Genomic DNA, 141,305 nt, shown 5'->3' with positions numbered 1-141,305 from the left:
CTAGTTCGATTCGATTAACCGTTTGAACATCCTTAGGCAAAAGTTATACATTTTGGCATCTTTAAGTAACGATATCAACTTTATCTTGTTTAATTAAGGTTTTAGTTTGATTTCATGAAAGTTGATTACTAATATTATTAGGTTTTGGTTTTCATGATTTTGTTAATAGAATAAGATTAGTATTAAGTATAAATTTATTTAATTTGTTAAATGCAGTCGAAGGCTGTGATTTTTTCCCATGTTTTAGAGTTTATTTTATGAAAGTTAATTGCTAATATTATTAATAAATTATGAATTTTCTTCAAAATCAACTCTTAAACCCGAATTAAACACTAAAAATCAACACAATTGCTTTGAAGTACCATAATGTATAACTTTTGCCAAATTTAAATACCACGTTGAACAAAAATAAATACAGGTACCACATTAGAAAAAAATGTCGATACCAATACATTTTATAAAAATTAAAAAAAATCTAATTGTATAACACTGTTAAACCTTATTGTTAACATAAAAAAACAACAATTTAACAATTTATATCCAAAAAATTAACAAAAGTAATTATCTAAAACCATTTATATACAATAAAACAGCGAAAATCGACACTTCAAGTTGATTTATTTACCAATAATTGAACTAATTTCTCATTTTTCATAAAATAAAAATTATAAACTAAAGTAAATGGGCTAAATTTTCAAAATTGGTAAATTCGAGGGATGGATTTGAGAAATAAACCGTTTGTATTTTTTTATAAGCTGAGTGGGGCACTTTCTTTTATCCGTGCAAATTGTTGCAACTTTAAAGGAAATGAATGGGACCCACAAGGATAAATTGGTTCGGTCGGGTCCTTAAATTTTTCAACAAACAGGTTTGTGGCGGGTGTTTCTGTCCGCCAAAACTATTTGTTTGATTTTTAAGACGTTCAAATTTTTAAGTAATAAGTTTTATGATTTGATTATTCGATTTTAAAAAATTATAAAATAATTATTTGATAAATTTAAAGTTTTCATTTAAGTTATTGAGTTGCTAAAATTGTTGTCGTATGGTATTTTCTGTTCACATTGCTTGCATCAATCGAGATATCTCTTTTCGTTTTTCTTCTACAGTTCAGTTTTTTATTTCGTGAATCAACTTTGAACGTCACGAATTTGAACAATTTATTCCTTCAATTTTCATTAGTGGCTGTTGGATTGACTTTAGAAAACTTAACAACCCAATAATTTAAATAAAAACTTTCAAATAGTTCGATGACTTAAATGAAAATGTTCAAGTAGCTCGGTGACTATTTTGTGACTTTTTTAAAATTGAGTGATCAAAACGTAAGCTTGCTATTAATTTAGTGACATTGGGTGTGTAGTTTACCCTTGAAAGTATAAGGATATTGAAAATTGAAATTTTCATATTTTGAAATAAAAAATAAAATTTATTTGAATTTAGGAGAAGAATTTTGATGGCATTGATAATTGAACTTGTATTTTAAATTCGAAGTAAAATGATTAAATTTCAAATATATGAAAAGTACAGAGACTTAGAAGATGTATTAACTTGTTCTTAATTTGTTTTCACTCGTGTAAAGTACGACAATGAGTCAAATATTTGTAACTTTTCTAAAAGTTGAATTCAATTTCGTTTATCGTTCACATTAAATTTATATATTATTATCTGAATCCAATTTAATTAATTTATATGTCGATATGTGCAAAATATCTGCATTTAGTAAAAATGATTTTTTAAAATAAAATTTAAAGAGTAAAATAGACAATGAATTGAATCTAAACTCAAATTAGTTATCTGCAAAAGTAAAGTGAATTTGGGTACTAATTATATGAATTTCCTATCTATAAATGTACAGCGGATTCTAATAATGGATATATGAGTTCGCGTTTGCTATGAATCAACAAATTCTATATTCTTTTTTTTTCATGAAAGCAAATACGATGCAATACGTAATTTCCCTAGTAACCTTACATTATTTTCATAATTAGATTGAACTGGCTAGAGTATCGGTTCGAAATAAATAGTAAACTGGTTAACAGGCTAACCTGTCGAATCAAAAATTGAACCAATTTTTTTTTATTCTTTAAAACTATTTAGTTAATTGAACAGGTTGCGCCAATTATATCTACTGATGAATTAAAAACCAATGATCTGACTAGTCGGACTACATGTTCGGTTCTAAAAACCTTGCAGCCATAGCATGTATAATGGAAACAAGGTGGTCGTTGATAATTAACAAACAAATAACTACAACAAGAAAAGTCCACATTAGAGGGATTTGAAAATTGGTCCCTAATCTAGCAAGCATATCAACATATCGATTATCCTTACTGAATGTGTGCCCCGAAATTGGAAAAATTGCAATTGTAATACCTTATAAATAATCAAATTATAAATTAATATAGGGAAATTTATGCATTGCCCCTCTCTCTAGAAGAAAAATAAAATATATTTAGTCGTTTCAAAAAATCATAAATCAATACACGGTAAAATCTAATTTGACATCTCAAAATTTTATAATTTAATTTTGGCCCCTTTAAAATTTTTTTAATTTATCCCTGATTAGATTTATGTTGATAAGCCTCAACTACCGATCCTCATTTGTTATCCCGAATGGTTGCCATAGGACCCACTATTTATATTTCGTATTAAATCTGGGTATTATTATCTAAATCAAAATCAATTAAATCATATAGTATATTTAAATACACAAAATATATGCATTCAATAATAATAAACTTTTTGAAATGAATTTAAACCCGAACAAGAGTTCATTAACTATAAAAGTGAAGTCGTTTCGAATATCCATTATCTGAATTCGAATCTACTATACGAAAAAGCAAAGTAAATCATGATATTATCTAAACCTTGGATCCCTCGTATAAACTCCCTTGGGCACGATGCTTTCTTATTTCCATTCATTTCGACGCATACCAAGGTTTTACCCATGCAATTTTTAAATATTGTATTGGTTTTATATCAAATTCTATATGGTTTTATATAAATTTTGACAAATTTTATATAGTTTTACCAAAAAAAAAATTGTGTATTTTATTGTGTAATATTTAAGATGGATTTCAACATGGATAGTTCGATATTCATTATCGAATTTCGTTTTATTTTCGAATTAGTTGGTGTTGGAAATTCTATTATGTCATCAAAATTTTGTTTTATTTATGCGGCGTGAATCATCATAAGACCTGATCATGAGTTGGGTCACTTACTTAGGTCTATCCGAAAAACGAAAGAGTTTGGATAAAAAATAATACTCGTTTTTTACACGGGTCGAGTCTCGAATAGAAATTTTTAACCTAGCCCGACCTGACCTGAATACACACCTATACTTTATCTTTCTTTTTTCTCTGTTGAATCAGCCCTCTCCTCCATAAAACCAATTTCTAAATCCTTAACAAGTAACAACCCTAATTTCTAATAGCCTAGAAAACATACCTAAAATTTTGCTTTGGCTCAACCCAAACCTTACCCGACATATAATCAAGTCTAACCATCATCATCTTTAGTAGTTGTTTGTACATCTTATGACCAGGGCAGAGGCTAGATGGTAGATAGTAACCTTAGCCCCCAACGTGGTAAATTTGTTTTTTTTTTTAGTATTTTTAAAATCAATGAATTTAAAAATAAATACGATTGTAAAATTATCTGTTGGCACTCAAAGATTTATTACTAAACTTTGGTCCCTCTTAAACAATATTCTAGCTCCGTCCCTACCTATGATGTCAACCATTATCATCCTTAATGTCTCTTCATATCTCCTATGATATTATATTCTCGAAGAGAGACGACGATATTAGAAGAGACCGTCACGAACCTAGAATATAAACCGTAAAATGAACGTGAAAATTAAAAAAGAAAACCATATAAAATTGTTAAGTGAAACAATTATATAATTAAATTATTCAAAACATATACATATTATTTAATTATGTCTACTAACTTTAAATTAAATTTATCCATTATCATTTAATTATCTTTACCAACTTTAAATTTCTAGTTGAGCAAGTCAGTGTCATGAGTTAACCGAACACCAACTTGATTGGAAAAATAATTGAAATACCCTTCTATATACAATTTTTTTATTTTAAAATATATACATAAATATATACTAATTATCTCTATTAACTTTAAGTTAATGTTACGAGTTAACCGAGCATCAACTCGATTAGAGAAAGAATTAAAATACCCTTTTATATACAAAACATCAAATTTACCACTTAAGCTTTATTTTGATTTTAATATAAATTTTAAATAATTTTACAACAAAAACATTTCCACCCACATCATTATATTTTTACTGCCAGGATGTTATTATTTTTATACACAGTAATTTTACATCCTTTTGTATATTTTTGTACGATTAATATTTTAATGATCAAACTGTTGAATTTATAATATAATTATACTTGTCATGCATGTAAAATTTCGAACTTATTCGATATCTCTATCATGTATATCTAAAATATTGTATATATTAATATTTATTAAATGGTTTAAGATTTTTATATAAAATAAATAGTTAAAAAAATTAATTTATGTTAAATTTGACATGCATGATCTATAAGGATAACATTAAAGAGGTACATAGGAGTCTTGGCCGCTCTAAAATGAAAAATTATTATTTGGATTGGGATGGGCAATGGGGTGCAATGCAGTGCGTTTAACTTACTTTTTATCTCATGCTATAGTATCTAATCTAACCATCACCGCTGTTTTTTTTGTACTAATAGTAAATAAACGTATCGCCCATCCAAACCCTAAATTAATTTAATGGTAAAAATACACTATTGTTCTTAAAGATGAAAAATTTTCGATATAATCACTTTAAAATTCTAAAATAATAAAAATATACAAAGATAAAATTACAGTTTAAACCCTTTTAAAATTGTATAATTTAATTTTAACCCTTTGAAAGATAATTTTTTGGTTTTGTCGTATGATTTATATGAATAATGTATAGAAACAACAATAATAATAATTAAGCTCTATGATAAAAGTATTGTAATAAACAAAAAGGAGAGAAAAGGCTTCATCTCTCTCTTCATCAAAGCATTGGGCTCTTCACCAACGCTTCGTTTTCATTTCAGTTCCCTTTTTTAAACTTTTTTTCTCTCCACGAAACTAAAAAATCTCTTTGAAATTTTATAATTTTGGGGGAAATTTTCGTAATCTAGGGCTAGGATTTTTAAATAAAAAAGAAAAAAAAAACATGACGTCTTCGGTGGATTCAAACTCACATGGAAACCTAGACGAGCAGATTTCGCAGTTGATGCAGTGCAAGCCCTTAGCGGAGCAAGAGGTATTTTTAATTTTTTTTTTCAAATTTTTTCAATTCTTAATTAGTTGAAAACGGATCTGTTTGGAGTTTATAGATTTAAGGCTTGATCTGGGCCTTTGCTTTTTCCACCGATACAATTTTTTTTCTTGTGTATTTTTTCTGGATATTGGATCAGATCTAGTTTATTTGCTGGAGCCTTTTTAAGGACAAGGAAGATATGATATTTATGGATTCAAATTTTGATTTGCTTTAAGAAAAAAATCTGATCCATCATGTTTGTGCATTTTATTGCTTGGTTTCATTTTCATAAACGGAAGTACATGAATTTGGAGGTTTAGTAGTAGTGATAGTAAGTTGATTTTTCTTGCTCGCTTTCATTTCCCTGGGAATATATTCGTCCTGGAAATTGGAGGTTTGGACGTTTAGTAGTAGCAATGGCCATTGACAATTTGGCTAAAGATATTGATTTTGAGACTTGAGAATCGATAGCTTCAGGGCAATATTGGTAGAGTGTAGAAATGTTCTTAAATTTCTTTCTAAGCTTGGCGAAGTTAGTGGTGTTTAGCCGTCTCTTTTGATGTACTTGGTTACCACAAGTTGTGCTTCTTTTTTTAAGTATTTTACACAAAAGCCTTTGGTTATCTATCCCCAAAAGTACCCTAGGAGCAACAATTTGAATTGTTGTAAGTCTATTTATTGTTTTTAAGAGTTAAGTTGCATGTTTAGGGGCAGGGCACTGAACTGATCTAGCAAAAGCAAACCTTTCCTGACCCACATTCTTGTTCTGCCTATGCATATACCTTGACAGGCAACAGACGTATGCTTGTAGGCTTTTTTTTTTGTTTATCTTTGTGTCAGATGCATTTTCAATCAAGAAAAGAAAAAACTAATGTGTCCTTTTCAAGATCAACTTACTGTCTTTTTATAACTCCCCATGGTGATGGAAATGTAGGAAACTTCATGCTAGAGTGTAATAATGTTAATAATGCTTGGTCTTCTTAATATATTTGGCAATGAAGTGGAATTAACAATTCAAAGTTTGCTACGAGAATTATTGGTTTTGAAGTCATTAAGACTATTTCTTTGAAATCGTCATGTTTATTTATTTATTTTAGTTTATATTTTTAAAATTTTGTAGAAATTAGCAACCTTTTTTTTTGCAAGGGACAGGTGTTTTCTTTATCCCTAAGTTTGAGTGTGCCTTGCATCTTCAAGTTGCCTAATTTTGTTTACATTCTTTATACTTGTCAATGTGATTATTTATGGCTTGCTAGGACTCGTAGTTGTTCATCCCTCCTTTTAAATGATAATCAATTTTCTTTTTGATTTTTTCATAGACTTTTGAAGTTATTGTTACCTGATCTCGTTCTTTATGAATTAGGTTAGGGTATTATGTGATAAGGCTAAGGAGATACTGATGGATGAAAGCAATGTTCAGGTGTGCCTTATCATCCATTACCACCTCTGTCAACACATTTCTATTTTGTTTCCATTAGTCCATGGTTGATGGACTGATTATGACTTGAATGTTTTTGTGTTTGGTGCAACACAGCCTGTGAAAAGTCCTGTTACAATATGTGGTGATATTCATGGGCAATTTCATGATCTTGCAGAGCTTTTTCGAATTGGGGGGAAGGTAATTTTTCTTGTTCAGGTTGCAGTTTTCTGTTTCAAATGTGATGTTGACTGTGGTGAACTCTTTGAGATGCATGCAGTATTTTGTTCTCTGTCTAGTCTTCAGCAAACATTCATAAATCACAATCGGAGCTATCATGCACATCCAGTTATTATTCTGTGCAGTAGATTTTCATGTTTGTGGGATGGGGTTAGATGGAATATCACTATGTTTCTTTTTTTTTTATTTGTTTATTTTTAATATTTAGTTTTTGCTGCAAATTATCTGTTCAGTGTCCAGATACAAATTACTTGTTCATGGGAGATTATGTTGATCGTGGTTACTATTCAGTTGAAACTGTAACAGTAAGTATGCGTTTCTATCTTTCATTTTCAGCTTTTTAGATGTTTCACCTGGACTGTTTTAGTTTTTCTTTTTCCTGGTTATGTTCTTTTTACTAATAATAGTTCTATATATGAAACCTGAACATTTCAACCTTTTTCCTGGTTATGTTCATATTCACCTTAATTAGTTGCAATTATGTTCAGTTGTGGTTGCAACTCATGATTTGCTTGTGATTGACTTTTGTTCAGCTCTTGGTAGCTCTCAAAGTGCGTTACCCCCAACGGATAACTATTCTGAGGGGAAATCATGAGAGCCGTCAGGTATGCTTTGTTCCTAAATGATTCTTCATGATGTATGTTTCAGTCCTGAACTTTGCTTGTTAGAGCTTACTAAGCAGGAATAATTTGTCAGTGTTCTTGTTATAAGCTGTAATGCATATAGGAAAAACATGAATTATCGTCATCATTTTTCATTTTTCTTTGCAACTTATTTATCCAGTTGATTTTTTTTTTTCGTTTTAATTTTCCGATGATTGTTTTATGTTGAAAATGCAGATTACTCAAGTGTATGGGTTTTATGATGAGTGCCTAAGGAAGTGAGTATCTTATAATCTCTATATAAGCTTATTGCCAATGCAGAAATGCATTCATTTTGAAAGTTTAGATTGCGGTTGGACTTTCTTTATTTTGACTATAAACTATTATTGCTGGTGATCTTTCCTCCCTGTTCTATCTTTTCATCAATAATACAAGGGTTCTGAAGGTCATGTTTTGTTGTTCGTTTGCAGCTTTGATGCATGATCCTTTTCTGGCAAACAGATAGGATAGGGACAGGTTGATGTGGATTTTTTTAAATTAGTAGTTTAATTTAGATGTATGACATTTTTTCAATAGCTGCCAGATTTTTCTTTTTTAACACAAACGACTTTTCACCTAAGCTTTGTTAGGGTGGCATGTTGTGTATATTTCTTGATGACACAAATGGGCAATGAACTAGTTTAAAAACAATTACATAGTTAAAATAGCCTGGGACTACATTCTCTGTTACACTAGGGTATATATACACTGGTCCTATTACATATGTAAATTGTTTTCTATTGACTGTTTGGATTAGTAAGCTTCTATTTAGTTAATTTTTTTGGTCTTTCTTTGAGGATAAGTTTTGCTTTTCCATCTTCAGGTACGGCAGTGCCAACGTTTGGAAGATCTTCACTGATCTGTTTGATTATTTTCCACTAACAGCATTGGTTAGTATAATTTAATTATTTACTGTTTGATGTTGTTTCGAATGACCTTTCTGTAAAGTTCTATGTTGTTGGCTGCTCAAAATTAGGATATTAGGATGTGCTTTCAGTAATTATACACTCAGTACCACGTTCCATCACCGGTTGATTGTTTTACTTCCACAATGTTTTCAATGAGGTGCACAAATTTTAAACAGTGATTCTTTGTTATGCATCATTCTCGATGAAGTACCTTTGTCCGGCACGGAGGTCCGACCCTCATCGTTTTTGTTAATGGTTCTTAGCTGCTGACTTTCTGCTGTTTTGAAGGTTGAATCTGAAATTTTCTGTCTCCATGGTGGGTTATCTCCATCCATTGAAACCCTGGATAACATACGAAACTTTGACCGTGTTCAAGAAGTTCCTCATGAGGGTCCTATGTGTGATCTTTTGTGGTCCGACCCTGATGATCGGTGCGGATGGGGCATTTCACCTAGGGGTGCCGGATATACCTTTGGCCAAGTATGTATTTTTTTTTTTTTTTTGCTTTCCTTTTTTTGAGTTTTTGTTCCTCTATTTCTCGAAAATGGTCAAAGGTAACCTATATGTCATCTTCAGGACATATCCGAGCAATTTAACCATACAAACAGTTTGAAGCTGATTGCTAGGGCTCATCAGCTGGTCATGGAAGGATACAATTGGGGTCATGTAAGTACTTACCCTATTTAGATGCTTTGGCCAGAAAATCCGAGTTCTGATATGAGATTTGTGCAACTGATGTCGTTTCTTTCACAGGAACAAAAGGTCGTTACTATATTTAGTGCGCCAAATTATTGCTATCGATGTGGAAACATGGCCTCCATCTTGGAAGTAGATGATTGCCAGGGTCATACATTCATTCAGGTGAGCTATTATTAAATAGTTAAGGTTAAAGTACTATAGGGACCGGATCAAAATAGTTCCTCTATTATTAAATGGATCAAATTTGTCTCTATACCATTGAAAATAATCAAATAAGTCCAAATTGTAATAAAGTTAACCTTTTAACCTTATAAAAAATGTCTTAAATTTTTTTTTTTCAATTGCAGTTCAATTTCAAAGAAAAGATTTTATTTACACAGTAAATGATATTTTTTAAACAATAAGTGTTAATTACAATTTGTGCTTATTTGGTTTTTTTTTCTTTTAATAGTAGAGGGACTAAATTAATCCAGTTAATGGTAGGGGGACTAATTTGATTAGGTTCCTGTAATAGAGGGACCTCTCAGGTACATTACCATATATACTCTTTTACTATATACATATATAATCATTTAAGAACTATTCTGTTCATACAGTTTGAGCCGGCTCCAAGGAGAGGAGAGCCAGATGTGACCCGGAGGACACCCGACTACTTCCTATAAAAACAAACTGGCATTGAATCAACGAGTCTCCAGCGATTGGTCCCTGTCAATGGGCTTTTCCGGGCGGTTGGGTGGCAGCAAAGCCATCGTATAAGGCTGATCACACTGATGAGAATCCATGGCAGAAAAAAGGATCACCGCAAGAGCTGGTAACACAAGCATATGTACCATTTCCAGCAAACAATGAGACAATTTATTTATTTTCCATTGATTTTAATTTTTGTTTTTTTGAGGCTTGGGAAGATCTGTAGAAGAAAGATGCCGAGAACATTTGCCCTATAATTAATGCTTTTTTTTTCGACTATTGAACAGTTCGTAATATCGGACACTAATCCGAGCAATTGCATTTTATATAGATGTGTTTTTAAAAATTAGAGGGATTAGTTTTTAATAAAAAAAAATAAACTTATTTTTTAATTTTACGTACAAGGATTAATTTTTTATTTTTTAAGTAGATGGAGTAAAAAGTAATTTGTCTTTTAATACAAGGGTTTCTATGGAATTTTCTTCGGGACTCATTTTCTCTTTTCAATACTCACACGCAAGGGCTTAAATGCAGCCAAAATGACAGCCAGTTTACATGCAAGAAATCCCATCATTCCGACCAAAAGTTCTTTTGGAGTCAACACAAATGGACCTTCTCCTATGCTGTATTTGATTACTAATGAAGAAACTGCTATAGCCAGTGCAAGACTTGATACCGGACCCTTAAACCGAACCGTTTCATCTTTTGGGTTGTTGGATATTAATTCCGAAGCTGGTAAACCGTCAACGGACCGTTGTAATAGCAACAAATATAGAAAACCGATGATCCCACCAAGTAAGAATGCAAAAGCAGAACTTTCCCCGATCGAGAAAGATGCCAATGATGTACCGGAAAGTATAAGAACGGCATCATAAAGTAACAAAGAGAACTTCAAATCTGCATATTCCTTCATACTTTGTTCTTTAGATGCCTTGTCACTCAAGGGTGAAGTTAGTTGAGAAAAGTCCTCGTTTTCTGATAACTTGGAAACGAGACAAGGTCTTAGTTCTACCATGGACTCGTCACCACCCTCTCCGAGCAACATATCGTCAACTTCAAAGTCGTATTTAGCACCAATATGTTCAAAGTTTCCCCCTGAGGAAGATCGAGATGGATTAAGGATGACCAGGCTGACACCTCCTAATCTCCATTGACCTGAGAAACAAGACAGACGAGCATTTAAATTTTCCGATTGCACTTGCATGAATCAAGGTCTTAAAACTAACAATTCTTATTCAACGCTAACCTGATTCAATACCGATCCAAAGAGCTTGAACTTTCCCCAATTCCGACCCCTCGAAGACAAATTCATCAACGGAACCTCTTTGGAAATGGAGAGTCTCAGGCACCACCGTGTTCTCCAATTCCGTAGAATGTTCACTTAACAAATATGCCGGTATTCTCTTTAATATTGAGTCTCCTTTCTCATCAATCAAACACAAGAGTATTCCGGCATTTATATTACTCAAACTCGAGCCGTACATGTTACTCGTTTGCAACCTAACTTTGAACAAAGTCCGAGCTCCATCCAAGCCGGTTGATGGAAAGATATTTTCTTTCAAGGCTCCGGTAAAGGTTTTCGGTTCCGTGGACGGAAAAAGCCGTGAAGGTTTTGCAAAACCCTGAAAATCTGGTGTAGAGATATGAGTACTACATCAAACTCTCCAATAAATCTCAATCAATTTATCTTCTTATGGTAATATTCTAAGCGCCTAAAATACACACGAGGAGAGATTCGCTTACACTACTATAAGATTAACTTTAGTTTTACAAATTTACACAACTTTTTATACAATTTATATGTATTTAATTTGATCATGTTCTATTCATGTGAATCATTCATGTTTAACTATTTATTTTAAAAAACATTCAATGGTTAAATACATATGATAGAAACATTGAATCTGTTAGAGGAGGCCAGACTTTATTCGGAAAAGTCTTTCAACTGTTGTCTGCTTGGAACTGACAGACCCCTATCCTTGAGTCTGGCCGTGCCAAGTGGTAGGTGACAGGCACCCACGGCCTGATACAACAAGACATAGATAAAACCCCGGCTTGACCTAAAGACAATACGGAGCTGTTTGGAGCCCCCTCAACAGATCAAATAGCAATTTTTTCTCCCGATTACATCTATTGAACAAGCTTAAGGTGGGGGTTCAAGTGAGAGAGTCTCATCAAATCAAGTCATGTCCAAGAGGTAGGTGACCTGTCACACAAGGCCGATATCACGAGGTGCCCCTCAATGAAGATGATAGATAAAACCTCAATTCGACTTGAAGATAGTACTAACATGTTAAGGAATTTTAAATGAACGACACTTCGAAAACTTCTTCCAAAAAAATTCAGTGCAATAGAATCAATAGAAAAGTTTTAAGTACATGAAGAGTGAAATTATATGGCTAAAGCTAAAAACTGTTTTGTTAATCCTATACAAACTTATATATATATATATAAAGAGCAGATAAGTTAAAAGAAAGTACCTTGAAAATCAGATTTCTTGTAGGAAGAGATGAACCCAAAGCGAAAACGAGCAGCAGCTTGCAAGTGAAACAATCTTCTTGAATGAATTATTGGTGTAATTCTAAAAGGATTCTTTTGATTCGTTGCAGAGATTGTGTGAGTTACGGAAACCGACTCCATGGCCATTCCCCCCCCAACTTTCTTCCCAAACCAGAAAACTTTATCAGCGCATCGTATCGACCGTGGGCCTATTGCGGTTGGATTAGGCATGATTTGAACTAGGCCTAACTCCAATAATCATCAACCACCATGATTTTGCTTTGCAAGCCCAATTTGGATTTCGCAATTTCCAGCCCTATTTTACGCAAAGCTCGATCGTTGTCAAAATTATTTGATAAGTTTTAATCAATGTTTTTTAACTGAAGCCATGGTTGGATGGGTCGGGTTATTGACTTTGGGTTTGATTGATTGGTCTAATTTAATTAAATAAATTATTAAAAATTAATTATAAATTAAGAAAATAGATTGAATTAGTTTATATAGATTCGTGATTGAATTGATTCAATATCTTTCTCTCGATCATTCTGTCGACTGATTTTTGATTTGATCGGTCTGATTTGATTCTATAAATTTTAAACTTCAAAACATTTTAATTCAGTTCTCGAAGTATTCCAAAGTTTTGTTAATTTAACTTTACGATTTGGTCACTAAGCTTTAAATCTTGATACTCAATGTCATTAAATTATTAGTAAATTTATGCTTTGATAACTTAATTTTAAAAAATTATAAAATAATCACTGAGTTATTCAAAAACTTTCATTCAAGTTACAATACTATTCAAATGTTTTTATTTAAATATTGGGTCGTCAAGTTTTATTTTATTTTTATAAAAATAAGTCTGGTTTGCCAGCTCCAAATGACAATTTGACGATTGGTAAAGTAGATCAGTATCATTAATGAGTAGAGATCCAAGTCGATTTGATGGTAAGTGTTGGAGATTGGTGAAAAAAATTATTTGAATTTTGATTCGTAGACTCATAATGTTCAAAGTTCTTTCATGAAAAAGAAACTTAATTGTAGAAGAGAAAGGGAATAATAGTTTTCGATTGGTGTAGGATATGTGAACAGATAAAGTAATGCAACAATAATTTTAACATTCTAACGACTTAAATGAAAACTTTCGAATAATTCAATTACCATTTTGTAACTTTTTAAAGTTAAATGACCAAAACGTAAATTTATGAATAGTTTAGTGACTTTATTTATAGTTTACCCATATTTATTTATATCAAACTATTTAAATTTATTAAAAAGTTAGTAACATAATCAAATTTCTATAAATACTGGTTTCGCAATTCTTCTCGCTGTTTCTTTAAGGTTTTTTTTTTTTAGCTTTCTCTTAAATTCAAAACCATATTTCTTTAAATTTATAGGTTCCTGAATCCCGTCTTGCTTACTGGATTTTCAACCATTCGTCGCTAAAATTTGAGATTTCGCTTCTGGGTATTGCTCGTTTCTGTTAAATTCAGAGGCTTTTTGGGGGTTTTTTTAGAATATTAATCATATAAAAACGTTTCTCTCTTTGGGTGTTTTCATGGAACAGGTGGTGAGAAATTGCTTGTACAAGCTTCACCATTCTCTTTGATTGATTAGATATTTCTCACTTTGCTTTAATCTTTATGATTTTTGGTGCTTATAAGTTAATCATCAATTGCCTGTTGTATACTTTATTGTTCGTGTAAACTGTTTATAATTTGATATTCAAGTGGTTTCCCATAACTATTTGCCTCAATCAATTAGACAATTTGCATTGAAGAATGCAGTTTTGGTGCTTTTTTCATCATTGGAAATGCCTGATATTGTTGTGGAACTATGAGCAGAAAAATTAGAATTTTTTATTTGATTTTATGTTTGTAATCTGGTAACTAATTCATAGTTTCTCATAGAGAGGCTTATTTTTGTTGAGTAGTACCCAATATGGAATGTTTATTTTGCATTTCAGCTGATATAATTAATCCTAGTTTGGTTGTTTTAGGGTTTGTTTGTCTATGTAAAGTCTCTAGGTAGGCGGTTAAAGTACCATGGTAGCTTACAATCAGATTGCATTTTGCCCCGCTTACTCAAAAAACTAGCAAATTAGCCCCTGTACATTAGACTAAAGAGCAAACTGATCATTTCTATTAAAAATTTTATTTATTTTTACTGTTAAAAACTAGCATGGCTGACAGAAAAATCAAAAAGTTATAAGTCGCGTGCCACATGTACCTCATTCTAACGTACAAGTACTAGTTTTTAAATGTAGAATGAAAGGAATTTTTAACAAAAGTATCAGTTTGCTTTTTTATCTAGTTGACTAGGATTAATTTTCTCATTTTTTGACTATAGGGGCAAAATGCAATTTGACTTCTAGTACTAGGGCTGGTACTTTTACCCTAGATAGGCTTATGCCATAGACAAACCCAAGATATAAAACTCAGGTTTAAGACTCGAGTCAAGGGTTAGAGCAGTTTCCGTTTCTTGATTTAAAGATGATACTAAAATGGATGATTAATGACCTTCATTGGCGAAGGAAGCAAATGGACTTACAGAAATTTTTGTCTGTCATTTCGGATTTTGTAGTGTCTTTTTGAAAAGTGAAGGAATGCGGTCTATGATTTTAAGAATTGTTCAAAATCCATTGTTTTAATTTATAGAACTTCCCAAATGATATTGGTTTTGGAGTTGCATGATTAGCTCGGCCATAGTTTGTTATGATTGTATGATATATAAACTACAGGGATTTGTGTTTTGAGGTATTGCATTAGTTTCAAGATTGATGGACTTGAAATATGTTAAATCTTTCATATTTCCTATATGTCATTTCATTTAGCAGGCATGGATGAGCAATTCATTCTTAGAGTTCCACCTTCTGTCGCTGAACGCATAAATCGTCTTTTAAGTGAAAACGCTTCATCTTCCGAGGACAAATCACTGGATTTGGAATTTTCTGGTGAGGATTTCACTCAATTTTACATGCAAATGTCTGATTAACTGTTGCTGTTGTCTATGTCATAACATTTTATTTTCTTTCTGAACTTATACCAAGTTTGCCGTGAAACTCATTGCTAAGAAGCTTGTGGTTCCTATAGTTTAATTTATCTAAACATCTATGTGGGTAGATAACTTGTACTTATGCTGCTACCATAATCTCTATTTGGCTTTCTTTTTTACTTATATATTAACTGAACCATAAACGACCCCATTGCCTAATAAAGTGTCTCGTAGTGGCCTAAAGAGTGTATTCCTCACACAAACTTATTACTTTCCTTGGAGAAAATAGGAAAACAGTTGATATTGTTTAGGGGTTGTAGGCAGTGGCAAAGCTTGGGGGGAGGGGGGGGAGGAGGCAGGGCAGGGGCCTTGGCTTTCTTGGTTAAATGGGAAATTTTCCATTTAGCCCCTTCCAAGATATAAATCATTCAAATTAAGTCTTTTAGCTTTTGAATAAATGAAAATTTTGCATTTTTGGCCCCTCCAAAAAAAATCAACAATGTAATTTAAGCATTTTAACACAATTTTTAACTTTGGCCTCTCCAAAATTTTATAATTTTATCTCAGCCCCCTCAAATAAAATTTCTGAGTTTGCCCCTGATTACAGTTTAGGGCTTAGTGTTTATCGTGTAAGATTGAGATGCATTAAGTGATGAATGCTTCCAAGAAGTACAGACTCTGTATCTATTAATCACGTCACCAATGTTATTTGTCGGTGTTATGGGATATTTGTGAACATTAAACTTCTCTGTACTTTGCAGAGGATGGACGGACCGGCACATTTGTCATTGGCAATGATCGTTTCCCTGCATCTGTCCTTGATCTACCTTGTGTTGTTGAGTCATACAAAACTTACGATGATAGTGCATTGGTTAAAACAGCTGATGTCGGTCAAGTATGGCACTCGATATTATTATTTATTTTTACAGAATAATGCATGGTTGCTTTACTTCCAATACGATCATATTAACTGTTGTCATTGTTATAGATGATTTTGGTCAGAGAGTCTGGAGAAGCTTCTCCAGATGTGGTGGAATACAGACATGGTCTAACTCCTCCAATGAGGGATGCTCGGAAGCGAAGATTTCGAAGGGAGCCAGATCTAAATGTATTGATATACTTGCTTTTTTCACACAATCATTTTGTATATGGGTGTGTGTGGGATTAGGAGTGTCCGATACATAGGTTTTCCACTTATCTGAAGAGTCCTCAGAGAGTCATATCTTGGTACATATGTCCAAATATACATAGAGAGTCATATCTCAGTACATACGTCCAAATATGCTTAGGACACGGGTGCTTCAATCAAAATGAAGATTTAGAGCAACATAGGTGGAAGTATTAAAATATAGACATAACTTTTCGTATTATGACTATATATGATAATTTCAATGATTCATTATTCATGTAATTCTTTAAAGGGGGAATTGTCAAATGTAAAAGGAGCTACATCCGAATCTCTTATGTGTAGCCACCATATTTTTGCTAAGAACTAAGAAGTGACTAAGCTTTGAGCTCGTCTATCTTGTTTGTGCCGAGTGACTTGGTTTCAGTGTAGCCGTTTCTTTGTTTTTCGTTTAGTAGTTTTACTGATGCCGTTTATGTTATTTTTGCAGCCAGAGCTTGTACAACGTGTTGAAAAAGATTTGGTGAACATCATGTCTGGAGGAACAGTTGAAAATCTCGATATCCTTTATACAAATTTCAGTATTGTTTCTTTAGTTATTATCTTTGGCAACTGCTGGTGAAAGTATCATGGAGGTAATACGAGTCAGATTGTATTTTGCCTCATTTACTAAAAAAAATGAATAAATTAGTCCTTGTACGTTAAATCAAAGAGCAAACTAGTCCTTTTAGTTAAAAGTTTCAGCCATTTTTAATGTTAAAAACTGGCGTGGTTGATAGAATAATCAGACAGCTCCACATGGCATCCAGTTTTTAACAGTAGAAATGGATAAAAATTTTAACGAAAGAATCAATTTGTTCTTTGATTTAACGTACATTGACTAATTTGCTCATTCTTTTGGTAGAGGGGGCAAAATGCAATCTGACTCTTAGTATAAGAGCCTTCATGGTAATTTTACCAGCAACTACTGAATTTTTTAAGTCTTGAATTTGTTGCAAATATTATAATTTGGTCCGGTCGTTACTAAAATGTTTCCATAATTCATTTGATCGAACCATAAATCGTTTTCCTTGATAGCTATCTTGACTTCTTGATTGTATGATTTATCTTTTTGATATGGTTGTTTTTATGCCTTAATCATGGTTTACATGCTGATGTCAATGGACAAGGTGATGAGAACGCTCGAAATGCGAATAAGAAAGCTCCGCCTGCAGCTGCTGCAAAGCCTGAAGTTCCCGATACAGGAGACAATGCCGGGGAACCTGATGGATCAGATTCTGATGACTCTGATGATTCAATGTGACGTCAACGGCTTTTCCGATATGCTTTCAAAGATTGTCAACAGCTTCAGAAATTCATCAGGTTTTAATGATCGGAGAACCTGTATATATGCGGTCGTAATGTTTTGCCTCTTCTTTTCAAAATGTTCAATGGACTTGCTTATTGAACCGCAAAGAGCTACAGCATATGCAATGTGTACTACTATTTTTGCTTAATGGTAGTTTGGACTTATTTACATTGATCAAATTCTACTATTAGTCCCTGTATTCCGAGTAAGTTATAGATTTGGTCTCTACACTGTATTTTGATTTCTATATTTTTCAAATTAATTTTTAAATTTCAAAACTTCAGTTTTGACTTATTAATAATAGTTGCATCATAATTTTTTTTAAAATAGAAGAATTTATTTTAATAAATTTAATGATTAAAATTTTAAAATTTATAAGGACTAAATTTTACTAAATTGAAGTTAGTGAAGGAATCCACATAATTCATAGTATAGGAATTAATAGTAGAAGTTGAATTGTTTTGGATTAAAATAGAAGTAAAGCAAAGAATATTTATGGTATAAATTATTAGTTTTTCATTGCGGAGTAGTCTTTAATATTTAATTGAATTAATATTTAATCGGTAAATATAAAAAGAATTAAAAAGATAAAATGATATATTTGGTAATAAAATGTTGTTAGTGTTAATAGGATGAGTAAAACTCGATTCGATTAGAAAAAATCAAAAAAAATTTAAATTTTGAGTTAAACGAATCGAGTTAATCGAATCAATTCGAATTTTTTTTTGAATTTCGAGTTCGAGTCGAGTTGAATTTTTGAATTCGAATAATTCGAATATAAATCATATTTTTTTTATTTTTAAAATATATTTTTTATTTTAAAAATACACTACATTTAAAACAAAAGTCACTTCTAAAATCCCTAAGCAGCCCGTGCCCTCTTCCTCTTCCCTTTTTTTCCCAATCCACCTCCGGTCCTCCACACGGCTCCACCCAATTCCAGAATCAGAGGTTAGAGCAGTGCTTCTACCGTTCTACGTCTTCTACCTTTGAATTTCAAAGGTATGTTAACTTTTATTCCTTTCCTAACACTGTATTTCTTTACACTCTATTTCTTCCTCCTTACACTGATCCATCAATTTTCTTCATCTCATCTTCCAATCTTTGAAGATAATCCGTAATCTTGGATAACCTTTGAAACCCATTTTTGATCTTCGAAACTTCTTTCTGAAACTCAGATATAGTTTTCGTTACATGAACCAAACTCAAATCCAAGCTTTGAGGACCAAATCCAAATTCAAATCGTCGATAACCAAACTCCTTTCTTCTGCTCTACCAGGCGTTTCATTTATTTATTTTTTCAATTTTATTTTCAGGGTTTGGACATACATGGCCGAATCTATATAAACGAACAAGGGATTAACGCACAGGTACTTTGTCAGTCGCCCCTTGCGTTTTTTATTAATTAATAATTGAACAAATAGTTACATTTCATTATTCAAGGCGATTTGAGCTTTGTCATTACTGTCATATTCTACCACTCCATAATTTGGTGATGAATCGACATTGTTTTTCTGCTCATTTGATTTTTCATGCTCGATTAAACAAAAGGGTGTTTTTTATCCCTTTTTTTTGCTAACGAAAATGAAATATTAGGTTGCAAATGCTAGTGTTTGCTTCATTTTTGACCTTGTACAGTTCTTTTCAAATTTAAACTACAGAAATTTTAGTAATTGAAAATGCATATAGTTCTCATATGCTTTTCCATGTATGTACAGGCATATTTTTCCTATCTTCATTCAGCACTCTCTTGGTGCTTAGTTCCTTCCAGCATATTGATTAATTGTAGAAGATAGTATAGTTTGGTCTTTTTTGTTCTCTTCTTTCCCTCCCATTCCTCCTTTCCTTTTAAAGTACTCAAGTCGTATGTTGTTTGGAAAAACAAGGGCAGAGTATTTCTTGAATGCAAGTAAATGATTGATATTGATGGCAGTGCTAGAAAGTTGCATAGCTTGGTTTGCAGTGCATAATGCCTATCAGATTCCTTGGAGGAGTAGTTCATGTTTTGCCACTAATAATTTCTTCTGTACCCCTTCATTTTGCAGTATAGTGGGCCCTCAAAACATTCTTTTGCATATGTTGAATGGTTAAAAGAAGATGACAGATTTTCAGATATACTAGTTCAGACATCTCCTGCGTTTAACGGGCATGCCTTTCCCAAACTGAAGCTGCGATATAAGCCTTCACTTGTACAAGTAAGCAATATGTTTATGTGTCTGCCTGTCTGTCCTTGCATATTTGTTTAATTGTATCCAAATTTGATTTATTCCTTTTCTCTTTTGCTGCTTTTTGGTCTTCATAATTGTATTGTGTTCTTTTTTCTGTGATGCAGTATACACATTTGCCTTTAGCTAATTACTCTTGTAAAAGGCTTACATATTAGTTGTAACTGTTTAACATAGAATTTCTTGATGGAATGTTTAACTGTTTTAAATTCAATACTATTACACTCCCTCCGGTATTTAAATCCTAATGGAAGAAGCATATTAATTGTAACTTCATAATTCATAAAATAGCTACCTTTAATGTAACCTTAGCATGCATGCTGTTGATATGTTTCATAAAGGATTCAACAAACTTAGAAAGATGAAATTAGGTGGAAATAACAGGATGAAAGGTACAGGATTCAAAGCTAAAAACACCCTCACCTTGTGTCTCCAACATGTAGGTGAACCTTATTTCAAGTAAATAAAGGAACACTATAATTTTTAGAACTTGGGACTTCAACTTGGAGGATTTGGATTCAGATCTTGTAAAGGGAGGCTAGGTATATGGAATGTGGAAGAGCCATCTTTTTTCTATGATTCAAGTCGACTGGCTTCCTAACATACTGAAAGGATAAAATGTTACACGGTTAAATCCCTATTCCCTTGTTTTTCTCACAATATAGTTCAACTGGTCAACTTAACAGTATCTAATAATCCCTAGTTGTCCTACATATTGTAGCATGAACTTTCAAAATTGTATTTGTGGTCTAACTTTATGGATCTGTGTTCTTCCAGCTTGTGAACTAGGTTCAGAAGCATCTGATTTCAGTATTAGGATTTTACTTATGTTTAGGATGGAACTATTTGTTGAACTTGCATTTGATGATTGTGACTATAGACAATTTTTCATTAATCTCATTGTTCTTTTGATGTTTGGGCATTTATATACCTTATTTCTGTCTCTCTTTTACTCATCCAATTCACTTGAATATACACACACAAAAATACTATAAATACTGAGGTTGATTGCAATTACAGCAAAGTTGATTGCAGCTGATATGAACCCCCAAGTTTTGGTTGGTTTATATGTTCAATAAAACTGTGAAGTATGAAATGGCAGTTTTGGATGACTTTTTAGTAAATTTCAAACAATTGATTATTGAAGACAAGTAAGCTTGATGCTTATGTTTTGTTTTTTTATTATAATGTTGTTTATTTCGACTCATGCTATTTACTTGGACTTTTACTTATGTTTTTTATTATAATCTTTTTGTATTATGTTTGTTATTTATTTGGAATCATGTTGTTTATTTGGGTTGATGTTGTGTTACTTTTATTTATTCACTTATTTACTTCAATTTTTTGTTGTATGATTATGTTTAAAACTTTAAATAAAATTATTTTTGAAAAATTACATAAAAATAAAGAAAAATAATTTTATTTTATTTTTAAACTTAACTCGAACAAATAATTCGATTCGATTTCTATCTCACTCGATTCGATTCGATAAAATTTCAAATAAAGTTAGGATGATAAAATGAGATTCGAAAACTCGATTAACTCGAAAATTTTCGATTCGATTCGATCGAATGCTCACTATTTTAAAATTTTATATATTATTATTTTCAACATTTTTTATATATTTTTAAATTTATTATTATATTTTTGAAAATATTTATGTGGTTTTATATTTTTTTAAAATTTTAGAATTAGAAATAAATTGAAATTATTTGTAAATCTGTAAATTTTATTTTTTAAAATTATATGTAAATCAATATAATATAATATGTATATATAATTAAATTTATTATTTAAAAAAGTGATAGATAGTTGAAAGAAAAAAAAACAGCCCAGTTGGTTTACCCTAAAACGATACATCGATATTTGCAGGCAATCGACCAAAGGGTCAGCGTTGGCGCGGGGAGTGCGTGGTGAGTTTTGGAGGTAAAAAGCCAACAATTTTCAACATGCCTCGTTACAAAGAAGATCCGCCAGCAGTTCGCGTCTATACAGTCTCTGATTTAATCCAGGTCAATCCTATCCTTGTTTACTTACCAATTGTTTCCAGTTGAAGAATTCAAGTTCATTTTATTTCACCAACAAATCATCAAAAAGTCTTACAATTGAAACTGTTGAAGCTAAAATCTATCTTGCCACAAACACAACCAAAAATGAAATTGAATTGTTGGTTGACAGATATTTGATTGTGAGGAACGTTCCCGCTTTGGGATGTGGCGATGATTTGCTGAAACTCTTTGCTAATTACGGAGACGTTGAAGAGTAAGTAAGTTCTCTCTCCTTTTTTATTTTTTCCTTTCCATTTTTAATTATTTGAAGAAAACTTTTGATGATGCTTATGCTCACATTTTGTTTTGCCTTTCAGATGTAAACCAATGGATGCAGAAGATTGTGAGCAATTTACTGATGTTTATTGGATCAAATTTCGACTCATTAGCAATGCCAGGTCATTGAACTTGACCCTTTTCTAACATTTTCCTCCAATAACTGTCACACTGTTTCATGTACTTAGTCAATAATATACCTCTGTTGGAAAGCTAATTTCAATATGCAACCATGGAAATTGGTGAAAAACTGAATATATATTTTGTTAACCATTTAATCCATTAGGTTTGCGAAGAGAAAATTGGACGAGTTTGTGTTCTTGGGGAATCATTTGCTGGTCTCATATGCTCCTCAATTTGAAAGCCTTGATGACACCAAAGATAAGTTAGAAGGCAGAAGGAAAGAAATCCTTGCAAGACTGAATTGTATGCTTAATACATTACTCTAAAAATTTAGCTTTTTGACGTACCTATCTTTTACATATAATTGGAAAAAAGAATGTCCATGTTTCAAATAGGAACTGCTTTCTAGTTGTGATTATATATTCTCATGCATGTTATGTTGTTATGCTGTGATATCAGCTCAAAGATCTAAAGGGCATCCAGTTCATCGCGTGCTCTCTTCCAATGAGGCTCCATCACTTCCTGCTTCATCTCATCATATTCCTAACCAGATTAATAATCGACTGAGGTAGTACGCTGTTCAAATTCATGTTGCTACTGTCATCATTATTTCCTTTTTGCATTCTTTCTCTAAATAAACTATGGTTTTTCCTCTCCTTAGGGATGTTGGGGATGCAGAGTTCAGGTCTCACAGTAATAATGCTCGAATAACAAGAGTGTCATCTGACAAGGTGTGGAATACTTTCTAACAACATCATCCCAGATTTTAATCCTTTAACTTGTTTACTGTTTGAAAGTAAAAATTAACTCATTTTATTTCTTTCTTCTTCTTCTTTATTACAATTTGACCAGTGAAGTTCACTGGCACTACATGGTATTCTAGTAGTTGTTTATGACTTAGATGAAGCATGTTGTAAGGCTAAGTTTGTAAATGCCTTTCGGCTGCTGACCCCAGTTGAATTAAGTTAGGTCCAGTTGATTGAATTAGGACAGAGTACATGTCATTCCTGAGTATGTATAATCTTCTTTTATTGTGCATCTGGCTGTGTATTATAATATGCTTTAATTTAGGGCTTTGTTTGTGTAATCCATTTTGTTGTGACTGAGATGGATTGGGTTTTGTTACTGGTCAAAATGGATTTATTGGGATTACATTTAGGTGCTGATTGTAGCATTTTCCCGTCACCCTAACATAAATGAAATGTCAGAAAGGGTGTTAAAGAGAGAAAAAAGCCTTGCTAATCTTTGGGTGTTTGAGTTTCACATTTTGGTCCTTGTTTTAGACTTACTGGTGGAAACAAACAATAAATTGTTGGAACTTCTTCTAAAGGAAAGTTTGTTGTTACCTTCCATTATTTTCTTTCCTTTTTCTTAATTATTGCTCAGATTTGAATGTAGACGTACGCCTAAAGATCTAGAAGTGTCACTCCTCTTTGAAACAATTGAGCCAAACATGCTAAAGCATTTTGATCTAGATGTTCTTTAAATTTGTGGGTGTTAGAATGCTCAAGTGTTTGATGGGGTTGCTGAAATGTTGTTTCACTTCTTACCAAGAATAGGTTCTGTCAGTCAAGTACTTTTTATATTTTTATCATTTTTACATGAATATAGTTACGAATATGCATTTTATATTTATATATGCAACTTATATGGAAACTGCATACTGAGATTTTGAATTGGTTTCAAAATATTTAGTAACTCATATTGGCGCTATAAGTGCTATTATATAAAATATTGTGACTCGAATCAATGCATACGCGGCCGAATAACTAGAAATGAATTAGGTGTTTTATGATTGGAGAAAGTTTAATATAGGTGTTTGTCGGTTAACTGTTGCTTTGTTTTTCACCATTGCTTTCTTTGCTTTTGCTAGAGTTCTTTATTAATGCCTTGGTTGCTATAGTAATTTGTGTGATAAATATTTGCTCTATGCTGATATGGGGACTGCTTTCAGGACTACTTCCCTTCCCGGTCGATGAATCAGACGGTTAAAACGGTTAGGGACAAACTCAATAAGGTGATAAATCTCTGAACTGCATGATTGGCTTGTCTTTAGAGAGATATTTTTAGTTATGTTATATTTTCATAGTAATATGACTTTGTTTTTTAACCTATACTCTACAATCTCTTGCTTTAGATTCAATCAAGCACTGAACATTTGCAAGCCGGACCTACACCCAAGAAAACACGAGTGGACAATAGAAGAAGAATCTGATCAACCTTACAAGTTAGTCTTTCTAGTTTTTGTTAAATTCGCTCTAATGAAATAGAGAAGGAATGGAATGGTATTCGGTGGGAATTGAATAGAGATATCATGCAATTTGGTTGGGTGGAATGTAATAGATGAGGAATAGAGTAATACAATGTTTGGGTTACAGAATATGCAAAGAATAAACAAAAATGTCAATTTTACCCTTTATTATAAAATCATATTTTTATTTTAGTAAGATAATAATTTATTAAAATATTAGTTTTAGAAAGCATTATAAGATGTTTCATATTAAAATGATATAATATAATATTTTTAATTTATTATTATTTAATCAACCTAAGCATTTTATATTTTTTCAAGTAGACTTTTTAACAAAATATTAAAAATGTTAATGATGTTACGATTAACCAAAGATTAGGTTTTGGTGATCGAATTTTAAAACTTTTTTATGTTATTCCCATTAAAAACAATGGCATTTTAATGTCATAGTTGATATGAAAATTTAGAACTTAACTTAAAAAACCTTGACATTTTCACTGGACTTGCAATCACAAGCATGGATAGCATCACCACCAAACTCATACACTCTTTCAATATCGGGCATCACACAAGCGACATTTTCACTGGTGCCCATAACTAGCCACCGACAAATGTATTCAAACTCGGTCTTGTTTGAGCCACTTGTAACAACAGCCTTGATCCTTCACAAACCATTGCTCTCATCGTATTTAGCTGATAGTATCGAATTTTAAGCTGACAAATTTTGCAGTTTTAGGCGAATTTGTTGCGTTAAATTCATCCAAGTCAGCTTTACTCTCAAATCGAATTTCTTGTGGAGCAATGCACACAAGGTGTTTATGTAACTCCCCTAATCCGTATCTGTTACCGGAATAGGGTTACGGAGCATTGTCGAAAAATCTTAACTTAAAACATTCAATTTCAACCATTTTGTAAATCATGGCATCAATCAAACTCATGCATAACGTCCCTTATTTGAGCCCTCGAGGCCTTAGGAATACTTTAGAAACAATTCAGGACTAAATCGGAAACATTTAGAATTTCATGAAAAAAGATAGAATTTTTCACACTGCAGGGATCACATGGCTGAGACACGCGCCCGTGTCTCAGGCCATGTGGACATTCGAAGTAGGGACACACAGCTAGGGGTGTGCAAAATTCGGGTAAAACCGAAAAAATTCGGTTAACCGACCGAATTCGGTTAATCGGTCGGTTAACCGAATTTTTTCGATCGGGGGGTCAGTTAATTATTTTTTTATTTTTCGGTTAACGGTTAATTCGGTTCGAAACAGGCCGGTTAACCGAAAAATTAATAAATAAAATTATAATATATAAATAGGCCCACTATTCACCTAAACCTAATCTAAACCCAAGTATTCAACCCAACCCAACCTAATCATAAAAATTACAAATAATTTAATTATGTAGTGATTCAATTTGGTTAATTCGGGTAATGCAGTATACACATTTGCCTTTAGCTAATTACTCTTGTAAAAGGCTTACATATTAGTTGTAACTGTTTAACATAGAATTTCTTGATGGAATGTCACTCCCACCGGGATTTAAATCCTAATGGAAGAAGCATATTAATTGTAACTTCATAATTCATAAAATAGCTACCTTTAATGTTTCATAAAGGATTCAACAAACTTAGAAGGATGAAATTAGGTGGAAATAACAGGATTGAAAGCTAAAAACACCCTCACCTTGTGTCTCATCCAGCATGTAGGTGAGCCTTATTTCAAGTAAATAAAGGAACACTATAGTTTTTAGAACTTGGGAGGATTTGGATTCAGATCTTGTAAAGGGAGGCTAGGTATATGGAATGGGAATGAGCCATCTTTTTTCTATGATTCAACTCCACTGGCTTCCTAACATACTGAAAGGATAAAATGTTACACGGTTAAACCCCTATTCCCTTGTTTTTCTCACAATATAGTTCAACTGGTCAACTTAACAGTATCTAGTAATCCCTAGTTGTCCTACATATCGTAGCATGAACTCTATGGATCTGTGTCTGGTTTTACTTATGTTTAGGATGGAACTATTTGTTGAACTTGCGTTTGATGATTGTGACTATAGACAATTTTTCATTCAATCTCACTATTCTTTTGATGTTTGGGCATTTATATACCTTATTTCTGTCTCTCTTTTACTCATCCAATTCACTTGAACATACACACACAAAAATATTTATACTATAAATACTGAGGTTGATTGCAGCTGACATGAACCCCCAAGTTTTGGTTGGTTTATATGTTCAATAAAACTGTGAAATATGAAATGGCAGTTTTGGATGACTTTTTAGTAAATTTCAAACAATTGATTATTGAAGACAAGTAAGCTTGATGCTTATGTTTTGTTTTTTTTTTATTATAATGTTGTTTATTTCGACTCATGCTATAATCTTTTTGCATTATGTTTGTTATTTATTTGGAATCATGTTGTTTATTTGGGGTGATGTTGTGTTACTCTTATTTATTCACTTATTTACTTCAATTTTTTGTTGTATGATTATGTTTAAAAACTTTAAGAAAATTATTTTTGAAAAATTACATAAAATAAACAACAATGATTTTATTTTATTTTAAACTTAACTCGAACAAATAATTCGATTCGATAAAATTTCAAATAAAGTTAGGACGATAAAATGAGATTCGAAAACTCGATTAACTCGATAATTTTCGATTCGATCGAATGTTCACCCCTACAATCCGTGTAGCAATGTACATGTATTTCATGCTGACATGATACTATTTGTCTTACATGTTACAAAAACAAACAATTTAAAAATTATAAAAATATTCAAAAAAGATAAATATTTTTTTATAAAAATAGCATGAAATATACGTGGATATTTGTATGAAAGTTAGAATGCGATTTCACCATTTATTGACATATATCTTTATTGTTTTCAGAATAATTAAATCAATATTTTATTTTTTGGGGAGGGTTAAACTACAATTTTACCATTTATGGACTTAAAATTTGATAAAATTTGAAGGGCTACCCCTTCCCTTCACCCCTGTTTTAGGCAGTCTTTCTATTAAAAAGCAACAATTCGACTCTTTTTGAGAAAACTAATAGTTAAGTTTATTTCTTTTTGAAAAGTTGGGGACTAAATTGATAAAAGAATATAAATATTGAGAGTTAAATTCATAATTATCCCATTTAAAAACATGAAATGTCTTGGAGGCAGTGGTAAAAGGGAAAAAGGCAAAAGACAGCTAATAATGTGGTTGGAATAATGCTGGAAAAATCATGCAATTCCATGTGCTTATGTATGCATTTGGATCATATTATAATTTATAATTATATCAAATAAATTAGAGATCTAAGAATTTCCGTAGTACCATCTAGTCCCTGTCTAAATTTCTATACATCCAGTACGGCACAGGACAGAACATAATTGAATAATTGGGTTAATTGCACTCATGGTCACTTAACTATTAGTAAATTTATATTTAGTCATTTAGTTATTCAAAATCCATATTTTAAATCACTTTTTTGTTAACGGATGTTAACATGGGTAGATTATACTTGTAGTCACCCAGTTATTGGTATGTTTTTTTGTCACCTAGTTATGAAAAGTTACAAAATCATCACTCAATTATTCAATTTTTTCTTTTTGGTCAACGTCGGTTAAACGATTGACGAAAAAAAGTGACAACTTTTAAAATTGGCATAATAGCAACTTTAACCCTCAATATTTATACATTGCGTTATAGTCTTGATTCTAAAAAAAATTAATTCTCGACGTTTACACATCTTGTAATTTTATCTCTCTCCTTTTTTTTTTCAATTTTGTTTTTCTTTGCGACACTTTTACCTAAAAAGTTAAAAAAACAAATCTATCAACTAAATTTGATCGAGAATATACCAAAAATGAAAACACCGAAAATCTAAGATAATAATTTTATTTTTCTCGGTTTTAAAAATAACCATTAATGTCACAAATAAAAGTAAAATTGAAAAAGAATAAGCAAATTACGAGTGTAAATATCGAGGGTTATTTTTTTGGAATCAAGACTAAATTGACACAATGTATAAACGTTGAGAGCTAAAGTTATTATTACGAGAATTTTAAAAGTTGTTGTCAAGTTATCTTCTTGTTGGTAATTTAACGATTGATGATCAAAAAGAAAATTTTAATAGTTAGATGATCAAAAGAAGACTCGAATAATTGAGTAGCAAAAGAATACTAATAATTAAGTGACTATTGGTGTAGTTTACTCAAAAACAACTTTAACCATAATTGAATCCATTCAAAATTTATTATCCATGTCGATAGTAAAGCACGATAAATAATCACACTGATTGCCATGTCAATTCCATTCAAATGTAACTGTTTAATTACTTGTTCCATCCAAAACAAAATAAATTTGACTAAATTTTGATAGTTGATGGAGAAAATGATAAAAAATATAATAATAAAAGCAACGTTTAGTTCTTGAACTTGTCAATTTTTTCAATTTAATCCCTACATATCTTTTGATTCATATTAGTCATATAGTTTGGCAACTTTTTCCGTTTTGATTCATGTGATAACGTAACATTTAGATATTATCTCGTGTCATCATCTAAAACTTGTATATTTTTCTTATAAAAATATATAATGATGTGACATTCTAATAGAATGTCGATAGAGCTAAAACTAAAAAATTACTAAGTTTAGGAATTTATCAAATTTAAAAATTAAACATTACCGCATCTTAAATCAATAATCTAATGGCATAATATTAAATTTAACCTATAACATTTATTCATTTTGGCCCTCATTCTTTTTTCTGGATCACTTTGGCTCACAATCTTCAAAAATTTGTCAAATTTCTTTGTTTTGGATGAAAAATTGATTGACCTGTTAAAATTATTTGTTATTGCCTCCTTTATGATGTGATACTTTTTTTATTAATGTGCTTCGTCCTTTTACGGTTTCTGATTTCCTTGATATTAACTATTGCCGCATTGTTATCACAATACAGTGTGATATTTTTTCCATATCAGGAATGACGTCTAGATGTGTAAGGAACTTTCAAAGCTATATTGCTTCTTTTGTTGTCTCAGAAGCAACCAGATATTCGACTTTCATAGAAAGCCTGATACAAAGGCCTAAGTTCCCTTCTTTGAATTGGTCATTGCATAATGTTTTAAAAGCTTATGATAATGCTATCCTTTTGTTCGTACGATCCTTTTATCTAGAACAAATTTAGTTTCTCTCAAGTGCTTTATACTAAACTGTTGAGTTAACTACAGTTTAACCGATACCGATATCCCTGCACGATTTCCAATTAGTAGAATTTCATCGACATATAGAACAATAAACACCACCTTTCTGTCCCCAATACGTTTATAAATGCAAGGATAATTAATTACGACATTAATAATTTTCATCAATTTTACATAAATTTATTTGGTATAATAACAAATTTAACTCTCATAATTTACAAACACTATCAATTTGATCATGGTTTAACAAATTTAACCCGCAATATTTGTGTAAATGTTGATGTTAAATGTATTGGAATTTTAGAATAAAGATTAAATTAACAAAATATATAAACATCGAGGGCTGAATTTATTATTATAATATTGATGAAACTGTGATCAATTGTCATTAATTGTTTAATTTTAAAATTAATAAAGATTAAATTACTCCAACTATTTCTGAGAGCGACTAATTTATTCAATATCAAAATTAATAGAGACCGAATATTTTTTTTTACCAATAATTATATTAATACCGAAATTCATTGTAGAATTTCCTCATCCTATGTGGTAGAATGTTGGGATACTTACTAATTTAATGATATTTGTTGAAGTTGTGAGTCACAGTCACACCGTCTTTCAATTCACCTCAGTCTGGTATTTCATCAAACACGTGGTGCGTTGTAAAAGTTTGCACCAATTGGTGTCATCCGGCAGACAGACAAACCAAGAAATCCAGCAAGCAAAAGTAAAAGGCAAACCAAACGTCAACATAATCAGACGCTGACTATTTTGTTTCTCTTCTTTTTAGTACCTTTTTTAACAGCGCCTTGGTACGGAGATTGGGCGGTGCCTAGCAGCAATATCACCCCACAACGCACCTCACACCTTTAATTTTAAATTTATTCATAACTTGTGGGGTTATTTGACCAAATCAAGGATTCTTTTGATATTTTTTAAAGAGTTTGACTAAAATAAATAAATTTGGATAAAAATATTTTGTCTAATTAAAAATAATTTAGATTTTGGGTTTTTTATTTTATACAATTATATAATTTAGGTAATTTTTCGATGTAGTTAGGAAATGATTCAATTTTTAAGATTGAGGTAAGAGCATTACTTGAGGGTCAACTCCTATAATAGAGAAAGGGTTATCGACAGTTGGAAGTGGAATGTGATAATACTTTATTGGTAGAGTTTATCTTAATTGGCGAAGCTGCAGATAGTCACTTGGCTGAATTATGTCTTGTTCATCGTTTGTTTAGTCGAAACTGGTAGGTCCTTGTTCGTCATATTCCAAGGTCCCAAAATACAGTTGCTGATCATATGGCCAAGTGTATGATGACAAATTTCACAGAAATTCATTGGTTTGAAGAACCCCTACAATCAGCTAGAAGCTTAATTAAGGCGGATTATGTTACTTATTTGAGAAACTAGTGTATTATTTGGTTTTCGCTTTAGGTTGTCTTTATCTACAAAAAAAAGAAAAAGCATATATTATAGTTAACAAAATATATGTCGGACTCTCTTAATAGGTTTAGTATTGAGCCATTAATGTCTATGTTCGATTTTATCTCGAATTTCGCCTCTCGCTTTGTTGAGAGTCATGCGGGTTTCATAGAGGGGGAGCGGTTTCATATACTAAGAAAATTTCAATATTTATACCTTTATATGACATTATTAAAGATTTCCTTAGTAGGTGGACTTGCTTCTTTCGGTAATGTTTAGGAAACAAAACTCAATGATAAAACTAAAGACAAGATTCATTAGTTCATCCAACCCATGATGAAAATATATTAAATTCCATCCATTTGAGAAAAGCAAATACAATAATAATATAAAAGTACAATACTTTTAAATTAATTCTAAAAAAAATAAAGAAAATTAAAAAAATATAACGCACCACATGGGAAGTGAACACTAAGCTTAGTGAAAAGGGAATTGATCATATTGACGGGGTGGAAAAATCATTGTCTGTCCTTCAAAGTGAAAGTGAAGCTAAACGGGTTGAACTCGAGAGGGTCACTTATTCTGACGGACAACGACGTGTCCGCCAGAGTTGGGGGATTACATTTTCCCTCCCCCGCCATTAACCATCCTTTAAAACCCCTCTCTTGCAAATACTTGATTCGTTTCAAAGTCATCTCCCGTTGTTGCTCCATCGATTGGATATAGTTTGGCAAAACGAACAGCTTCCCTCCCCTCTCCTCACCTTCGAGTTGAACAACTTTTTTTGCTTCATCAACCCGAACAACCAATCCCATTTCTCCATGTTGTGGCCATCTATCAACTTTCTCATTTCCTTAACACTGAACACATAATTTTAAATATATTTTTTACAATTTTTTGTTTGGTCAATGTGGTCAATGCATAGTCAACATGGTCAAAACCCGATCAACGATCACGTCATCAACCACATCCAGGAGCGTAGCTAGGGAGGTTAGCAGGGGCCCGACCCCCTAAAATGAAAAATCTTCAATTTAAGCCTTTTAAAATTTTTAAAATTTTAAATTAGTAAAAGTAAAATTACACTTTGTCCCCCTAACAATAATAAAAATTTGATTTAATTCTTTAAAATTTATAAATATATAGACTATTAAAATGGTAAAATTACATTTTTACTATCGTAAAAGTTACAAATCAATTTCGACCCCCTATAAAAAAAATTTTGGCTTCGCCCTTGACCACATCAACGATCAATGGGGACATGTGGCATGTTATGATTGGTTGCTGATTTTTTTTAACACTGTTAATTGCAAGGGCCAAAAAGTGCAACGAAACTATAATTCAAGTATCAAATGAGAAAAAAAAAACAATTTAAGTACCAATATGAAAAATGGGTATAATTCAAGAACCAAATGATGAATAAAGCCTATTTATAAATATAAAGGAATTTAATAAAAAAAAATATTAATATCATACCGACCCCGAATTTACCGTCACACGAGCTCGGCATTCAATGTCGTCGATGTTGCTGCTGCTGCTGCGACTTGTAAGCAAAACGAGTTATTATTGTTCTTTTTAATTTACTACAACGCTGAGACACCAATTTTTTCTTCAGTGTTGTTGGAGGCCAATGCTCTGCTCTGCTGCGCTCTGCTGCGCTGTACTGTGGGCTAATATTTTAACAGATATTGTCACTCAAGACTTTTGACTCACTTTTCATTTCATTTTATTTTATTTTTATAATTAAACTAACTAATATATTATAAAATACTTCTTTTAAATTTAAATTTATTTAGCTACAACTATCAAATTTACACATGAACTTTAGTGTAATGTGTAATCTGATATATAAATTTTAATTTGATACAGTTATACACATGAAACTTAATAAATATATTTATTTTTAAAATATTTTTTATTTTTTATTTTTAAAATATTTTTAAAATATTTTTAAAATACTTTTTTATTTTTTAAAAATTTTTTGGTGTTTATTTAAAAAATGGTCCGGGCTGGGCTCGGGCTTATGAATTTTTTCCCGGGCCGGGTATGGACAAAATTTTAGGCTCATATTTTGGGTCAGGCCGGGCCCTGGCCTAAGACACGGGTTAAATTTTTTTCTGGGCCCGGCCCGGCCCATGAGCACCTCTAATTAGCACTTGAACTCGATAGTTAAGTTTATTTTGATCATTGAAATTAAAACGTATAAAAATTTGATGATATGGTACTTTGAGATTATGCCACATCATCGCTTAAAATTAAAAGAAATCATATAAATTTTTAAGTGAAGTTGTAGTATAATCTTAAAGTGTCACATTCAATGTTTTAATAATTGAATTGGTAGTTTAACATATCAGGCCATCGATTCTTGATTCAACCGGTTCGATTGGTTCAACAGCCAAACCAACAATAATTAAATAAATATTTTGTCTCGATTTTTTATTTTTACCAAAATTTAAGTAATTATCGAGTCACATAATATATAAAAATAACATGATATAAAATATTATAAACTTAAAAGTTAAAACAGGTCAGGTTGAGTTGAGTTTGGGCCTTGAACGTTCAAGTCCGAACTCAACCCATATTTTAAACGGGCCTAAATTTTTTTTAGATCTATTTTTTGAACTTAATATTTTTACCTAAACCTTTCGAATTTCAGCCAGACTTTCGAGACAGGGCGAATAATTCGACCTATGAACAGGTGTAATTGGGATATATATATATTTCATGTAATTATAAACTTTTTAAAAATGTATTTTTTTTTTAAAATTAATAAATATTTTAATTAATCCAACAAGAATGAAACCATTTTCTAGGATTTCCATGTCAACTTGTGGGTCATATTCCCCATGAAGAAAAGCGACTCATGCATGGAAGTTTCAACCACTTTTTATCAATTGTTTACACAAAACAAAGCTGCTTTATCGGTATTTTACAAAAATAATAAAAAGAATAAAAAATACCAAAATAATATATTTTTTATTATTTACCAAAATGGTACAAAAAAAACACAAAACAGTAGAAAAATGGCCTGTGGCAGAGGCTGCACCAACATATTCGTATTTCGATCTTTTGTTCATATTTTTTTAGATTTTATTTATTTAAAAAATACTATTTTCTAATTTTCTAATTTTACATTATTTTAGTACATTATATTTGAAATGTATTCATTTAGTGTATTTTTAAATAAATTTTAAAAAACTCCTTATTTCGCCTTTATTCATATTTTTTCCAGATTTTATTATTTTCAATAAAATTTATTATTTTCGTATTTTATTATTTTACATTATTTTAGTATTTTATGTTTGAAATATATTAATTTACTGTATTTTTAAATAAATTTAAAAAAGCCCTTATTTCAAATTTCTTTATTCATATTTTTTCCGAATTTTATTACTTTAAAAAATATACTATTTTCTAATTTTATTATTTTAATACATTATATTTAAAATGTACTCATTTAGTGTGTTTTTAAATAATTTAAAAAAATCTTATTTCAATTATTTGTTCAGTATTTTTTCCGAATTTTATTACTTTTAATAAAATTCGGATAATTTTATAATGTATTCATTTAGCGTATTTTGTATTGAAAGCAACTTGTGTCTTTAATTTTTCCATCTCTCTAGATTACATATAATTAAGTTGATTAACTACCATTATATAAGCAACTCCAAGGTCGATGTTATCAATGGTAACACTTGAGATACACAGTTGATCATTTTCCCGAGAAAAAAAAAACCAGAGGGAAAGTGAAGGAAAAAAGAGAACTGATATCAAAATTCAAGAATCAACCCAACACCCAATCTTCCATTTTCCTTTCTTTTTCCAGTTCTTATACAGTTCAAGCGTTTGAGGTAATATGTGCTTTTTTTTTTTTCTTTATGTTTTCTCTGTGTATAATAAAATGCCTACTTTGACAGAAAATGGGTAATGCTTTTTCATGCCCATTGCGTGAATGCGTTACTGAAATGGATAATGGCAGCTTGGATTCAATGACTGTGAAATCCATTATTTTTGGAGATGAAGAAAGGGCTAAAACACCACTTAGATCCATCGGTTTCAAAATCTCAAATTCAAAGCCAACTATTTTAAAATCATGTGGTTCTGGGAAGATGATATTGGAAGGATCTGTTAGATTTAAAGGCAGAGATTTGGAGGAAAGAATGACTTCCGCCATTGATGAAGCTGTAGCAAGCTCGAAGAGCAAAGCAATGGATGTTGTTAAATCTTTAAACCCAGATTTTCCATTGGAATCTTCAAAAGAATCGAGGGTTTCAGATCTTAATAATCCACAAATGGAGGCTGCGATAAGATTGCAAAAGGTTTATAAGAGCTTCCGTACAAGGAGAAAGCTAGCAGATTGTGCTGTTCTTGTTGACCAAAGCTGGTTCGTATTATCTTTTTCTCTTTTAATTATATGCTTTTTTGTTTTCATTCTTTGGCCAGCACATTCTGAGTATAGGAATGTGATAGTCTTGATTCAATCTGTAAATTAGAAGAGTTTAAAATATATAACGAATAAAATTAGCTTTATTTGATTTTTCCTTAAAAACCCTAAATACTAAACCCCAATCTAATTTTTTAAAAATTTATAATTAATTTACTCAAGTAACCTTAAATCCTAAACCCTAATTTATTTAATTTTTCCTTAAAACCCTAAAGATTAAACCCTAATCTATTTTTTTAAAATTTATAATTAATTTACTAAAGTAATCCTGAACCCTAATTTATTTGCTTTTTTCTTAAAAACCATAAATACTAAACTCTAATTTAATTTTTAAAATTTATAATTAATTTAATTAAGAAACCTAAACTTTAAACCCTTATTTATTTAATTTTTCTTAAAACCCTAAAATCTAAAGATTTAAAAATCCAGAACCCTAACTCTAATTGTAAAAAACCCTAAATCCTAAAAAAGGGGAAAAATATTTCCTCACGGAAGCGCTTTGTCCACGTGGACACAAAGCGTGCCCTCAAGGAAGCGTTTTCTGTCCACGTGGACAAAGCGTTTACTTGAGGAAGCATTTTTCTACTTTATCCCCTGACAACGCACTGACGTGGACGCGTTTTTAGGGGAAATGGTTCATTTCGATAACTAATTTAAGACCTGACCCATTTCGGTAATTTTAAAAATAAAGAGACTTTTATTGGTTATTGGCCCAAAATTACCTAAACTAAAACATAATTGAATTATTAATTTTAAGAGGTAAAAAATGCAATTTTATGATTATATTAGATTATAAATTCAAAAATTCTAAAGGACTTAAATTAAAAATTTACCAATTTTGGGTCAAGAGGATTTCGCCACCCTGTCTAAGGGTGAGTTTAGATGGGCGATGCGTTTACCTACGGTTAGTGTAAAAACAACGGTGGCGGTGAGATTAGATACTGTAGCGATATTGTAGCGTGAGACAAAGTAAGCTAAACGCACCGCACCGCACCCAATTGCCCATCCAAACCCACCCTAAATGAGATAAAAAACTTCAACTTCAATTAACTCAATAAAGTTTCACACACAAAATCTGACAAATCCAATGGATAAATTTAAATAACATGTGATATAGTGGTGAAGTGAGAAAACTCTTTTAGGTACTAAAACTAACATGTAAATTTATTATAATTTTTTATTTTTGAGGATCAAGGTCACTGCTAGAGGTGACCATGGGTCGGGTTGGGCTCGGGCCAGGCTCAAGAAAAAAATTTGGCCCACTTCCTAAGCCCAGGCCCGCCCGGCCTAAAATATGAGCCTAAAATTTTGTCCAGGCCCAGCCCGAAAAAAAATTTCTAAGCCCGAGCTCGATCCGGCCCATTTTTTTAGTAAATTAATTCATGCAAAACAAAATTAACTCAATTAAACAACAGATTTGAGTACTGAAATTAAATGAAAGAAAGAACATAAAAAAAAAGCTCAAAATTGAACCAATAAAAAGTACTTAAATTCTAATGCAATTAAGTATCCACACCACAACTGATTTTCAATTTTTAAACTCAAACAACTTGAGCCATCAAGCAATTCTAGATGATATATTTAGTTGGATAACTCGCAATCACATGAATATCAAGTGAGCATCTCAATGCCATGTTAAACTAACATCATCAAATTAGATTGATTAGCAGTTTAGCACTATCGCATGTTTTATATAGCTCATGTGCTTAATTCAAAGCCAACAACTAAGTGAAACTTATAATAGCATCAAAATTCAAGAACCATTTTAAATTTAAGGAATGAAAGGATATGCAAACTTATGTTTTTAAATGAAGCCCATTCTATTTAGCCAATGAAGAGAAATTTTAAATGCAGTCAATCGCTCATAACGTGCACCCTACATAAGAAAACAACTGTTAATAAAAGCATTTATATATATACAAAATAAGTTAATATGAAAGACAGTTTAACCGGTTAAATAAAATCAGACCTCAACTATCTGCATAACATCATGGTTGGCAGCTAAATCTTCTGAGCCAATCACAACCTGAAAACAAATTTATTACTTTCTCAAATATATAGGAAACTATGACAACACCATCAATATCAAGCATTTAGATAATTACCTTAACAGGATTAGGGTCCATGTACTCCTGAGCTAACCGATGAACCGCTACAGGCCATGTAGCACTGAACATTACTATTTGACGAGCTGCAAAGGTTAAAAGCAACATGAGGATTTCCAACCTAATTGCTCTTGCATTATTCTACCAAGATACAGAACAATATTTTTTAGCTTGATTGAACCTTAAGTTATCAATGGTTAGTGACGTTTACTCATAAGCATCAGTAAAAGCTTTAATCCAAGCATCTTCTAGGAGTTTAAAATGCCAATGTACCAAGAAAGAGACATACCAGAACATGTCTTTCCCAATATAAAGCGAACATCCTCTTCAAATCCCATGTCAAGCATTCGATCGGCTTCATCTATAACCTAGAGAAAATCAAACCACTTTTTTCCTTAGTACATACATAATCCATCTATTCAAGAAATCGATTATATAAAAGATGTATCAAGCATTAACAAAGAGCTCTAACAGAAGCAATTTAAACACGAATAGAACTACAGCAAAGAAAAGGAATTATTCTTTCACTTAATATTCTTCATGGGAAATTATTCTTCATGGGAAATTAAAAAAAAAAACGAAATGGAAAATCCCATATATCACAGCTTTTTTTACACTTCCACAACAACCAAACGAAATGGAAAATTGAAGTGCCAGAAGAGAAAAAAACTTTAATAATTCTCTTTTGCTCAAATTTTAGAAGATTTGAGAAAGATACAATTTTAAAAAATAAATTAACAAATGATAGTTTATGGATAAATTCTCTATACCTCTAAAAAGGATACAGCATAAATTTTAATTTGAAAAAGAAAGCAAAACTACAACAACTAGGGTTCAAATTTGACATTTATCTCGAATTCGACTAACATGAATATATTATGTTGTGATGTAGGTTGAAATTAGTGGATTTTGCTGAATTGAAAAGGTGTTCTATATCATTTTTCGACATGGATGAACATGAAACAGCTATTTCTCGTTGGTCAAGAGCAAGAACAAGAGCTGCTAAAGTTGGCAAAGGTTTATTCAAGAACGATAAAGCTCAAAAGCTTGCTTTCCAACACTGGCTTGAAGCTGTAAGTTCAATGTACCCTGAAATAATTAATCTTTATGGACCGTAAAACAGATACGAGGATACTTGAGTTATTACAAGAAGAAAAAAAAAATGAATAGAGTTTCACCATTGTTGTGTTTTTATGCAGATTGATCCAAGGCATAGGTATGGACATAACTTGCATTTTTATTATAATCAATGGCTCCATTCTCAGTCTCAAGAACCCTTTTTTTACTGGTAATTTTCTTTAAAACTGGATTTTTTTTATTCTTTGCAAAGTGTTAAGGGGATGATTTTTATTGATATAAATTTTCGAAGTGTTGTCTGCTGGTCAACTTGTTGTGCCAGCGGTTTATCTCTTTCCTCTACCGAGAGTTATATGTACAGTTCATGGAGGGTAACAGCCCCCAACGCAACCCAGGGGCAATACGTTCAATTGTAGGGGCTTCGGCTCGTTGCCCGGCAAATGGCACTTTGAATATTTTTCTCGAAATAGTCGAACCCCTCAACACTTTTTTTTTTTTTTAATTTCTAATGAAAAATATATTTGTTTTGAATATGCAGGCTGGATTATGGAGAAGGCAGAGAAGTAAATATAGAAAAATGTCCTAGATCAAAGCTTCAATATCAATGCATCAAATATCTTGTTTGGGTGAGTCTTTATTTCTGTTATTCACTCAGTTCACTATGTGTTTGACACGAATGTTTTTTTATGTATTTATAGGGTTTTAAAAAGTCATATCTCAACATAGATACGAGTTGTTCGAACTCCTTGTTTTTCTTCCATTCAAAGAAATGAACATACATATATCCCAATACATATCCGACATCATATCGATTTCACATTTTGTTTTTTCATTATATAGATGGAAAGGAAGCCCTATGAGATTGTTGTGGTAGATGGGAAATTCATATACAAGCAAACAGGGAAACTTCTTCAAACTACAGAAGAAACCAGTGATTCTAAGTGGATTTTTGTACTTAGTACATCAAAGATCTTGTATGTTGCCAAGAAAGAGAAGGGTACTTTTCAACATTCTAGTTTCTTGGCTGGTGGTGCTACCATTGCTGCTGGTAGATTAGTTGTTGACAATGGTGTCCTTAAGGTATCTTTTTCGTATATGTTATCCCAATTCTTCGTTTTTTTTTTCTCCAAGTAAGTAATTAATTTACTATTATTGTGTTCAACAGGTGGTTTGGCGTCATAGCGGTCATTATCGTCCTACAAAAGAAAACTTTAACAATTTCATTTCATTTTTGAGGGAGAACAATGTTGATCTTACAGATGTTAAGGTAAAAGAAATGGATGAAAATGGGTAAAAGTACCATGGAGGCCTCTGTACTAGGAATTGGATTGTATTTTTTCCATCTACTCAAAAAATGGATAAATTAGTATCTATATATTAGATCAAAGAGCAAATTGATTCTTCTATTGTTAAAAACTGATTTTTGTACATTAACATGAGGTACACTTGTTTCGTCAGCCACACTAGATTTTAATAGTACAAATGGATGAAGTTTTAGCAAAAAAAAAAAAACCAATTTGCTTATTGATTTAACTTATAGGGACTAATTTGTCCATTTTTTAGTAGAGAGTAATAGGACAGGGATATCCATGGTACTTTTACCAATAAAAATGTGTTTTTAATGATTTTGAATATGTTTTTTTGCTAGAAATGGAAATGAATGGTGTAATAGGCCATTTTTGCCCGGGCCCGAACCAAAAAATAACCCAATTTTCAAAATAATTAAACAGCTCCAAAAAAAAAACTACTAGCCCAACTAAACCTAAACCCAATTTTACATACCAAACCCCAAAATTAAAAACCCTAGCCGGCCCGTTGGCCCGAAAACTAAACTCAGTTTCAGTAAAAACTGAAACCCCAATCCCATGTGAGCCTCCAGTGCCGTCTTACACCCCTCTGCCTCCCTTGCACCAAAATGGCAAAAAGTCGGAATTTCCACTGTTGACCTTTACGCCACCTGCAAACAAAGAGAAAAAAGGCAGAAGCAAACAAACATCAAATAGTAGGAAAATAGTAAAAATAATATGCAGAAATCGGCTATAAAGGGCAAATCTAAATGTATTGTAAAGGGCGGTTCTTTTATTTTCAAAAAGATTGAATACAAAAAAGAAAAAAAGACTCGACTTCTATATATTTTTCAAGGTGATTTTCGTTTGATTTCGTTTATTTTTTTTCACGTTAAGATTTATTTTTATTTTATCTACGAATATAAAATAAAAGGGAAAAGGAAAAGAAACTTACCTACGTCGGCCAATCTACTCACCATTGACGGCCACGCAGGAAAAGGAGAAGAAACGAAACATTTCTTCGTTGCTTCGTCGGGTTTGGCTGGGTTTTGGGGGTTTTGGCCTCGGATCCTTACTCCACGTGTGAAGGGCTTCGAAAGGGGTTATTTTTGGGTTTTTTTGGCCACCGCGGCCGAAGGCACCGTCGTCGGCAGTTGACAGCCGGCATGACGATCGATAGCCAAAGCCTGAAGGGGGAAGAGAGGGTGAGAGAATTTTGAGATTTTTTTTTTTGAGAAAGCAGAAAAATTAAAATTGTAGAAAAAAATTGGATTTAAATAAGGAAGCAAAACGGCGCCGTTTTGGGTTAGGAACCCAGGCGCCCAAACGATGCCGTTTAGGGCCTATCCGCGCGCAACCCGATCCGCTCAAGGGGGATCCGCATGTTTTTGCTTGATGGGTTATTTGCACCCGTGGCCCTCCGCATTTCTGTTCTTTTTCATTTAGCCCATTTTGTTTATTTTAAACATTTTTCTCATATTTTACTATTTTAAATTGTTTTATTATTATTTATTTCAAGTTTTCCACATATTATTTATTTTAAACTATTTCAAACTATTATCCAATTTCTTTTATATAACCTATTTTTAAGCTGTTATATGTATTATTTATTTTGAATATTTTGTACACATCATTTATTTATTTTTAACTGTTTTGTATATTATTTATTTGAAACTTCTTTTTACATATTATTTATTTTAAACTTTTTAATTACATATTATTTTAAATTGTCTTATATGTTATTTATTTTAAATTGCTTTGTATATTATTTATTTTAATTTGTTTTACATATTATTTGCTTTAAGTTGTTTTATACTATTTACTCCAAATTGTTTCATATATTATTTTGTTTCGTTTTCTTTGATTGTTAATATTGATATTAAAGTGACATGCTTCATGTGATTATTGCCATCATGTATACTGTAATTCACTTATTCGTGTTTTCATATTGTTGTCATTCATTAGTGTAACATTTTATTCATATATCAATTTTAATATTACATTAATTTTTACCCAAATTCGTAAAAAGAAAATTTTGAAAATAAAGGCGATATTCTGTATTTGGAAATTCGAGAAGTCGTGCCCTAACTTACTGGATTTCGATTTTTCTCGCGTTGAACCTAAATAATCGAATACCCTTTTAAAATTAAAATAAATGAGGTTTAAATAAAAAAATAAAAGGCAGACTTATTCTCAAAAATACGAGGTGTCGTGTCTTAACTTACGGGATATGACATTTTGTGACTTCGAGATAAAAAGACATTTTACACCTTTTGATTTATTTGAGTAATTTTAATTAAAAATAACACAATATAAAGAGGGATCGTATTTTAAATTCTTTTCGAGTCTTCAATTTTGACACCAAGACATTAAGTAATCAACTAGGTACCAATTTTGGACGTTACGAGGGTGCTAATCTTTCCTCGTACGTAATCAACTTCTGAACTCGTCTTTCTGAATTTCGTGGACCAAAATTATTGTTTTTATAAATTAAATCATTTATTAAAAACAACCACTCTTCGAGGTGACCCAATCACACCTCAACAAAAAGGATTGTAGCAACTCCCATGTTGGTTTTTAAAATTAAAGTCGACCCATTTATTAAAAAATGGTTTCGACAAATGGTTGACATGAAATGCTTTCATTTTGTTACATTCAGATGGCACCTGTTGATGGAGAATAGAGATTCTATGGAACCGGTCACCATCTTAGATGCAATTCATCTGAAGAAAATAGCTTAAAGCTTGAAGAAAACAGTGCCAAAGGTTCGATTGAGAAGCTCGGTGATTTGATCAAAGAAGGAAGCAGTGAAGGCCTTGAATGCACAATGTCAAGCAGGTTCCTCAACTTGAGTCATCTAGAAATTCTGATGAAAATGGAATTGTTTGAGGTTGCTGTTGCTTACAACCAAGGTTCAAATTCGACGGTTCAAGACGAGACGATGAATGAAAATGATCATAATGTTGAAGCCATAGCTAAAGAATCGATTCTTCAAAGGATTAACTCTAAGAAAGGGATGAAATCATTTCAATTAGGCAAGCAATTGTCATGTAAATGGACTACAGGGGCAGGACCTCTGATCGATTGCGTTCTAGATTTTCCTTTGGAACTTCAATTTCGAGCGTTGGAATAAGTGAATTTATCTCTGAGAAGTAATGGCCATACGAAATTGTACTTTTCTCCTCGATTTAGTAGTGGCTTGAATCCAAAATTGTTTGAACCAGTAACGACTATGAGAGAATAGATGAGAACACAAAGTTTACCTCTTCTCAAGAAAGAGAACTTATTGAAGAAAAGCTTGCTCTCTATAAAGGGTGTCGAAGTTTGATTTTCGAGACGTGCTCTGATACTAAAATTGATATATGGAAGGAGAAAAATGAAAGGGTAATGAGAATTTAGAGTTGATATTAAGTACATTTTACAAGTAGTTGATTCTTTTAATGTGAATAGAGAAGATGATATGTAACACCCATTACCCGTATTTGATGTCCGAATAGGGTACGAGGTATTACCAGAACATATACACTTTTAACCATATTAAACCGAGTTGTAAAATTTCATCTAAACTAAAACTTTCAAATTGTTATTCTTGATTCGCTAATTAGGGTTTACGTAGCCCAATATACTCACAATCTTTCATTTCCTCGTCGTATGAATTTAAAAAATTTCCATTTACTTATTGAATTCATCACGAGTACCTGAATTGATCTGTATCATTACATATTCTCATGTCGTCACATTTTCCTATTTAACTATTGTAATATATCAATTACTCAATATCTTATAAGCTAAGTGTCACATATACATTATCCATTCATCTCCCATACAACTATCAATATTAGCCACAAAGATAGAACAAATTTTCTCTATCGATGTTAAATCAAAACATGTTACTTCATTACCAACTACCCTTACTAAATATACACCTTAAATTAGCCCAAGTGTTTAACCATTCACCTATGATATAAATATATTTTATCTATTATTGCGAATGTAGATGTGCTACCCAAATCATAATTCACCTCACATAGTAATCTGAGTTAATTTTATCATTTGTCAAATAAATTACAAAACAAATTATATAACAAAATATAGATACATTTTAAACCTCACTAATAAACAAATTCTCATGGCATTAAATAATTATCACGCATCAAAGACAAATGTATTTGATATTTATATCACATAAACCAGATTAATCAGTGCAACCTCAATGATGTAATCATCCTTTTAACTTACTTAACCAAGCCAAATTATACCATCATCTCACACATAGAATGACCCACCTATCATACTTCTCAATTATGTCACTTAATAGACCAAATATACCTAACCTTTATCATCATGATCAATCCACAACCAAAATACATCCATATATCTAAATTACCACACACACACATATATATACCATACATACATACTATAAAACTTTATTTTTCCCATGAGCTTAAATCATGACCAATAATGCACAAATATAAGAATAATTTCTATTTCATCGTTTATCAATTATAATCGAACATATGACCAATTATAGACAAATCATTTATATATTCTCTAATTTTCCTCCTCCTCCTCTCCATTCCACATCCTTAATGTGTATAATATATTTAAGCAACATTTTCCATACTATCACTATTTTCCTGTATGTAAACTCAAGATGTCTATCTGAGTCAGAGTCACTAATTTATTTATATCTCGATCTAAAGAGCTCCAAATTAAGATCCGTTAATTTTACATAAAATTAGACTCACATATATTCTTACCATAAAATTTTTAGAATTTTTGGTTTAGCCAATAATTACAGTTTATTCTTTAAAGTTTCCCCTGTTGCACTGCTCTGTAGTTCTGACCTCTCTTCACTAAAAATTGATTATCTCATTGTACATAATTCGGATGGCATTCCCGTTTATTTATAATGAAAATAGACTCGTTTAGGATTCTAAAACTATAAGGTTTAACCCCTAATTAATTTTTTACAATTTTTAATGATTTTCCAAATTCAGAACAGGGGATTCCAAAATTATTCTGACTCTGCCTCACAAAATTTATTATATCTCATGATTTACAATTTCATTGCTTACATCGTTTCTTCTATAAGAAACTAGACTCGATAAGCATTAATTTCATATTTTACTCATCTTCTAATTCGATTCCCACGATTTTTTGTGATTTTTCAAAGTTGGCACACTGCTGCTGCCCAAAACTATTTTAGTGCAACATTTTGATTACCATTTTGACCCTAAAATTTTAACACATGACAATTTCATCCCTAGGCTCGGAAAATAAAATTCTTGCAATTTAATCCTTGATCCAAGCCTAATAGTTCTCATACATATCAATAACAGCCCATGGGTTCCATGAAATTTCATAATTTCTCCACAATTTCAATACTTTTCGACTTAATCCCTAAAACATGTTTTCATCCAAAATTCTTTAATAAAACACCTTTAAACATCCATTAACATCTCAATTTCATCATAAAATAAGAAAAATCATATGAACTTATCATTGGTATCTTCCAAAACTTTCAACAAAATGAGAAACTAGTAGAATACTAAGTTGGATCTAATTGTAAAAGCCTAAAAATATAAAAATTTCAAGGAAAAAGCAAGAATTAAACTTACTTGAAGCCAAAAAACCCTCTTCCATGGCTGTTTCCCACCGAAATTTCAAGAAGAAATGGTCTTGAAATCCTTAAAATAAAAGTTGGCCACATAAACTTTATTGTAATTCCAATTTTGTCCTTAAATACATAAAAATCTTTGATTTTTTTAACGGTATGCCGCCTCTGCCACTTAAGTTGGTTCATTTACTCATTTAGTCCTTTCTTATTTAATTGTTAAGCTATTTAATCACTATAGCAAGTTTTGCATCTTTTTAATTTAGTCCTTTTTAATTAATTGACTGCCGAAACGTTAAAATTTTCTGACGAAACTTTAAGACTACCATATTGACACTCCCTAAATATTTATAAAAATATTTACAGCTCGATTTATAACATCGAGTTCTCGATACCTCTTTTCCTCAATTTCTTAACTTAATAAATTTTTAAAAAAACACAAATTACTAATTTAAAAATCTCTTAACAATTATATTTGACCCGTAATTATTAAATAATAAAATTTACGAGGTTATTTTCTGACTTTGGTGGTCTCGTACCACTGTTTTCAACATTTCTAAAAATCGGGCTATTACATGATATATGAATTCTGTATCATTCTTTTCGATCATGCATACAATTTTTTGATTTGTTTATGTTGTATTTTAAGTTGACATCACAATTGTAAGTTTTTTTTTAAAAGGAAATATAATTTAAATTTCAATAAAAGTATGGAATTTCATCTATTTATTTTTATATTTTAATTCATTTTTATTATATAAAAGATTATATGCAAACTGAGGATGAACATTAGACAAAAGCTAATAGTGCCATAGACCTAATTATACCGAATGAAGAAAGTGATCGAGGATCTCGGTCCCAAACTAGATAAAGCCTTGAAAGACAATAAAAATTTAAACTTTATGTTGGAGAAAATAAGTTTTCATTGCTTGAATCAAGCCTTTTTACCTAAATTGAGAACAAAGAGAGACCTTGGTTCATTCTCACGACTTTTTCAGTTGAATGACACTATTAGCCATCAAGATGAACATAACTTTAATGCGGTGGTTAAGTCTCTATACAATTCTTTCCTCCTGTGACAATGGAAACATCTCTGACTTGAAATAATATATGCAATAGGACCCCAGACAAAAATGAGTCCCCGCAAAAACTCAATAGACCAAAGTCACTAAGTACTTAGAGAAAATGAGTCACCACAAGACTCGATTGTCACAAAAGCCACCACAAACGCCAAAGCATGACTGAACCCTTGGACTAGAGAAAAAGTATTCTTTTGAAGGCTAACCCCATTTCTATTGAAAAAATGGCTTGAGTCTAGCATCGGGACTAGACTAGGGGTGACATGGGGGATGGTGGCCAATTGTTCTTAACCACCATGAAACAAACAAAAACCTTTAGGCTAAAAATAAACATATCTGTTCACGATATTTAATCAAAGATCTGACTGGTTAGACGCCATGTGTCAATGATGTCAAAGCCTGAGATGACGATAGAACTAAGCATCAAAATCAATATAAAATAAAAGGTTAGTTAATTTTTGTTGGTAAAAAAAATATAATTTAAAAAGTATTAAAATAATATTAATATACAAATATATAAAAATGTACATAATACAAAGTTTTAATTCATCAAAATTTATATATAAAAAGGAATACTTCTACGTTTTAAATTAAAACTTTTGGAAGAGTCATATATAGTTATAAAATATTTTTAAGTAGTAATGTTGATGTTAAATGTATTAGAATTTTTAGAATAAAGATTAAATTAACAAAATATATAAACATCGAGGACTGAATTTATTATTATAATATTGATGAAACTGTGATCAATCATCATTAATTGTTTACTTTTAAAATTGATAAAAATTAAATTACTCCAACTATGTTTGAGAGCGACTAATTTATTTAATATCGAATAAATTAGACCGAATATTTTTTTTACCAATAATTATATTAATACCGAAATTTATTGTAGAATTTCCTCATCCTATGTGGTAGAAGTTGGGATACTTACTAATTTAATGATGTTTGTTGAAGTTGTGAGTCACAGTCACACCGTCTTTCATTTCACCTCAGTCTGGTATTTCATCAAACACGTGGTGCGTTGTAAAAGTTTGCACCAATTGGTGCCATCCGGCAGACAGACAAACCAAGAAATCCAGCAAGCAAAAGTAAAAGCCAAACCAAACGTCAACATAATCAGACGCTGACTATTTTGTTTCTCTTCTTTTTAGTACCTTTTTTACAGCGTCTTGGTACGGAGATTGGGCGGTGCCTAGCTGCAGTATCACCACACAACGCACCTCACACCTTTAATTTTAAATTTATTCATAACTTGTGGGGTTATTTGACCAAATCAAGGATTCTTTTGATATTTTTTAAAGAGTTTGACTAAAATAAATAAATTTGGATAAAAATATTTTGTTTAATTAAAAATAATTTAGACTTTGGGTTTTTATTTTATTTTATATAATTATATAATTTAGGTGATTTTTCGATGTAGTTAGGAAATAATTCAATTTTTAAGATTAAGGTAAGAGCCTTACTTGAGGGTCTACTCCTATAATAGAGAAATGGTTATCGACAGTTGAAAGTGGAATGTGATAATACTTTATTGGTAGAGTTGATCTTAATTGGTGGAGCTGCAGATAGTTACTTGGCTGAATTATGTCTTGTTCATCGTTTGTTTAGTCGAAACTGGTAGGTCATTGTTCCTCATATTTCAAGGACCCAAAATATTGTTGCTGATCATATGGCCAAGTGTATGGTGACAAATTTCACATAAATTCATTGGTTTGAAGAACTCCTACAATCAACTAGAAGCTTAATTAAGGCGAATTATGTTACTTCTTTGAGAAACTAGTGTATTTTTTAGTCTTCGCTTTAGGTTGTCTTTATCTACAAAAGAAGAAGAAGCATATATTATAGTTAACAAAATATATGTCAGACTCTCTTAATAGGTTTAGTATTGAGCCATTAATGTCTATGTTCGATTTTATCTCGAATTTTGCCTCTCACTTTGTTGAGAGTCATGCAGGCTTCATAGAGAGGGAGCGGTTTCATATACTAAGAAAATTTCAATATTTATACCTTTATATGACATTATTAAAGATTTCCTTAGTAGGTGGATTTGCTTTTTTAGGTAATGTTTAGGAAACAAAACTCAATGATAAAACTAAAGACAAGATTCATTAGTTCATCCAACCCATGATGAAAATATATTAAATTCTATCCATTTGAGAAAAGCAAGTACAATAATAATATAAAAGTACAATACTTTTAAATTAATTCTAAAAAAATAAAGAAAATTAAAAAATATATAACGCACCACATGGGAAGTGAACACTAAGCTTAGTGAAAAGGGAATTGATCATATTGATGGGGTGGAAAAATCTTTGTCTGTCCTTCAAAGTGAAAGTGAAGCTAAACGGGTTGAACTCGAGAGGGTCACTTATTCTGATGGACAACGACGTGTCCGCCAGAGTTGGGGGATTACATTTTCCCTCCCCCGCCATTAACCATCCTTTAAAACCCCTCTCTTGCAAATACTTGATTCGTTTCAAAGTCATCTCCCGTTGTTGCTCCATCGATTGGTTATAGTTCGGCAAAACGAACACCTTCCCTTCCCTCTCCTCACCTTCAAGTTGAACAACTTGTCTTGCTTCATCAACTCGAACAACCAATCCCATTTCTCCATGTTGTGGCCATCTATCAACTTTCTCATTTCCTTCAACAACTAAACACATAATTTTAAATATATTTTTTTTACAATTTTTTGTTTGGTCAATGTGGTCAATGCATAGTCAACATAGTCAAAACCCGATCAACGATCACGTCATCAACCACATCCAAGAGCGTAGCTAGGGAGGCTGACAGGGGCCCGACCCCCTAAAATGAAAAATATTCAATTTAAGCCTTTTAAAATTTTTAAAATTTTAAATTTATAAAAGTAAAATTACACTTTGGCCCCCTAAAAATAATAAAAAATTGATTTAATTCTTTAAAAATTATAAATATATAGACTATTAAAATGATAAAATTATATTTTTACAATCGTAAAAATTACAATTCAATTTCGACCCCCTATAAAAGATTTTCTGGCTTCACTCTTGACCACATCAACGATCTATAGGGGACATGTGGCATGTTATGATTGGTTGCTGATTTTTTTTTAACACTGTTAATTGCAAGGGCCAAAAAGTGCAACGAAACTATAATTCAAGTACCAATATGAAAAATGGGTATAATTCAAGAACCAAATGATGAATAAAGCCTATTAGTAAAAATAAAAATAAAAATATAAACCCGAATTATACATACACACTAAATTTACCGTCACGCAGGCTCGGCATTCAATGTCGTCGGTGCTGCTGCTGCTGCGACTGCGAGTTGTAAGCAAAACGCGTCATTATTGTTCTTTTTAATTTACTACAACGCTGAGACACCAATTTTTTCTTCAGTGTTGTTGAGGCCAATGCTCTGCTCTGCTCTGCTGCGCTGTACTGTGGGCTAATATTTTAACCAATACTGTCACTAGACTTTTGACTCACTTTTCATTTTATTTTATTTTTTTATAATTAAACTAACTAATATATTATAAAATACTTCTTTTAAATTTAAATTTATTTAGCGACAAGTATCGAATTTACACATAAACTTTGGTCTAATGTGTAATCTGATATATGAATTTTAATTTGATGCAGTTATACGCATGAAACTTAGATTTTGGTTCACATATGAACATAAAACTTTGATTTTGATTCAGTTATACATTTATTTTCATATATGCGATATATCGATGCTAATCGATAATATTGTTAGTGATTCTGATTACATTTTACTCAACCATAAGTACTTAATTTTGACTTTTTTCTAAACCATGTTGACATAAAAGTGGGGATTAGCTTTTTACCAACATTTACATTGCAAACCATTGATATGCAATTATAAATTGCCAGATAACATGGGGGACATTGACATCTCATATGAAGATTTAGGTTTATTAGTTGTACTGGTTTAATTGAAAATTAAAGAATTATAAAATAATATTTTTTTGAACTTAATTTGATGAAATTTATTTGTTGATGAGCTTTGGTTATAGTGATGAAATTAGAAATTTTTTTAAATGGTTGAAATTAAATTAAAAAATATTAGAAGGGATAAACTGTGATTTTCTCTTTATATTGCATTATAATTTGATAAATTTTTGAATGGATTTAAGTATAATTTTATCATTTTTATGGGCCAAGAGCGGCGAGAGGGGGCGAGCATTTTAGCTCCCCAAATGGTAAGATTTTAATTTAGATATTATTTGATAAACAGAAAAATTAAAATTAGAAAATAAGCGTTGAAAAATTAAGTACGGAATATAGTTAGATTAGTTGATAAGAATATATTTTACATTTTATCCTTAATTTTTAAATTTTACCTTATTCTAAATAAAAAAATCAAAATTTAATATTAAATTAAATTAATTGAAAAATATTCTCCATTAAATGATAAGTAGTTCTTATCTACTTATTATTTTCACACATTTTATAGAATTTTTTTATCAAGACGTTTTATTTTTGGATTATCGAACATGTGTAAAATATTAAATCATTGAAAATGGATTTAAATTTTTAATGGTTTATCAATCAAGGGCTTAGTCCTTTAAAAATTATAAAGATATTAGCTAATACAATGGTGAAATTGTATGTTAACTCTTACAAAACTTTATAATTTAATTCCGACTCCATTAAAAAAAGAAATTCGACTTTGCCCCGACAAACCGATAATCATACCAATCAAATTACGGTTCAATTGCTAAAAAAATTTAAAGAATAAGAAAAATTGTATAAAAATTATAAACACGAGTAAATAACAAATTTAATATATTTAGCTTTTATTTGTTTTTCAGGTTGGATTTTATTTATTTGAGCCATATATATATATATATATATTATTTTAGTTAGGTTTTACCGATTTGGGTCAAATTTTATGGATTTAAGACTAAAAAATAGCTTAAAAAAAGAGGTAAAAAATCGATTCAACCAATTTTGATTCTTGGTTTCAATGGTGGTTTTGAACAATTCATTCAAAATTCGATTCAACACCCCTATTTGGATGGATACACCAGTAGGATCTTGATTCAACTGGTCCAATCCAATTCTAACAAGATTGCCCCTACTTGCCCCTACTTGCCCCCTTGACATTGTTGTCCTTACAAGTCTCTCCCATGAGACTCGGGGAGTTAATAGAACGAGAGCATCTCGGAGTACTTGAACAAATTGTCATGAAAGCTAAAGAGTTTGCATATGATCTAGCTCGACCCCATGACTTATAGCATATAAAACATTTAAAGGACATGACACAATGCTCTCACTTTAAACTCATCGAAATTTTCAACAAAATCAAGAGATAAAACCTTGATCGCAATGCCAAATTTATCCAACATTCAATACCTCGATATAATATATAATTAAATTTGTATACCGCTTATATATTTATTTCAAATTTTAAAAAAAAGTGTTATCCATTTGTCGTAAAATATATATTATTTTAAAGGGGTTATAGTACAAAATGTTGAATTAATCATCTACGTTGGCTGTATACCATATGCTACTTTCCGACACAAGTATAAAGTGTGGGATTTTTCGGCTACGCGTGCGTATATATACATATATATATTGATTTAATAATTAAGCTTATAATTAATTAATTAATTAATTAATTAATATTAATTAGACACAAAAAAGTATAGTAATGAAGTGTAAAGTACGTACACAATTTCGACGGTGCCTTAATCCCAAAATTATAAATGCAATTAATTAATATTTTTATATAAATTTTAAATTATTAATTAAAATTGATAAATATTACATGTCAATTTTCGTTTCCTTTTCGTCTGTTTCGAGAAATATATCGATCAATTCCGATTTTTTTTTCTATTGATTCTTTTCCGGTTGAGATGTATGGATTTATGAATCTATGTTTCATGGATTAGCGAAAATATGCAAAAGCTCTATTTGCCTCTGCCATTCTATGAGTTTCTTCCTTTTTGCGCATGGCATTGCCATTTCCTTTGGTAACAGCATCCACTAATTCGGAACTTAATTTGAAAGGCATATTTCGACATTATTGTTTTTTTTATTAATTTCATTATAAATTTTGATCATATCTGGTGACATAATGCCTAGAACTACCTATCATCCCTCTCCAATCCATAAATAGGAGGATGATATGCTTCAGCGCACTCGAATCCACGTCCATCTGCATTGAAAACAATGCCCATACCAATCGAGCTAAGACTCAATTGACTTTTGTTGGTTGTTTTTGAAATAAAGATTATTCATGAATCAAATCAGGTTGAATCGAATTATTGATTTTAATATATTAAAATTTTTTTCATATAAAATTTGTAATTTAAATAAAATATTTTTATTGAGTAAATAAGAGACTTGGTTCGGATTAGAAGAATCTAATCTTAGAGCCAAATCTCATTATGTCTAACTAATCAATAATTTAAGAGGTCTTGAAATATTTTAACATTTTAAATTTACATTTTATTTATTTTTCCTTCCAAAAGTTTGAAAAATTTAAAGAAAATAATTTATAGGAAAAATTAAAGTAAATAATATATTAATTTACAAAATTAATCCTTTCAAAATTTACAAAATGGATAATATAATACTTGTATTTTTTATCCACGTTAGCAATTGAACTCGATAGTTAAGTTTATTTTGATCATTGAACTTAAAATGTATAAAAGTTTGATGACATGACACTTCGAGATTGTGCCACATCATCACTTAAAAATTAAAAGAAATTATATAAATTTTTAGGTGAAGTTGTAGTTTAATCTAAAAGTGTCACATTCAGTGTTTTAATAATTGAATTGGTAGTTTAACATATCAGGCCACTGATTCTCGATTCAACCGGTTCGATTGGTTCAATTGTCGAACCAACAATAATTAAATAAATTTTTTTGTCTCGGTTTTTTATTTTTACCAAATTCAAGTAATTATCGAGTCACATAATATATAAAAATAACATAATATAAAATATTATAAACTTAAAACGGGTCGGATTGAGCTGGGTTTGGGCCTTGAATGTTCAAGCTCGAACCCAATCCATATTTTAAACGGGCCTAATTTTTTTCAGATTTATTTTTCGGACCTAATATTTTTGCCTAAACCCTTCCGAATTTCAGGCAAGCTTTCGAAGCAAGACGAATAATCCGACCCATGAACAGGTGTAATTGGGATCTATATATTTCATGTAATTATAAACTTTTTAAAAATGTATTTTTTTTAACATTAATAAATATTTTAATTAATCCAACAAGATTGAAACCTTTTTCTAGGATTTCCATGTCAACTTGTGGGTCATATTTCCCCATGAAGAAAAGCAACTCATGCATGGAAGTTTCAACCACTTTTTATCAATTGTTTACACAAAACAACGCTGTTTTGTGTCTTTAATTTTTCCATCTCTCTAGATTACATATAATTAAGTTGATTAACTACCATTATATAAGCAAATCCAAGATCGATGTTATCAATGGTAACACTTGAGATACACAGTTGATCATTTTCCCGAGAAAAAAAAAACCAGAGGGAAAGTGAAGGAAAAAAGAGAACTGATATCAAAATTCAAGAATCCACCCAACACCCAACACCCAACACCCAATTTTCCATTTTCCTTTCTTTTTCCAGTTCTTATACAGTTCAGGCGTTTGAGGTAATATGTGCTTTTTTTTTTTTTAAATGTTTGCTCTGTGTATAATAAAATGCCTACCTGAAAATATCGTTTGTTTGACAGAAAATGGGTAATGCTTTTTCATGGCCATTTGGTGAATGCAGTACTGAAATGGACAATGGCAGCTTGGATTCAATGACTGTGAAATCCATTAGTTTTGGAGATGAAGAAAGAGCTAAAACACCACTTAGATCCATCAGTTTCAAAATCTCAGATTCAGAGCCAACTATTTTAAAATCATGTGGTTCTGGGAAGATGATATTGGAAGGATCTGTTAGTTTTAAAGGCAGAGATTTGGAGGAAACAATGACTTCCGCCATTGATGAAGCTGTAGCAAGCTCGAAGAGCAAAGCAATGGATGCTGTTGAATCTTTAAACCCAGATTTTCCATTGGAATCTTCAAAAGAATCGAGGGTTTCAGATCTTAATAATCCACAAATGGAGGCTGCGATAAGATTGCAAAAGGTTTATAAGAGCTTCCGTACAAGGAGAAAGCTAGCAGATTGTGCTGTTCTTGTTGAGCAAAGCTGGTTTGTATTATCTTTTTCTCTTTTAATTATATGCTTTTTTGTTTTCATTCTTTAGCCAGCACATGTTCTGAGTATAGGAATGTGATGGTCTTGATTCAACCTGATCGGTCTGATCGGATAAAAAATCATTTGAGATATTAGCCCGAAAAATTGGTACGGATGAGTTGAACTGCCTACTTTATTTTTCACTCGGATAGAATAGATATAGGGGGCGTATATAAAGGAGCAGGCAATGACTTTGGCCCGTTTGGGGCCGAAAATGATAAATATATTGTTTATTTCTTTTGAATTTTATAAAATTACAAGTTAGTATTTTAGTAAAATTATATTTTGACCTCTTAAAAGTTTATTATTTATCTTTGAAGATACAAAATTTGACATTTATCTCGAATTCATCATGTTGTGATGTAGGTGGAAGCTCTTGGATTTTGCTGAATTGAAAAGGAGTTCTATATCATTTTTCGACATGGATAAACATGAAACAGCTATTTCTCGCTGGTCAAGAGCAAGAACAAGAGCTGCTAAAGTTGGCAAAGGTTTATTCAAGAACGATAAAGCTCAAAAGCTTGCTTTACAACACTGGCTTGAAGCTGTAAGTTCAATGTACCCTGAAATAATTAATTTTTATGGACCGTAAAACAGAGGATACTTCAGTTATTACAAGAAGAAAAAAAACGAACAGGGTTTCACCATTGTTGTGTTTTTATGCAGATTGATCCAAGGCATAGGTATGGACATAACTTGCATTTTTATTATAATCAATGGCTCCATTCTCAGTGTCAAGAACCCTTTTTTTACTGGTAATTTTCTTTAAAACTGGATTTTTTTTATTCATTGCAAGTGTTGAGGGGATGATTTTTTTGGAACAAGTTTTCGAAGTGTTGTCTGCTGGTCAACTTGTTGTGCCAAAGGTTTATCTCTTTCCTCTACTGAGAGCTATGTACAGTTCATGGAGGGTAAGAGCCCCCAACACAACCTAGGGGCAATACCTTCAATTGTAGGGGCTTTGGCTCGTTGCCCGGAAAATGGCACTTTGTATATTTTTCTCGAAAGAGTCGACCCCCTCAATAATTTTTTTTTTTTTTGATTTCTAATGAAAAATATATTTGTTTTGAATATGCAGGCTGGATATTGGAGAAGGCAAAGAAGTAAATATAGAAAAATGTCCTAGATTAAAGCTTCAACAACAATGCATCAAATATCTTGGTCCGGTGAGTCTTTATTTCTGTTATTCACTCAGTTCACTATGTGTCTGACACGAATGTTTTTTAATTTTTATGTATTTATAGGGTTTTAAAAAGTCATATCTCAACATAGATACGAGTTGTTCGAACTCCTTGTTTTTCTTCCATTCAAAGAAATGAACATACATATATCCCAATACATATCCGACATCATATCGATTTCACATTTTGTTTTTTCATTATATAGATGGAAAGGAAGCCCTATGAGATTGTTGTGGTAGATGGGAAATTCATATACAAGCAAACAGGGAAACTTCTTCAAACTACAGAAGAAACCAGTGATTCTAAGTGGATTTTTGTACTTAGTACATCAAAGATCTTGTACGTTGGCAAGAAAAAGAAGGGTACTTTTCAACATTCTAGTTTCTTGGCTGGTGGTGCTACTATTGCTGCTGGTAGATTAGTTGTTGACAATGGTGTCCTTAAGGTATCTTTTTCGTATATGTTATCCCGATTCTTCGCTTTTTTTTCTCAAAGTAAGTAATTAATTTACTATTATTGTGTTCAAACAGGCGGTTTGGCCTCATAGCGGTCATTATCGTCCTACAGAAGAAAACTTTAACGATTTCATTTCATTTTTGAGGGAGAACGATGTTGATCTTACAGATGTTAAGGTAAAAAAAATTTGATGAAAATGGATAAAAGTACCATGGAGGCCTCTGTACTAGGAATTGGATTGCATTTTGTCTCTCTACTAAAAAAATGCGTAAATTAGTCTCTATATATTAGATCAAAGAGCAAATTGATTCTTCTGTTGTTAAAAACTGGTTTTTGTACATCAACATGAGGTACACTTGTTGTTTCGTCAGCCACACTAGTTTTTAATAGTACAAATGGATGAAGTTTTAGTAAAAAAAAATCAATTTGCTCATTGATTTAACGTATAGGGACTAATTTGTCCATTTTTTAGTAGAGAGCAAAATGCAACCTGAGTCATAGGACAGGGATATCCATGGTACTTTTACCAATGAAAATGTGTTTTTAATGATTTTGAGTATTTTTTTTTCTGGAAATGGAAATGAATGGTTGACATGATATGCTTTCATTTTGTTACATTCAGATGGCACCAGTTGATGGAGAAGAGAGTTTCCATGGAACCAGTCACCATCTTAGATGCAATTCATCTGAAGAAAATAGCTTAGAGCTTGAAGAAAACAATGTCAAAGGTTCGATCGAGAAGCTCGGTGATTTGATCAAAGAAGGAAGCAGTGAAGGCCTTGAATGCACAATGTCAAGCAGGTTCCTCAACTTGAGTCATCTTGAAATACCGATGAAAACCGAATTGTTTGAGGTTGCTGTTGCTTACAACCAGGGTTCAAATTTGACGGTTCAGGACGAGATGATGAATGAAAATGATCATAATGTTGAAGCCATTGCTAAAGAATCGATTCTTCAAAGGATTAACTCTAAGAAAGGGATGAAATCATTTCAATTGGGCAAGCAATTGTCATGTAAATGGACTACAGGGGCAGGACCTCGGATCGGTTGCGTTCGAGATTTCCCTTCAGAACTTCAATTTCGAGCGTTGGAACAAGTGAATTTATCTCCGAGAAGTGATGGCTATAAGAAATTCTACTTTTCTCCTCGATTTACTAGCGGCTTGAATCCAAAATTGTCTGAATCGGTAACGACTATGAGAGAAGAGATGAGAACACAAAGTTTACCTCTTCTCAAGAAAGAGAACTTATTGCAGAAAAGCTTCCTCTCTTTAAAGGGTGTCGGAGTTTGATTTTCGAGATGTGCTCTGATACTAAAATTGATACATGGAGGGGAAAAATGAAAGGGTAATAAGAATTTAGAGTTGATATTAAGTACATTTTACAAGTAGTTGATTCTTTTGATGTGAATAGAGAAGATGATATATGAATTCTTTATCATTCTTTTCGATCATGCATACAATTTTTTGATTTGTTCATGTTGTATTTTAAGTTGACATCACAATTGTAAGTTTTTTTTTTGAAAAAGGAAATATAATTTAAATTTCAATAAAAGTATGGAATTTCATCTATTTATTTTATGTTTTAATTCATTTTTTATTATATAAAAGATTATATGCAAACTGAGGATAATAGTGTTATAGATCTAATTATACCGAATGAAGAAAGTGATCGAGGATCTTGGTCCCAAACTAGATAAAGCCTTGAAAGACAAGAAAAATTTAAACTTTATGTTGGAGAAAATAAGTTTTCATTGCTTGAATCAAGCCTCTTTACCTAAATTGAGAACAAAGAGAGACCTTGGTTCGTTCTCACGACTTTTTCAGTTCAATGATACTATTAGCCTTCAAGATAAACATAACTTTAATGCGGTGGGTAAGTCTCTATGCAATTCTTTCCTCCTGTGACAGTGGAAACATTTCCGACTTGAAATAATAGATGCAATAGAACCCTAGACAAAAACGAGTCCCTGCAAAAACTCAATAGAACAAAGTCACTAAGTACTTAGAGAAAATGAGTCACCACAGGACTCGAGTGTCACAAAAGCCACCACAAACGCCAAAGCATGACTGAACCCTTGGACTAGAGAAAAAGTATTCTTCCAAAGGCTAATCCCATTTCTATGGAAAAAATGGCTTGAGTCTAGCATCGAGACTAGACTAGGGGTGACATGGGGGATGGTGGCCAACTGTGCTTAACCACCATGAAACAAACAAAAACCTTTAGGCTGAAAATAAACATGTCTTTTTACAATATTTAACCAAAGGTTCGACTGGTTAAATGCAATGTGTCAATGATGTCAAAGCCTGAGATGACGATAGAACTAAGCATCAAAATCAATATAAAATAAAATGTTAGTTAAATTTTTTTGGTAAAAAAATATAATTTAAAAAAGTATTAATATAATATTAATATACAAATATATAAAAATTTACATAATACAAAGTTTTAATTCATCAAAATTTATATATAAAAAAGGAATACTTCTACGTTTTAAATTAAAAACTTTTGGAAGAGTCATATATAGTTATAAAATATTTTAAAGTAGTATATGTTTTGATTATATTTGTTCTTTTTAAATGAATGCCTAGATAGTGCTTCCCCATCCCTTAAATAGGAGGATAATACGCTTCACAGCATACTCGAACCCACATTTTCCTGTATTGACAATAATACTCATGCCAATCGAACTAAGATCCAATTGATAGATGTAAGAATACTTTTAAAATGCCATTGTCTTGAATCAATACTTTATGACTTGAAAAAGACTTAAAAAACTTGAATGGAGTGGGGTCATGTCCACTTCTTAGTGTAAAAATCAGTGAAATTTGAACGTAAATAACCAATTTGCTCTTTGATATAATATGTAAGAAGCTAATTTATCTATTTTTTGAGTAAAGGGTAGGGGCGGTGCTAGGGTATAGTAAGGGCTTTGGCTCCTTATAATAGGAAATCTCATTTTGGCCCTTTAAAATTTATGAAAATTTATGTTAATACATGGTAAAATTGTACTTTGACACTCAAAATGATAAAATTTTAATTTAATCATTTAAAAATATACAAATATAATTTCGACTTTTTCTAGGCTTTTCCTCTGATAAAGGAGCAAAATATAATCTAACACTTATTGTCATTCGTTTTGAGCCACACGAAGTTCACAGCTTTTGGTTCTCCACAGTCTACCTCCATCACGCGTTTCATTTACTCACACGCTCATCCCCTTTCAGCCTCAAGTTCTTTCACTCTTCTTCGTTTTCCTCTTTGCTTTAAGCTTTTTAAGAACGCCATAATCGTTAAAATACAAAAGAAAAATAAACCAACATATAATATCCTCCATGGATGTTCTCAAAGCTTCTCCTACCATTGTTTATTCACCATACATTCCAACAACAACAAGAAACAAAACCCAGTTTTCTAAACCCATCTTTCACAATTTGAACTTACAATTACCATGTTTTACAAGAAATGGATCGAAATCCAGGTTGTTTACGACCTTATCATCGTCCCCAATATCAACAACGGAGTCTATTGAGCCACCTATGCCGGAAGTTGAGGCTGAGGTCGGTAAAGAGAGATTCGATTGGTACTCACAGTGGTATCCGGTGATGCCCGTATGTGATTTGGATAAGAGGGTGCCACATGGTAAGAAAGTATTAGGACTTGATCTAGTGGTGTGGTGGGATAAGAACGAGAATGAATGGAAAGTGTTCGATGATACTTGTCCTCATAGATTAGCTCCTCTATCTGAGGGAAGAATTGATCAATGGGGGAGGTTACAATGTGTGTACCATGGTTGGTGTTTTGGTGGCAATGGTGACTGCAAAATCATTCCCCAAGCTCCCTTAGATGGACCCCCGGTAACCCTTTTCTTTTAGTTCATATCATCATGTTTAATTATGTTCTGTTTTTGCTGTTCTAATGTTAGGATTATTTGGAACTTTCTGGGGTTTAATTCTCCTACTTGTATGATATATCTATACATGTAAGGACATAGGTATGGGTGTTTACTCTGACTCGGGTATGAGTATTGAATACATGTATATATTTGAAGATACGACTCGGGATCATATCTTCGTATTTGTGTGTTGGATTGAATGTCAGACACGACTATTTTAAGAAAAATGAATGTGTGGACATATAGTATTCTTCACTGATCTCCCAACTTCAATTAGTATAGTGTATATACGTACTGATCCTCTTTTAAAGTGTTGATATTATAATTGTTGAGGGGAGGTCACTAGCTCAAGTGGTACTATTCTTACCTACTAATGCCATATAAGGGCATGGTTTCAAACCCACCAAGACCAAATGCTCATATTTCCTTGGTGGGCAAGGTGTTCTCACTTTATGGACCCGTCTGCTCATAGACACCTTGAGCACAATACCTCAACCATTGAGGGGTTCGTCTGCTCATGATACTTTGAAAACTTCTCCTAATAAAGAGTCCGGCCTCCCCTCAACAGTAATCAGCAATTTCATGTAATGTGTGGCATTATTGGCAAAAAGGGTTCTCTTATTTTAACTTTGGTTTTCAAATTTGCAGGTCCATACATTCAAGAAAGCATGTGTGGCTGTTTATCCAAGTGTTGTGCAACATGATATTGTATGGGTTTGGCCAAATGCTGATCCTCAATACAAAGATATTATAACAAAGAAAAAGCCTCCTTACATTCCTGTATTAGATGATCCTTCATTTTCAAAGTTGATGGGAAACAGAGATATCCCTTATGGGTATGCAAATTATGCGAGTACTCTAAGAAAAATGAAGAGAGTAATGTAGTGGACGTATATCATCAATAGTTGCTGAAATTTGTTGAATAAACTAAGTTTGCATTTTCAGGTACGAGGTACTGGTTGAAAATCTTATGGATCCTGCTCATGTTCCATATGCACATTATGGTATAATGCGCACTCGGACCCCAACCGGTAAGAAGTTCTTGATGTATGTATTTTCGAGATATCGAATTCTTGCATCTAAAATTGCACATTTTGGTTCACAGTGAAGGTTGATAGAGAAGGGGGTAGACCACTTGATATGAAAGTTAAGAAGTTGGACATAAATGGTTTTCTTGGAAAGCAAGATTGGGGTAGTTCTAACTTTATTGCACCTTGCATCTTTCATGCTTTTGCTGATGTCGAAGTTGATCAAGAAAATGGATCTGCAACATCTGTAAAGGTTCTGCATTCACTTCACTATATATTGCTATTTATCAGCAGGTTGAACTGGTTGAACCGGTGGACTGTCAGGTCCAGTATATTATTTGTTTTCCGAGTGTTGTTTACCAATAAAGAAGTGTTTTTTTGCAGGCACCGCCACCGAATCGAAGACTTTCTTTGATTTTTATGTGTGTTCCGGTTAGTCCAGGTAATAGTAGATTGATTTGGACTTTCCCGAGAAACTTCGGTGTTTGGATTGACAAAATTGTTCCAAGATGGATATTTCACATTGGACAAAACTTGATTCTTGATTCCGATTTGTATCTTCTTCATGTTGAGGTGATTCCTATATCTCTGGCTCTTTGATGAGTTTCATTCAAAAAATCTATATTGCTTCGACTTTTCATTTGTTTATGGGTTAAAGTACCTGTATAGGGACTGAATCAAATTAGTCCCCTCTATTATTAAATGGATTAATTTAGTCCTTATAGTATTAAAAAGAATTAAATAAGTCCAAATTGTAATAGAGTTAACATTCACTATCTAAAAATGTATTGAAAGTTATTATTTTTCAATTGCAACTCAATTCTAAACAAAAGATTTTATGTACAAAACAGTAAAAACTTTAAAAATATTAACTTTTAAAACAGTAAATGTTAACTCTATTCTAATTTGGTCTTATTTGATTCTTTAATAGTAAAGGACTAAATTGATCTATTTAATAGTTGAAGGACTAATTTGATCAAATCCCTATAACAAAGAGGCCTCTTAGGTATATTCACTTTTTTTATGAGTACTCAGTATCTGACAATCATATTCCATGCTTATTTGGACAATCAACTTTTAAGGACCCTCTAAATATATGAAGAACTCATGTTTAACACATAGCCATATGCAATATTCTTGCCTGGTAAACCTCGTTTTGTTTTACACCTTATTTCTCCATGTAGGAGCGTAAAATAATGGAAATCGGGGCTACCAATTGGCAAAAAGCTTGTTTCGTGCCTACAAAGTCAGATGCCTTAGTGGTCGGTTTCCGAAGGTGGTTCAACAAGTATGCCGGCGGTGAGATTGATTGGAAAGGGAAGTATAGTGGAGCTCTTCCTCCGTCCCCTCCTAGAGAGCAACTAATGGACAGGTAAATTTAGTAACTTTGTCCTTATATTGCTCTGACTCTTCACTTTTCTCGAAATATGGGAGCTTGTATCCTAACATATGAACATACCTGTATCGAATATGTACGTGAATCCAACGCTCTGAACCCGGGTAACATACCTTATAACCTTTGTTCTTGTTTTGCAGGTATTGGAGTCATGTGGTGAATTGTAAGAGTTGTAATACTGCACATACAGGTCTCAAGGCACTCGAAGTAATACTACAAATCATGTCTGTTGTTTTGATTGGCATCGTTGCTGTAACAAAGCAAAACATGATATCAATGGTGGTTAAAACAACAATGGTATCAATGGCTATCGTTTGTTTTGCAGCTTCAAAATGGTTGGCTCATTTCATTTACAAGAATTTTCATTACCATGACTATAACCATGCTTTTGTGTAAGTTTATGTGAATATGACACCCTTTTCTTTGTATGTAAGGTTAAAAGCTAGTTGAACATCTTCTTTTTTTTTTTTTTTCCTATACCAACAATGATTAGAAATTAAATATACATATTTTATGTGTTTTCAACTCTACTTTTAAATGTTCTAGATTACATGCCATGAACAAGGTTTTAAAAAAAATCTAATTCTATTGGTTGAACTCATAACATCGAGTGGCTCTATAGTAAGGTGAACGAACCTTCATTATAGACTAACTTCGTTAAGAGTATATGTAACCTTACACCCATTAATTGTTTAACCATATTAAGACGTTGCATTACCCACCTATGAATAAGCATTCCCGCACCTGTGAGAAGACAAGACGTGACCTTTTTGCTAGTGAGGTCATGACACGTGAGATGTCATATATATATATGATTTATCATTGTACTGAAGAGACTATAAAAACAATACAAGAGAACATTGTGAGATGTCATATATACGACTTATCATTGCACTGAAGAGACTATAAAAACAATACAATAGAACATTTTTCCTACTTTCTTTCTCTTCCTTTTAACCACTCTCTCTTATCTTTTTATCCACCTGATACGATGACTTTTCATCTTACCACTAGGGATGCCGTCTAAATTTTATAAAATTTCAATTCAACCCATTTAAGTTTTAAAATTTTTTATTGACCTTATAATTAATGCTTAAAAATAGGGTAAATTTGTGTTCCACCCCCAAAGTTTTCCAGAGTTTCTTTTAACTTGATTTCTTTTATAGAATTATAAATTTTTATGATAAATTTAATAATATTTTTAGTTTAATTTGATAAACTAGTACAAAGTAGTATTTAAATATTAATTTGGTAAAATAGTTAATGCTTAAATAATTAAAATATTTAATACAAATTGAACATTTAACTTTTTTTTTGTTGTATAAGTTAATTTTAATTTTCACATGTTAATTTTGGTGATCAAGATTCTTCCGAATTTAAAAAAGTTATTATTTAAAGTAGTATAAGTTGAGCCTAATTTCAACACATTTATTTTATTGGTTCCTCCCTCGTAGAGTTGTTCATGGGTTGGTTCGGGTTAAGCCCTAATAAAATTTTAGGTCCAATTAATAGGCCCGGGCTCGGTTCGAAAAATTGACCTAAATTTTTGCCCAAACCCAACCTAGGTTATAGATGCTAAACTTGGGCCTGATCCTTTTCAGCCCATATTAAAGCCTATAATATTGATACAATAGGGAATGTATCGATACTTATTATGAGATATCGATACCTTCCCCAAGGTATTGATTCTCAAGCAGGGTGTCGATACTTTTGAAAAAGGTATCGATACTTTGTTAAGGGTATCCGAGCCAAGCCGGACTTAGGCCAAAAAAACTTACTCGAGATACGATCTGTTTAGAAAATGAACCTTCTTTTTTTGCCTAAATCTATTTTTTGATATATATTTTTATTCATACCATCCCATTTTTAGGGTTCACTTTCGAGACGGAGAAGTCTAGTGAATTGTAATCCTACAAAGTCATGTTGACTTTTGCAAAATGCAAACGTTCAAAGTCTTTGCTTTGGGAGTGTTCATTGATTACTATTTATTTCATTTTTAGCCTCACTAAGATCAGATCACATCACTCAGTTTCATTTCCTCACAGCCTCAAGTTCTTTCTTTCTCCTCTTTGCTTAAGCTTTGAAGAACCAATAGAGTGTTTTAAAAGACGAAGAAAATAAAAGAAGATATAGTCAGCCATGGATGTTCTTAGAGCTGCTTCTGCTATTGGTCCTTTACCATGCATTCTAACAACAGCAACAAGAAACAAAACCCAGTTTCCTAAATCCATCTTTCACAATTTAAACTTAAAATTACCAGCTCTTACAAGAAATGGATCGAAATCCAGGTTGGTTATGACCTTATCATCGACCCCATCATCAACAATGGAGTCCATCGAGCCACCTATGCCGGAACTTGAGGCTGACGGTCGCGAGAAAGAGAGATTGGATTGGTACTCACAGTGGTACCCGGTGATGCCAGTATGTGATTTGGATAAGAGGGTGCCACATGGTAAGAAGGTATTGGGACTTGATCTAGTTGTGTGGTGGGATAAGAATGAGAATGAATGGAAAGTGTTTGATGATACTTGTCCTCATAGATTAGCTCCTTTATCTGAGGGAAGAATTGATCAATGGGGGAGATTACAGTGTGTGTACCATGGTTGGTGCTTTAATGGCAATGGTGATTGCAAAATCATTCCTCAAGCTCCCTTAGATGGACCCCCGGTAACCCTTTTTTTTAGTTCATATCATCATGTTTAATTATGTTCTTTTTGCTGTTCTAATGTTAGGACTGTTACAAAGGTATGGATGATTATATTACTTGAAACTCGGGTGTGATGTTGGATACATGTATGTATCTGGCACAAGCATGCTGAGTATCCAGGAGCCATAGTCTTGAACTTGTGTGTCATATTTATAAGCATATTTATGTTGGACATATGATATTGGATCACCTGAGTTACTTTCTATAAAGCATATATATGCGTATATTTAGATCTGTTTATGGGTCAAGTTATCCACTCAATCTAAAGGTTCGTTCGAAATTTGGGGCCCGAGCAAAAGTATTAGGATAAAAAATAGGGTGAACTTAGGCTTGAATATTCAAGGAAATTTGTAATGTTTTATATTATATAATTTATAACACATAAAAATGTAATATTACTATAATGTAGAGATTAAAAATGTTAAGATGGTTACATATAAAATTATTAGATATAAATTAAAAATAATATAAAGGTATTTTTTAATTTTTTTTTAAAAACAATATGATTGAATTTAAAATGAACTTGGGTTAACTATTTACAAATATGAGTATTTTAAGTTCATATTTCAGGTTGGACTGGACCTTGACAAATATAAAATGTATTAATATCATACGTAGGTCAAGTCCGAACCCAACTCGACGCGGCCCATGAACATCTCTATGTATATAGATATATCTGATCCTCTTCTTACAATGTTGATAGTGTAACCATGGTTCATTTTGAGCAATGTCATGTGATGTATAGTGTGTGGCATTGTTGGCAAAAGGGGGTAACGTTGGTTTTCAAAATTGCAGGTCCATACATTCAAGAAAGCATGTGTGGCTGTTTATCCAAGTGTTGTGCAACATGATATTGTATGGGTTTGGCCAAATGCTGATCCTCAATACAAAGATATTATAACAAAGAAAAAGCCTCCTTACATTCCTGTATTAGATGATCCTTCATTTTCAAAGTGGATGGGAAACAGAGATCTTCCTTTCGGGTACTTCAAGAAAAATAAAGAGTTAAGAGTAATATAATTTATGGAAACTGAAATTTGTTCGAGAATCTAATTTTGTGGTTTCAGGTATGAGTTCTTGACTGAAAATCTTATGGATTTTGCTCATCTTCCATATGCACATTACGGAATCATCCGCACTCCGACCCCTAAGGGTAAGAAGTTCTTAATGTATTTTGAGATATGAAATTCACGTATAGGTAAAAAGATTTCTCTAGTCTCTCTCAAATTCGAAATTGAACAAGTTAGTCCCTTTGAAAAATAATAGAGCAATCATGGGTTAATGTATTTCGCCAATTATGTATAATTTTGATTGGTATAATAATAAATTTAGCCCTCATCGTTTACATATTTTCTTAATTTTGTCTTGATTTTAAAAAATTCAACTAATTTAGCCTCAATACTTACACATTTACAAATATATATATATATATATATATATATATATATGGGCTAAATTTGTTAAATCAATGATCGAATTGATAGAACGTGTAAATTATAAGAGCTAAATTTTTATTATACTAGTCAAATTTATGTAAAATTGACGAAAAACATTAATCTTGTGATTAATTATCCTTATTTGCTGACTTTCGAAATTGACAGAGATTAAATTGCTCCGATTTTTTTGAGAGGGATTGAATTGCTCAATATCAAAATCGAGAGGGTTTTTTTTACCATATCTAAAATTGTAATTTTTTGTTCACAGTGAAGGTTGATAGAGAAGGGGGTAGACCACTTGATATGAAAGTCAAGAAGTTGGATATAAATGGTTTTGTTGAACAAGAATGGGGCAATTCTAACTTTATTGCTCCTTGTATCATCCATACTTTTGCTGATGCTGAGGTTGATGAAGAAAATCACAGACTTATGTTGATTTTTATGTGTGTTCCAGTTAGTCCAGGTAATAGTAGATTGATTTGGATTTTCCCAAGAAAATTTGGCGTTTGGATTGACCAAATTGTTCCAAGATGGATGTTTCACATTGGAGTAAACTTGGTTCTTGATTCTGATTTGTATCTTCTTCATGTTGAGGTGATTCCTATATCTCTGGCTCTTTGATGCTTTGAATTTTTTATTTTTTTATTACTAAGTACTCGAATCTGTGAAGAGTACAGAGATCTATGGCATATGTTAACGAACTGGAAACTGTTTTTAATCATGTTTATGCAAGTTGACAACCTATTTCTCCTTGTAGGAGCGTAAGATAATGGAAATTGGGGCTACCAATTGGCAAAAAGCTTGTTTTTTGCCTACAAAGTCAGATGCTACGGTGGTTGGCTTCCGGAGGTGGTTCAACAAGTATGCCGGCGGTGAGATTGACTGGAAAGGGAAGTATAGTGGAGCTCTTCCTCCATCCCCTCCTAGAGAACAACTGATGGACAGGTAAATTTAATAACTTTCGACTCTTCATTTTTCTTCAAGTATACGAGTATATATCCAAACATTCCGAACATGAAAATTTGGATACTTATACCCATCGCTCTTCATTTCTTTTGGAGAACCTGTGCCCCATACACAGTCAGACATAAGTATAGGTGCAATATTCCTAACATATGAACTAGATGTAAAAAGAATGAGCATACATGTATTGAATATGTACATTAATCCCTACAATCTTGACTTCCATGTGCAAGCCACCATGAGTAACATAGTTTAACAAGAAGCATTTTTTTGGTGTGTAGGTATTGGAGTCATGTAGTGAATTGTAAGAGTTGTAATAGTGCATATGAAGGTCTCAAGGCACTCGAAGTAATGCTGCAAATCATGTCGGTTGTCTTGATTGGCATCATTGCTGTAACAAAGCAGAAGATTATGTCAATGGTGGCTAAAACAACAATGGTATCAATGGCTATCATTTGCTTTGCAGCTTCCAAATGGTTGGCTCATTTCATCTACAAGAACTTCCATTACCATGGTTATAACCATGCCTTTCATTGAAAGATTTTGTGTTATTTGATGAGAATATGACACCCTTTACTTTGTATGCAGGGTTAAATCTAGTTCAACACTTCTTTTTTTTTTTCCTATACCAAAATTTTATTAAAAAAGAGTTACAAAATCATTGAGCTGTTAAAATCATTATTGTATAGCCTTCTCAAATCGAATCGCTTGCACCAATCGAATGTTCTCTTTAAGTTGTTGGTGGTTTGAATTCTCCCGCACGCATTCTCTATAATTAATGTTACGCGCAATACAAACACCTGTCTCATGAGCTATTATAGGTTGTATCTCCACCAACCAAAGCTCCTCCCTTCATGAACTGTACATTGCTCTGAGTGAAGCTGGGGACAAAACCTCAACATGGAACAATTGTTAGGGGTTTGATCGATTGCTTGGTGGATGACACTTCGAATGAGTGTGAAAGTGAATGCCATTTATAACATCAATCCTTGCCCATCCATTCTCTTTTCCGTTGATGAAAAGGTAAGAAGATATTTATGTTTGATGTTTTGAACGTATTTCAAGTTATAAGTATTTATAAGCTCACTAAGGCCTTATATGGCTTGAAGCAAACCTTATGGGCTTAGTATGAAAGGCTTACAAAGTTTTTGCTAGAACAAGATTATGTAAAGGGTAATGTAAAAAAAAAAAAAATTGTTCATCAAGAAGCTGAAAAGAGTGATCACAATGACAAATTTATGTGATTAATATCATTGTGATGTAATAATTATAATGAGATAAATTCGTTATGAAATATTTTAGATATTGAACTCACGGGAAAGCATGCGAATGGCTTCAACCAATTGACTTAACTCACAAACTACATAATTTATTAATACCAGTTAACCATAAATAAAGCGATAAATATAAAGAGTATACAAAATTAATTCAGTTGAACAAAATAAAATAACAAGAAAACAATTTACTCATTCAACCTCGATTAAGTAAAATGGGGTGGTTAACAAAATACGTTTCACAATAAGATGATAATATATTTTAACGCATTTAAACCCATGTCTTCTTGCATTGTTAACAATATTCATGTCAAACGATCTAAGACTCAATCAACAAAAATAAGTTGTTTAAATGAAATGTAACACGTGTTAAAAACTATAATGTGTTTATTTTTTAAATAAAACTTTGTAAAATGGAAAAAAATTGGGTGTTAGATATTGTTACCATAATTACTAAGTACCGTAATTATCCTAATATATAGCATTATATAGATATTGTTACCATAATTACCGTAATATATATTAGGTTAATATTTATATATGTATACACATATTTGGTTAATATGTATGTGTTTACCTTATGTATATTGTTAATTACCATAAGTTGATGTATGCATGCATGGAACTAGTATATATAATGAATGATACATGGATATTAGCTTTGAAGAACCAGTGAGTGTTGAAAGCCGAAGGAAAAAAAAGGAAGATAGTCAGCCATGGATGTTCTTAGAGCTTCTTCTTCTACCCTTATTCATCCACCATACATTTCAACAACAACAAGAAGAAACAAAACCCAATTTCCTAAACCCATCTTTCACCATTTAAAGTTAAAATTAATTGTGTTCGATTCATCTTTCACATTGTTTGAAAGAAATGGATCGAAATCGAGGTTGTTTATGATGTTATCATCATCCCCGGCATCAACAATGGAGTCCATTGAGCCACCTATGCTGGAACTTGAGGCTGATGGTCGCGAGAAAAAGAGATTCGATTGGTACTCACATTGGTTCCCGGTGATGCCAATATGTGATTTGGATAAGAGGGTACCCCATGCTAAGAAAGTATTGGGACTTGACCTAGTGGTGTGGTGGGATAGGAATGAGAATGAATGGAAAGTGTTTGATGATACTTGTCCCCATAGATTAGCTCCTTTATCTGATGGAAGAATTGATCAGTGGGGGAGATTACAATGTGTGTACCATGGTTGGTGTTTCAATGGAAATGGTGATTGTAAACTCATCCCTCAAGCCCCCCTAGATGGACCACCGGTAACCTTTTTTTGATTTTGTAATCATATTGTATAAAAAGTGATAAAAGTACCATGTAGGCTATTGTACTAGAGAATTAGATTGCATTTTGTCCTCCCTACTCAAAAATAGATAAATTGGTCTCTATACGTTACATCAAAGAGCAAACTAATCTTTTCTATTAAAAATTCCATCCAATTCTACCGTTAAAAACTCCTCATTGTACATCAACACAAGGCAGATGTAACATGTCACATTTCACCATTTGGTCATTCTATCAATCACCTAGTTTTTAATAGTACAAATAGATGACATTTTAACGTATAGGGATTAGTTTGCTCATTTTTTAATAGAAAAGACGGAATGTAATCTTATTCCTAATACAAAGACCTTCATAATACTTTTACCTAAAAATGTTACTCTTATTTAACTTTGGTTTTCAAATTTGCAGGTCCATACATTCAAGGAAGCATGTGTGACTGTTTATCCAAGCACTGTGCAACATGATATTGTGTGGGTTTGGCCTAATGCTGATCCTCAATACAAAGATATTATAATGAAGAAAAAACCTCCTTACATTCCTGTCTTGGATGATCCTTCATTTTCAGGGCCAATGGGAAACAGAGAATTTCCTTTCGGGTACTTCAAGAAAAACTAAGAGTTAGTAATATAGCCTACACAAATTGAAATGTGTTCGAGAAACTAACTGTGTTTTCAGGTACGAGGTGTTGATTGAAAATCTTATGGATCCTGCTCATCTTCCGTATGCACATTACGGATTAATATCCAATCCGACCCCTAAAGGTAAGAAGTTATTGATGTTATTTTGAGATATCGAATTCGTGTATCTAAAATTTGTAACATTTTGATTCACAGTGAAGGTAGATAGAGAAGGGGGTAGTCCACTTGGTATGAAAGTTGAGAAATTGGATATAAATGGTTTCAATGGAAAACAAGATTGGGGTTGTTCTTACTTTATTGCACCTTGCATCTATCATGCTTTTATTGATGTTGATCAACGAAATGGATCTGCAATATCCGAAACCGAAAAGGTTTGACATTCATTTTACTATATTGCTATTTATTCAGACTGGATCGGTAGGTCGAATTGGTTTTTACTTAGATACTATAATTTTGCAGTCAAATCGAAGACTTTGTTTAGTTTTTATGTGTATTCCGGTTAGTCCGGGTAAAAGTAGACTTATTTGGTCTTTCCCAAAGAACTTTGGTGTTTGGATTGACAAGATTGTTCCAAGATGGATGTTTCACATTGGACAAAACTTGATTTTGGATTCTGATTTGTATCTTCTTCATGTTCAGGTGATTCTTTTTCTTCGTCCTCTTCTTTTAATAAGTACTTGTGCATGATGCATATTTGGACATAAGAATAGAGATATCAACGCACCCATATTTATGCAAGTTGACACCTTATTTCTTCTTATAGGAGCATAAGGTAATGGAACTTGAAGCTACCAATTGGCAAGAAGCTTGTTTTGTGCCTACAAAGTCAGATGCCTTTGTGGTTGGCTTCCGAAGGTGGTTGAACAAGTATGGCGGTGGCACGGTTGATTGGAAAGGGAAGTTTAGCGGAGCTCTTCCTCCATCTCCTCCTAGAGAGCAACTGATGGACAGGTAATGAGGGGAACTGACTCTTTAGGGAGAAGTTTTTAAAGTCTCAAGACAATTGGCCTAACCCTTGTCCTCGAGTTGTCTCTAGCCTCCATCAAGAGCCGTGCACGGTTCACGAAGGGAGAGCGCTTTGAAACAATACCTTGACATTGTTGAGAAAACCCCGATACAATCTGAGGATAATTCCATAACATTGTGAAGGGTTCTCCCTCCCAACAATAACTTTTTCCGGCTTTAACTTTTCTTGAAGTATGGGTCTTCGATACTAACATTATTTGTGCAGGTATTGGACTCATGTGGTGAGTTGTAAGAGTTGCAGTACAGCACATAAAGGTCTTAAGACACTTGAAGTAATGCTACAAACCATGTCGGTTATTTCGATTGGGATCGTTGCTGTGACAAAGCAGAACATGATATCAATGGTGGCTAAATCAACAATGGTATCAATGGCTATCATTTGTTTTGCAGCTTCAAAATGGTTGGCTCAGTTCATCTACAAAAATTTCCATTATCATGATTATAATCATGCTTTTGTATAATTTTTATAATTTTGATGCAAGGTTAAAGGCTAGTTGAACCCTACCGACAAATTGAATTATTCAAACAAATAACTTAAAAAAAAAAACAATTTTTTATGTTAAAAGAATCTTTTTTGCTTGTTGAAAATTACAATTAAACAAACATTTTGCAGATCATCAAACATGTCCAAAAAATAAGTTCTTGTTTTTGTTGTGATTATGTAAGAAAGTGAAGTATAAACAACTGATTCTGCAACAGCATATCATCATTTAGCTTCAACTCAAAGTCTTTTTGACAACGAACCCACACCACACTTTCAGCTTAAAATCATTGTCCCCCCCTCCCCCCACTGTCGGTTGCCATTTTTTTCTCTCATTTTCTCTCTTGCCAAACACCATTTTTCTTCTTCAAAAGACAGCAACTGGTTACTTCTTTAATTTGGGTTTCAAGCAAAGCTAAACCCCATTCAACATTCACATGTAAGCTTCTTCTTCTTTTTTTTCTCTAATTCATTTACTGTCATAAGATCTATTTAGTTTCTACTACTGGGTTTTCAAAAACAAGCAAAACCCCATTATTTAGTGATCAAATTCTGTTTGTTTGGTTGATTTATTTTGAGATCTGATTAGTTTTTGAAATTGGGTTTTGAAAAATGAGGAAACCCACAAAAGAATCAGAGTTAAACACTGAGCCAATCGGTCAAAATCTGATCAAATTGATTAGTAATCTCTGTTTCTCTGTTTTTGTGTTGTCGGTTCTTATATTTACAGCCATTGCTATCACTTATCAACCACCAGATCCATGGCTGGAATCAGCTCCTTCTTTAACCAAGCTCTTCACTCAAACTGAAAATGCCACTTTTAAAATCGATGATTCCATTGTTAAAACCGGTGAAGATTTGGTTTCTTCGCCGGTTCCGGCGATTCCCCCTGCTTTAGCACCTAATCCCATTACTGAAACCGATGATTCCATTGTTAAAACCGGTGAGGATTCTATTTCTTCGCCGGCTCCGGCAATTCCCCCTGCATTAGCAACCAATGATTCCGTTGTAAAAACCGGTGAGGATTCTGTTTCTTCGCCGGCTCCGGCAATTCCCCCTGTTTTAGCAACCAATGATTCTGTTGTAAAAACCAGTAAGGATTCGGTTTCTTCGCTGGCTCCAGCTATGTCCCCTGTTGTAGCACCCAATCCGGTTACTAAAACCAATGATTCGGTTGTTAAATCCGGTGAAGAAAGCAAATCTTCACCAGCTCCGGCAATGTCCCCTGCTTTAGCACCCAATCCTGTTACTAAAACCAACGATTCGGTGGTCAGAACCGGTCTGGCTCCAGCTCCGGCAACGTCCCCTGCTTTGGCACCCACTCCCATTGTTGAAACCGAAGCAAAAACCCCAAAATCCGATTGTGAGGAGTTAAAACACGTGAATTGTTCAGATCCACGGGTTTTACTCGCAATCAAGAAATTCAATTCAAAAACTTTCAAGTCCATTGTGATTTTGGAGTATCAAACACCGGTCAACGGCTCGAAACCGGATGAATGCGATGTTGCTTGGAGGTTTCGGAACAAAAAGGAAAGATCTTGGAGAAAGTACAGAGATTTTAGAAGGTTCGAGTTTGGGATCGGAGTGAATTGTACTTACAGAGTGATCCATACAGGCCGTTGGCATTCGGGAATCAACGCTCGACGACCTTGGATTCGGCCTAACCCGAAGTTCACTCGACCGATACGTGATGAAGAGATAAACGATACAATCCCGACTTTACTGGAAACAAACTTTAGGAAAGGGAAGTATTTGTATTATGCAAGAGGAGGAGATTATTGTAAGGGAATGAACCATTACTTATGGAGTTTCTTATGTGGTTTAGGGGAAGCTATTTATTTGAATAGAACATTTGTGATGGATTTAAACATGTGTTTATCGGCAACTCATAGTTCGAGTCATAAAGACGAAGAAGGCAAAGATTTCCGGTTTTATTTCGACTTCGAGCATCTTAAAGAAACTGCGTCCGTTGTGGAAGAAATTGAGTTTTTACGAGATTGGAAGAAATGGGATAAAGGTCATAAAAGAAAAGTACCATTGAAGAAGATAAAGAGCTATAAAACGACACCAATGCAACTCAAAAAGGATAAAAGCACAATCATATGGAGACAATTTGATGGACCAGAGCCTGATAATTATTGGTATAGAGTATGTGAAGGGCAAGCTGCTAAGTACATTCACAGACCGTGGCATACAATATGGAAATCGAAACGATTGATGAACATCGTAACCGAGATAAGCGGACGTATGGATTGGGATTTCGACGCTATTCACGTCATCCGTGGTGAAAAAGCACAAAACAAACAACTTTGGCCGAATCTGGATTCCGATACCTCCCCTAACGCAATCTTAACCAAGCTTCAACAAATGGTTCAACCGTGGAGGAACCTTTACGTTGCGACAAACGAGCCGTTCTACAATTACTTCGATAACTTGAGGTCACATTACAAGGTTCATTTGCTTGATGATTATAAGGAATTGTGGAACGTGGGGAGCGAGTGGTACAACGAGACGACGTTGCTTAACGGCGGGAAACCGGTCGAGTTCGATGGTTACATGAGAGCTGTTGTGGATACCGAGGTACTTTATCGAGCGAAAACTCGTGTTGAAACCTTTTATAATCTGACTAAAGATTGCAAAGATGGAATTAATACATGTTGAACAGGTTGTTTAATTGATTCATATTGCTTTGATTATGTTAGAAAATGTAATTGGTTGATGTATTCTTGTATTGTTTTTTTATTACAATTTATGTCATTATCAGTTCATCATATGTTTGTTGTTTTTTTGTCATAAGTGTGTATTCATATATAGACTATGAAAATGTTTATGGTATAATTCCGGTTTTGGTCCTTTTACTATGTTGAAATTTGAGATTTAATTTCTTTAATCTTCTATAATTTCGTCTTTATTTTATTGTTAATTCGGATATATAGTTAATTTCACGTGAAAATTCAATTAATCATGTTTAATAAATTTACCTAATTGATTCCACTTGTTATGGTAATTTACATATTAAATATTACAGAATTTTTCATAAAAAGAAACTCATATTGATGTAAAATTAGAGAGATTAAGTATAAGTACACAACTATGATATTGACTCAATCAATGTTAATTTAATTTTTATCAACTCGATTTAATTAACTCGACGAAGTTTATTTAGAGTCTAATTTGATTCAAACATGTTCAGTTTGAACTCAAGATGATTTGAAGTTATAATGACTCAACTAAAAAAATCTTTAACGTTAAACTCGAATCATATGAATCCGAAACAATCCAAACCCATAATTGATACAAAAAAAAATGACTTTATCCCAAAATTAATCCAAATAAAAGTAAGTCAAAATTTTCAAAATTCGAAATAACTCAACCATATTAAAAACAAATGGCATCAACGTAGACCAGTTTATGAAGTTTTTTTTTACTCCACTGTATAGGATAATAATCCAATGTAATTTTTTTTATTCCACAAACAATTATAAAATATTGTCATGAGTTTCATTTTTTAAAAATATTTTTTATTTTAATATCATACTATATCCTTGTAAGACATTTGTCAACCTCTTCACCGTGCTTGTGAAATCTAAAAACTCCACTACCCTATTCTTCACTACTTTGGGTTTTTTTTTTTAAAATTAATTAATTTTAGATCCTCAATGTCCTAAAGCTCAATTTTACCATATGCTTGGGGAAAAAATATTTAAATTAAATATATACGAAACGGTTATTTCTGTTAGTGATTAACTGTTTCTAAGTGTATGGTTTCGGTTTGGGTAAGCCGATGACATCGCCGCAAAGCTGTGCGTCCTCCGGGATATTGTACTCGTCCTTTGTCGAAAGGTTCGGAGAAAGAACACTAACGTAGAGTTGTTGTCCGAGGTAGAACCTATCCCATACCTCCGACCTAATGTTCCACATCCCACAGTTGTCGAACGTCAAGAGAATTGCCGCCCACGATTTAGGAAACACTTGAATCGTGTGTCGGCTAACTGCGTCGAGTAAGTTGTAATTATTCTTCCTTTTCTCCGGACTCCATGTTCCGGTCTCGATGCTACAGAAAGAACCCAAATCAACAAAGCAGCATCAGAAAAACACCTTGTCAGTCAATTGAAATGATAACTTACGCGACGGCGAAGGAGTAGCCGGATAAATGGTACGATTGGATAGCGGTTTTGTGATTTTCGAAGATGATCTCGACGAAGTGCCGATGCGTTATGTTAAGAACAATGGGTTTTACTTGGATCGTCTCGGTTTTCTCTGGAGGATTATCGGGGATCGTATCGTACTCGAATTCTTTCTTAACAATATTGAAATATTCAGCTAATTTCAATGGTGTTTTAAACTCATTATCATGTGATACACCATGAAGAGCATATCGGAGTTTACCGTCAACTTCACCGGCGGTATTAGCCAATTTAATAGTACGTGTAATATTAATAGCACCGTATTTATATGAACCTTGTGGATTAGGTCTAGCAGCACTAGCTGTTAAGTTCCATCGGAAAGTACGAAACTGATTAAGTGACCAAGCCCAACCAACCGGCGGTGGTGGTAACTCCGACGAAGCTGGTCCTTTCCCGTTTTTATACCGTATTATACCGGTAGCAGTGACCTGCCGACGTGTAAACCTAGTTGAAGCAACAACATGGTAATCTTCAGGATCTTGGTCGGCTTTAACAAGAACAGCAGAACATTGACCAACATGAACATCAAGTGATTTATATTCATTTTGCATTGGATGTGAACCTTCCATTTCAACAAGCTTCATTTGATGATTTTGGAACCGAACATTAATTGCTGTCTTAAGTCCGACATTACAGATTCTGTATTTATATGTTTTGCCGGCTTCCATGGTGAAAAGGGGTTCATCTTTACCATCACCTTTGGCTACTTTACCATTAAGATGAACACCATCACATCTACCAAGGTTACGACCACTATCCAAAATCTTTTTTAAGCTTTTATGACCTTTATTGAAAAAATCGCCAACGAGGAGTGTGTAGTCGTCGGCCGGATCAGGGTATGGTACCGGAATAAGTAAACGACTGTTTACATGAAGGCCGCCGAAACCACCGGAAGCTTTATGCATGTTGGTACATGTATGAACCTATTTGATCTTTTTTTTTTTTTGATAGAATGACTGGGTATTTATTATGAAAGAAAAAAAAAAAATAATAATCCAATCAGCCCAAATCAAAGGCCTAAGTCAAAGCACCAAACAGAAAAGAACCAATCTAATTTTCAACCTAAACAAATATAAAATTACACCCCCCAATAAACGTCAATCAAAAAGCTAGAAAATTAAAAGGAAAAAGACAAAAGCATTAATTGAAATTAAATCTACCGAATGAAACCTATCCCAGTCATTAATTAGAAACAGCTGGAAACCATAAAGGCTATTGAAGAGTCATTTCCAAGGTCCCATCTGTTATGTCGATAGCTCTTCCCCATAGATTTAAACTTCATTAAGCTATCTGTTTTGGATGCTGCTCCTTCACCCAATTCTTCAATCCGGATTTCTTTGCCAATCTTCATCCAAGGTTGAAATGTGGCGGTCCAGTTCTTCTCCTATCAGGTAAATGTTTTCTTCTTTCGCGAGAGCTCTCTTTGCTAGACCATGTGCATGTGTATTCTCTGATCTATGTATGTGTTTTAAAGTAAGATCTTGAAAAAAGGATTTCTTGTTCTGAATATCTTTAATAATGGCACCTATTACCGATTTATCTGTTGATATCGCCTTGCTCTTCTTTATGACGGTTTTTGAGTCTCCCATAATTCTAATTGACTGAGATCCTAAAGCAATCCCTAATTTCATGCCTTCTAAACATGCATATGCCTCTGCTGCGAATGGTGAGGGAACATTTCTGTGGATAACCGTTTTTATCACCGATGATTTCCCTCATATCCCAACCAACTAGTCCTGTCATGATTTGAAGGTTCTACTATCCGATGTTGCATCAAATTTGATCGATATTCTCGATGCGTTTTCACGTATCTTGTGACTCTTGAAAATTTTTTCTCGCTTTTCTTCTCGGATTTATTCCGCATATTCTACCATATGTCTTTGAATATTCGAGCTAATCCCTTCTGTTGAATTTTTGCCCTCGTGAATGAGTTTGTTTCTAAAGGACCATATCAACCATAACGCATAGCGAAAAAGCCGACAATTGGTAATTGTTCTTGTTCTTGAAAACCAGTTAGCCACTCCCATGTATTTTGACTCGTATTCTCTATGACCCATGCTAAGTTTAATGCTTGCCACACTTCTCTTGTAAAAGGACACTCTCGGAAAACATGAAGACTCTCTTCTACTCCAAAATAACATCGTGGACAGCGGGCAGTTGAACTAACCCTCCTCAACCTGAGATTACCAAAGTGAGGATATAATCCCATGAAATCCTCCAGATTGTAATTGTAATTTTGAAGGCAATTGTAGGCTCCATAATTTTTGTAAAATTTCTTATTTGATCTGTAATAGGTAGTCATTAGCTGTAGAAGCATCTTGTAGTAGTTTATACGCACTACGTACTGAAAACTCACCAGATAGTTCTCCACTCCACACCTGAATATCCTCATGTTCGGTCTCTGCCAGAGGAATTTGTAGAATCTTCCGAGCAGTATCTTCTTGAAAGGTACTTTTAATTAAGTCTGACTTCCATTTTCTACTTGAATTGTCAATGAGGTCTGAAACTAACTGTAATTCTCTTCTGTTTGTGCTATTAAGCTCAGCCACCTTGTCAATCCCCTGAATCCAGTTGTCTTCCCAGATAGAAATGCTACTCCCTTTACCAACTCTCCAACCCAATCCTCTTTGGAGAAGTCCTTTTGCCGCCCAGATGCTCTTCCAGGTAAATGAAGGTAAATTCCCCAACTCTGCGTTTAAAAAACTGGACTGTGGAAAATATTTAGCCTTCAAAACTCTGACTAATAAAGAATTTGGGAAATTAATGAGACGCCAACCTTGTTTAGCTAATAACGCAATATTAAATTGACTAAGATCTCGAAAGCCTAGACCACCATTTTCTTTTAACGAACAAAGGTTTTTCCAAGTGCACAAATGAATTCCCCTTTTGCCCCCTCCTTTTTGCCACCAGAATCTTGCTATAATACTCTCCATTTCATCACAAAGAGCTCTCGGCAGTAAGAAACATGCCATAGAATAAGTCGAACGACTTACAAAATGGCCTTTATAAAATTTCTTTCCTCCTTGTGATAAAAATCATTGCTCCGATTATCAATACGTTTTTGATTCGATCCTTTAAACTCGAAAAGCTTCTTTTTCTTTCGCCCCACCATATTCGGTAGCCCTAGATATCGTTCGGGTTCACTAGTCCTCGTACCCCAACACATCAACCACTTGTCTCCTATCCTCCTCCAACGTGTTTTTACTAAAGAATACCGTTGATTTATCAAAATTTACACATTGTCCCGAGCAAACTTTGAATTCACACAAAATATCCTTTATGATGTTTGCACCCTGCTAGTTGCCTCTCCAAACAAAGATGCAAATCATCAAGAAATAAAAGATGAGATACCTGTGGACCGTATCTACTCACCCGTACTCCTTTGAGACGATCTCTCTTCATTGCTAACCTCAGCAAGCTTGATAAACCTTCACCACATATCAGGAATAAAAACGGGCTTAATGGGTACCCTTGTCTAAGTCCTCTGGTTGGTACAAATTTATCTCCTCTGTACCCATTTATGACAACTGAATAAGCAACGGATGACACACATTTCATAATGGCATTTACCCAACTAAAATCAAACCCCATCTTTTTCATGACCTCCTCTATAAGTTTCCATTCTACCCTGTCATAAGCTTTACTCATATCGAGTTTAACGGCCATAAATCCTTTTTTCCCCGTTCTCTTTTGCTTTAACTTGTGCAATATTTCGTAAGTGAGTAATACATTATCTGATATTAACCTGCCTGGCACAAAAGCACTTTGCGCTTCATCAATACATTTGCCAATAACACTTCGAAATCTGTTTGCAAGTACCTTTGCAATAATTTTGTAAAGTACATTGCATAGACTAATTGGTCTAAATTGCATCATAGTTGATGGATTGCTGACTTTGGGAATAAGCACTATATTTGTGGAATTTATTGGACTAACCTTCATATTTCCGTTTAAAATTTGTAGACAAAAAGATAGGACGTCATCCCCAACAATCTGCCAATACTTCTGATAGAATAATGCTGGAAATCCATCCTCCCCTGGTGCTTTTGTAGGTCCCATTTCAAAAACAGCTTCTCTAATTTCCTCTTTGGAATATGGTTCTGTAAGTTTTCGGTTGTCATCCGCATGAATGCAGCGTTCTATCCCTGGTAGAATATGATCATAATTCCCATTCTCTCTTGCCGAAAATAAATTCTGAAAATAAGACTTAGCCACACCCTCAATGTCTTGAATGAGCTCCATTTCTCTACCCTCTTCATCTTTCAGCTTATGAATGAGATTCTTTTTTCTCCGTTGTGAAGCTTGGCTATGAAAGAAAGCGATATTTTGTCCCTAATTTCAACCGATTAATTCTAGCTCTCATTCCCCAATAGCAATCGTCCTTCTCAATCTCAAAATTCAAGTTTATTTTGTATCAATCAATTCATTAAGGTCTCTTCATTTCGGTTGCTTATTAACTCGCCAAGTTTCTTCGTAAGCATCTGTTTTCTCTTCTGCCTATTTTTTTTAACTGCCCAGCCCAAATCTGCAATCCTTTCTTTAAATTATCCAGCCTCTTTAATATTTCCTCTGACGAATTCTCCCATAGTTTTTTGACTTCTTCCATGAAAGATTCTTCCAACAGCCACCATGCTTCAAATCTGAAATTGTTATCCCTTACTCGTTCTGCAAATCTCCTGGTATTAATAAGAAGAGGACAATGGTCTGAAAATGAATGAGCAAGATGTTGAACTTTAATTTCTGGAAACATAACAATCCAATTTCTGTTAGCTACTCCTCTGTCCAAACGTTCTTGGATGTTCGTCTCTGGTAAGTTGCCTCTCTCCCAAGTAAAACGCCTGCCCCCAAAACCCACATCATTCAATCGGCATTCCTCTAATGTTTTCCTAAAAATTTCCATCCTTCTTTCATCCCTAGGTAACCCTCCTTTTTTTCAAATCCATACATAATTTCATTGAAATCTCCACAAACCAACCAAGGGGTTTCTCTATCATTAGCTAAACTTTTCAAAACCTCCCACGAATCATTCCTATCCTGTATGTATGGGGAACCATAAAATCCTGTAAATCTCCAATTAATTCCTTTTTCCTTATCTTCAACGATCACATCAATATGTCTTTTAGAGTAACTACGAAGCATAACTTCAATGTCAGTTCGCCAAGCTAAGCACAACCCTCCTCTCGTACCTTCAGATTCCACTTCGATTCCATTTGCGAAACCACACCTCCTGCGAGTAATTTCCATTTGTTTCTTATTAATTTTAGTCTCCATAAAGAAGACTATTTGGGGATTATTAATTTTCAGCAAATGCCGAAGTCTTCTAACCGTCCGTTGTCTCCCCAAACCACGGACGTTCCAGCTTAAGATTTTCATTGTGCCCGGTCGGCATGCCTTTTGGCAGCCGCCGATATTAGAGAATGTACGCCTTCCATCTCCCCTCTATTTCTCTTTTTTCCTTCCTCCCCTATTAAAGTTTCATCTTCCAAATCATGCTCCATAGCCATTTGCATCTGGTAAGACCAGATTTTATTTCTCTGTTGTTCTTCATGTGTTGCCCTCCCCTCAAGGCTAATCCCTAATATTGGATCAATAGCTTTGCCCCTCTTTCCTTTTGAAGCCTCATTCTGCTCGTTTAACCCGTCAAACCTACTCTCCATCCAGCCTTCTCCAAGTTTCCCTTCCCCCTCCTCGCAGCCAAATGCTATTCATTGATAGAGCTCTTCGAGATGATGCCCGTAATGTTAAATCCCATCCCATTTCAAAGAATCTCCCTCCACCCTCATTCTCTCTTCACAGAAAGAGTCATTATGACCTAAACGTCCACAGAAAAAACAAAACAGCGATAGACGCTCATACTTAAATTTAACATATGAGCATATCCCACCAAACATAATCTGTTTCTTTCTTTTCAAAGGTTTCCTAATATCAATCTGCACTCTTATTCTCATAAAATTATGAGTCTCCTTTCCCAACTTAGATACATCGTACTCCATGAAAACTCCAATAAAATTGACCAGCTGTGTTGCTAGGCTTTCAGTAAATAAACCTATTGGGACATCATGAATTTGTACCCAAAAAGGGCTAAAAATTAGTGGTAAACCTATTTGATCTTTTACTTGGAAATGATATGTGTAATTTTTTCCTGGGAGAATTGGACAAGTAGTCCTGTTCCATCTTGCCATGGATTTTTCCTTTGTTGTATCCCATTCCTGCAACAAAAATAATAAAATTGCACTTTTAATCCTTTTAGAAAATTGGAGGGTTTGAACAAAAATATTATACCGACATTTGGCAAAAAATAGTCCCGCTGTCCATAAAGGATATTCAAGTCCGAGCCCGTAGGGATGAAGAGAGGGGTAGACCCTAGAATGGAAATTTTCAGCTTTAATCCCTCAAAATTTATAAAATCTTAAGTTAATATATGATAAAATCATAGTTTGGTTCCCCCAAAAATACTAGAATTTCAGTTTAGTCATTTTGAAAACTAACCAATACAAGGGTAAAATTACGTTTTAGTTCTAAAATATATATATATCTTAATCTCGGTTCCTCTTAAAAATTTTTTGGCTTCACCCTTATGAGCTTGGCCCGACTCAATCAGTTTTTTTCTAAAGTTTGTAATGTTGTATATTATATAATATAATTGTATATTATATAATCTATAGTAATATATAATACTACTAAAATGTCAACATTAAAAATAATTACAAATATATAATTTTAATAAATAAATATTAAATTATTAAAATAAAATAATATAAATATGATATTTAAAAAAAATATCAGTGGGTTTAAAATAAGTTTGGGTTAGCCAATTACAAATATGGGTAGTTTGGATAAATGTTTAAACCCATATTTTAGGTCGGATTAGGCAAGTATAAAGTGCGTTAATATCACTTTTAAGCTTGAACTTAGCTTGACTCAGCCATGAACACTTCTAATTTCTGAACCTAATTTTATAATTTAATTTTGGGTTTTTTTGTTTGTTTGTTTACCAAGTGATGAGGAAGGGTTCGTCGAGGTTGTTGAAGACATTGACGACAACATTGTTATTGGTGGTTGAGTTGATGTTAGGTCCAGAAAATTCGCCGTTAATAAGAATACCTTGTTGAGGAACACCCAGAGGAGAAATGGTATCATAAGTGACATTCCAAGTGAAAAATATAGTCGGATCGCCGCCTTCGACCACAAAAACCGAACCTGTCATGAGACATAAGAACAAGGTTAACATCAATACAGCCATTGCTTGTTCCCTGTTGTATTTTTGTTTTATTTTTTATTTTTTATAAAAAAATTAGGATGAATAATTGGGTTTTTATTTTGAGGGGGATCTATACAAATTTTCTTAAGTTCATGGCTATGTCTATTTATATAATCAATTTCCTCAATTTCCATTTTAAGGACCTCAAATTTTGCTTTTTTTCGTTCACTATATTTTCTATTTTTAATTATAACGTTAAAAAAATTAAAACCTCTATTTAGCTAAAATTGATTAACAAAAAAAAGACTCGAACTTTAGTATTTGGTTCGGTTTAATTTTCATAGAATGGATCGATTTGATTTCAGTTTAATAATAATTAAATATATGTGGTTAGTTCAGTTTTTAATTTATAAATTAAAAAATTAAATTAGGTTTATATTTTATTAGTTTTTATTTTATAATATAAAATATATATTATAATTCCAAATTAGTGTGCAAATGCAGTAATTTTTATAAAAAAATTAAAAAGAACAAGGGGTTGAACCTGTTCAAACAATATAATTTACTTGGGGTTAATTTTATTATAGATATTAAAAAACTAAAATATTGTAAATTAATTTTTAATAAAAATTGGGGTTTAGTTTGAATGTTTCAATATAAGGCAGGTATATTCTCCTGTTCTTGTGGACTTGACTCAATTTTGTAAAAAAAAAATTATGAAAATAATATAAAAATATGTTACATGTGAGAAAAAATATAAAAAAAATGTTATAGGCGGAGAGTCGGAGCTAAGATTGTTATCTAGGGTTTTCAGGGGGAAAAAGAAGTTGATCCTTGCTTTCCCATGCACATATTTAAGGGGATTATCGTTGTTTTATAAGGCCATGTAATCGACAGTACAGAGTATTTGTATGATCGTGTAGTCGGTCAAGTGACATGATAGTTATAGATTAATTGTTGTCATATAATGTACTATAACCTTCTTTTCTTTAAAGCAGTACGAAGTTGTTACGTCTCAATGGTCCTCATTAAGGGTGGGTAGCATGTGGTCTCGGCGGAGGGTGCACAATGGTATTTCTAAGCTAGTTTAGACAGAATGCACAAGAGATTATATGTGGATTGTCTTATGTGAATGGTCGCCACGGACAATCCCTAACGTAGAGTTGTATGCAAACTGCTTCCAGCGAAAAGTCGTCTAAAGTTGTCTTATGTCATGCCATGTGTTGTACCATATACAACGGTATAACAATGAGAAAAAAAATTACAAACTTAGAAAAGAAAAAAGAATAAAAAAAGAAAACTGAGTTTGTAAAAAATTGTATAAAATAAACAGATTGAGAAATCAATAAAAAAACTTTTTGCAAGCTAAGAATATGATGTCGTGAAGTCAGAATTTCTTTTTGGGGCAAAATTAAATTGTATATTTGTATGAGAGCTAAAATGTAAATGGAAAATTTTAATAACTTATATCTTTATCATTTTAAGTTTATTTTACCTTACTAAATTAAAATTTTGTAAAACTTCGAAGGCCAAAAGTAAAATTTTATATTTATTACCACATAACCACTTAAAACATATTCGTAAAATGAAAAAAATTACCCAATGTCTAAAAGCCTTTTTTTTGTCTGGTTGAATCTTAGTTCAATGTTGCCTATGCAGAATGATGTGGGTTCATGCATTTATTTTCTTATTAAAAGGTCTAAGAGTAGTTTTAAGCAATTTGTGTAAAAAATTTATATATTTTTAATTAAAATTAATTATAAAATTTTTAAATAAAATAAATCCAAGTTTATCTAATTATTTGGACCAAATCAGCAAATTAGGCAAATAATTTAACCCAACAACTTAATATTTGTTTAAATCATTGAATTTGATTATGAAATGAAAAAAGAATTATCCCAAATGCCTGCTTCATTTATTTCACTAAAAAAAATATGAACTTTGAAGAAAATAAAAGAAGAAACTTTTGAGGGTGTATGAAATTGCCGAAACCCGAAAAAAATCCAACTTTTATTTGATGCATTGGTCCCCCATTGTTGAGATATCTACAACCCCATATTTTTCTGTGCTTTCTGAATCTGGTTGAGGAAAATCCAAGTCATCTGCATAAAGAGAAAACATTCTGGATTTAGTGTCATCGGGGATAATTCCGAACCGGAGCTTTTGAAAACAAGTATATAACATATGTACCATGACGTGAGGAGCAATTCTAACACAATATACAGGGAATCCGGTGTAAAATTTCAAAGGTCCGCCGGACTTGAGGGTTTTCATAGCGCAGTCTAGAGAACCGTTGTATGGATATTTCCCCTCGGCATCGGGTTGCATTTTCTGGATTTGTGTTTTCACATAATCAAATGGTAAACTACAAGCTGAAGCAAAGAAACCTGAAACCGCACTTGCACCTAAGACAGAGAAAAAAAAAAAAGAATCATCGAAGGTTACATCCTCATTCACCGATAACAAAACCGAGAAAGAGTTTAGAGACTACCTATGACTGTTGCAGCTTCACCTAAGCCAAGGGAATCCTTGAAAAACTCTACACTTTGGTCATAAGAGGCAAGCATTCCCATGTTCAATGCCATGGCTCGGACTACGGTCGGACCAGCACCTTTCCAAAGTGCGAGAACCCCTTCATCCCCAACGATACGATAGAGTGCATGGAATGCGTTTGAGTAGTTCCGGCGCTGAGCAGCAGGCAGAGTAGCATCAGCTTGCATACGGATAAGTGCTAAATCGGCCGGGCTGCCGAAACAGGCTCCAATAGCACCGGCAGTAAGACCACATAATGCTTTCTGATATAGAGGTAGGGGTTTCCCATCGTTGGCTTCGATTGCTTTGGTTGTCAACATTCTGAAAAAAAACAATCGAAATGCAATCAAAAGCTAAATCGGAATCGACGTAAATAATTCGAGTTTAATGTCACAAGCAAATTGAAGTCTCAGAGCAACGGCAACAACAACAAAAATTCTATCCTATGCATAGAGACTCACTTGAATGATCCGAGTCGGGCAGTAGTGTATGTAGCTTGCCGGAGCAATCCAGCTGATAGCCCCTACACAAAAATAATACAGGTGAGATAGGCTCGTCGAGCAACAGAAATATCCTATGTTGGTCTGAGTTAGATATACATATATTAGGGAAAACATAAAAAAAAATGTACATATACACCGATACTCAACATTAACACCCAAGTCTAAGTAACATAACGAATATCTTCTTAGTTCAACTGAGAAAATCTAACAAAAAAACTGGCAAAAGTAGCATGGAAGTCTCTGTGTTAGAAGTTAGATTGCATTTTGCCCTCTCTACTAAAAAAATGACCAGATTAGTCCCTATGTCACGTGTACTCCATGCTGATCAGCAAATAAATGATCAGGTGATTGTTGTTTTTAACCGGATAAACGGATGAAATTTTTATAAAAATTAATTTGAGAAAATACAATCCGACTTTTAGTACAAGGGTCTCTGTGGTAGTTTTACCGACAAAAACTCCATGTCTAAACCACTGATCAGCAAATTCTAATAGAAGATCCAATGAAACAGTACTAAATTCCAATATTTTTGACAAACCAAACCAATAAAACAATGCCATATAATACAATTACACAAAAATGTGCAAAAATATCAATGAACTTTGAACATCCTTATTAAAAAGATCCAGCTTCTAAAACAGATCTCAACATTAGATCAATCATACAAACAAATGATTTAAAAAAAAAATTGAAATCAAGAAAAAAAAGAACCTTGTAGAAGGCACCAATACCCTCATTTCTAAGCATGGTCTTGGTGACAGTAGCAGCTGATCCCTGACCCAATTGAATCCTCACCTACACCAAACCAAAAACCAAAACTCACAAATCACCATTAAACAAAATTGAAATCCAAGCAAAACCCAGATCTTAAAAACAAAAACCCATCATTGGGGTGTGATCTAACCTTGATCATATCAATGGGTTGAATGACACATGTGGCTAACATACCAGAGGTACCACCATTAACAAAAGGTTTGATTTTTGGCCAAACCCCAGTTTGGGTTTTCTTTTCATTTGCCATTTCTTCTGAAAAAATGGGAAAGAAAAATGGGGGGTTAGATGAAAGGAAGAAGAGACTACAGTGTGGGTTAGAGCTTGTTTTCAGCTTTGTTTGACTGAAATGGAAAATGGCGAAATAAGAGGCCCTTTTTGGTGTATATACAAACAACCCTTCCTTGTTATTAGCTTATATTATAAATGAATTTAACTAATTTTAATTAAGAGTTTAGTGTTCTTTAAGAGCTGTTTTTCAAACATAGAATCCATCGAACTATCATACTAAAACAATTTATTATTATTATTCATTCAATCGGCTCAAAAAAAATGTTGAACATTAGTTTTTACATGGATGAAGCGGTTCAGGTCAATACTGGAAATGCTGCAGCAGAGTAGTCATAAGAAACAAAAATGAGAAGTGGATTATAGGATATAATAGACACTTGGGCAACTACTCAGTTTTTTATGTTGAGTTGTGGGATATTCTTGACGGATTGGCCATTATTCAAGACATGCGTTATGCGGGCGTGAAGATTCAATGCCATTTAGAATCCTTCCTTGACTGGTTCGAACTTTGCCCTTGTTAGACATATTCATCTTCTTCTGAATAACATTGAACCTTAGACCATACAACACTCTCCTAGATAGCAAAAATGGCCTTTGATGCAAGCTTTGAGCTGAAGTTATTTGCGCATATCCCAAAAGAAGTGTTTGCACTTTCTTCTACTAATCAAACTAGTGGCAGCATTGCCTAAAGAGTCATTTTGTAATTAGCTTTTCATGTTTGTTTTCTTTACCAAAAAAAAAAAATATCACTTTTGACCAAAAATTATTGGTTGTGGGGAAAAAAATGAAACAAAATTAATGGTTTAAGTATTACTTTTGACAAGAAAAATATTTTAGGTACTAAGTTGAAAAATGAATATAATTTAAGGGTCAATTCCATAGTTAAGCCAAAACTTTTAAGGATTAAATTATACAATTAGTCACCCAACTATTAGTTCGTTTCTATTTTTATCACTAAACTATAAAAAATTCAATTTCATCATTAATATTTTAGATCATTTCTCTTTTGGTCCCTTTAGTTAAATGGTTAATGGAAATGTTGTTGTGACCTTTTTCTAGCGGATATAATAACACATTTAGTCCTCAATACTTACATATTCTATCAATTTGATCCTAATTTTAAATGATTTAATAAATTTAACTCTCCTTCTTCTTCTTCTTCCAATATTACTTCTTGTAGGCTTCTTAGAAATGACAAAAAATGACAGAACATCGTACTTAGATATTCTCCCCCATGGTCTTGTGGAAAAAAAAGGAAGGAGGTTTAACCTTCTTCTTCCAATATTGCTTCTTGTAGGCTTCTTAGAAATGACGAAAAAATGACGGAACATCATACTTCTCCAATACGTCAGTATACAACAACAGCCAATGGACAGTAGCCAACATATAAGGAAGCTAAAGAATGGGCAACATGCACATCAAAAACATTTATCAACTTCTCCTGGCCATAACCATTTCTTGTTTTGTACCAAAGAACCTTCTTCTTCTTTTCATTTTTGGGGTTAATGGATTATTAATGTTGGTTCTTTTTAAAGTGCTAAGTTTTAATGATTTTGGTCAGAGTTTGGAGCTTTGAATTGATCTGTGGATGGGTATTTTTGTTTTGTTTGTGGGTCTCTTTTTGTGATTTCAGCTAAGATTTTGGTGATAAATCAGGGTTCTTGGTCAATTTTCTTAAATGATTCTTTGGATTTTTTTATAGAAAAAATGAGCTAGAAAATATAATATAATATAATATATATATTGAGGAAATATTATATTATTTACTTCTAGTTTGGGTACAATTTCCTCAATATATATAAAAAGAATTTTACATTTTATATTTTTTCATAATATATAATAATCATTTAAGGAATGTGTAAATATTAAAGACTAAATATGTTATTATACTAGTGAGAAAAAGGTCATGTTATTATTTCCGTTAACTGTTTAATGAAGGGTGACTGAAACAGAAACGATCTAAAACATTAGTGATGAAATTGAGGCTTTTTTACCCCAATAACACAAAAAGAATAAGAAGTAATAACTCAAATGGTATGCCCATGAGATTATTTATCAAAATGGTACGTTTGCTACAGTGTTCTTTCGGTGCCGCCTGACAAATTGGCACCACCAGACTGAAATGTGATGACTTAAAATGTTCAAGGACCTAATATGTAAAGTTTTCATTTTGATTGAAAAGCTTTAAGGGTACGAAAAATAATTTTACAAAAAGAATATTTGAACAAAATTTTTTTTTTTGAAAAATACTTTTTGGACTAATTGGTAAGAGGCCTCTCTATTTTTGGTGCTGAAGAGGAATAAAAGAAAATAATAAATAAGGAAAGTTTATGAAGTAATTTATCATATTTAAAGTTTGGTGCAGCCACGCTGTCAGACGGTACCATTAAAGCTTTTCAATCAAAATGAGAAATTTACATATTAGGTCTCTGGCTATTTTAGTCTTGGCGGCACTAATAGAACACTTTAGCCCAATTTGGTAAATAATCTCATGGACATACAATTTAAGTTATTAATTTTTTTGTATTATTGGGATTAAAAAAAGCCTAAAATTGAAAATTTTTATAGCTTGGTGACCAAAACAGAAACACACTAATAATCTGGTGACTAATAGTATAATTTACCAAAATTTAATATAAAAAGTGAAACAGTGTATAAATCAATTTGGGCAAAGCCTTTACCATCTTAAAATGAAGTACCCAAAATTTTATACTAGGAAAAAAAATATAAATATAATATTTTATAATGTATAAATCATAAATTTATAATTAGTAAAAATAAATAAATAAATCCCAATATAACACACAACATTGATTATCGTGAGTTGTAAGTGGAAGTTTTCATAGATCAATTCTCGGGCCCAAAAATTTCTGATTGTGAAACTAATTTCTGGGAATTTATTTGATAACTGTGTTGATTGAGTTTTAGCTTAATTGACGTAGATATTGTTGTCAATGTAAGAGCACATGGGCTCAAGAGTACTGAAGTGCATTATCCTCCTATTTATAGGTTGAGGAGATACGGTGAAAAGTTATATTTTATAATTATTTTTACTTAGCTTTTAATATTGGTCTAAATTCGGATAAAAGACAAGTAGTTAAACCATGCAACTTTTTCACTTTAGGTATCTATGGTAAAAGTAAGTGATTAAAATTTAAGTTCAAAGTTGAAACCCGAGACTCTAAGTCAAGTGGTACATTGGCACCTAACACAACTTGTGTGCAAATAATTATTCAAATGTTTTTGGAAAGTAAATGAATCAAAGCATAAAAAAATGGAAAATGATTCAAACATGTTATTATGAAAAATAAAATGCAAAAAAGGGTCAAATTTTAAGTCAAACATATATATATATATTGCACACAGAAAAGGACACAAACATGATATTAATAAATAAATAAATAAAATTTTAAAATTGAATCATTTTAAATAAGTATACCAAATACAACATGATTCAGAAATATAGCATGCAACTTGCAAACCTCTCAAATTTTATATAAAATAAAAGAAATACCAATACCAACGTGATATAAAAGAAGTAAATACGGACTGGAATTTTAAAATTCGAAAAGGGTAGAGTAAGGCAGTCAGTTTCATTCCGGTATTGCTTGTAATGGTTGGAATGCTCCATTCCAATAGTAATCCGAAACAACGAATCCTAAGTCCTGTTTCGGTGCAAATTTTAGTTGGTATCGGTTGTGTCCGTGCATACCGGTTGATTTTACTGATTGGTGCAAAAAGTAAGTTTAAATTTAATTTTTTAGTATTTGTTTTGAATTATGGATTGTTCTTTTTGTTCACCCAACGATGAAAAGTTACAAATTTGTCACCTAACTATTTCAAGTTTTCTTTTTTGATCACTAACCGTTAAATTACTAACTACTCGGCAACTTCTAAAATTGGTATAATCTAACAACTTTAACTCTCAACATTTATACATTGTGTCAATTTAGTCTTGGTTCCAAAGAAATTAATCATCAACATTTACCCTTTGTATTTTGCAATTCTACTTTTATTTGTGACATTGAGGGTTGATTTTAAACGAATGAGAAAAGACGAAAATTATTAATTTGGATTTTTGGGTGTTTCCGTATTTGGTATATTTCCAATCAAATTTAGTTGATAAATTTGTTTTTTATAGCTTTTTACGTGAAAAGGGTCACAAAGAAAAACAAAATTAAAAAATGACCAAATTACACAATGTGTAAACATTGAGGATCAAATTTTTTAGAATCAAGACTAAATCAACACAATGTATAAATATTGAGGGTTAAATTACTATTGTCCCAATTTCAAAAGTTATCATGTCATCTTTCCGTCAGCCATATCTAACGGCTAGAATAGTTAGGTGATTATTTTGTAATTTCTTATAGCTGAGTGGCAAAAAAAGAAACTTATCAATAGTTAGGTGACTATAAATGTAGTTTACCCAATTATTTTTCTTATTTAATCTCATTATTAAATATTTGTACATATTTAGTAAATTTGAAACGATATATTAAAACAAATCAATACCAGTATGTATCAATACCGATAAAAAATTGAGATATACACTGACTACTCTAATATAAAGATTAAAATTAATGGGATCGAAGAATACAACAAAAAGAAATTCAGAGAATGTGAAGTAAAAGTAGAATTTTGACCAAAAGTCTTTAAAAGCATTTACTTTCTTTATCATGTTTTGGTGTCACTTTCCATGTTTGTAGTCAAAGTTCTTCAAGTGTTTACACTGTGGGCGGCGGCCCACCAAAGAAGAACATTGCAACAGCCTGCTGTTTCTGGGATTTTCATTACAAGACAGTTTGAGTTGTGTTTTACTGTCAAAAAAGATAATTTTTTAAAATGCACATTGACACGTTGATGACATGCATTAGTGGATTTCATGTCCAATCTATATTAAAATAGTGTTCTCTATATATATGGAAAAAAATCTAAAAGAATTACATACATCTTATTGAATATATATTCATATTCGACACTCGGAATTATCGTTATTTTCTTGTGTTTATAGTTTTCGAGGTAATTTTTATGACTTTTCCTTCTTTCAATTGTTTATATCTTTGTTTATTTCATGAGTAAAGGGTATTGAGCTATTGATAAGTTTATATTCTGGTTTCTCAATTTAGAAGTTTTCGTTTAAGTCAATCTGACGGATATATCAAAGATTGGAGAAAAAAGTTGTTTTGATTTTGAAAACTTTGGAATAGTTCAATGACTATTTTGTAACTTTTTTGAAGTTGAGTGACTAAAACGTAAACTTACTAATAGTTTAGTGACTTTGAATGTAATTTACCTTTATTTCACTAAACAATTAATAATTAAATATGTAATAAAAATTCTTCAGGACTTTGTAACCATCATGGAAGATGGCAATGGCATCTTTTACAATCATCCAGGTATCAACTTCTTGCTATTTTTTAATTAGTTTCGAGATTTTATCAATAAGGTCCTTCTATTATCAAAACAATTAATTTAACCGTTAAATAACATGTCATTCCAAATTGGTTTTGAAGTTTTTTCGAAACTTTTACAAAACTCTCATCGCTCACTCTCTTAACTTTGAAGTTTAAAGGCCTTGTTTATAAATATCTGTCAACTTTTAATTTATATATATTTTCAAATAAGCCCTTGTTTTTAATAAAATATATATGTTTGATCATATATTTGAAGAATCATATTCTGGTACACGTACCTGTTTCTTGGTTTTTGATTATCTGAAACACTAAACACTTGAAATAACTTTAGTGCAACTATCAGAGATCGAAACACTTCAGAAACAACACGAGGAGAAAACAATAAGGATCCGAGACCTCAAGAGACAAATCGAAGCGTTGAAGCTTCGTTTGGCGAAGACGAAAACGAAGAAAAACATTAGCAGAGATGAGAGAAGAGAAGCTTTCAATGAACTGTGTGAGAAATATCACAGCTTGAGAAATGAATACAATGCATTATTGAGTGAAATTTAAAGGGAGCAGAGATTAATTTAACCAAAGATTTCTTGTTACTATTTAATATTTTGTTTCATTTTATCGTATTTAAATATGTCCCAGACATGAATATCGAATATGAAATATATTTTGGTTTCATTTTACATATACTCGAAACTGTGTTTTATGTTAGAGAAACACAAAAAATTGCAGACATGATTCATATGCGTTATGGAGTCGGTGAAAGCCAATAATGCTTGCTTCAAAATTACGAACTTTTCAAAGCCGATAACGCTTCCTTTGTCGTAGCTGAGATGACAGCATCTGAAGCATTTGGCAAGTAATAATACTTCCCTGTAAGATTAAATCAATGACGAGATATCGTTATGTTCCGTATGTGTACAAACAAATAGATGTTTATGCAGACGCACCTTGAGCTACTCGAGCGATTTCCTTAGCAAAACCGGTTGAAACGAACTTGTTTTCGGTGTCAATAACAAGAAGGGACATCCCTGCTTTGTATATTTTCCCGGACACTTCAAGAATCTCATCCTGCAATGTTTATTTATACACACGAATCGTATGAAAACCGTTTGGTCAAACCCTGAAACCATTGTATATGAAGGGTTCGGAATAGATATAATGCAATAATTTACCTTCAACTCTTGTGCTGAGGGTCTAGGGGCATCAGAAGCAGCAGCTTCAGGATCAGTAGATCGTTTTAGTGATATGTTGGCTCTTCCATCGGTTATTGCAACGATCATTACACGTCCTACATCACCGCTTTTCTCTGCATTTAGTCCAACCCTGACTGCCTGATTTTATTTTTATAAAAATATTACAAAAGATAAAAAATTTACCAACATTTTCGAAGCAACAATACTACAAAAGCTATGAGTAGAAGTCATTAACTACAAGTCATAATCACAGATAGCATACACAAAAGAGTTTTGATCTCGTGGACTCAGTCCTGTTGGAGTTAACGTGGAATTTCAAGACATACCATGCTTAAACCATGAGCTAGGGGAGAGCCACCACCACATGGAAGTCTCTCAAGACGTTTTCGAGCCATTGCAATCGATCTAGAAGGAGGTAACAGGACTTCCGCAGCATCTCCACGGAAAGGTATAATGGAGACCTATTCAGCATTACCAAGCTCCTAAAATGAATTAACAACTAGCAAGGTTTGTATGCTCGAAAACACGGAACAAATGTTTCTTTTGTTTACCTGATCTCTACTTGTATAACTCTCAGCCAGTAACTTAAGTGCAGCTCCTTTAGCGTTTTGCATTCGGTTCAATGCCATGCTCCCACTTGCATCAACCACAAATATTACCTGATATAAAATGGATATGTATGAACCCCAGAATTATTTAACTCCATAGAGTGATCCCGGTTACAAATAGATGTAAACAAAAGAAGTAGGCTCATTGGTACCAATGCTCCGGCTTTTCTTGCCATTCTTTTAGCCCTCATATCAGTTTTCTCCACAAAAACTTTCCTACTTTTCTGAATATCTCTCTCCCGACGCAACTTTTGATATGGTGCCGCAGCTCTAAGTGTTGCATCAACAGCTAGTCTTTTCACAGGGCCCTGTGGTACAAGCAACGCAACTTATTCTACAAATGAAGTTAAGATTGTGCGAGCAAATATAACATACAAAAGATTGGAAATAGTGAAGAAGACTGCTAATTCACCAGTTCAACCTGCATGATCGAGGAAAGAGACAAGACTAACCTTTGGGAGCATTGGTTTAATATATCGACCTCTATCCTCAGAGAATATAACATTCTTGGCTCTTCCAGCTTTCCCCCGTCGCCTTTGTGCTTGTTGAGCAAAGAAAAGTAGTTTCTCATCGACCAAACCCCCTTCCGCATCAAAGATAAACTCTTCAGGTAATTGCTCCTGCTGTTCGTTTTCCTGATCACTTTCATCCTGTTGTAAACAAAGCACTGCACTTTGTGTAATCTTATTTTATCGGGATAATATTTGAAATAGGAGTAAAGATGATAGTTAAATCCTCAATGGCAAGGACTTGGGTAGATTTTAGTTTAATTATAAACAACAACCCCTGCAAACCAATGGCTAATTTTATTAAGAAACTTGTTAAAGGGGGGGGGGGGGGGGGTAGCTCCTTCGGCATAAGTTTTCATAGTTCTGGTCCCCCAACAACTGAAGGCATTGTCCCCCGGGAAGGGTTTTGATCTCAGCCTCCGCGGAGAGCCAATGTGCCATGAGCAGATGCCCTGAGAGTCTGGTTCATGGAGGGGGGTGCCTCGACTGTATGTGAATGTACATCCACTGGGGTGCCTCGACTGTATGTGAACGTACGGCCACCCACCAAGAGACGACGTAACCGGCTCGCCCTTGGTGGGATTCGAACCCCTCACCTATGCCATATAGGTCACTTGTTGGGATATATGGTACCATTTAACCCTCCTTAGGGACAACACCTTTGGTTGTTAGGGGACTAGATCGGCTGCCTAGCAGATGATACTTCGAAGATTTATCCCGAAGGAGCTGACCCTCCCTCAACAAAACTCAAAGTTCAGTGCTTATTGTTGAAATCTTAATGTTAACATACCTCTTGTTCTTCCTCCTCATTTTGCTCCTCCCCGGAATCTTCATTTTGTGGAGGTGGAGGTGGAGGTGGCGGCTGCTGGTTTTGTTGGTCTGGTGGATTCTCATTGACAATCGAACGAGGGAGTATAACAAGCTCCACCTGTATCATATATTATGTCAACACAAATTTATATATTGTTCTCCAAAATAAAACCAATATAATCATGCACATGACAACCAGTGATTAGAAGACATTTCAATAAAACCAGCAATGCCATCTATAAACATCATATAGTCCGAACCAGAAGTATGATAGAAAGATGGATTGAACTAGGAAACGGCGCAAATACTTCAGCAATCATAAGCAAGATTAGCTTAAAAAAATCTGGACATAAAGAAGAAACATATAAAAAGTTCAGGTATGAATGGATGTGACAATTTGTTGCATATCGATGTGCCTACAAAATAACCGGTGCAAAATCATAGTAAGAATACTTAACAGCTTTTTTCAGGTCATCTACACCAACTCTTTCTCGTCCTTCCAAAGCAGCCAAGCATTTTGCAACCCGAGCAGCATATAGCTCGGCTCTGTGTCCCTGTAAATTTCCGAGTACTAATTATTTTTCCATAGCATGATCAAGATAATATCTCACAATCATCAACATTATTAAAAGCTCAAGTGCCAACTTTATTTCGTTCTTAAACTACAAAAACATCATCCCTATGCTTTATGCTTAAGAATGGCTTGTACAACATATACTTCCCTACAATGTGGTAGTCCACTCCCTATTCTTTGCTAGTCTACGTTGTATGTTTTATCGAGTTGTTTTCTCATTTTACCATCTTTTTTGCTTTTATGTCCATCCAAACAACCATGGTTGTTGAACAATAAAAACTCAGTTAGCTTTTAGGCATGCGGGACGTTGATTCCTCATCAACTGAGAACTTTTCGGTGTTACATCATAAGAGGATTCAAAGTAATATTTGTTATCTAAAGTGGTTGAAGAATAAAAGCACCTGGCAACCACCTCGAAGGGCTTCCATAACCAGGTATTTTAATTGTTCCCGGCCAATCGTAACGTCCTTCAGATACTCTCTTGCTAAAATGATCTGTAAAATATAAATGCACAAGAGGAATAAAATTCATCCTTCTAAATACCAAAGTGCAAGAAGACTGGCAAACTAGCTAAACTGCTAAATGCGCGGTTACCTGAGTCTTTGCATACTCGGTTTCTTCCTCAACCATTTTAAAAACTTTATTGCTAGCTTCTTGAAATTGTGTTGCGATCCCAACTGCCGCAACACGATCTTCAAAGTTCATTGGAAGATCTGCACTGCAAAGGAAGTGTGTGACATTAATGGGATAGGTATGTATAAACCGAAAAAACTCATTCCATCATCTAAAAACAAGCTTTGTACCTCAAGTTAATGGCAATTCGATCTAATAAATGTTCTCGTACAGCACCTTCTTCTGGATTATAAGTGGCAATTAAGAGCGGTTTACAAGGGTGCTTGAAGCTTATTCCTTCTCTTTCAACAATATTAACTCCTTCGGTCAATACATTAAGAAGCAAATTGCTAATACCCTCATCTAGGAGATTAATTTCATCAACATATAATACACCTCTATGTGCTTCAGCTAAAAGGCCAGGTTGAAAAACGGTCGTTCCTGTTTTCACAGACTCCTCGACATCAACAGATCCAATGAGTCTATCCTCCGTGACTCCAAGTGGTATCTTAAGCAAGAGTGGCAAAGGGCATTATGACAATAAAACAAATTTGATAACAAAGGGCTTTCTAGCACGAAACATACCTGAACAAAAGGAGACCGAACAACTTGTGTCTTAACATTGCCGTTGGAATCGTATTCCGCTCGCTGAGCTAAACCATCTTCCCACCTTCAAAGGTAATATACTGAAATCATTTAGCTCTAATATCCATTATCACGAAAACGGTGCAAGAACACATGAATTACTCAAGGGAATACTGATATGTTATTCATAAGGACTGCAACAACAAAAGTACTCTTGTTTTGACAGTTCAATCCCATACTAATTTGTATCACGAATGTTGCATATAAGGGGGGAAAACTCATATACACAGCAATGAAATTATAAGATGAGTTCAATGTTCATACTCAAATCAATTAACTCTCATATCCCTTATTACGAAACAGTGCAAGAACACATATGAATTACTCAAGGGAATACCGATGGAAAATGACTGCAACAAGAAAATGACTCTTGTTGAGGGGAGTGTCTTGGACCCTCAATGGAAAGTATTGTCCCTGGATGGGTTTCGTCTCCCGTACTCCAAAGAGAGCACAAAAGGGTTCACGGAGTTTAAGGAGCACCTCTGTTGGTGAAGATGCTGATACCTCTCCAGTCTCCCATGAGCTTGCAGGTTGTATCTCTGAGGTACTCCCTAAACTCCGTAAACCCATTTGGGCTCTCCTCGGAGTACGAGAGGCAAAACCCAATTGGGACAATACCTTCCGTTGAGGGTCCAAGACACTCCCCTCAACAGAAGGTATGATCGTTACCCATTCATTATCACGAAAACGATGCAAGGACACATATGAATTACTCAAGGGAATACCAATATGTTCTACATAAGGATTGCAACAACAAAATGACTCTTGTTGAGGGGAGTGTCTCGGACCCTCAATAGAAGGTATTGTCTCCGTAAGGGTTTTGTCTCCTGTGCTCCAAGGAGAGCCTAAAGGGAGTTTAGGGAGTGTCTCGGTTGGTAGACGTACGACTTGCAAACTGACGGAAGATACAACCTGCCAAGGCATATTAGCCTTACCTTTGCAACCAGGTCGTATTACCAACCGAGGCGCTATCTAACTTCTGTGAACCCCTTTGAGCTCTCCTTGGAGCATGGAAAACAAAACCCCTATGGGACAATACCTTCAGTTGAGGGTTCAAGACCCTCCCCTCAACAATTCTTGTTTTGACATTCCATTGCAGTATAATCCCTTACTAATTTGCATCATGAATGTGTGCATACCAAAGGGGAAAACTACTAGATACAGCAATGAAATTATAAGAGTTCAATGTTCATACTCTTCAGGGCAAGTAGGGTCAGCGTTAGCCATTGAACCAACAACAACATCAATAGGAGGCAAAACAGCATGCAATCCACGAGCCATTACAGTCTTAGCTGTCCCACGTCTACCAGAAATAGCAATCCCACCAATTTCACGATCAATAGCACCAAGTAAAAGTGCAGTTTTAATAGCATCCTATATAACAAACAGTTAATCAAATCAAAGAGACCACTAAAAATTCAATTCACTAAACGACCCATTTTTCTTTACCACTACTAAAACATTCCCATCCCTTCAAAATTCCATAAACAACAAACCTGGCCAACAACAGCAGCTAAAGGGAAGTATCGTCTTCCATAAGAAGAAGAAGGGTCTTCAGATTCAGAACCAATGGCTGCTGCTGCCCCATTGTTGGAATCTAAAGCAGTGTTCGAAACAGCAAGAACGCGAGTAAAGCGAGTGGTGCTTCGAGCGTGGAATCTTTTCTTTGAGTTGAAACGAGAAGAAGAAGGGAAGAAGAGAACAGGGGAAGATGATTGAAGATGAAGATGAAACAGGGGAAGTGAAGAACAAGTAGTAGCTAATGCCATAGCTGAAAATGCTATTGATTTTTCAACAAAGTAAACAATTGGGTGCTTTTTTTATTTATTTATTTTCTTCATTATCTTTTACATAATCTTGTAATCTAATCTTTATCTGTTTTGTTCTGTTGTTCTTCCATTGTCTACTGCATTTCCTCTTTAACTCTTCTTCAATTGTTGCTATGGCTCTCCACGCGCCATATCATGCGCGTATTAAGCACATTCTCCTCTTTCTCCTCCCTTTTTTAAAAGAAGGAAATAAATATATCAATAATTTGCAACCACAAATAAACTTCATAATGGGTTTGTCGGGTCAAGTCGATAAAAAATTTTAAGTCCGTTTTTAGATTTAGGTTTAATTTTAGTCCGAAAAATAGGTTTAAAATTTTATTTAAGTCTAGTTTAAATTAAAAATGTTAAATCGAATTCGATTCGACTCACTTGTATTAATTTATTATTATTTTATATTAAAATTAAATTAAAAATATAATACATTAAATACACTACAAACGTTAAAATCAATGTTTCATAACAAATTGAGAATCCATTACAAAAAGTCTTTATATAACACTAAGATAGTTGCAGTTTAATAAACAAATATATCTAAAATAATAACAAAATTAATAATAAGATAAGAGTTATATAATATCCAAGCAATAACAATAAAATGGTAGTAATATAATAGCAAAATGGTAACAAAACAGCAGCAAAACAATTGATTTGGGTTGAGCTCGGACCAAAAAATCATATTTGAAGCCTGAACCATTTAGAAAATGAGTATTATTTTTTAGCTAAGCCTATTTTTCGGACATATATTTTTACTTAAATTCTTTCACTCTTTGAGCGTGCTTTAGAGCTAGGCGAGTAGCCCAACCCATAATCATATCTATTTGTACCAAAAAAAAAAAAAACCAGTTGGGCATTCAGCTAAATTTCGGCCTGCTCCATACATAAATGTATAATCCAACTCCAGTTTTTTTTACACCAAAAATGAATATTCCTTATTCATATATATATATATATATATATATATATATATATATATATAAAAGCTTCTTTATTCATAGTTGATGCAATGCTCCCCATAATTTATTGGAAGATTGTTAAAATACAAAAGAGACATTAATTCTCACTTAATTGAGACGTCATTTTGCTGTTGAGTTGGAAACCCAGACGAGGGTATCTCTGAAAAGGAAATGGCAAATGGGGACGGTTCCAGGCTTCACTTTGAGAATCTGAAATGCCATATGCTTTGGGTTCCAACCAGATGTATCTTTATGACAGACCGCCAAAGCATTGGCTTTTGTCCCATCTCTGCCCACCAATGGGACCTTATACACACCTGTTTTGTTGAGCGCATGGCACAAAAACACAGCACCTGGATACTCCATTTTATGGCAGACAAGCTCATGTTCTCCCATGTTTTGCATTCCCCTGGAGATTGTAAACAACGGGTTCTTTGTTTCTTTCGAAAACTCGATTGATAGAAGCTGGATTTGTTTCCCGAGCTTTGAAATACTTAAATCTATGAAGGACTCTAATGATGTGGCGCAAAACTTTTGCTCTCCATTAATGGCTGCTCTTTCGCAACCTCTGATTGTTTCACCAATGGTGTTGGCGTCCCTTGTTTGAGGTTTTAACGAGAAGTGGTTCAAAATTTCAGGCAATTTGGCACTTGAAAAGGGAATTGACTTGGCGACTCGGTCGGGCAAAAATGGAGTTTTATCACCTGTTGCAATGAGATTTGGTAAGTTCACCAGCTTACCGGTGCGTAGATCCCTTTGAAAGAAGAAGGTAGTTTCATCGACTGAAACAATATTATCGTCCACTTTGAAGTTGTTGAGATTTGAATCAATGGAGGCCTCTGCAAAGATTATTTTCCTTACATTTGGTTCAAGTCAACGACTTAAATTTGGATTTAAAAAGCATGCATGAGCAAGATGAACCCTAACTGTATGAATACTCTGAAAACATTAACATATGTAGGCATAATGATTTACCTGGGATTGATTGTTTATTTCCATAACTTCCGGCTTGGTAGGTACCTAGAGAGCTTGGAGTACTAAATTCTTTAGATGGTGTAGTACTATTACCTGAATAGCCTGAAAACATTTAGACCCAAAATTTAATGTTAAAGCTTAGTTAATTTAGCTTATACGGTTGAGTTTTATTTTCGAAAATCTAAACATTAACATATATATACATGTAATGGAAATCAAACGATTTACCTTGGATTGATTGTTCATTTCCATAACTTCCAGCCTGGTAGGCACCTAGAGAGCTTGGAGCACTAAATTCCTTAGATGGTCCAGTATTATTACCTGAATAGTCTGATCAAAACATTTAGACCCAAAATTTAAATGTTAAAACTTTGTTAATTTGGCTCGAACAATTGAGTTTTATTCTCGAAAACCTAAACATTAACATATATACATATAATAGAAATCAAATGATTTACCTTGGATTGATTGTTCATTTCCATAACTTCCAGCCTGGTAGGCTCCTAGAGAGGTTGGAGCACTAAATTCCTTAGATGGTCCAGTACCATTACCTGAATAGTCTGAAAACATTTAAACCCAAATTTTAAAAGTTCAAGCTTAGTTAATTTGGCTTAAACAACTGAGTTTTATTCTCGAAAACCTAAAAGAAAATCAAATGATTTACCTTGGATTGATTGTTCATTTCCATAACTTCCAGCCTGGTAGGCTCCTAGAGAGGTTGGAGCACTAAATTCCTTAGATGGTCCAGTACCATTACCTGAATAGTCTGAAAACATTTAAACCCAAATTTTAAATGTTAAAGTTTAGTTAATTTGGCTTAAACAGTTGAGTTCTGTTCTCAAAAACCTAAACATTAACATATATACATATAATGGAAATAAAATGATTTACCTTGGATTGATTGTTCATTTCCATAACTTCCTGCCTCGTAGCCAGCATTGGAATCCTTAATCGATCCATTAATGCTGTCTGAAAAAAAAAAATATTATCGGTGTACCAAATATTAATGCTATAAAATATATTTTTTTAATTTTTTTTCTCCCTAACTCTTGACTTAGCAACTCCGGGTGTTCACCCTAAAAGTATATTTTGAAGATTCGAATCACAAAGACAATTCTATTTATAGTGTGCATAAGTTAATAGTGATTTGAAAAAATTGAATACAAACGAGATAGTGGTAGAATATCTCTTAAAGCTTTTGGCATCGGATTGTTGGGGAATACTGATTTCCAATAAGCTTCCTCAGGCACAGCACCTTGGCTACTTAGAAATATAATCTAGAAAGAAAAAAAAACAAGAAATTCTTCTTAAGCTTCTATATTAATAAAACACAAATTTGAAACTATAAGCTGAAGTTGAAATAAATTATATTGTTAGTGGTCTAATGGATGCTAAAATCATTTGATTTTGGGTTGAAATCAACATTTAGTCTTAAATTTTGATAATTTTTCTTAATTTGTTCCTGAATTTTTATATCCGCATTAATCCTAAATTAAAATTAAATGATGATATGGTATAATCTCAGAGTGTCGTGTCATTGCAAGGATCAAAATTTAAAAAAAATTGTCAAATTTTAAGACTAATGTGAACCAAGTTAAGAAAAGTTGATATATTTTTGACAATTGAGGAAGGGAGTTTAGTTAATGTAAAAGAAAATGAAAGCTAATTAAAACAAATAATAATAAATATTGGAGATTGAGAAAATATTAAAGCTCACATTGATTAAAGCAAAGACCAAAAGGAAATGAAATGCCATTGGAAAAATAGTTTGGTTTTTCAGAGTGAAGAAATTGAAGGCTTTGGTATGAAAATGGAGCACTATATACACATACATATAGCTGCCAAAAGTCAACATATCATTGAAATTATCACTTATTTTTGAAGTGAAATTTTAAATGTAAAATGGGAAATAGTTTGTATTTTTTTTTAGCAATTTTATTATAAGTTCTGATCATATTTAAAAGTACTCATAGTCCCTCTCAACTCATAAATAGGAGGATAATTTGCTTCAGTGCACTCGAACCAATCGAGTTAAGACTCAATTGACATATATCGTAAAATTTTGGTTTGGAGAAAAAAATGTCCCTTGTTCTATAATCTATAATCATTATAATTTATTGTATTTTTAAACAATCTTGTCAATTGAATTGATTGTCTCAATTCATAAAATTATTGTGCCTCAAATGTTAAATTTTGTTAAGAGTTAATTAAAGACAATTAATCATTGTGTTCACTTCTTCCATCAATTTGTTTTGATTGGTGCAATAGCCTTCAATGAGGGCTAAATTTATTGAATTTTCATAATCAAGATGAAAATAATAAAATTTGTAAACATCAAGGATTAAACTTGTTATTATACCAATTAAAAGTATGATAAATTGATGGAGAAAGTAAACGCTGCTACGACTAGTTGTAATCTGTTGCTCATTTTCAAAATTGATAGAAACTAAACTACTTTAATTTTTATAGGGATGAATTTGCTCAATATTAAAACTGAAAAGGACCAAAAAAATCTTTTACCAAATTATTTCTATCAAACTCAATTAAGAATCTAGGAATTATAGAATAGAACCAAACATAAATGACATGAATTTTCTTAACTTAAAGTCTCATTGTTTAATTGTTATGATTTTTTCAATAAATCATCCTAATTTGGTATAAGAATTTTTGGAGAATTCTTTACTTAATTTTAAGTTTTTGTTTTTATGTTGATTGAGTCTTAACTTAATTTGTATGAGTATTGTTGTCAATGTAGAAAGACGTGGGTTCGAGTACGCTGAAGCACATTATCCTCCTATTTATGGATTAGGGAGGAGCTATAGATAGTTATAAGCATTATGTCAAAAAATTATTATTTTTATTGCTCGGTTTCTAGCTATCTTGTGTCGGATTATAATTAAAATTAATTTTGGAAAATTATTTTATTCATTATTAATATTTTTTATATTTTATAAAAAAACAACAACATAATACTATAAATTTATCCGAGCATATTAAAATATATAATTAAATTTTGACTTTTGTTTAAAGTTTTGGCCGAGAATAAAAAATATTATGGTTGACCTCTCTTGCTCTAAATAGTGCTACTTTGTTTCTATCATATCATTTGTCACCTTATACATTGATTACTTTTACTATTTCATAAATAATTAACATTTTGAATAATTTGTATATTTCTTAAAAATGAAATAAAAGATTATTTTGAAGAATAGGGAGTATCTCGTTCCAGATTAAGACATCATTATGGGTTAAGACAGAAAATCGTTTGGCATTCCGGAATGAATGAATGGAAAAACTGGGTAAGGAGTCGTTATCAATACGATTTAGTTCAGAATAGATGGCTAAAATTAGTACCAAGACAATGTCGAAATAGAGTCAATCAACACTATCTGGCTCAAAATAAAGATTCAGATGAAAAAGAAAGATTAATTCATTACGAAAAAAAAAAAAGATTTTCAAGCGAACTCATTACTGACTCAAGAATATAAACTGAATCAAGAACAAAAATATAAAAAATCTAATTTTAAAAATGGTCGATAAGCTTAGATTTTAAATTGGATAAAAAAAATTTTAAGTACCTAATTAGAAAAAAATATTTAGGGTTTTGATATAATCGTATGTTATGATGTTATATTATAGACTTATCCATGCGGAGGACAACTTGTTAAGTGCGGTAGGTTTGATTTCGGGATTGGACAAATTGCTTTTTACTTTGAATCCATCTTGATAGCCCGAATTTTGGCTTATGATCAAGTAGTCCTTATAGGAAGATTGTCACTTGATTGAGACGTCCTTTTGCTGTTGAGTTGGAAATGGCAAATGGGGACGGTTCCAGGCTTCAGTTTGAGAATCTGAAATGCCATACGCTTTGGGTTCCAACCTGATGTTTCTTTATGACAGACTGCCAAAGCATTGGCTTTTGTCCCATCTCTGCCCACCAAGGGAACCTTATACACTGTTGTTTTGTTGAGCGCATGGCTCAAAAACACAGCACCTGGATACTCCATCTTATGGCAGACAAGCTCATGTTCCCCCATGTTTTGCATTCCCCTGCCGATTGTAAACAATGGGTTCTTCGTTTCTTTCCAAAGCTTTGAGATACTAAATTTTTTATTTAAATTATGAAATTAGAAAGAAAAAGAAAATCCCAGTATCAATGTATAAGAAAAAAGATAAACTTGTTTGTTTTGATTTTTGTTTAGAATTTTTTTTCCTATAAAATCATGTTTGACCTCTGTTGTTGGAAAAATATTCTACTTTGTTTTTGCAAAAGCTGTTGCCTTTAACATTGTCCATTTTATAGTTGACTTTTGAGAATAAATAATATATGTTTCTTTTTCTTATAAAATAATGTTTGACCTCTCTTGTAAAAACTTTGTTGTTGTAAAAGATGTTGCTCTTAACCTTGTCCATTTTATAGTTGACTTTTGAGAACAAATAATAAAAATTTGATTTAATTCTTTGAAAATCATAAAGATAAAGGCTATTCAAATAGTAAAATTATATTTTTACTATCATAAAATTAAAATTTAATTTTGACCCTCTAAAAAATTTTCTACCTTCGCCCTGAAAAATATATACATGTGAAAAAGGAAATATTTTGTTTAGAAATCCAAAATTTTAAGTTTAAAACATTTGAAAATCCCTTGTCAAAACTTTAGAAGAATACATCATTTAATATTCATTCTCTAAATTTTCTTGTAGCAAAAATCTTAAATCAGCATAGTTTTGAAAAACGTGTTTCAACCTTGAAAATTCAATACCTTGTAGTTTGAAATAAAACATTCAAAACATAATTAAACCAAAATCAATAACAGTCCACATGAAAATTATTTATAAACTTAATAGTTTTAAAGAAATCGTATTTCATAAACCAAGCTCCGGCTACGTCGATCCACTCTATAGTTGCTGGTTATCGGAAAGGAAACACCCAAAATGTGAGCTTACAAGTTCAGTATGCAAAATATCTCAAACATTAGATGCACGAATATTACAGAGAATATATCAGATTATTCTCAGATACAGATTCAAATATATTTCAATTAGCAAATAAGATGTAGAATCATTTTCAAAAGCAATTACATAATCAGATGCATATATAGGTCCTACCCTCATCCGCTACACACCATCTCTGTCCATCCCTACACACCAGCTAGGGTATCAAGTACCCATCCAACCCCACACACCAATAAGTGAGCGTATGTCTCTTTTCAGAAATAGTGTAGTCAAGATGCAATATGCGGTAAATCGCCTGAAACAAATATGCGTGGTATCAACCACCAAATAAGGCAAATAAATTAAATTGCCAACACTTCATCATATCATATCTCAACCCAATGCACATATCGTACTAACAAATATACCATTTACAGATGTCATGCATGATTTTCAGATGTAGTCATGCTTTTAGAATCATTAGAACATAGATCATACATGTAAAACTCACATACCATAACTATGTCACATAGAGAAACTTATTATTAACAAATATCACATTTCAAGTCTTATTTAAGTAGTATATACCCTACGGAGGGTCTAAATACGAATTACAGATTAAAATGATCTTGAATGAAAATTTTCAGAAAATGGGCCCACATGCCCTACTTGGTCTGCTTATGTAATATCACACGCCCGTGTGCCCCACACGGCCTACCTGATTTGCCCGTGTAATTGCACATGCTCGTGTGGTGCACACGCCCGTGAGCTTACAAAAACAGAAAAGAAGAGAAAGAACGTGGAAAATGAGGCTTGAGGGGACGACACAGAAGTCAAAATTTTGAGAAAATTTTGGATAAAACCCAAAAATAAATTTCTTGCGATAATGTTGATTTTTGTAGATTCACGGTAGAGTTTTATTTATTAGATTTACTTTGGAGTTTGGAGGTGAAAGTGAAAATGAGAGAACTGAGGCTACTGATATCTTGACACCCCTATTAGGTTTGAGAGCATTTAGCAAAAGGATTAGTTTTTGATCAAGCATGGTTAGATATATCATTCCACATATCTCATTCCCAATCAGCTATTGAAAAAAAGTTGCTTCCAGCGTTTTTTGTTTTGGAGGTTTTAGTTCAATAAACTATTGCAAACCTCCATTCACCAAACATTACAATTAGAGCGTTTGACTATCCAATCCTCCTTTTGTACCAAATTAACTAAAAAAGGCTCAAACTTTGTTACCAAACACCCCATTATTGATAACCAAAAAGTTACAAATTGATCAAATATCATTAAAAAAAACCCACATGTTTCCTTTCTATTAGTCATATTACCATGCCATTAACAAAGATTAAGGGTGTTGTGAAGAGGTATCACGTTGATAAACCGCATGAAACTTTAGTTATCAAGATCAACATTTTGGGAAAATATGCACCACAATAGAAGATTTGCAAAAGTTGAGGGGTGATTCATGCCATTTATACAAGCTTCTTTATTCATCTTGTAAGATGATTATTGAAATACAAACACACAAAGTAAACAAAGAAAGAGACCATTTTCTCTTATTCCAAACATCTTATAATTGTTCAGTTGGAGACCCAGGCAAGGGTATCTCTAGCAAGGAAATGGCAAATGGGGACAGTTCCAGGCTTCACTTTGAGAATCTGAAATGCTTTATGTTTTGGGCTCCAAGCCGAAGTATCTTTGTGACAAACTGCCAAAGCATTAGCTTTTGTCCCATCTCTTCCCAGCAATGGAACCTTATACACTGTTGTTTTGTTGATGGAATGACACAAAAATACAGCACGTGGATACCTTTCGTTATGGCAGATAAGCTCGTTTTCACCCATGTCTTGCATTCCCCTAGCAATTGTAAACAATGGGTTGTTTGTTTCTTTGGAAAGCTGGTTTGATAGAAGCTGGATGTCTTTCCCAAGCGTTGCAATACTTAAATCTATGAAGGACTCTAGCGATGTGACACAAAACATTTGTTCTCCATTAATGGCTTCTCTTTCGCAAACTCTAATTGTTCTTTTCATGATTTCGGCTTCCCTTGTTTGAGGTTTTAACGAGAAATGGTTCAAAATTTCAGGAAATTTGGAGCTTGAAAAGGGTATTGACTTGGCAACTCGGTCAGGCAAAAATGGAGTTCTATCACTTGCTGCTATGAGACTTGGTAAATTCACCAGCTTACCAGTGCGTAGATCCTTTTGGAAGAAGAAAATAGTTTCATGGATTGAAGAAACCATTTTCCCTGCATTTTGGATATACAAAGAAAGCAAGAGCGGTGAGCCCAAGTATAACTTGATTCTCATATTTAACTAATTAAGTTTTCATGAGAAATTATCTCATCCAATATTAATAAAATTTTAGGATTCCACAATGATGAATTTACCTTTGGATTCTTTGAGTGCTTCTTCTTCATTTCCATGACGGGCACTAAAATCATGGTCCCGATCATCAAATTCTTCGTTTCCATTGTTGGAACTGGGCTTAGATCTCCAAGTATCAAAATATTCATCTTCACTATTTCCCTGGCTGCCACTAAAATCATGGCTCCAATCATCAAATTCTTCCTCTCCATGGTTGCCACTAAGCTTAGACCTCCAGTCATCAAAATATGCATCTTCACCATTTCCATGGTTGCCTCTAAGCTTAGACCTCCAATCATCAAAATATAAATCTTCACCATTTCCATGGCTGCCACTAAAATCATGGTCCCAATCATCAAATTCTTCATTTCCATGGTTGCTACTAAGCTTAGACCTCCAATCATCAACATAATTATCTTCAACAAATCCTTGGTTGCTACTAAGCTTAGACCTCCAATCATCAAAATATGCATCTTCACCATTTTCTTCACCTTCACTACCACTAAGCTTAGAGCTCCAATCATCAGCATATATCTCTTGACCACCACTAAGCTTAGACCTCCAATCACCGTTTCCTTCATCTACTCCTTTTGCATGATTGCTTTTAGAAACTTTAGCAATTTCAGATTCGCCTGAAATGTTTAAGTAACATCTATTTTAGTTTCTTCTTCTTCTTCTTTATGTCTATACTATTATTTAGAAAGATTAAATATGTGCATACGATGGGATTTGAATCCATATCACTTATATTAAAAAAATTTTAAATTTACCACTCATTCGAACCTTTATTTTATTTTAATATTCACAGTTTATTACCTCTATCGATTTTATCTATGCTATTAATAAAATCCCCGATTGAGTTAGTGTAACGAATCAACTGGACACCAACTCGGTTAATAAACTACAAAAATGACTTTTCATATTTAAAATAAGTTACATTATTCGATAGTACTTTAGTCTTTTTAATTAAAAACAATAAATATATGCATATATTTTTTTTTGTCATTTTTAAACACATATTTGTCTTCTAAATTCATGGTTTCCACACGCATACACATATAATAATATTTCTATTATAAATATATTAATTTTTGTACAAGAATAGACTCACCTTTAAAAGTGTCATCAGTTACATACTTATCATTATTTGCAGGAGTTCCTCGTGAATTTGTTGGACGATTGAAACCTTCAGATGGATCTAAATATTTCCCATTACAATTTACAATGTCAACTCCAATAATTGAATCTAAATTCCCAAAATTAAACAACTAAGAAAGTGTCTAAACTCTAGATAAGTTTGAACTCAGAATCTAGATCTTTGAAATTAGACATCTGGTCGAAAAAGTGTTTCCAAACTCTATAAAAGCAAAAGAATAGAGTTAACAAGATAATTGAATACAAACCAGATGATGGTAAAATATCCTTCAAAGCCTTTGGCATCGAATTGTTTGGGAACACTGATCTCCAATAAACTTCTTCCATCACAGCACCATGATTCCTTGCAAATACAATCTGAAAAAGCTAATCAATTAATTAATTAATGCAAAATAAAGTGACCATAATTAAAACATTTTATTACTAAATATTAAAGATTAAAGCTCACATTGAGTAAAGCAAAGACTAGAAGCAAATGATGAAATGCCATTGAATGTAGTAAGAATGGCATGCTCATTTAGATTTTGATATGAAAATAGATCAATAAGTTACATGTATTTATACCCATGAATGCATATATGTTGCTAATGGATAGCCAATAAAAATAGCTTCTAAAAGTCAACATTCATTGAAATTATCAACCTTTATTAGCTCACAATGTGCATACTAAGGAATAGTTTTTCTTTTTTATGTTGTTTAATATAATGTTTAGTATCAGGGTTTGGTTTAATATTTAATTTGATATCTAAGTTTTTTATTATCTAAATTTGGTACTTGAGTTTGTCTTCAACGCTCACTTTAGCTTTTAATACTGTCATACAGTAATAGCCACCAACCCGAGATCCAGATAAGCTTCAGGTCGCCTACCCGCGACCCGGCCAGACCCCACCAGATGGATGCATACGAGACGTACAGCGAGAGGACAGTTAGGGGAGCTCGCAATATCGGCTCGCAGGAGTCAAAGGGAGTTTGCGGTCCCAGCTCGCATACACCCAAAGAGTTCGCATGGAGGAGACTGCAAATTCCAGCATGTGACTTGAAATGGTACACATATCCAACATGCCCGAGGCCTACTCAGAATGTCAGTCCTATGAATAGTGGGGTTAAGTCATGAACAGTGATAATATATATAAATACCCGAATGTTTTCTTTAATGAGACACACACAAAATTACTCAACAAATCCTAATTAAGTACCTAACTTTTTTTGTCTATATTAAGTACCTATATTTTTTATTAAAGCGCACGCGTTAAATATTTATTGGGTCACATAATTTTGTTTGGATTGGGTACCAAATTGAATGTTGAATTCAAATTCAAGTACCAAATTGAGAAAAAAAAACCCAGATACCAAATTAAATATTAAAACTAAATTCAAGTGCAAAATGGTATATTAACTCTTCTTTTTAAAGAAATTATCGACATTAGTTGTCTAATTTTCCTTTGACTTATAATTATAATTACTTTTCTTTCATTGTTGGAGAAATTTTTTCTAAATGTTCTTGGCTTCTATCCGTCTTTAAACCGGATTATAATTAATACATTTTACCCGACTCGGTTTAACCAAATAATACCTTGATATTGAGTCTCCGCAGGACGGGCTATTATAATTTTATTCATCGTCAATAGAATTTTTATGTTTTATAATAAAACCCTATTATCAATGTAAGACATATGACAATTCTTATTTAAATTATTAAATCAAAATATTATCAATGTATTAGAAACAAATTTAATATATACATTTTGGATTAATCTATCGTATTGTATTTGAGTTTGACATTTTTTTCTAATGTGATATTTGTGGGTTTTTCTTTTCTTTTCTTTTTTGTCTAATGTGGTATATGTATTTGACAAAAAGTTATATATTTTAGTACCCTAAGATAATGATGCCGACTTTTTAATATTTAATTCAGGTTTTAAGGTTGATTTAATGAAAATTCGTAAGTAACTAATAATATTAGCAATCATTCTTAAAACTCGAAAAATCAAAGTTACTTAAAAATTAAATAAATTTGCAATTAAAACTAATTTTATTCTATGAACAAAATAATGAAAATACAAACCTAATAATATTAGCAAATAATTTTTCTCAACCAGTTCTAAAACTCGAATTAAATATTAAAAAGTTAACATTATTGTATTTGGGTATCAAAAATATGTAACTTTTGTCAAATACAAATATCACATTACACCAAAAAAAAACCAAAGATATCACATTAAAAAATATCAAACTGTTGACTGAGTTTTAATTCAATTGACATCAATATTATTATTAATACAGAAAGACGTAAATTTAAATGTGTTGAAACATATTTATTTTTCTATTTAAAAATTAGGGAAGGGCTTAAATACTAAATAGTTTTTGTCAAGAGAAATGGAAAACATTGGTTGACCTTTTCTTTTCTTAAAAATAGTGCTACTTTGTTTTTGCTTATGTTGTTATCTTTTGACATTGCCTCTTTTATAGTTGACTTTTGAAAATGGATGATTAAAATGTATGCCCAAACAACTTTAATGTTTTCTTGTTTATGACACATTCACTACTATACAAGTGAAAAATGTTTTACTAAAAATTATATAATATAAATTGTTTTTTGAAGAAAAAATATTTATATAATTGGTAATTTAAGAAAGTAATATCTTTTGGTACCCTAAGATAATAGTGTTAAGTTTAAATGTTTAGTTCGAGTTTTGGGATTGATTTGATGAAAATCATAATTAACTAATAATATTGATAATCAAGTTTCATCAAATCAATGCTAAAACCCGAAAAAAAAAACACAATTATTATATATTGTATGTAATAAATTAAACCAATTCATACTTAAAATTAATTTTATTCTATTAAAAAATAATGAAAATTTAAACTGTAAACAGCCCAATTTGCTCGGGCACAACTAAATAAATAAAACCCAAAATACAAAACCAATGTCCAGTCTATTTACACAACCCAAAAAATCAAGCCCAATTAACCCTAAATTCCTAACCTAGACAAAGCCTAACCCCAAACCCAATACAGCCCTAAACACTAAAAAAACAAAATACAAAAAACCATAGACTAGGCCTTCAGCCGCTGCGCGCCCCAACGACAGTCAAGCGCATCGCACCTCATTCACGCGCGCCACCACATGCCTCCAGCTAGCCTTGCACCTAGGGGTGTTCATTCGGTTAACCGACCCAAAATTACTATAACTGAATTAACCGACCTTCCAAAAATTTTAACCGTTAACCGAACCGATTTTTTTAAAAAAAAATTAACCGAACAGAAATTTTTTCGGTTAATAAGGTCGGTTAACCGAATTAACCAAAAATTATGTATTTTTTATTTTTGGTTAAAAATTACCCGAATTACCCGAATTAACCGAATTACCGAAAAATACCCGAATTACCCGAATTTTTTTATTTTTATTTTTAAAATTTAAAAAATTTATAAATTATTAAAGTAAATTGGGTTTTAGACTTTAGTAAATTGGGTTGTATTTTAGTTTTAGTTTTATTGGATTGGGTAATTGGGTAAACTTTAGTTTTAGTTTTATTGGGTTGGGTAATTGGGTTGGGCAATTGAGTTTGGGCTGGGTTGGATAATTTTATTTATTAATTTTTTCGGTTAACCGAAAATTTTCGGTTAACCGACCGGTTTCGAACCGAATTAACCGTTAACCGAAAAATCATAAAAAAATTAACCGACCCCCGACCGACAAAATTCGGTTAACCGACCGATTAACCAAATTCGGTTGGTTAACCGAATTTTTTCGGTTTTACCCGAATTATGCACACCCCTACTTGCACCTGCAACAAGCGCAACAAACAAGCAGAAAAGGAAAGCAATAACAGAAAAGGAGAAAACGAGAATAACAGCAAATAATAGAGATTAAATAACAAAAAATAGAAAAAAATATTTTTTGTAATTTCATTTTATTATATTCGGCTATATAAAGTCGATTGTAGCACTGTAAAAGGGGTACACACATAATCAATAGAAAGAAAGATTACAAAAACGAAATCAAAAAATTCCAGAGAAGGTGATTATATTTCTTTTTCCGTTTTTTTATTTCTTTATTTCTTTGTTTTTTTTTTTGTAAAGAATAATTGAAAGGGGAAATAAGGGGACTTACTGAGGGTCCGTGGTCTCCTTGCCGGCTCAGATCGCCGTCCTTGGCGGAGCCATGGCGAAGGAGCAGCGGATTCGGTGGCGGCATAGGGCTAAGGTCGAAACCATAGCAGAGAAAAAAGAAGCAGCAACATTTTTTAAAAGCATAGGCTGCTATTTTTTTTTAAAGAATTTTTTGCTTAAATAATAGTACAATACGACGCCGTTTGACCCTTGACCCGCGCGGTGACCCAACCCAGGGGTAGGATTTGCGTGTTTTGGGTCTAAAGGGGGATATTTGCGCCATTGACCCTTTTTTTTTTCTTTCACTGTTTAAAAGAGGGTATGACATTCCATTTCTCGAAATAAGAGGGTCTTAACATGCAACTTGATTTATACAAGTGTCCTGTTAAATAGAAGGATCATATTTTAAAATCTTTTCAATTTTTGACACTAAGACATTAATTAATCAATTAGGTACCAATTTTGGGCGTTATGAGGGTACTAACCCTTCCTCGTGCGTAATCGATTCCAGAAATCCTTTTTCTCAAATTTCATAGACCAAAACCGTTTTCAAGATGATCCAATCAAATCTTAATAAAAGATCGGTGGCGACTCCTATTTTGTTATTTTAAAAGTCGACCCCTTTTATCAGAAAAAGTGGTTGCGACATAAACCATAATCATATTAACAATTAACTTACACCAGTTAACGTTAAAACCCAAATTAAACACTAAAAATTTAATATCGTTACATTTAAGTACCAAAATATATAACTTTTACTAAATATAAGTATCCATAGAATAAAAAAGAATAAATACCATATTAAAAAATGTAGAACTTAAATATCATATAAGTATCCAAGTCTTCCCTTGGTGCTAGCTCCTCCACAAATAAACTTGATAAAGTCATATTCTTATTGAATATTCATAATAACATAAGAGATTATGGAAAAACAAACACACTTAAAATAAACAAAGAGACATTGGAGACATCTTCAGTTGGAAACCCAAAGTAGGGAATCTCTAACTAGGAAATGACAAATGGGGACGGTTCCGGGCTTAACTTTGAGACGATGAAATGCCATATGCTTTGGGTTCCAACCCGATGTATCTTTGTGACAGACCGCCAAAGCATTACCATTTGTCCCATCTCTGCCCATCAATGGAATACACTGTTGTCTTGATGATGGAATGGCATAAAATTACAGCATGTGGATACTTCTTCTTATGGCAGACAAGCTCAGTTTCTCCCATGTTTTGTACTCCCTTACTAATTGTAAATAATGGGTTGTTGGTTTCTTTGGAAAGCTCGGTTGATAGAAGCTGGATTTCTTTCCCCAGCACCGAGGTACTTGAATTTATGAAGGACTCTAATGATGAGGCACAAAACTTTTGTTCCCCATCAATGGCTGCTCTTTGGCAACCTCCGATTGTTTCAGTAATGGTGTTGGCTTCCCTTGTTTGAGGTTTTAACGAGAAATGGTTCAAAATTTCAGGCAATTTGGCACTTGAAAAGGGAACTGACTTGGCAACTCGGTCAGCTAAAAATGGGGTTCTATCGCCTGCTGTAATGAGACTTGGTAAATTCACAAGCTTACCAGGGCGTAGATCCTTTTCAAAGATGTAGGTAGTTTCATTGATTGAAGTAATATTATCTGATTCAATGTAGACCTCTTGGTAGCCTTTTGCAGAGATTGTTTTCCCTAAATTCGGTTCAAAGAGATCAATTTTGGATATAAAAAGTATGCAAATCTAGTTTTTAATGTTTATGTCTTTTGTCAAATTGATTATTTTTTAGTTAAATTTGATTTTAATGAGAATATTAACTAAAATATTAAATTTTTAAACATGACAGCCTGCATGACAATTTACCTGTACTCCATGCTGCTTTTTTTAAAAAATGATATTATGTTAGTATGATGTGCACATGGAATACCATGCAAGTTGTCACGCTAACAACGTTAAAATTTAATATTTTAATCATTATTTCCATTAAAAATAACGGGCAAATTACCAATAAAAGCCCATTTATTTTTAAAATTACCGAAATGGGTCAGGTCCTAAATTAATTACCGGAATGGGCCAATTTCTCTCAAAACACGTCCACGTCAGTGCGTTGTCAAGGGATAAAGCAGGAAAACGCTTCCTTGAGGAAGCGTTTTCCCTGTGTCTGCTGAACCCCCCAATGGCTATTTTTTTGACCATTGGTAACCCCCCAACGGTCAAAAAAAAAAACTATGAACCCCCCTTTCAGTTTTTTCACACTTAAATCCTTTTCATCTTCAATCTTTCAATATTCTCTCAAATTTCTCTAAAATTTCTCTTTAACTTTTTTTCGAAAAAGATCTAATTTTATTTTTTTAATTTATTTTTTAAATCAAAAAAATTTGATCGTGTTTGCAATGGCTGGAGAATTAATTCGTCTCGATGATAAACACATATCCATCGAAAAAATGAAAATGGTAAGTGTTAAATTTAATTTTTAAATATTATTTAAGATTTTTTTCATTTATGCAATTTTAAATAATTTTTATTTTATTATTTCTTATAAAAGTTTGTAGATCGGATATTGTAATGCTATATCCGTAATATGTTTGGTCCTCCATCACCGTTGATAGAGAATTACCTCCGGGAAGCTGGTTTTTGGCACGTGGTGACGATAGGCCAGGGGTGCAAGTTGGACTCGAAACTCATTAGTGCGTTGATAGAGAGGTGGAGACTCGAGACGCACACATTCCATCTTCCATGTGGAGAGTGTACTATCACTTTGGAAGACGTGAATTTGCAATTGGGATTGCCGGTGGACGGTACGCAGTCATCCGGTCCGTTCAATCTAGTGATTGGGAAGCAGTATACTACGAGCTTTTGGGTGCTATTCCGGATAGTATTAACGGATGTCAGATCAAGATGGGATGGTTACGAGACACATTCCCGGAGCCGAATGATGATTCTACCGAACTAGAAAGAATACGATATGCTCGGGCATTCATTCTTGAGATAATTGGAGGTTATCTGAGCCGAATTTGTCACGAAACCTTGTACATCTGAGATGGCTGTTGAAACTCGTTGATTTTAGAGCCGCTGGTGAATTTAGTTGGGGGTCTGCCGTGTTGGCAACATTGTATCGGGAGATGTGTGGGGCGACGCGACCGAATAAAGCGAAAATTGAAGGTTGCCTATCACTACTGCAATCATGAGCACGGTTTCGCTTTCCATTTTTATGCCCTCAAATGGACCACCCATATACATTCCCACTCATAACGAGGTAAATTTTATATTAGATTTTACAATTATTACATAGATTTAAAATATAATCGTATGCTAAAAAATTATTTAATTAGGTGGAACCATTCGGCAAGTTATGTTGGATTACCTACCTCTCTTAAAGATATAGGGCTTCTATTAGACCAACGGTCGGAAGCACAAGTAAGTATTAAATAAAATAGATATACATAATGAGATAGTCGATTCGTATTTAGTATTTAGTATTTAGTATTATGTATATAACTTCATCTGAACCCCCTTCAACATCTTCAGGTTCGGTTGGAATAGGTTCTGGTTCAGAAAATAATGCAACTTCTGTACCATCGGGGCCGAGCTCTCGAGGTGGATCCACATCGGACTCATCTTCTAACCCACCATCATCTGCAACGTACGAGGTCCCCTCACCGGTGGATGTCATAGGGAATACATCATCCCTTCTTCTGGGCGTTTCATAACGTCCCCAATTGGATATAGATTGTCAACCACTAGAAGTTGATGTCGTTCCCCAGTACATATTTCCAGCATCAAACATCGACCCACCGAGGTGCATGTCCCATCCACTGACAGAGCGTCGTGCAGGGGTTGTGTATTCCATACCGCTACCAAACACGGGCGGTTTCGTGTTTTGTAACCCATTAACGGAGTGTCGGGCAGGGGTTGTGTGTTCCTCTCGAACAGCAGTCGCAAATGCATCATTTGGCGATGCAAATTGTACATATTACTCAATATAGAGTGCTCCACTAGCGAGATGAGTCTGCACCATTGCCTCCAAGCTACGAGCACATTTGATGTCGAACGAGTCATATGTCACCTGATCAACAAAAGCACCAAATCAATACGTAATAGACAAAACTTTCATTGGCGTCATTCTGAATATTTTACACCTAATTCTTTTACGAAGTTCTGTCAAATCTATGTTCTGGTTAAAAACCAGTCGCACTGTAATCTCCGATAAAAAAACAACACCATTCTCGGTTTGACTAACCTCACCATCATAGTAAATAACAGCACTAATACGTTCACTCATCTTCAATTTCTATCCTTCTTAGCCTCTCTAATTTTTTTTTGTAACTTATGCAACCTGAGAAAAAATTTTGGCCCATTTATAGCCTCAGGCCAAATAGGAACTACTGTAGCAAAAGAGCGTTCACGTGGGAGCTTCTTTCAGTACTTTTGCTGACATTGCATCCTGCTTGAAGCGTTTTTGACACTAGTTACTCAGAAACATCTTCTCAAAATTATTTTTTCAGAAACTATTGTAGCAAAAAAGCTTCAACGTGAGAGCTTCTTTCAGTACTTTTGCAAACAATGCATCCTGCTTAAAGCATTTTTTGCACTATTTGCTCAGAAACGTCTTCTCAAAATTATTTTTTCAGGAACTACTGTAGCAAAAGAGCGTCCACGTAGGAGCTTTTTAAAATTAACAAATAATTTAATTAAGTAACCCTAAACCCTAATTTATTTGATTTTTCCTTAAAACCCCTAAACACTAAACCTTAATCTAAATTTTTTAAAATTTATAATTAATTTACTCAAGTAACCCCAAACTCTAATTTATTTGATTTTTCCTTAAAACCCTAAACACTAAACCCTAATCTAAATTTTTAAAATTTATAATTAATTTACTCAAGTAATCCTAAACCCTAATTTATTTAATTTTTTCTTAAAACCCTAAACCCTAAACACTAAACCCTAATCTAATTTTTTAAAATTTATAATTAATTTACTCAAGTAACCCTAAACCCTAATTTATTTATTTTTTCTTAAAACCTTAAACACTAAACCCTAATCTAATTTTTTAAAATTTATAATTAATTTACTCAAGAAACCTTAAACACTAATTTATTTGATTTTTTCCTTAAAACCCTAAAATCTAAAAACCCCAAAACCCTAACCCTAATTGTAGAAAATCCTAACCCTAAAAAACGGGAAAAATGCTTCCTCAAGGAAGCGCTTTGTCCACGTGGACACGAAGCATGCCTTTCCTTGAGTAAGCGTTTTCCTGCTTTATCCCCTGACAACGCGCTGACGTGGACGCGTTTTGGGGAAAATTGACCCATTCCGGTAATTAATTTAGGACCTGGCCCATTTCGGTAGTTTTGAAAATAAATGGGCTTTTATTGGTAATTTGCCCAAAAATAACTGACTAATTTTTTAAAAGTTAAAAATTAAATTTAACTAAAAAAAAGAGATTAACAACTAAATTGACAGAAAAAACATTGAAAGCTAAATTTATCAATACGCTTATACTATCTAAATCAAATAATTTACCTTTGGTTGATTCCCCATTTATGTAATTTCCTCTCAAATTGCAATTTTGAGAGTTTGGAATTTTGAATCCTATAGATGGGTCTTCATATCCATAAAGTGGTCCATCGATGCTGCCTAAATGGCATGAAAATATTTACAAACAAATTCTAAATGTTAAAAGTTTAATTAATTTTGTTTAAATAATTGAATATTATATGGGTGCGATGGTAAGGCACATTGTATTTTTAAGGGGAGGCACGGGCTTAAATCTTGAAGCCGACATTGTTGGGAGGGATAGCCATGAACCCCGAATATGGACCGTAAAATGGACAAGAATTACAAAAAAAAGTGAATATTATATTTGAAATTTGAAAGATAAATAATTTATCCTTGATGTTGATTGAGCTTTAGCTCGATTGGCATAGATATTGTTGCCAATACAAAAGGATGTGGGTTCGCGTGTGCTAAAACGCATTATCCTCCTATTTATGAGTTGGGGAGGGGCTATAATTATTTCTAAACATTATATCAAAATGAACAGATAAGATCAAAACCTATAAGGAAATTATTCAAATTTTACAATACGTTGAAAAATGTAGAAATTTGGGTTCAAATCCTATTACGCATACATATCTATTTTTCTGTATAAAATATGTAAAATGATAAAAACAAGCTCAAAATAATATAATTTACTTTGTAAAGTAAGGGTTTTTCGTCATTATCTAATTAAATTGATGTCCAATTGACTCGTGACACCAGACTCAATAAAAATTTTAATATTCATATATATTTGAATACCAACCAGGTGATGGTAAAATATCTTTCAAGTCCTTTGGAATTGGATTGTTTGGGAACATTGATTTCCAAAAATCTTCCTCAAGCATAGCACCAAGGCTTGTTGCAAATACAATCTAAAAAACAACAACAAATTAATGTAAAAGTGAGCCTAATTAAAACAAATTAATACTAAATATTGAAAATTAAAGCTCACATTGAGTAAAGCAAGGACTAGAAAGAAATGGAATGCCATTGAATGTGAATGGTAAGCTTATTTAGATTTTGGTATGAAAATGGAACAATACTTATATACCAATCAAAATGGTATATTCATAAATTATTGTAGAATGGAGCTGAAAAATTGGCATGCTTGTATATGTTGTAATGGATATATACACCAAAGTTCTTCATTCATTGAAATTTGCAGCTGAAAGCATGGCATGCAGATATGTTGTGTATATTAAAAATTATGCAGCTCAAAATTTTGTTTTATATAAAAAATTTCATTTCTTAAATATGCAAATTGATGGATTGTATTTTCGATTGATATAATAGAAACATCGTATTGATTTCAAACTTTGGGTGTGTAACAAGGACAATCATGTTGATAAATTGAACGCCTCGATTATTAAAATATTAATCACACAACATTATGAAAAAGGGTAAACTACACTCATGGTCACTAAACTATTAGTAAGTTTATATTTTTGCCTCTCAACTTAAAAATTACAAAATGGTCACTGAACTATTCAAAAGTTCTCATTTCAGTCGTCAAACTATTAAAATTGTTGTTGTATGAGCTTTGTTCGCACCACCTACACCAATTAAAAGCTCTTCTTCCCTTTATACAATTTAGTTTTTTTTTTCACGAAATAACTTTAAACGTCATAAATTTACAAACCGAAATCTAAATAGCTTTCTTCTTCAATCTTTGACACTGGCTATTAAATCGACTTGGATTTAAGATTTGTTCTTCCACTCATTAATGGATACTGATCCACCGTACCAATCGTCACTTAAAAGCTTGCTAGCCGGACTTTAAAAAAAATTAAATATAAACTTTCGAATAGTTCATATATCATTTTGTAACTTTTTAAAGTTGAATGACCAAAAAGTAAACTTATTAATAGTTTAATGACATTTGGTGGAATTTACCCTAAGAAAAATTTGAGAGAGAGGGGGGCACAAATTCTTCAATAAAAGGAAAACTAACACACCTCTAGAAAATAAATACGAGTAAAAAGTATTACAAATCAGTCCAAACTGATATAACACAGTTCAAAATGTGTTCCATTTTCATTTCCAGACATCAAAAATGTAGATAAAGACCAAGCTATATATTGGTCTCAATCCACAAACATGCACGAGAATCAATACTGTAAAATTGTTTTTTTCCGGAACCAAATAAAAGCAAGGCTCGATATAGATTTCAAAAGAAACAGTAACCTATGAATCCACACCAGGAGGAAGATTCACGCGATCCCGTTGCCTTTCTGTTCTGGATTCTCGGTTCTTATCTTGTAGAACTCCAACATTTCGTCTTCCACCGGATGAGTCTTGCCTACTATGACAAGGCAATGTAAAGGTTCCCCAAAATTGACTGTACAAAGTTGTCTCATTGTGCCTGCAACTATCATCTGATCCTCGCTTCCCAGTCGAGCAAACCCAACACAGTTCGTGTCTTCATCGTATGCTGCAATGCAAAGTAAACATAAAATATGCTTTACTGGAATTGTAATTTTAAAGATCGTTGGAGGGTCACATCCTCGTACTCACCAGATTTACCATGCTTTTGTTCAACCTCCAAGAGCTGATCGATGGCAGTGTTTATCGTCATGAACCTCGGTGGTTCATATTGCTTTCTTCCCCTGGAATAATACGATATAAAAACGAGAAATATAATACATAGTAAAAAAAACAGTACGAGCTGCAACATCTGATACCAACCTGCACAATGATTCCAATGTTGGTTCCTTTACACGAATATCTGTAGGAAGAAGGGAATGATCAATTTAAGACTCCCCAATCAGGCAGAGCATACAACAATAGCCCGTAAATCCACAAGTTAATGTGCAATTAAAAACCTTAAAACGGGAGTTGGTATGAAGCAACCTCACCTAAAAGGCAGAGTGTGTGCAATCCAAGATTGCGGTTTCTTTCAATTTTCTCGTAAAAGCTATCAGGCCTCCATGTTTCGGTAAAGAATGGTATCGAAACTGTCTCCCCATAACGATATAGCTGCAATCCACAAATTCCGATTGCATTCATCACAGATGCATTATGCACTACCTTAACATCAACCATCATTGTCTTTGCTCGAACAACAAGATCAGTGTGTGTTGTGGCTCTGCAATTATCCCGATCAAAAGCCTAATGAGAAAGCTAAGCAACTAAGAAAAAGATTTCGAGGTGAACAAAGACTACTGATGTAATCGAATCTCAATACACTTGGAATCTCCAACAAAAGAAAAGGACCACGATTATATGCAAGTAGAATAAAGAAAAGCAATTCCATATATATGCCCGAAAGAGCATATGATGAAAATCAACGAGAGCATATGACATACAAATAACTTATCATAAACCGGGAAGAAACTATGATTATACCCGAAAGGATCACCAACAACAAGGAAAGCAACATCGGATCCACGAGCCTCTAACAGAATATTATCTACTTTTTCTTCAACCATTTCTCTATCCGCAAGTATAATCGGTTTCCCATACAATTTCTCCTGACATTTTTTAAAAATTCGAGCACAAATGAAAATCCCGAAATTTCAAAGATAGCAAATATATCAAGAAAGAATATTCGTAATACCAAAGTGGATAAGCCATCCGTAGAAAGACCGAAGGATAGAAGAGACGTATAGACCTCGATGTACACCTTCTCACATTTCTTCACTGCATCTAAACCTTTTAGAGTAATGTCCCTCTCATCCCCCAATCCAAGGCCAATAATGTATAACATCTCTGTCGATAACCAGAATAAATCATTAGCTCGAATCTTATCGAACTATTAATACGATATTTTTTAACATTAAATCGGATTAAGTATATCTTCGTATACCATAGATGATCAATTCCATTCTCTGTTTCTCACACTTGGAGATTTCATGCTAAAACATTCACCATAAATTCGAACAGCTACAACAACTTGGAGCTATAAATTTTCAACTTCGAAGCATCGAAAAAGAATCATTTTGACATTGAATTCGGCCAAATACATAGCTCAAAAATCTACATAGAACTTAAACCAGCCCTTACTTTTATCTAAAATCAACAGCAACACCAATTTGCCTCAATAACCCACTAAAAAACCATCCTTTTACTACCTTAGAAACATCAATCATTTCCTTAATAACCCCAAATTAAAAACTCAAAACAACTTATACCCATTGTTAACAACATAAAGTCAGTTCTTTAATATGAAAAAAGGGTCTTCTTTTATGGGGAAAAAAAACCCTGATTTTTACAATTTCAGCACAAAAACAAAGCAACCAATAAAAAAGCAAATTACCCAGAAGCATAAATGAACTAAAATTTTCTCTCAACTTGATAAACTTGTATATTAATAAGAAAATACACTATGAGATACCATCCCTGAAGTAATAAATTCCCACTAAATAAGAAAGAAATGGTCTTACTTGAGCTCCAAAACCAAGAGAAAAAGTGTTCCCTTACTTTTGGCCGACGAGAGAGGAAGTTTCTGATGGAAGAACGTCGGCTACTTTCACTAAGAGGTAATGAATTGAACGAAATATGCGTGAGAAAGAAAGGAGGAAGCGAGCACTGAATTTGGGTTCTGGCGGCTAAAGAAATAAAAATATGTTATTTTTCAGTCTACACATATTTCCCTCTCATTTCTTACATTGTTCATAAAACACTTTTTTTTTTTTTTGGCTAATATAAATTTTAGTCCTTAGGGTTAGGCCTGTCCATAGGCCGGGCACCTGACCCAGTCTAAAGGTCCACCCGAAAATTCGAAGAGTTTGAGTAAAAATATAAACCTAAAAAATGAGCTTAGGTTAAAAAAATAATGTCGGTTTATTGGGTTTTAGGTAAAGTTTTTTTGGCCCGGCCCAAATATACCCCAAAAAAACAATGTTATTTTTTTCCTATTCTTGTTATTTTGTTGCTATTTTCTTATTATTTTTTACTATTTTGCTGCTATTTCACTTGCTACTATTTTTTATTATTATTTGAATATCGTATAACTCTTATTATGAATTTTGTTACTATTTTAGTATTTTTTAATGTATTATATTTTTAAAAGAAATTTATATAAAAAATAATACGGGTGGGCTGAGCCCGAGTTTTAGCGTTTTTATCCGGGCCGAGTTTGAGTAAAATTTTAGGCCCATCTTTCGGGTCGAATCAGGTTCAGGCCTAACAAATGGGCTTAAAATTATGGTTGGGCCCGATCCGGCCCATGGACACCTCTATTGGGGATTAGATTCATGTTGGTATTTATATTTTTTGGTACACTTTGCTAATTGAACTTGACAACTAGGTTAATTTTTGTTCCTAGACTTAGATTCTATATTTCTATCAAGATTTAATGATGCAGCTTTTTTATATTGTGCCATGTCATCACATAAAATTTAAAAATATATTTTTAAAATTTTTCAAATGATAATGTGGCATAATATCAAAGTGCCACGTCATTAAACTTTTACTTTTGTCAAATTTAAGGATCAAAATAGACCTAGTTGCTAAGTTCGATATCAAAATAGACAATAAAATGTACAGATACCAATATGGACCTAATTGTTAAGTTCAGGGAGTAAAAGTTACATTAACCCTTTTTCCCCTTTTACTAAAAATTCAACTAAAACTTTGAGGATTTTTTTTTAAATTTTTGAAAATTATATTGATATATTTTATCATTTTCTAATTTAAAAAAAAACTTTTTTATTTTTTTTAATTTAAAAAAAATCCGTAGAATCTATAAATAAATATAAATAAGGAAGCCACGGTTACATTGTAATTGGCTGGAAGTGCCAGCTAGAGCAATCTAATTTGGCCACATATCAATCGTTTTTTAAACACCGTTAACGCCGTTGGACTTAAGTACTAAGTGAGAAAAGTGATATACTTTTAAGAGTTAAATCATACTTTAAGCCTTAATTTTTTGAGTAAATTATCCTATTAGTCACTCTAGATGGGAGTTATTCCTATTTTGATTATCCCAAATTTTCTTTGTTAATTTGGTCACCTTAATTGAAGAAATCAATCAAAACGATCACTCAATCATCTATTCCACCATTTGGTCAATTTATTTTATTTAATTTTTTTCCTTTCCTTAATACTGTTCATTTTCTCTTCTCTCTTTTTTTCATCTTCTTCCTTACACTGGTCTTCCTTAAATCTTTCTTTTCCATCAATTTGTCGCACCGTACAAGTTGAATTTATATAAAATTATATTTTTTCTATTGGACAAGTTATTTAGCCCTTTAAAAAACTGCGCATAGTCACAAATCTCTTTTATTGTTGGTTTTTCACGTAAAATCGGTGTATTTTTATTTTTTTTCCTTCTTTTTTACTTTACGATCATTCCTACTGCTATTATCAACGTACAATAAACATAATTTTTTAAATAAACAAATGGCCAAATAATCGTTGATTTAAATAAATTCTGAGTAGCTTTTAATGCGAAAAATCTTGAAAGGGAGTAATCAAAAACAAAACTTTAAATCAATTGATCTTCCTATACCTCATTTTGTTCCTTAAGTAGCCTTACATTGGAGAATTTCTTCCATCAATAGTTTATCAGAAACATGACAGAGGAATGTTGTTATTACACATATAATCAGTCTATTGTAAGTTGAATTGTCTTCTCTTGCAAGGAGAAAAATGGGTAATCACAGTATCCTAATATATGTTGATGACGAGAGATGGCGTTGGTTTATGCATGTCGAAGATTAGGCTTGATAACTCAACAAACATGGGCACTAAGGATTACCCATCTCAACTGTAAGTTTCCTTCTTTTTTTCCATGAAAGAAGATATATTTAATGAATATAGGCCATTGGTGAGCTTATTAACCGCTGTTTAAATCCTGGTTATACCTAACACTTCCACAATTAATCATTTTGTTTATTTAAACAAGATTAGAGGAAGGAAAGATATATAAGCCTTAAAAGAAGGAGCTAATCAGGTGAAGGTGTGGCAATTTGATGGAATAGATATGAGTTTAAGGATGAGTAGAGGAGGAAAGGGAAAAAGAAAAAAGAGAAAATTGAAAGAAATTTAACCGCAGAAGAGATGAATTTAACGGTAGAGTGATCAATTTGACCAAATTAACATAAAAAAAAATTAAAATAACTAAAATAGGAATTATTTTATGGACCGTTCTCACCACATCATCCATAGTTCCTTTTCCAATTATTTAATGATATTTTAACAATTTTTTCCATGTCATTGACACGTTATTTTGGTAATTTTTTATCTTGGATCTTGAACCCAAGAATCCTGAATCCAAAACCTTAAATCCTAAACCCCGAATCAGCTTGAACCAAAACCTGAATCTTGAACCTCAAACCTCGAATCCTAAGAGTGAAGGTGCGACAAGTTGATGGAATAGATGAGTTTAAGAAAGAGTAGCATGAGGAAAATGAGAGGAGAAAAGTGAAAAAAGGAAAGGAAAAAAAAAAGAAAATTTTAAAAAATGGACTTAATGGCAGAAAAGATGGATTTAACGGTAGAGTGATCAATTAGAACAATTTCTTAAACGACAATGACGAAATTAACCAAAAAACATTAAGATGAACAAAATAAAAATGATTCCTATTTAAAGTGATTAACAAGATAATTTACCTAATTACTTTACATATGCAACATGAATGATAATATTTGAAAATTAAAGTTCAATGGGTTTTAAGACTTTTTATATTGATTTTATTTCAAAAGAACTTTAATAATTAATAATAGATTTAAAAATTATTAAATTTCAGATTTTAATGGTCTAAATCAAACTTATTGAGTTACACAAATATTCTTACTCATTAATTGATCTCTTTCATAATAATTTTAATTCTAATATTTGGACCCTCATCTAATTATAATCATATTTAAAATTATAAATATTTATATAAAATTTCATTATGTATTTATTTCTTCAACCGAATTCGAGTCACACAAACTCTAACACCAATAATAACCAATTAATTTAATTAATAAATCATTGTACAAAATATTAGGTAATTAAGCTATCATCAACATCAAATAAGTTGATAGTTTACTTTTACAATTAATTATGGACATCATGTCAGATATTGGACAAACTTGATATAATTAAGAATTATTAATGAAGAATTTCATCATTAAAGAAGAAAAATTGACATCTTAATAGTCATAATACTTAATTTACAGCCAAGAAAGATATGATAAACCACCCACCTTCAAAACTCACATATTTGTAATTTTCTAAAATAAAAATCCAAAATTTTAATCCGATTATTATCGGATTTATACTTACATTTAAGTTATTGATTAAATTAGTGACACAAGTTAATCGGACATCAATTCGATTAGAAAATTATTAAAATATCTTTCTATGTACAAAAAAGTTATATAATTAGTAGGGTGATTTTGTTTTTTATATGTATTTTGTATAAAATTAATAAAAACTCAATTACGATAAAATTTGAACTTGAGACGAAGTTTAGGAAAGAGAAGGTTCCATGGCATTTTATTCATTTATAACATTGTTAGCTGTGCAAAAGAGAAGGTTCCATGACATTTATACTAGTTGTTGGTTATGTCATGGAGAATTAGACATTTGTATAGGGGATTGGTATTTTTAGGAGAAGTATTTGAAGTGTTATTTGTTGGGTAGTCGATTAGTTTCTCAATAACTAAAGATATTATCCTTCGATGGAGTCTTTGTCTCCTGTGCTCTATTTAGAGCCAGTGTGTTGTGTGCAGCTATTCAAAGAGCTTGGTTTACGAAGTTGAGAGTGCATTGGTTGGTGGTACTTGTAAGACTTGAAAGAGGTGTTAGTATTGTGCGTGAGAATAATTATGAAGCTACTTGAGTGCGTGGGTTTGTTGTTTGAGTCCACCCTTGCACACAAGTCAAATTATTTACATAATTATACTCATGCCCTATACTAGTAGAGTTGTTCATGAGCCGGGCTGGGCCCTAACAAATTCCAGGCCCAATTGATAAGCCTAGGCTCGGCCTAACCTGAAAAGTGGGCCTAAATTTTTGTCCAAGCCTGTCCCGGATAAAAATGATAAAACTTGGACTCGGCTTGCCCATATTAATTATTTTATTTTATTTTTATATAGAAAATATAATACATCGAAAACACTAAAAACATTAAAATAAATGTTTCCTAACAAATTGAAAATAAATTTAAAAAATATTTATACTTAAATAACACTAAGATAGTTGAAACTTAACAAGCAAATGTCTCTAAAATAGTAACAAAGTTAACAATAAAACAAGAGTTATACAATATCCAAAAAAATAATAACAAAATAATAGCAACATAATATTGAAATGACAACAAAACAAGAGCAAAATAGTAGGAAAACAACATCAAAACAATAGGGTTTTTTTGGCAATTTAGGGTCGGGGCCCAGGCCAAAAAGCCTTACTCGAGGCCTAGCCTATTTTCTAAATGAGCCTTTTTTTTTTACCTAAGCCTATTTTTCGGGCCTATATTTGGCCCAAACCCTTCCACTTTTTGGGTGGACCACCCGGCTCCTCCTGTGGACAAGTTTATATACTAACACCTATCTTGTTAGTCTTGAAGGTGCCAACTAAGGCACTCCTGGCTCTGTGAATCAAGCCCTTCGAGAAACCACTCACAACACACTGACTCTTGGCAAAGCACGGGAGACAAAACTCCCACCTTAAGACAATACTTTCAATTGTTGGGGGGACTTGTCAACTAACTAATGGACAAAACTTCAAAAACTTCTCCTAAAGGAGTTGACTCACTCAACAAAACTCAAAACCGCTTATATTTTGAAGGCTTAATATAATATTTTGTACATGAGCTTGATACTTTTTTTTTTCTAATTTGGTATACCTAGACTTTTTTGTTCAATTTGGTACTTGAACTTGATACTTTTTCTTAGTTTGGTACTGAACTTGATACTTAATCTTTTTTGGATCCATTTTAGTACATGTACTAGACACTTTTTCTTAATTTAGCACCTAATCTTTTGTTTTTGGTCTAATTTGGTACTTGAACTTATCAAATGTTATACAAATTACTCCAGTATGCTAACAATGTTATTTTTTATTAGGTAGCAAAAATAATTAATGTATGATCCACATGTGGCAAATAACATGATTTTTTTTTTGCATTTTAAATGATCAATCACTTTTATTTTAATTAATTTAATGTATTTTATTTTATTAACTTAAATGGATGAATTTATTTTATTTTGGGGTTTTAAAACTCTTATTTTCTTATTCAATTAATCATATCTTAATGCACAATTTTTTAACACAAATTTTCTCTAACACCAGCTATATTTTTATGGAATTGAGGGCTTTGTGAAGACTAGACTATGCTTTAAGCATGCGGTTCCTCTCGAATCATTCTTGCCATTAACAGTCAAAATAGCCTCAGCCCTAATGAAAAGTAAAATTGACCATATTGTTTAGCAAAACATAAGAAACTATAAATAAATGTAATCGTTTCTGCCACTGAATTTCATGTCATTTATCACATTTTAGTCATACATTAGCTATTTCTATCCCTTCATTAAAAAAACAAATCGTTAGTGTTTTGAAGTAATTTGTATAACATGTGATTAGTTTAAGTACCAAATTGAACTTAAAAAACTTAAGTACCAAATTAAGAAAAAAATATTAAGTTCAAGTACCAAATTGGATCAAAAAACTTAGATATCAAATTTAAAAAATATCAAATTCAGATATCTAATCAAATTGTCCACTATGTGAACAATGGGTAATTTAGAATTTAGTCAATGTAATTGAATTATTTCATGTTGTTTAATAAGCACCATTCACATTCATTATATCAAAAATTTAGTGTAAAAATAGTGGAGACGATAAAATTAGATAGCGTGAAACAAAAAATAAACTAAATACGGAAGAAAACTTCCATCCAAGCCCAAACAATGGCAACAAACACTGATCTCATACATGTACACATATAATATATAAAAGAAAAACCACTGATAATCAAAATTATTTATCATTTATATTCAAACTATAAGCTTGATTGGCTTCATATTACACAAAATTAATTCCCTAAAAAACAAAACAACTAAAAGAAAAGCTCATATCCATCCAATATATTAGAAAGAAGAACAAAAAATGAAAGAAAGAAAAAGAAGAAGCATATATAGCTTGAAAGGAGACAAAATCATCTATTATGCAAAGGATTTGGACCTGTATAAACTTTTCTCTTTTCATCACCAAAATCTTCACCTTCATCACCGTGATCATCATCATCATTTGCTTCAAACCCACCATGGGATTTAACAGGCATCAACTGTTGAGAAAAAGCTGAAACAACAAAGCTTGAACAAGAAGAAAAACAATAAGACTGGAAATACAAAAGAAGAAGCAAATAAAAGCAAATGAGCTTTTTGCTTGAACTCTTCATCTTCATAATATATTCTTCAAAATTTCAAACACCATGCATGGGATTTAATCAAACCCCTTTTTTACCCCCAAAGGTGTATAATGTACGAACACTCTCTTTATGTCATTCGTTGCTATTTGGGGGCTCTGGGTTTTTTTAAAACTTGTGATGGGAAAGGGTTTTTTGGTTTTTTCTTGATAAGCCTTGGAGTTTGAGCTTCTGAAGAAAAAATGGAACAGTTTGACAATATTAGAGCGGACAGTAAGAGTCAAAATGCATGGGTTTTGGCGCCTGATGTTGCAATAAAAATGGGTGCAGATTTTGCAGATGAAAGAGTTTGGGGATTGGAATTTGAAGACTTGTGGTGATGATTATATGAAAGTGGCCATTTTAGAGGTTTTTTTAACCATGGGAAATCTATATATCGAGCAAAAAAGGGGGGAAAAAATGAGGATTGTGATCGTCTCTTTTGTGATATTTTTGGGTATATCTATTCCATGCTACTCATTTTTGTCTGCCATCAAGCCATATGGTTTGAATGTATTAAATTAGGTTACTTCAGATTATGAGTTTGAGTATGTTTAAGTGTGTTATCCTTTAATTAGGTATAAATTTAGAATTTTTTTACGATGGGTTAGAATTAAATTATAAAATTTTGAAAAAGTGAAAATATAATTTTATCATGTATTAACTTATGATTTCATCGTTTTAAATATTATCATTTATAAAGGGATTAAATTATAATTTTTTTATTATTTTTGGGTCAGGACTCTTGTTTGTTCCTTACATTCTCATCTACCTCTATGTAAGGGTTTTGAGAATTATATAAAGAAATATACTTCCTAAAAAAATCTATCGATCGAGTCTTAGCTCGATTGGCATGGGTATTATTGTTAATGCAAGAGGGCGTGAATTCAAATACGCTGAAATGCATTATCCACCTATTTATGGGTTGAGGAGGGGTAATTCTAGGTGTTTTATCAAAAGAACAGATATGATCAGAACATATATCCTTTAACTATTAAGAAAAATATTGCTTATTGACTTAGCATTTGTTTAAAAAATCATATTTAATCAATTACTTTTCTAAATAAAAAAAAATTAAGAATATTTTATTGAGAATTATATAAAGTTAAAAAGGTCCAATTAATTTTCTTCCAACCTCATCATTTCACTCCCTTTCCTTTCATTCTCTTTATCTTCCACTCCATCATTGCTTAAGACTTTAGATTTTTGGCTTTAGGGGGAAGCTTTGCTTTTAAATATATAGCAATGCAAAAATTCCAATAATTAGTGTCCCAAATTTGCATGCATTTACCTATTCTTCTATGCTCATTTCTCTATTTACCTTTTCTCCTTTCACTTAATTTCAACCACTTCATAAATTTATCAAACCAATTCAATTTCCCCCTTTTTAAATTAATAACCATTAAATTTTCCTTTCCAAAAAAAATTGAAACTTCAATCGGTTCTGCACCGATTCCGATCATACCAGTCAGTGCACATTGTTTCAATGCTGAAGCAGAACAAGCAACAACTTTTTCCGCACTAATAAAAATTCTAGTTCATCCCTATCGCATTGACCAGAACATGGTGCATCCGCCATTGCATGAATAATATTAAAAAAATATAAAAATTTTAACTATTTTTTACTATATATGGCTTGACCAATAAAAAAATATTACACTGGAAAGTAAAAAAGAAATTTAGGACATAAAGTAAAAAAGAAATTTAGGACATATTTTCACATTAAAAAAAAAAAAACTCACTCGCTTGATCATCAAAGAGAAAATCCCCACTCATCCTTCAACTTCTTTTATCGAAAAATCTTCTTGCCCTTCGGGTTTTTTCTTACTATTTTTGAATTTATTGAATGATGAATTTTTATACGTGGAGTTTATTTTGATAAATATATATTTAAAATTTATTCAATTTCAGTTATTCGTAAATATTTTTATATACATATATTTAATTTTTTTTAAATATTGATAAAATCTGAGACGGTACACCAAAATAGATCAATACGTACCAATTCCAGTAGAAAAATTATATGTCTACCAACGTGATACTAACTACTTTGATTTATATAAATTACAGTTTTTTAACTCAATGCGTGGAGTTAAAAAAAACTTCACTATCAATGTGCCAAAAATGAACTCATATAGCAAGGGAGAATTTAGGGGTTGCAGGGTTCGCGCTCCTAAATTTTGTAAAATTTCATTTTAACCTCTTTTTAAGTTTTTTCAATTTTTTTACCTTATAATCAATATTTAAAAATTCTAAAACTTTTTAATTTGACTATTTTTATAGAATTTGTAATTTTTTTTGTTAAATTTAATAACATTTACCATTTAATTTGATAAACTAATAAAATGTAGTATATAAATATTAATTTGGTAAAAATTAAGTAAAATGATTGCAATATCTGGAACAAATTAAACCTTTACTTATTTTTCCTTTTTTTAAATGTCAATTTGATCCTAAAATTTATCCCAAATTAAAATACATTGTTCAAAGTAAGCTTAACTCTTGACTCCCATACCAACATTTTTTACTTTGCATGTCATATGGAATTGAATTTACCTATACATAGAGAGAGAAAAAGGATTGTATGAAATTGTGATTCCACGTCATCCCTATCCCTTTCCAATAGGAGCATGACAAATCAGATTTTTCCTCCTGATTTTCAGATTTTTCCTCTTGAAAAAATTCAAATCCAACTAAAAATACTAAAAATTAGGAAGAAAAATCTGATTTGTCATGCTCCTATTGGAAAGGGATAAGGATGATGTAGAATCACAGTTTCATACAAGCCCTTATATATATTTCTTACTCCCAACCCTTAAATTAGAATAAAAATATGTTTAAATGCGCTTAAATTCATGTCCTCCTGATTGTTACATAACAACAATATCAACTAAACTAAAAGCTGGATCGAATTTTAAAATTTTTATTCATATACATGATGTATAATTATATTGTATTCAATTTATCAACCCTAAGCACAAAGTTGAATGATGAAATGATCTCAAAGTAGTGTAACAAGCATAAAGAACTGAAAGATGGGGGCAAAGAGTGAGATGAGTTCTTTTTTTTGTTTGTAAGGAAAACATGATATTGTCTTCTTTTATTCACCAAAGAAAAAGCCAAAAGCATAAAAGGTCAAGCCATGGTTAATCAATTTTAAGGAGTTAGAGACATATGCACCTTTACCAAGAGGACCCCCAAAACCCTAAAAAAAACCCACTAGGTATACAAATAGAATGTTAGTGAAAAATCTTCTTTAAAGATAGCTCCCTTTTCTTCTACACCCAATTCCTTTTTTCAACTTCCATTCCACCATGACTAGTTGTTATGTTGCTTGTCTAAGCTTTTGCAACCATATGCTTACACTAGCTCTTACCAACACTTTTCCCTTTTTTTATAAAAAAAATTATGAAGGGTTCATAAAATTATTCAGTTTATATATATATTAATCGAGTTAGATTTCAAGTTTTAAAATGGAGAGAGTTGAACCCTAGATATTTTACTTGTCCTAGATATTTTACTTTTAATTAGTAAAATTATAATTTTAAGGGCTAAAGTAAAAAATTTTGTGAATTATAATTTTTTAGAAAATGTCAAGACTCCTAGTTAACCCTTGGGTTTGCATAGCCCTCTTATTGAATATGCATTAGAACAAAGTAATTAAAAAGTTGGGAATGACCATAGTCTATGATCTTGTAGGGTTTTTTACATTTAAAATCTTAATTTCAAAGTAAATTTAATAGACAAATTTGCTGAAGGAATTTTGATTCGTTGAAAAAAATTATGAAATATCATTCGTCAAGAGTCAACAGATCCCTCAACATCTCTCGTATTGTCACCCACCAAGACCATCACCTTTGATAGTGCTTTAATTTGAGAGAATTAGTGAAAGTTGAGAAAACACTACAAGAAATTATCAAATGAATGGTACTATGAATAGTTTTGAGGAAATTTTAAAAATTTTAAAAAGTGTTATTCGTCGAGAATCGATGAACCTCGTAACAGCTTCAATATAATCACCCACCAAAACCACCACTCTTGATATTACTTTAATTTCAGGAATTCACAATGACTTACATCCAAGACTACTACCCTTGATAGTACTTTAACTTGAAGGAATTGGGAAAGCTGAGAAAAGAAAAACACTATGTCAAACGAATGGCACCGTGCATGGCTTTGACTGAGTGAATTTACACCCAAACAAAAGAGAAAAAGATGAGACAATATGTGGTTTATTGAGTACCATAGGCGATGGTCATCATTAAGGCTAAGAAAAACAAAGAAATTAAAGGAAATTTTAAAGAAAGTCATAGAGGTGGTCTCATTCTCTTTTGATTGTTTTTTTTTTCTTTCACTTTTTTTTGGGGTTCTCTTTTTTACTGGTCAAACCCATATGCTACTCTCTCCCATGGCCGTCATCATTTTTTATATCTCAAATCACCATCATTAGCTATGACACCTGAAAAACCTTGATTTTTATTGTTTTTTTCACCTTTACTCATTGCTACAAATTAGAGTTAAACATAAAAAAATGTTAAAAATTAAATATATTCATAGCAAATATGAAAGTGTTGTCATTTATACGTGTGAGGATCATAATATAAAAGTAATTTAGATTAAAATTAATTGAATTTCAGAGTATGAGTTAAATAAATGTAAATAATCAAAGTACTAAAATTTCGACTGATGATGAGCTAATTAAAATCTAGACTAATATAATTTTTAAATTGGAAAATTACATATAACACATTCATCTTCGAAAAGAGAGCCATATTTTCTAAAACGATTTACGTTAATTTGAAATAACAAAATCACGAGGCTTAATTATTTCAACATATCAATAGGTTCATATATAATATCACATTTAATTTTTGTTTTTAATAAATTGATATGACAAATTTTGATCGATAAAGTTTATATCATATTTATTGCAATTTCATTAAACGGAAAAATCATGTTACATTATCGAGAATAAATATTATTTTGAAGGTTTTTTTTTTAAAAAATTTTGTGAGTTTTATTTTTGAAGAATCAATCTCTTAATCGAGGGTGACAAAATACCAATATTAGTAAAAGGTGAATGGGCCATTAGAGAGCTCACAACTAAACTCAGATGCTTCAAAACTAGCTACTGCTTCAGTCTACATGCCACCAAGCCCACTACATCCTCACTATTTATTCCCACAGCAATTATTCTATTCAGTAAAAAAATATTTTACAAGCGGATTTAAAATGATGTCAGCGTTTTATTTTACTATAATAATAAAAAATGATATTGTTTTACATACATTTATTTATGGGTTCGGTTATTCATTCAAATTTGAAGGCCTATCTAAAATTTAGAGGGTTTGGGTAAAAATATTATGCTCGAAAAATGAAATTGGGAAAAAAAATTAGGCTCGTTTAAAATATGGGTTGAGCTTAGGATTGAACATTTAAGGCTCAAGCCCAGCTCGTTTTTAATTTTTAATTTTTTATATTATATTTTTTTATATATTATGTATTTTATAACACAAAAAATAATTTTATAGTAACATATAATACTACTATAATTTAAACATTAAAAAAATATTAAGATGGCTATATATAAAATTTTAATAAATAAAAATTATTTTAAAAAAAGATTGGGCAGGTTTAAAATGGCTTGGGTCACCTATTTACAAATAAGAGTGGGCTTAGACAAAATTGTAGGTCTACATTTTTTGTGGGGCTAAGCTTGGGCAAGCACAAAGTGCATTATTATCATGCTTACGCCCAACCTGACCTATGAGCACCTTTAATCATGCGCTTGCTTGTGTAGTTTTTTTATTTATTTACTTTGTTAATTTGATTTGATGCAATTATATACATGAAACTTTGATTTTATTCAATTGTACACAATTTAAAGAATAAATACATCCATTTACTTTCATGTTTGATAAATATAATTATTTATATATACAATACATAAATATAAAATGATATTATGACGATAATTGTATTAATGGTTTGTGAAAATTGAATCAAATTTAAATTGAATCAAATTCAATTGCACAAAACTAAAGTCCGTGCATCACATTGATCATTTGATCAATGTTCACATTTTAGTATTTGGGAGGTTTTGTATTATAGTATTGAATTAAATTAATTTTTTATTATTATCAAATAGATTAATTTAGTTTTTATATTATTAAAACGAATCGAATAAATCTAATTTGTAACTGTTAGCATTTATTGTATAAAAAGTGTCTCAAAATTATTATTTTCAATTGCACTATAATTTCAAACAAAAAAATCATTTACAAAGCTATAAAGACTTTAAAAATATTTACTCTATAAAGACTTTAAATTGTAAGCGTTAATTCTAATTCAATTTGGTCTTATTTTATTCTTTTTAATAGTACAAGAACTAAATTGATCCATTTAATAATAGAGAAACTAACTTGATTGAGTCTCTTAATAGAGGGACATTTCAGGTATTGGAAAAAATCTGATTTGAAAACGGTTTTCTTGCACAGCGGAAAATTAAAATTTTGAAAATCAAGTCAGTTTGTGATATTTATAGCAGTAAACCCTAGATCGAATTTGCACCTATGTTTTTGGATAAACGAATCCGTGTCGTTTCCAGTTTTCAACCAAACGGTCTTCTCCGCTATTCTCGTACCACAAACTGCTTCGAGTGTGGACTCGAATGATTCAGATCAAAATATAGAACTAGAAATAGTTTTCTTTATTTAAGTGTGAAAACGAAAAATATCTTCTTAAATAGAAACCGAAAGAAATTGTTATTCCAGAAAATAGATTTAACAATTGAGAATAAATTCTCTCTATTTTCAGACAGAGTAACAATATCTTAAAGTTGTGTAAATAGTTTTATCGATGCCATCTATTTATAGAGATAAGAGGTAGAACCCTTATTGAATTGTAGAAGTTTATTTCAACTAAAAAACGAACTCCTACTCTATCTAGGAGTATAAGGGGAGACAACCCTAGTTCATAATACTAGGGTTTGTCGTCCCCCTCATTAACATGAGGACTTGTGAGTCTCTCTCATATTGGGTCCAATTAAAAATATTTTCTAAAATTTTAATTCAATACTTTATAATTTGATCCAACTCGATATTTATTTTTTTATTCCCAAAAATAAACATCTTAATATCTTTCCAATTAAATAATCTTCCCAACTCAATTCTAATTCGTTAAAATCACGATGACTTTCTTGTAAAATAATTTATGTGAAAATATATTTAATATTTCTACATTCAACGGTTCACTGTGATCAAATGATTTATTTTCATTTTCAAACTTCATTTAATTCAAAACATAAATTCATTTTCGATCATTTTCATTTTCATTTTTTCTTTTAGAGAAAATTATAATCATTTCCAAATGATTTCATTTCTCCATTTTCATTTTCATTTTGGAGAAAATCATCATCATTTCCAAAATTTTCTCATTTCTCCATTTTCACCATTTCTATTCATTTGATTCAACATGTAATTTATTTCTGATTTCAACGAGTTAGCGGAGGGACCGATTGGACATATGCTATTGAGGCTCAAATGATTTATAATTAAGTTCTAACTTTTTGCCTATTAATTATTAACTCATTTAGTTACGAAGTCATTCCACTATAGTATCGTGACTGAACTCTCCCCAACAGCATACCATTATGAAAGCAACTCGATCAGTGCTTGTCCAATGACCTTTTCATAAGTAGGTTACCCTAATAGGATATCCTTAATCTCTTTGGGATAATATTCCTTCTCCCAGTATGATCCTATTTTATCTCATGGTAACTAATATATCTTCCTTCAGGAAGTGTCAATTACTATCAAATAGTAATCAAGTTATTCATCATAAAGACGAACGACTCATGGCCACGTTTACTTTTCATCAACCATGTAATGCCAATGAGAGGATATTATTTACTCAAGTCTCAAGCTATGGATTCCACTATATCCATTCAGGATTAAGGTAGACCACACTATGAACATCACAAGTAAATAAATTCATAAACGAATTTAGGATCTATTCTTCTTGGGTCCAGTTTGATGTATTACTAGTTCAATCAGTCACATCTATGTCTCTATCTTTTGGGATTCATCCGCTCCGATGCCAAAGACAAAGCATCTTCTAAATTGGACTTGATAGATGACATATTAATTTTTCAATTGGTTTGCTCATTTCCGATTAGGCTAAGGACATGTTTAGGTTCATCTACTAATATAAGTTATATTTACATATTATGATCCAACCACATAATTACGCTTAATATTAGTTTAAACATTACACAATCAGTGAGTAACATTTGTTTTTATTTTACTTTACGTGCAAAAATCATATGAGGACAATCATATAAAGTATATAAATGTAATTCATGATTTTGTTTTATTAATTAATCTATTTGAAAAAATTACAAGTATACATAGACTGAAATACTACACTAAGGGAACAAGATCCAACATCAGGTACATTCACCAATAGAATTATGTATAGAGAAAATTGTATTAGCAAGACAATAGCCAACTCTTAAGGCTGGTTCTCCATTGCTTTTGCAGTTGAAAAGTGTTCTTAGAAGAAAAAAATGCTTTTGAAAAGTACAGTAGAAATGTGCTATGAAAAAATGTATTTGTTAATCTTTAGTGCTCTCCATTGTTGCCAAAAATTATTGTTGAAAGTTAAAATATTATTTTTAGACATGATAGTAGAAAGTAAAAAATTAATTAAGTTGTATGATATTTAAAAAATTAATATAATGATATATGAAATATAAATTTCAAATACGTTTTAAGTAATTAACATAAATTATTTGTAAATTTGATGATATATAAAATATTTTTAAAAATTAAATATAATAAATAATATTTAAATAATTATATATAATTATATATACAATATAAATTAATCTAATTTTTTATATACCTTTTAAATAGTTAACATAAATAAGGGTATTTTGATAATTTTCACTTTTAAACACAAAAACCAAAAGTAAATATGCCTAAATCCCAACTTTGTGTTCGGGTGGAAATGCAATTTTAACTGAAAAACCAATTATTCTTTATTATTCCTATGGTGAAACGACATTTTTGACCCAAAAGTACTTTTCTACTGTAACGGAGAATACACCCTACAATAGCTCCGTCATTAATAGAAGTCACAGATCATAGGATGAGAAATATGTTTTTTTTTTTTTTTTTTTTTCTCAATATTTGTCCTAAAAATCCTCAGGACCT

General features: G+C 32.4%; 13 protein-coding genes, 3 long non-coding RNA genes and 1 pseudogene across 29 annotated transcripts; 9 read left to right on the top strand and 8 right to left on the bottom strand.

The window, feature by feature from the left end:
- The first annotated feature begins 5,001 nt into the window (after positions 1-5,001).
- On the top strand, positions 5,002-10,179 carry LOC105790094 (serine/threonine-protein phosphatase PP2A-2 catalytic subunit). 2 transcript variants are annotated; one of them, XM_012617506.2, is made up of 11 exons: positions 5,005-5,311; positions 6,672-6,728; positions 6,843-6,926; positions 7,199-7,270; positions 7,499-7,570; positions 7,805-7,845; positions 8,430-8,496; positions 8,803-8,994; positions 9,091-9,180; positions 9,268-9,375; positions 9,810-10,179. In XM_012617506.2, exons 1-11 carry the CDS (start codon positions 5,222-5,224, stop codon positions 9,873-9,875), a joined length of 939 nt encoding a protein of 312 aa, XP_012472960.1. In that variant the 5' UTR covers positions 5,005-5,221; the 3' UTR covers positions 9,876-10,179. The 2 variants fall into 2 exon arrangements, 1 of the variants encoding a protein (XP_012472960.1); XR_008198611.1 differs by lacking the exons at positions 9,091-9,180; positions 9,268-9,375; positions 9,810-10,179 and adding an exon at positions 8,583-8,671 and having other exon boundaries at positions 5,002-5,311; positions 8,803-8,951.
- A 102-nt stretch (positions 10,180-10,281) lies between these two features.
- LOC105790093 (uncharacterized) lies at positions 10,282-12,591 on the bottom strand. Its single transcript, XM_012617505.2, has 3 exons — positions 12,381-12,591; positions 11,147-11,530; positions 10,282-11,055 (listed from the first exon to the last, which is right to left on the bottom strand). Exons 1-3 carry the CDS (start codon positions 12,544-12,546, stop codon positions 10,391-10,393), a joined length of 1,215 nt encoding a protein of 404 aa, XP_012472959.2. The 5' UTR covers positions 12,547-12,591; the 3' UTR covers positions 10,282-10,390.
- Positions 12,592-13,697: 1,106 nt separating this feature from the next.
- Positions 13,698-18,043, top strand: LOC105790091 (transcription initiation factor TFIID subunit 7). Of its 2 annotated transcripts, none has more exons than XM_052634613.1 (6): positions 13,698-13,863; positions 15,233-15,349; positions 16,152-16,285; positions 16,379-16,498; positions 17,007-17,078; positions 17,667-18,043. In XM_052634613.1, the coding sequence occupies exons 2-6, from the start codon at positions 15,235-15,237 to the stop codon at positions 17,817-17,819; spliced, it is 594 nt and encodes a 197-aa protein (XP_052490573.1). In that variant the 5' UTR covers positions 13,698-13,863; positions 15,233-15,234; the 3' UTR covers positions 17,820-18,043. The 2 variants fall into 2 exon arrangements, with proteins under 2 accessions (XP_052490573.1, XP_052490574.1); XM_052634614.1 differs by having other exon boundaries at positions 13,701-13,863; positions 15,230-15,349.
- A 656-nt stretch (positions 18,044-18,699) lies between these two features.
- LOC105790090 (uncharacterized) lies at positions 18,700-24,979 on the top strand. Of its 2 annotated transcripts, none has more exons than XM_052634615.1 (10): positions 18,700-18,866; positions 19,181-19,234; positions 19,910-20,059; positions 21,962-22,351; positions 22,455-22,535; positions 22,700-22,839; positions 22,996-23,104; positions 23,198-23,267; positions 24,491-24,553; positions 24,674-24,979. In XM_052634615.1, the coding sequence occupies exons 5-10, from the start codon at positions 22,465-22,467 to the stop codon at positions 24,749-24,751; spliced, it is 531 nt and encodes a 176-aa protein (XP_052490575.1). In that variant the 5' UTR covers positions 18,700-18,866; positions 19,181-19,234; positions 19,910-20,059; positions 21,962-22,351; positions 22,455-22,464; the 3' UTR covers positions 24,752-24,979. The 2 variants fall into 2 exon arrangements, with proteins under 2 accessions (XP_052490575.1, XP_052490576.1); XM_052634616.1 differs by having other exon boundaries at positions 21,962-22,355.
- A 10,121-nt stretch (positions 24,980-35,100) lies between these two features.
- Positions 35,101-58,346, top strand: LOC105790084 (IQ domain-containing protein IQM2). Of its 4 annotated transcripts, none has more exons than XM_052635169.1 (8): positions 35,101-35,268; positions 35,397-35,801; positions 38,859-39,039; positions 39,166-39,254; positions 39,582-39,669; positions 56,649-56,888; positions 56,974-57,075; positions 57,522-58,346. In XM_052635169.1, exons 2-8 carry the CDS (start codon positions 35,407-35,409, stop codon positions 58,188-58,190), a joined length of 1,764 nt encoding a protein of 587 aa, XP_052491129.1. In that variant the 5' UTR covers positions 35,101-35,268; positions 35,397-35,406; the 3' UTR covers positions 58,191-58,346. The 4 variants fall into 4 exon arrangements, with proteins under 4 accessions (XP_052491129.1, XP_052491127.1, XP_052491125.1 ...); XM_052635167.1 differs by lacking the exons at positions 39,166-39,254; positions 39,582-39,669 and adding exons at positions 55,929-56,017; positions 56,341-56,428 and having other exon boundaries at positions 35,335-35,801; XM_052635165.1 differs by having other exon boundaries at positions 35,335-35,801.
- Positions 40,757-45,987, bottom strand: LOC128043107 (uncharacterized). Its single transcript, XR_008198830.1, has 3 exons — positions 45,954-45,987; positions 41,285-41,516; positions 40,757-41,000 (listed from the first exon to the last, which is right to left on the bottom strand). It is a non-coding gene; the product is annotated as an uncharacterized LOC128043107 (long non-coding RNA).
- On the bottom strand, positions 47,105-48,232 carry LOC128043106 (uncharacterized). The gene is made up of 2 exons (XR_008198829.1): positions 47,963-48,232; positions 47,105-47,427 (listed from the first exon to the last, which is right to left on the bottom strand). It is a non-coding gene; the product is annotated as an uncharacterized LOC128043106 (long non-coding RNA).
- Positions 58,347-60,046: 1,700 nt separating the features above from the next.
- LOC105790085 (protochlorophyllide-dependent translocon component 52, chloroplastic) lies at positions 60,047-68,984 on the top strand. 4 transcript variants are annotated; one of them, XM_012617495.2, is made up of 7 exons: positions 60,068-60,755; positions 61,442-61,629; positions 61,739-61,824; positions 61,899-62,074; positions 62,206-62,394; positions 63,006-63,193; positions 63,358-63,742. In XM_012617495.2, the coding sequence occupies exons 1-7, from the start codon at positions 60,234-60,236 to the stop codon at positions 63,611-63,613; spliced, it is 1,605 nt and encodes a 534-aa protein (XP_012472949.1). In that variant the 5' UTR covers positions 60,068-60,233; the 3' UTR covers positions 63,614-63,742. The 4 variants fall into 4 exon arrangements, with proteins under 4 accessions (XP_052491130.1, XP_012472949.1, XP_012472951.1 ...); XM_052635170.1 differs by lacking the exons at positions 61,442-61,629; positions 61,739-61,824; positions 61,899-62,074; ... (1 more) ...; positions 63,006-63,193; positions 63,358-63,742 and adding exons at positions 66,720-66,907; positions 66,992-67,077; positions 67,629-67,954; positions 68,118-68,305; positions 68,605-68,984 and having other exon boundaries at positions 60,047-60,755; XM_012617497.2 differs by lacking the exons at positions 60,068-60,755; positions 61,442-61,629; positions 61,739-61,824; ... (2 more) ...; positions 63,006-63,193; positions 63,358-63,742 and adding exons at positions 65,204-65,884; positions 66,720-66,907; positions 66,992-67,077; ... (1 more) ...; positions 68,118-68,305; positions 68,605-68,984.
- A 1,329-nt stretch (positions 68,985-70,313) lies between these two features.
- On the top strand, positions 70,314-73,019 carry LOC105790080 (protochlorophyllide-dependent translocon component 52, chloroplastic). The gene is made up of 7 exons (XM_012617489.2): positions 70,314-70,865; positions 71,296-71,483; positions 71,563-71,648; positions 71,721-71,896; positions 71,985-72,164; positions 72,289-72,476; positions 72,757-73,019. Exons 1-7 carry the CDS (start codon positions 70,314-70,316, stop codon positions 73,010-73,012), a joined length of 1,626 nt encoding a protein of 541 aa, XP_012472943.1. The 3' UTR covers positions 73,013-73,019.
- A 450-nt stretch (positions 73,020-73,469) lies between these two features.
- LOC105790078 (uncharacterized) lies at positions 73,470-75,885 on the top strand. The gene has a single exon (XM_012617487.2). The coding sequence runs from the start codon at positions 73,645-73,647 to the stop codon at positions 75,691-75,693; it is 2,049 nt and encodes a 682-aa protein (XP_012472941.1). The 5' UTR covers positions 73,470-73,644; the 3' UTR covers positions 75,694-75,885.
- A 900-nt stretch (positions 75,886-76,785) lies between these two features.
- Positions 76,786-84,462, bottom strand: LOC105790079 (L-ascorbate oxidase homolog; annotated as a pseudogene).
- Positions 79,287-84,537, top strand: LOC105790083 (uncharacterized). The gene is made up of 4 exons (XR_008198525.1): positions 79,287-79,410; positions 79,514-79,667; positions 79,765-79,893; positions 84,219-84,537. It is a non-coding gene; the product is annotated as an uncharacterized LOC105790083 (long non-coding RNA).
- A 1,732-nt stretch (positions 84,538-86,269) lies between these two features.
- Positions 86,270-88,614, bottom strand: LOC105790081 (mitochondrial dicarboxylate/tricarboxylate transporter DTC). Its single transcript, XM_012617490.2, has 6 exons — positions 88,360-88,614; positions 88,167-88,250; positions 87,414-87,475; positions 86,912-87,273; positions 86,611-86,825; positions 86,270-86,522 (listed from the first exon to the last, which is right to left on the bottom strand). The coding sequence occupies exons 1-6, from the start codon at positions 88,474-88,476 to the stop codon at positions 86,466-86,468; spliced, it is 897 nt and encodes a 298-aa protein (XP_012472944.1). The 5' UTR covers positions 88,477-88,614; the 3' UTR covers positions 86,270-86,465.
- A 3,481-nt stretch (positions 88,615-92,095) lies between these two features.
- LOC105790077 (uncharacterized) lies at positions 92,096-94,613 on the top strand. Of its 4 annotated transcripts, none has more exons than XM_012617486.2 (3): positions 92,096-92,257; positions 93,865-93,916; positions 94,278-94,613. In XM_012617486.2, the coding sequence occupies exons 1-3, from the start codon at positions 92,131-92,133 to the stop codon at positions 94,393-94,395; spliced, it is 297 nt and encodes a 98-aa protein (XP_012472940.1). In that variant the 5' UTR covers positions 92,096-92,130; the 3' UTR covers positions 94,396-94,613. The 4 variants fall into 4 exon arrangements, 2 of the variants coding, with proteins under 2 accessions (XP_012472940.1, XP_012472938.1); XM_012617484.2 differs by having other exon boundaries at positions 94,266-94,613; XR_008198666.1 differs by lacking the exon at positions 92,096-92,257 and adding an exon at positions 93,394-93,539.
- Positions 94,499-100,784, bottom strand: LOC105790076 (magnesium-chelatase subunit ChlD, chloroplastic). Its single transcript, XM_012617483.2, has 15 exons — positions 100,379-100,784; positions 100,078-100,256; positions 98,823-98,907; positions 98,429-98,745; positions 98,220-98,343; positions 98,027-98,119; positions 97,510-97,605; positions 97,032-97,169; positions 96,185-96,382; positions 95,885-96,040; positions 95,676-95,783; positions 95,451-95,585; positions 95,104-95,262; positions 94,879-94,999; positions 94,499-94,801 (listed from the first exon to the last, which is right to left on the bottom strand). The coding sequence occupies exons 1-15, from the start codon at positions 100,649-100,651 to the stop codon at positions 94,716-94,718; spliced, it is 2,268 nt and encodes a 755-aa protein (XP_012472937.1). The 5' UTR covers positions 100,652-100,784; the 3' UTR covers positions 94,499-94,715.
- A 1,003-nt stretch (positions 100,785-101,787) lies between these two features.
- On the bottom strand, positions 101,788-106,679 carry LOC105793050 (BURP domain protein RD22). The gene is made up of 8 exons (XM_012621990.2): positions 106,470-106,679; positions 103,811-103,919; positions 103,534-103,611; positions 103,307-103,408; positions 103,101-103,202; positions 102,871-102,972; positions 102,643-102,744; positions 101,788-102,506 (listed from the first exon to the last, which is right to left on the bottom strand). The coding sequence occupies exons 1-8, from the start codon at positions 106,677-106,679 to the stop codon at positions 101,788-101,790; spliced, it is 1,524 nt and encodes a 507-aa protein (XP_012477444.2).
- A 15,999-nt stretch (positions 106,680-122,678) lies between these two features.
- On the bottom strand, positions 122,679-125,351 carry LOC105790074 (probable diphthine methyl ester synthase). 2 transcript variants are annotated; one of them, XM_012617481.2, is made up of 7 exons: positions 125,134-125,351; positions 124,308-124,459; positions 124,097-124,221; positions 123,607-123,836; positions 123,437-123,476; positions 123,266-123,357; positions 122,679-123,182 (listed from the first exon to the last, which is right to left on the bottom strand). In XM_012617481.2, exons 2-7 carry the CDS (start codon positions 124,455-124,457, stop codon positions 122,962-122,964), a joined length of 858 nt encoding a protein of 285 aa, XP_012472935.1. In that variant the 5' UTR covers positions 124,458-124,459; positions 125,134-125,351; the 3' UTR covers positions 122,679-122,961. The 2 variants fall into 2 exon arrangements, with proteins under 2 accessions (XP_012472935.1, XP_012472936.1); XM_012617482.2 differs by having other exon boundaries at positions 125,171-125,351.
- Positions 125,352-141,305: the final 15,954 nt, after the last annotated feature.

This window comes from Gossypium raimondii, chromosome 8 (genome assembly GCF_025698545.1).
Source record: "Gossypium raimondii isolate GPD5lz chromosome 8, ASM2569854v1, whole genome shotgun sequence".
NCBI classification, from domain to species: Eukaryota; Viridiplantae; Streptophyta; class Magnoliopsida; order Malvales; family Malvaceae; genus Gossypium; species Gossypium raimondii.
The sequence above is the reverse complement of the archived record's forward strand: the minus strand, read 5'-3'. Positions and strand labels throughout refer to the sequence as shown.

Excerpts from the sequence above, each read along its gene's own strand:
- LOC105790094 (XM_012617506.2), top strand. The coding sequence starts at position 5,222 with ATGACGTCTTCGGTGGATTCAAACTCACATGGAAACCTAGACGAGCAG. Across the intron at positions 6,729-6,842 it reads TGGATGAAAGCAATGTTCAG|CCTGTGAAAAGTCCTGTTAC; the intron begins GTGTGCCTTATC and ends GGTGCAACACAG. Across the intron at positions 9,376-9,809 it reads AGGGTCATACATTCATTCAG|TTTGAGCCGGCTCCAAGGAG; the intron begins GTGAGCTATTAT and ends CTGTTCATACAG.
- LOC105790093 (XM_012617505.2), bottom strand. The coding sequence starts at position 12,546 with ATGGCCATGGAGTCGGTTTCCGTAACTCACACAATCTCTGCAACGAAT. Across the intron at positions 11,531-12,380 it reads CAAGAAATCTGATTTTCAAG|ATTTTCAGGGTTTTGCAAAA; the intron begins GTACTTTCTTTT and ends TCTCTACACCAG. Across the intron at positions 11,056-11,146 it reads TTGGATCGGTATTGAATCAG|GTCAATGGAGATTAGGAGGT; the intron begins GTTAGCGTTGAA and ends CTTGTTTCTCAG.
- LOC105790091 (XM_052634613.1), top strand. The coding sequence starts at position 15,235 with ATGGATGAGCAATTCATTCTTAGAGTTCCACCTTCTGTCGCTGAACGC. Across the intron at positions 16,286-16,378 it reads AAACAGCTGATGTCGGTCAA|ATGATTTTGGTCAGAGAGTC; the intron begins GTATGGCACTCG and ends TCATTGTTATAG. Across the intron at positions 16,499-17,006 it reads GAAGGGAGCCAGATCTAAAT|CCAGAGCTTGTACAACGTGT; the intron begins GTATTGATATAC and ends TTATTTTTGCAG.
- LOC105790090 (XM_052634615.1), top strand. The coding sequence starts at position 22,465 with ATGGATGCAGAAGATTGTGAGCAATTTACTGATGTTTATTGGATCAAA. Across the intron at positions 22,536-22,699 it reads CGACTCATTAGCAATGCCAG|GTTTGCGAAGAGAAAATTGG; the intron begins GTCATTGAACTT and ends TTAATCCATTAG. Across the intron at positions 22,840-22,995 it reads AATCCTTGCAAGACTGAATT|CTCAAAGATCTAAAGGGCAT; the intron begins GTATGCTTAATA and ends CTGTGATATCAG.
- LOC105790084 (XM_052635167.1), top strand. The coding sequence starts at position 35,338 with ATGGGTAATGCTTTTTCATGCCCATTGCGTGAATGCGTTACTGAAATG. Across the intron at positions 39,040-55,928 it reads TCCAACACTGGCTTGAAGCT|ATTGATCCAAGGCATAGGTA; the intron begins GTAAGTTCAATG and ends GTTTTTATGCAG. Across the intron at positions 57,076-57,521 it reads TTGATCTTACAGATGTTAAG|ATGGCACCAGTTGATGGAGA; the intron begins GTAAAAAAAATT and ends TGTTACATTCAG.
- LOC105790085 (XM_012617495.2), top strand. The coding sequence starts at position 60,234 with ATGGATGTTCTCAAAGCTTCTCCTACCATTGTTTATTCACCATACATT. Across the intron at positions 61,630-61,738 it reads AACAGAGATATCCCTTATGG|GTACGAGGTACTGGTTGAAA; the intron begins GTATGCAAATTA and ends TTGCATTTTCAG. Across the intron at positions 62,075-62,205 it reads GATCTGCAACATCTGTAAAG|GCACCGCCACCGAATCGAAG; the intron begins GTTCTGCATTCA and ends GTTTTTTTGCAG.
- LOC105790080 (XM_012617489.2), top strand. The coding sequence starts at position 70,314 with ATGGATGTTCTTAGAGCTTCTTCTTCTACCCTTATTCATCCACCATAC. Across the intron at positions 71,897-71,984 it reads CAATATCCGAAACCGAAAAG|TCAAATCGAAGACTTTGTTT; the intron begins GTTTGACATTCA and ends ATAATTTTGCAG. Across the intron at positions 72,165-72,288 it reads TGTATCTTCTTCATGTTCAG|GAGCATAAGGTAATGGAACT; the intron begins GTGATTCTTTTT and ends TTCTTCTTATAG.
- LOC105790078 (XM_012617487.2), top strand. The coding sequence starts at position 73,645 with ATGAGGAAACCCACAAAAGAATCAGAGTTAAACACTGAGCCAATCGGT.
- LOC105790081 (XM_012617490.2), bottom strand. The coding sequence starts at position 88,476 with ATGGCAAATGAAAAGAAAACCCAAACTGGGGTTTGGCCAAAAATCAAA. Across the intron at positions 88,251-88,359 it reads AACCCATTGATATGATCAAG|GTGAGGATTCAATTGGGTCA; the intron begins GTTAGATCACAC and ends GGTTTGGTGTAG. Across the intron at positions 86,523-86,610 it reads GAATTGCTCCTCACGTCATG|ATGACTTGGATTTTCCTCAA; the intron begins GTACATATGTTA and ends CTCTTTATGCAG.
- LOC105790077 (XM_012617484.2), top strand. The coding sequence starts at position 92,131 with ATGGTTGGAATGCTCCATTCCAATAGTAATCCGAAACAACGAATCCTA. Across the intron at positions 92,258-93,864 it reads TTTACTGATTGGTGCAAAAA|GACTTTGTAACCATCATGGA; the intron begins GTAAGTTTAAAT and ends AAAATTCTTCAG. Across the intron at positions 93,917-94,265 it reads CATCTTTTACAATCATCCAG|TGCAACTATCAGAGATCGAA; the intron begins GTATCAACTTCT and ends AAATAACTTTAG.
- LOC105790076 (XM_012617483.2), bottom strand. The coding sequence starts at position 100,651 with ATGGCATTAGCTACTACTTGTTCTTCACTTCCCCTGTTTCATCTTCAT. Across the intron at positions 98,344-98,428 it reads CGAATTGCCATTAACTTGAG|TGCAGATCTTCCAATGAACT; the intron begins GTACAAAGCTTG and ends CTTCCTTTGCAG. Across the intron at positions 95,586-95,675 it reads GTTATACAAGTAGAGATCAG|GTCTCCATTATACCTTTCCG; the intron begins GTAAACAAAAGA and ends AATGCTGAATAG.
- LOC105793050 (XM_012621990.2), bottom strand. The coding sequence starts at position 106,679 with ATGGGGGAACATGAGCTTGTCTGCCATAAGATGGAGTATCCAGGTGCT. Across the intron at positions 103,612-103,810 it reads AGATATTCTACCACTATCTC|ACAGCATTAATGGATCGATT; the intron begins GTTTGTATTCAA and ends TTTTTTTTTCAG. Across the intron at positions 103,203-103,306 it reads AAATGAACAATCAATCCAAG|ACTATTCAGGTAATGGTACT; the intron begins GTAAATCATTTG and ends AAATGTTTTCAG.
- LOC105790074 (XM_012617481.2), bottom strand. The coding sequence starts at position 124,457 with ATGTTATACATTATTGGCCTTGGATTGGGGGATGAGAGGGACATTACT. Across the intron at positions 124,222-124,307 it reads CGGATGGCTTATCCACTTTG|GAGAAATTGTATGGGAAACC; the intron begins GTATTACGAATA and ends AAAAAATGTCAG. Across the intron at positions 123,837-124,096 it reads GTTGTTGGTGATCCTTTCGG|AGCCACAACACACACTGATC; the intron begins GTATAATCATAG and ends GGATAATTGCAG.